Here is a 121313-nt window from a genome sequence, read left to right on the forward strand (position 1 = left end):
TTGTATTGTGCAGAATACAAAGACCTTGTTTGCTGGCATCTCCAGATTGCTGCTCAACTGCTGTTTTATGAGCACCAACTTTAGTCTTAGGGTAAGACGTAGACCTTGGCGCAGCACCTTTTGTATTTGGTGTGACTTTTGACCCAAAGATGAACCCAGGATCGTTCTTTGTTTTGCTTATTCCCCTGATGAAGGCAGAGAATTCTGTGAAAGGTGGGAAGGCAACTTCATATTTAGACTTGTATCTTGTAGCCCTCGTTGTCCACTTTTCTTGGAGTCCGTACGGAATTTTTCAACAATTGGATTTATCCCGGACGAAGAGTCAAAGTATGCTAGCAAACATCCCAGCTTGGGATTTTCCTTGTGATATTCTATTTCTGATAGAATGTCAGACAGTTCGTAGAGACGTGCGTTGTCCTTATTCGTCAATGTAGGGAATTTGGCAAGTTTACTCATGAGAGAGGCTTCCAACATTTCTGGAGCACCATACCGCTCGTCAAGCCTCTTCCATAATCTCTGTATACCTATCGAAGGATTATTGGCGTTCGACGCTCTTATGCTAATGGCGTGTTTAGCAGACTCTGGACCGAGCCACTTGATCAGTAAATCGATCTGTTCTGAGTCAGAGACTTGTAACTCATCAGTCACGTTCTTGAAGCTTGCTTTCCAAGTATGAAAGGATTCTGCCCGATCGTTAAAGCTTGTTAATCGGGAGAAAAGCAGGTCCTTGCGTAAGAGGAATCTAGTTATCTCTGATGTAAGGTTGATTTGTTGCTGGTGTGCAACAGGGATCTCTTCTATTACGTCTTGTTTTGTGCGTAAGACAGGGATCGCTTCTTTAACACCCTGTTTTTGGTGTTCAGTAGGGCTCATATCTGAAAGACCAAGTTTTTGTATGCCGGTTACTAATCCCATGCAGATCTGGGATAAAGGTAACTTCCGGTGACTTATTATCGGAAGGCAAGACGGCAGATGTCTGTGACAGCAAGTTCGATGCCACGGATGGCACGAACGCTGGTGCTTCGTGACTCAGCTCGATCTTAACAGGAATTTGTTTTTTCTTTTGAGGTCCTGTTACTTCCTTAACAACAGTTGATACAGGAAGTTTATTGACGAAATCTTGCACACGCTGGAGCGGGTCTTCCTTTTCGTCAGGGAGATCGCTATACGCTTGGCTATCATCGTATTCCAGGATACGAGCCTCGGCTTCTGCGGCTGCAGCTTCTCTCTGTGCTTCAAGAAGGTTAAATTTGGCTTTAAGCTCGGCCTTTTCCCGGCTTACTCGTGCGGCTTCTTGTTGCATTTGAGCCTTCCTGTGCATAGCCTCTTGTTCTAATTGCGTTTTTCTGTGAGCGGCCTCCTGTTCTAGCTGAACTGTTCTCTGTGCGGCCTCATGTTTACGTTGAGCGACTTCTTGCTCCATTTCTGCCTTTTTACGACTGGCTTCCTGTTCCATTTCAGCTTTTTTGCGTGCTGCTTCCTGTTCCATTTCATTTTGTCTGAACAGGGCTTGTTCTTCTAACATTGCTTCCTGTTGTAGGATAAGGGCATGTTTTTCGACAAATGCTATCTTAGACTTTGCAGCCTCTGCCTTGGCTCGCTTTCTCCGTGCCAGGCTTGACATGTCTGACACGTTAGAGCTACCGCTGTGCGAGGTCTTCTTACCCCTTGAGGTCTTTGTTTTAGTGGATTTGGCCTTTGTTAGAGCGAGGCGATGCTCGTGTAGTTTTTCCATAACTAGCTCCACTTTGGACAGACGTAAATCCAAAGAGAGTTTACATGCATCAATTTCTTTTTGACTCTCCAATGTTCGGGTCCTTTTCAGAAAGTCTAGGTATTCATCTGTAAGCCTACGATAATTATTACAGGCTTTAACATGTTTGTCCTGGACTGTTAGGAGTTGCTGGAGATCGTTAGGAGGCGTTGTTACTTCCAATAACTGGGATTCAATGTCTGCCCAGAGAGCCTCTAGTTCCTGACAGAACTTGTCACGTTTTTCAGTGAAAGCTCCTTGTCCTTTTTCCGTGAGGTCACGTACTCGCCTAGCCTCGGGAGTTTCATCTGACTGTGATGTATTTGACGGATTTTCTAATAGTTCAGGGACATCTCCTTCTTGGGGCTGAATCTCTTCTTGTTGTTCCACATGACTGGGATCCATGTTGACTCAACGTTGTTAGGTTGCTGTCCAGTATACACAAGATATGTAGTCCACTGTCAGTGTGAAGGTATGTACGTTGCTACGTTGTCGTTCCTTGTCTGGATATGTAAAGACAGGTTGTCGTCAATTTACTATGCTGAGCCTGACTTAGCTAGTATAACCATGGGACTGTATCGCAATCTCGGCAAATTATAAAGAATAACAACTTGTGTGTGAAGATTGTAGATTATAATTCCACCAGAATTGGTACAGGAGTTTTTACAGAGTGTGTATTGTTTGGTAAACTGAAAGAAATAAAAATACAATATTTTACAATATGTACGAAAGAAATATATGAATGTTCAATGCAATAATAACATCAAGTCAAAAACGAAAGTAGAATTCTCAGGTCAATTCATAGAAATAAACAATTACAGTTCGTATTTGTTGAATAAACGTGGAATTCAAGTTAACGGAATTAACGGTATATATATTTAACAGTTTATAATCGATTTGAAACGTACTTGACGGTGATTTGTCACAATATCCACAGGAGCAGATTTGTCGTGGCATCCATTTGCAAGAGACAGGTGAGGAAGAGAAAGTAAACGGTAGTGAAAATACGGATAAGTCCAGATTATTTCCGGAAAACATGAATGTCTGAAAATTCAATCCAATAGACTTTATAGTAAATACAGTTGCGTATGTGATCCAGAATAACTTATTAGTACCAGCTGTTCAGCTTACAACCTGTAGATAATGCATAAAAGAAGAAAACCGACATATAAGATGTAAAAGAGGGACGAAAGATACCAGAGGGACAGTCAAATTCATTAATCGAAAATAAGCTGACAACGCCATGGCTAAAAATGAAAAAGACAAACAGACAAACAAAAGTACTCATGACACAACATCGAAAACTAAAGAATAAGTAATACGAATCCCACCAAAAACTAGGGGTGATCTCAGGTGCTCAGGAAGAGTAAGCAGATTCTGCTCCACATGTGACACCTTTCGTGTTGCTCATATTATAACAAATCCGGTAAATAGTCTAATTCAGTAGGTCACATTCATGAAAGGGAAGGGGATTGTAGTTACGACGTAAGGAACATACCCGATATCATTTGAGAAACGGCTATTCCATAACGGTCAACCAACTCGTGATGGCGTCCGTAAAATTTACGGAGGATGATTTCAACTTCACCATTTGGAACTCTTGGTTTAATAGCTTCCTTGTGAGCAGCAACCCTCTATCAAGAAAATCATGATAGGAAATGCAAGCATGGGAATATCGTATCAATTGGGAGATATACACCCCGTATACAAGTTCTGCTGGAATGTTGCTACTTAGAAATGGAAAGTTCCCAATTGGAAAACTAAAATCATCTCTTTTGTCGTAAAGTTTTGTTTTCAACCGACCCTCATGGTCAATTTCTAGATATAAGTCAAGATATGAGGCCGACTAAACTGTATCTGTTGTATCTTTTATCTCTAGTTCGATGGGATAGATGCGTTCAACATAGTCACAAAATTTTAATTATTTAGTGAAAGTACATCATCTATATATAGCGGAAAGTAGAGTTGAAGGATATTGCTAACTTCTTATCTTTCTTCCTAAGAAGTTCCTGTAAGTAGTCAACCTCATAATAATAAAGAAACAAGTCAGCAAGAAGAGGGACACAATTGGTTCCCATTGGAATGCCGACAGTCTGTTGAAAAACACGTCCTCCGAACGTAACAAAAGTGTTTTTAATCAAGAAATCAAGCATCTTGATAATATCAGTTTCAGAGAATTTTTTGCTTGCATCAGAGTGATCCTTTACAAAGTAGGATTAATCCCTCCCTAAGACAAGATACTTTTATCTATGTTGGCCATTCTTTTTTATGAAACAAAGCAATACCAACTCTTTCAATTTGTCTCTTAGTTTGGAATGTGGAATACTTGTGTAAAGTGTAGAATAGTCAAATGTTTTAATACTATTGCAAGATGAAAGAGAGTTAGATTGTATGTACTCCAAAAGATCTTTGGAATTGTTAAGTATCCACATCTGATTCACGCCACCTTTAGAATAGGCAGTTTCACAATAACTTTGAAGCCTGTCTTTGATGGCTGATAAAATAGACGTTAATAATTTAGAAAGAGGTTTCGTGGAGCACTTAAGACCCAGCAATATACCGTTGTTTGGAAGGACACTAATGTAGTTTAGGTATCAAATACAGTGATGGAAGATCCAGTTCTTCATCTTTGGTTGCAGTTCTAAAGGAACATAGAACAGACATATGATTATCCAGGATTTCCTCATGGTAAGTGCCGTGAGGGTATATGTTGAGTTTCCAAGTGAATTGTCAATACCTAATTTGTTTATCAAACAGTTAATGTAATGAGTTTTACACAAAAACACGATGTTGTTTGGGGGTTTATCTGCGGGGACAACAACATATTTGTCATGAAGGTAGGATAAGTGTTTCGCAACATTTGGGTCTTTAAAATTGACTTAGCATGGGCATTGAGTTTCTGAATTCTGATTTGTATCAAAGACCTCACTGCCTTAATCCATTCGGAGAGTTTCTACGTCTTCCTTCTCGCGCTTAGCCCATTACCTGGCATAATCCTCGACTGAATCCATCAAAATTGGATGTAACTTGCTGACCAATGTAGTCTCATGCCTGCAAGGAGCTAAGAGAAATTGAAAGGTTCCAAAACACACTAATTGCCATATGATGAAGTTAAACTTCCACGTAGTACTAAGACTATGAAAGTGATCAAGTCGTTGAACTTAGCTATAAACATTTGAAGGACGAATCTTCTAAAAACGGCATCCTTTTTAAAAGTAAAACCACAGAAATACATAACTCCTAACAAAAAACAGGAACACCCTTATCCAATGGCAAGACCAAAAGCTGAAACACATCAAACAAATTGATACTAGTAACAATTGTCACATTCCTGAATTGAATTCTGATGTAAAAAATGGTGGAATACACCTTGTTTTAAAGCTAGCTAAACCTCTCACAGTTAGTCTTATGATCCATTAATACTAAGTAAGGTATTTACTCAAAAGAAGTGAAAAAGCATAGATGTTTTAGGGAGCTACCATTTGATTTTTATGGGGGGGCTAGGATGAAATTTGAAAAAAATAGGCAGGACAGGAGTTTTGAGTAAAAAAAAAGGCAGGATGAGACAATTGCCAAAAAAAAAGTCAGGATAATCTAAAAAAAAAAGCAGGACCAAACAGATTGCAAAATAAAAAGGCAGGACAGAGATTGCAGCTAAAAAAAATGCAGGACAAAATTTTTCATCCTAGCCCCCCATAAAAATCAAATGGTAGCTCCCTTAGTTATGAATTAAACATTTCTTTTAAACGGAAAAATTTGCCACGTGAAAAATTCAACTTCATTCGAGATGATAATAGTTTTTTAAAAGTTTCGATCGCGTCAATCGAAATGACGACCTCTATGGGCAAATTTGAAACCGTTCTTCAAGTCTTGCTCAATTCCATTTGATCTCCAAATTATAACAAGATGTTCAGCTGTCGTACAAAGTTATACGCCTCGTATCCTTGGTGAGATGTTTTTATATCTACTTTCGAAGCTAAAATTGGAACTTTACCTTACATCATTTGTTTTATCAATTGTCGGATTAAAGGACTTGTATGGCGATGAACTGTCTACAAAACTGTAACATGATGTTTTGTTTTCAAAGTTCATATCTTGACATTAACAGTTCAATAACATGGTTTCGTTATAAATAAGGTGCATGACTCACAGCTACGATAGTTAATATACGGTCTTTAAACATTTACGCCAATGTTTAACTTGTTAAATATACTGGTATAAGCGGCATAGTTTTGTTTTCTCATTTTTGGGAAAAGGTTAATCATACTGATGACTTTTACATTTGTTTTCCAATATTCCTTTGGTTGATATAATGGAGATTTTTGAATTTGTCAGCTTTGATCGACTACCGCTGTCTGCGAATTATCTTTGTACGACAAGAAAGTTCGGAAATGTCTTGTTGTTGGTCTTTATTTGCCATTTCGGAAAACTGTTTTAAGTTACATCTTTACATTGTATAGAAGCAATTCTGGTTTAAAACATGCAAATATATAAGATTTAAACACATATATCACTAGTAGGTTAATTTCCTGTTTTTGAAGGTCGACAGAATCCAGAAACCTTTTAACACGTATTTTAATTGCATTTTTAGTCTTGCATGACACTGCTTGGAATTGATATTGGCGTAGATACATATCTTATGATTGTAGAATTAACAGCAGTTGAACATGCATTCTGCAATTAATACTTCTTTTCATGAAAGGATTTGGGGTATAAACAGAAAATTAATCTTCAAATATATCTAATTCAGTCGAGAAAATGTAAACCAGACACTGAGTTTCTGTAAAATCAGACAAAGAAAAATCACAGATTATTAGTTTCATCACTAAATTAAAATACATCTGAAGGGGTTATTTTACCATTAACATCCTAAAATAGAAGCACTAGTATATATAGTCAGACACTGACATTTCTTCTTTCTTTTATATTTTTTGCAATGGCTAATTTGAATTTGATACGTTTTAAATATGGTACTTAAAGTGTGCTTCGTTTTTGTACATGTTTTGGTTCTGCCATTTTTGCAGATAAACTATTGTTTTCTTTATTTTTTTACCTACAACTGCAAAAAAGTCGAAAAAAAGAATAGTAAGAACACGATGAACCTGTAAGGCCTTTATGATTATACTAGGAACAAAAATCAAATCCGCAGAATCATCCGAGAATGGGGTCTTTTAAAAAAAAAGTAGAACTCAGCCATGTGTATTTGGTTACTCTCGTTCTACTATACTAATTGATATGATAACGGGATAGATATAGGAAGATAGCATAGTTATAATACTGCCTAACCTATAGTCCAACCTTTGCGTTATGTTAAATAAAAGCAACAGTAATATACCGCTGTTAAATGTCATGTTAAGCCCCAGTCCCACTATACCACGATCTCACCACGCTCACCGCGATCTAGAATAAATTCAGATCGTGGTGAGGTGGCGGTATGAGCTGCATGAAAATGTAAATGTTCGTTGATTTCACGATGCTACTACGTCCTCGTTACGCTTCTACAATGATCCCGCTACGATTAGACCATGTTCTCACAGCGCTTATTCTGCGACCTCACTACGCTTATCAAGATCTTTCTACGCTCATCACGTTCTCACTACGATCATATCACGAGTTATCCGATTGCAACACGATCTTACCACGCTTCTACAGCGATTATAGCACGTTCTTACCACGATTATACTACGTTCATACCGCGATCTTACTACGTTCTCAGCAATAACGTCAGCATCGTGTTCCATATCAATACAGTTCCATTCCTTCTATTTCTGATTAATACGTAGATTTCTCGGAAACAATACAGTCATGCCACCAAAATCAGTGAACGATGCTACGATAGCAGAGATGACACAGATGTGTCAATAGATGAGGAAGATGTGGTATGGGTGCCAATTAGATAACTCTCCATCCAAGTAACAATTTATAAAAGTAAACCATTATAGGCCAAGGTACGGCCTTCAACACGGAGCCTTTGCTCACACCGAACAGCAAGCTATAAAGGCTCCTTAAAATTACTAGTGTAAAACCTTCCAAACGGGAAAACCAACGGTCTAATCTATATAAAAACGAGAAGCATGGTTTAGCCGTTAGAGAAAATGGACAAGAAGTCATAATTTCATACATACAAACAAAACCTGGAGAGATTTATTACATTTTATGTGAAAATGACAATAAGAATGTCGGTCGTAGTAAGAGCGTGATGAGGACGGCAAGGGCGTGCTAGAATCGTACTATGGTCGTGAAAAGCGTGTTATAGTCGTAGTGGAAGCGTAGTTAGGTCGCGATAAGAACGCGATGGTCGCAGTGAGGTCGTAATAAAATCGCTGTGAGATCGCAGCCCAGTCTCTCCGAATTGAATCACGCGTTCGCTAGGCTTTCATTATGATGATACAGTGACCTTTGCGATCTTACTACGATCTTAGTGCGCTCTCACTACGCTTCTACTACGACCTGATTTCGCCACGACCGCACCACGATTGTTTTGAACATGTTCAAAGTTGGCCACGCTCATCACGATCTTGAAGACATCACTACGACCGTGATACGACCTTACTGCGACCTCAGTACACGATCGTACTTCGCTCATAAAAATTTGTATTTTTTTCACAGATCGTAGTGCGATCGTGGCCTAGTGGGACTGCGGTATTAAAATGTCTGTCCTCAGTCAATAATCTTGGAAATCGTCAGGTTTCATCAATTCACTCGGGCAAAGTTGAAATACTTCAAAGCTTTGAAATATTCGGCTGTAAGCGTTCCTGATGAAGGTAAATCCAGAATAGCGCTTCGGATGCATGGAACTTATAACGTGTTGTTTTCATTTTTGGATGACTCTGCTAGTGGAATACCAGTACCCGAGGGTGTCATCATATCACCAATCAGTGATTCGGTATGATTTAGAACTAACCTTTTCTTTAAATTGTTCGTTAATGAATTTCGAAATTATTAGAAACAAAGGTTTCCAACTCCCTCAGGCCAAGTTGAACCTTATTGGCTTTGACTATTTCAGTTTCAGTTTCATTTCTTATACATCCTTGGCTTTCAAATATTCATCTTTAAATGTACCTGGTGAAGATAATTCCAGAATAACGCGTCGGGTGCTTGCAATTTATATCATTTTCATATTGTTTATTTGGCTGTTCAAAGTTACATGTTGATGTCAGGGTCTTTAGAAATTCTTGTCGATAAGATTTGTCACACTGTTTGGATACTTGTTTATCGTTGAATAGATAACGTGACATTTAGAGCGCCTGTTTGGGTGACTCTCAACAACGTTTAACTAGCATCCTATTTTCAAAACAAAATACGATTATTTTCAAAACAAAATACGATTATTTTGACATTTTTGAACTGCTAAACGGCCTCGACAATTAGGTTTTTTTTACTGGAATTTCTTTGCATTCAATGACATATTTATTTTTTTATTGTTTTTTTATTAACTTAAATATTGATTACGTATAATTTAGGCTTTAATTGACGGAAACACTATATCAGTTTCAGTTCTTTAAATCCTGATTTGTTTTACTGATAATTAACTGTATAGAGAGAATGCAGTTTTCCTTAATTGTACTCATTGGCTAACTGCCGGTTACAATTCCGCCGTATTCATGATTTAACCATCCATGCTGTCAAACTACCATAATTAAGTCTACATTTAAGTCACTTAGATGCTTTTTGTTGCATTTAAGCATTCTAAATGAAAGACTCATGCAGTAACTCTTAAGGTTTCGTCAAACAACAATTACTATAATTGTGTTGCACTTCCTTGAACAAAGAATCAGCAAATATAACATGCACTGACATGACTTACTTCATACAAACTCAAAATATTTACACAAACTGTCTGTGCATTGTTTAGTGACTAAAGCTAATGTGATTGTTGTTTTCCAACAAATATTATAAAACTATATAACATGTGCATGATATCCAAAAGATAGTTTTCATTATCAATATGACTGCCAGATTTGTTCATAAGACTACAGCGGTGTCCATTGTAAACGAATTGTAAGCATGCAGCAGGGAGTTGAATAAGAAACTGAAACGGATTTAACTTGCTATGTTAAAATGTCTTCCATTTTTTGTCTTACGGTTGTTTTCATTTTAGTCAATCATAACACAACATGAGCGGATCTTATTGTTTTGAGATTGTTACATTTGACCATTGTCACTCTTCTTCATGCTTGCTTTCGGTTTGTCATTGGCCTTAATGTCATGGCTCAAATCACCTACTTTTTATCATTGGATTGGTTTGCAGACTTGAAAAAAAATGTACAGCCTTTACAAAATGTAAAATTATTTAAAGAAAAATACGTTTACAAAACTTCCGGTTTGCTCTATATAAGAAATCTTATATTCTTGTTCATAAGATTGAACTAAATGTATGCAGTACATTTGTATTTATAACACTGGTAAATTTAAATTTAATTCGGTCGAATTGTCGAGTGTGTGCTATTCCTTTCCGTGAAATTTCCGATGGCCATGAATTTCCTACACAGGCCATGCTTGCATAGCAGGAGACCTATCCCCCAGTGGACGCATCCGTCTCGATATGGTTTAGTCTTTTGTTTTTGTTGCACTTCAGTGTTCTTTTGGTTGATGTGTTTCCCTCATTTGGTTGATGTGTTTCCCTCATTTGGTTGATGTGTTTCCCTCGGTATTAATTTGAAACCCAAATTTGATTTCTTTGAATCGATTTATGACTTTTGAATAGCAGTACACTACTGCCTGTTGCCTTTATTTAGTTTCATGCTATACCCTCATTTTTTTATTTGTCTGATTTGTGAAAGAGAAACGAAATATACCAAAGTACATTCAAACTCATAATATATATATATAAAAAAGATGTGGTATGATTGCCAATGAGACAGCTGTCCACAAGAGACCAAAATGACACAGAAATTAATTTACCGAGTAAGTCCTTTTCCTTATTATGAATTTTAAAACAACTGTTTATTAGTATGGCGGGTGATCAATAGGTCACACATTACAACACACCGTTCATATTATTCTTTGATGTATGCCTTTTTTTTGATTCTTTGTTACATATTATTTTTGTCTTTTTTTTATAGTGATTAAGATTGTAACACAATGTTGACTTCTATACCCCTATTTTGACATTATTGACCTATTGTGTCTGTTTGGTTTTGTTTTCACGCATCGTTGTCAATATAATGGAATGTAATGCGACTGTCTTACAAGGGAGGGGTTTAACTAGTTATAAAACCAGATTCAATCCACCATTTTCTCAAGTACCAAGTGAGGAATATGACAGTTGCTATTAATTCGTTTGATGTGTTTGAGCGTTTGATTTTGCCATTTAATTAGGGACTTTCCTTTTTGAATTTTCCCTGCAAAGAGTTGAGTATTTTTGAAATTTTTTGAAAAAAGGTTTTGTTTTGTCTTGATTTGTGCACAAGGCTTGTGATGTTTGAACACCATTAATCTACAAGACTGTTGCTGCTAATTTGAACTTCGATAAACCAAGTTAATAGTTCAGAAAGATGAAGCGGATTTCAACTTGTGGAAAATCAACCTTATAACAATGAACAGTAAGAAATTTCAAAACAGCTAAGAACTTCAAATTGAAACTTGAGGGGAAATTGAAGACAACCCTATTTTAAAAATCTCTTCGAAATCATTTCTAATTTGGTTTAAAATGACTTTTGCATGATGGTGACGATAGAAGCTCAATTGAAAAAAAAAAATCCTCAAATTCGTATGGACCTTGCTGTTTGAGTTTATATTGACAAGAAATCAACCTATAAAACTGCATGGGGTTCTGTCTTATGACCGGTATTGTAAGGAAAACACATAACAATAGGACTATTTCAAAGGTAAGGGGTATGTTACTTTCATTTGTCCTTTTAATCAATTTATGAAATTTGAACATAAGTAAACTATAGTCCATTAATTTGTAAAAATAAACAACAAATTAATACAATTGTACGTGTTTCCAAGAAACTGTTTCGGTGTTATTTGTCTACATATTGTTTATGTGATCCATAGCTGTTTATCTTAATTGTAAAAAGAATATAAAAAAATATTATGCACCATATGTACAAAACTGTATGACACAATTCTATTAGATCTGCGTCAAAAGTTTTTCAGTGCTAATTACGTGTGACTATCAATTTTCATACGGAATATGACGTTGTTTGCAGGATCACATATACCATTGACAGTCATATAATATTATCCACAAGACCTTTGCTGGCATCATAGTCTTAAAATATCAGTAACCTCATATCTCCAACCTTTCGGGTTATAACCGGACAATAACCAGCTTTATAAAATTGATCTGTAACCCAGTTCAGTGTTGTGCTTAACTTTTCTTTCATTTTCAATTTTAAACAAAACATATCCTCGTCAAAATATTTGACTCTAAAGACCAACGGTATATCATGCCATGAAGGTGGTCAACTGGATCATTGGATTTGACGATACACCCTCTATGGACAATAATGTCATTAGGTTGATCTAGAATTAAGTCTTTTACTTTATCAAAATAAGGTTACCAACTTGATGAGTCCCTCGAAAGTAATTTTGTTAATCAAATTAAGGTAGTAATATTGCTCTGAAGATGTTTATTGCATTTATTTCGTTAATAAAATATCTGTCCTACAATACAGTAACTCTTCACAAATCCTATATGTATTAAAGAGAGTCGATATTAACACTTAATACAGTGTAAACTTGCTTGGTCATAATTTTGCGGAAATCGTCGGTCCATTATATAATTCACATATTAAGATTCTACAGATACACTATAGAACAGAAGGATTCAAATTTACAGAACTGTTCCTTTCTATAGTTATAAGGTACTTTTCAAGTTTTATAACATATAATGCATATAGGCTGCCAATCTTGAACGCCTTGTTGTTTTCAAGTTTTATCTGTCTAAAATAAACAACACAATTCTATAAAATAATCAACATAAATTCCTTAAAAAATTATAAACTGTAAGAGTCAATCGAAAATTCAAAACGGCCACCAGCAGACGGCAAAGCCTACATTTAAACTAAACGGAAATTGATTTAAACTTGATTTTTATGAAGGACAGGAACATTCTTTATTATGATAATTGTCAAAAAAGAAAGGCAAAAGATACCAGAGGGACAGTCAAAATCATAGATCGAAAATAAACTGACAACGACATTGAAAAAGAAAAGACAAATAATAGAGCAATACACAACACAGCAAACTAAAAACCAAGTAACATGAACCCCAACAAAAACTGGGGGTGATTTCAGGTGCACCGGAAGAGTAAGCAAATCCTGCTCCACATGTGGCACCCGTCATGTTGTTTACTTTGTTACTTTGATGGAAAACTCGAATAGTGCTCGTTTGGGTTCAAATAGGGTCTGATTGGTCCAAATTAAAAGATCTTGCTAAGAAGAAACGGAGAAAGCCCGTTGGACAAAACTTGACAGATATGTTCCTAAGCATGAGTTGATACTTTGGTGCCGATTAATAAAAATTAATAAATGACAGTTTAAGTGAAAAGATTATAAGGGAAAAAAAGAAGAGGAAAAAGGGCGACTGTCACAAATTCATAAGCAAAAAAGGCATAGAGACAAAAGAAAAATAAGGAACTTACAAAAAGTCCCCAAATAGTTATCAAAAGTACCAGGATTATAATTTTATACGCCAGACGCGCGTTTCGTCTACATAAGACTCATCAGTGACGCTCAGATCAAAATAGTTAAAAAGCCAAACAAATACAAAGTTGAAGAGCATTGAGGACGCAAACTTCCAAAAAGTTGTGCCAAATACGGCTAAGGTAATCTACTCCTGGGGTAAGAAAATTCTTAGTTTTTCGAAAAATTCAAAGTTTTGTAAACAGAAAATTTATAAAAATGACCATATAATTGATATTCATGTCAACACCGAAGTGATGACTACTGAGCGAAACGTCCACCACCAGTGGCATCGACCCAGTGCAAAACACTAAGGCTGAGCATTATGAACACCACCAATTATAGGGGTAAACTCGGTTGCTCTGGGAGGGCTCCTGTCCAACCAATGCTCATTTCAGTTACAAATCCGGTGATACGAATGTGTTCATGTTTAAAATGATACTGCCCACATTCAACATGATAAATATTCTAGCAATTCATGCACGATTTAAAACTGGTTAAAACATTATTGGACAGTGCATTGGTTAAACAGAGGTGTTGTTGACACGAGACTTATACATCTCAAGAGACTTTGCTGTTGCGATATCTGGAAGAGGTTTGTAACACTCCTAGACAGTGTTTTGAAGAAGGACTATCTTTTACAATCTTTGGTGGCTGGCTGTAATGCCAGTAAGTATGTATGATGATCTGTCCGACTGGAGCTTTAGGTTGGTTTCTGTAGGTATTTAATAATGTCTATAGCTACAAGGTTATTTGTTATTTTGTAATACCTGATTATCGTATTGTTTGTAAGAAGTTCCTAGTTTATTTATCATGTTGTTGATAATTGCTCGGTTTTTATGTCTGCTGATCTTTACATATCGTGCAGCTCGTCTTTCTATTTTCTCGATTGTATGTGATTTTGCTGGTATGGGTCACATAGTGTCGTGGCGTATTCCATTTGAGATTCATTCAATATTCTATCTATGTTCGTCTTTTTGTTTAGGCTGTTTTCGTTTTGATCTTTGATATAAAGCAAATTCATATCTTCTTTTATGATGTCCCATTAAGCTATTCTTTACAGTTGGATTTTCTTTACTTTTGGTTGTTTGTCTACGAATTGGTGTGAGTTTCTGCATCTATGATTTCATGGTCTGATGTTCCTAGTATGCCATAGTTTCATCCTTTTACTTTGACAGCTTGGAATAGGAAGGTCAAGTGTGTGAGTATTTCTCGTTGGCTCTTGTACTATTTAGGTTATGCCTTGTCATCAAGAATATCTGCAAGCTGGTAGTGTTGTTTTGCATGTTGTTTTCTTTGGCTTCGATTCTAGTCACCACGATCTTTGAACATGCATTGTTTTGTGGACCTCTATTGACAGCTGTTTCAAATTCAAAGTGAGTGGCTGTCTTTGTTAGATGTCTAATTATTATAATATGAGAAACCTACCTATTTTTTTCACAATTGGTGTCTAGTTCTTGTATTTCAGTGCTTTGAGCTATAATGACTGAGTTTTGTTTTCCTTTCTGTCCTTGCGATAGTAGAATACTTGGTTGTTCGTGTTAATATATCCAACCAAGTGTATGTGATTTAAGAGATTGTGGATACAAGTGGAACATATCCATGATCCATGATGTGACCCAGTTATCTCCTTTTATTTCTTAGCGTTCGGGATTTCATCAATAAAACTTTGATTGAGATGATTTAAACTAGGAAAGTCTTGATTTGATAGCGATTACAATCAGCTCACCTCGGTGAATGACAATAAATAATAGAATTTGTCTCCACAGGAAGATATACACTTGAGAAGGCAGTTTTACGTGTTTTCTCTGTAATCACGTTTGTCATTTTTTGTAAAAATTCCTTCAATCTGTCATCAAGTTTAGAATGATGAAATTTATTGTAAAGGACAGAGAGTTGTATCGTTATACTATTGAAAGGGGCATATCCGTATGCTGTATCTGAGACTACTATAACACAAGTGTGTTATAGTAGTCTCAGGCTGTATATATTTTTAAAAATTTCGGAAATTTGGTATCACCAACATACTAGTAGTCTTAAAAACTTTTAATACTCAGGTAGTGGCCATTTTCTTTATAAAAGAAAGTGTAGTTAGTCAAGGATAAATTTAACTGGTTTAAATTTTTATAAGCTGATGTATAATTTTTACCTCATAAGAATAAATGAACAAGTTGGCAAAGAAAAAAAGGTTGGTTCCCATATGAATGCCAGTAGTTAAAACACACATTGTGAATTATGTCTTCATTTTCACCATTTCAAATTGGGCAAAATAGGTCGAAAATGCATTGGCCAATTAGAGTTTCCTACATGGATGAAATTTCAGAATTCTGAAATATAATGACACGGTTAAATCCACCAATCAGGGTCCAATTTTGAGAGTACATTCAGAGGTGGTTTGAAATAAGTTCATATTTTTTTTTTTATATTTTTCATATTCTGTTATCCTGTGCTCATGCAGTAGCCTTTAATAGTTTTTTTTAACCCCACATTTTCTATTAATCTGATGATAGACAATGGTTTTATCCTATTCTTTGTATTTCTATTATAAAAAGTTTTAAAAAATCTATACAGACTAAAAACATAATCTGCTGACAGAGGTACAGCTCTTCTGATATGTTAGTTTGAATGCAAGTGTTGATGACAATGACTGGGTCAAATAATCAATGATATGATATGTGCCAATGCTTATACTTATTGTCAAACTGACTGAACCCCAAATCAACTTAAACATTTAAACTAAACAAACATTTTAGTCTATAGACCATGACTGAGGAAGTGTGACCAAATAACCTCTATGAAAATGGGATGTGCAAATGCTTCTTCAACTACATACCAAATATCCTTTACTTTCCATTAGATTTTGCCCTAAACACAAATCTTTAACAAAATGTTGACACTGGCATAAATAGAACATTTTTGTCGAAATAAAAACCAAAACCGAAAAAAAGGTTTTGTAGACTGCTATAACCAAATTAATCAAAACTAATTGAAATATTGTCTTGTTTGCCTTCAATTAGCATTATTTGTGTCTAACATAACAGAAGTGAACTGTATTTGAAAATCAAACCATTTTAGAATTCATGTTTTAAAAAGATCGAACTCAATCAATTTATTTACTGTCAGTTCATACAGCAAATATCAGATTTAGCTAACTAATCACCATCAATCTTGTCTATTTACTTTCTGAGAATGGAACATGTTGCATAATTCCCATGTTTTAATCTGTATTTCTTGTAACTCTATGTACAACAGTTTTCCTGCTTGTACAATAATGAAGAAGATAACAATAGAAACATTAAATACATTTGTGATGTTCGTTTATACTGTAGTCATTTCAAATGTAAGAGATTTTCCATGCTTTAACCATTAATGCCGTAGAAAGTATGATAACTCAATATTGATTGGTCAGCTAAGATAACATTTCAAACAGCATTATTTGTAACAAAACTTCTCCAAGGATAAACTACATTAACAAATTACCTTATAGGATTGTAGTACTGTCAAATAAACATGATTAATCAGATTAACAGCGTCCTGACTCCAAACAATATAACTTTCACAAGTTTAATCTGGTCCAGATCCAGAATTTTAAATTGATTTTTTTTATGGATAAAACTGTCAAATGAAAGGCGGAATGGGTAAAAATTCTCAGTCAAGGGAAATAACTCCAATAAAAGGTAAAACTAATGATTTTGGTCATGATGATTACTTATTTGAAGATCTTATTTAGCTAGAAATTTTTCCAATTGACAGTTTCTTTCTATGACAGTTTAGTCTATGTGCTAAAGTTTCTGCACAAAATTACCTTTGGTCAAAAGCTACTGACATATAAATATTCAAGTAGTTATTCATTCTTGCTTTCCAAATGTTTTGGTTGAGTGTCCTAAAAGGTAAATCTAGAAGAGAGCTTCAGATGCACCAAATTAACATTTTAATTTCTACCTTTTTTGTTCTTCAGACAATTTGATATATGGTTGATAAATTTTCATTTGAAATGCAAAGGGTCATCAAATTTTATATATATCAATATTCTAGCACTTCAAGGAACAGGTGTCAAAAGCAAATTTCTCTGATAAAAAAAAAAATCTGTGATTTGCATTTAACTTTTGTTTTGACATTTAGATAAATTCCAGAAAATTTGGTACAAGGAACACATAAAAAAGTAATTCTTTCATCAATTTATTTTAAGTGCATAAAAAAAAACCCAAAAAAACTGATTGATTGATGGCTGTTGAATGAAAAAAAATCCAATCTAGAATCATTTTCATACATGAATGCAAATAATCAAAACTGAATAAATCCAAACAATTTCTGAAAACCTTTTTCACTTCTTGCATAGCCTCCAAATTAATCAATGTATATCATAATTGACGAATCTAAATGAATATGACCTCATGACTTCAGACCTTATCTGATCTTGATTCTAATTTATTTTCTATATACAACGATTCAAATGGATGATATTTTAATTGTAATGAAGTAATAACAAGTATAAACATAAAATAAAAATAATGTGAAAGGCTTATACAAAGTTAAAAGCAAATAGAAATATTTATAAAACAAAGTGTGTTAATTAAAATAATGAGAATGGAACTTTGACATTTTAAACTGATGGAAAATGAACTATCAATATTTACACAGAATCACAATCACAGTATATACTTCTGGTGTGGATCAATTAAATACAAACAATCAGCTTCAATTAGTCAGAATAATACTTGATTATCTTTTTTATGCAAATAGTAAAAAGAATCATTACAAATATTTGTCGTTACGGAATATCGCCACAGTGTTTGTTTTCCACCGTGGTACACATGTTCGTCAGAAGTCAATTTGCTTCCATTCTAAAATGATTGCACTGATTCTCAATAAAAAGTTAAAAAACATTTTAATGATCTGGAATATTTCAAGGAAATGTTTCTAAAATATTTCATCATCCTTCATTCTGGCATGCGTCTGCTGTTAACATCTGATAGAGAAATTGATCTTTCATGCAACCTTCTACGAACTCTTTCTTCGTTAGAACACCGTCATTGTTTATGTCCATTTTTTCAAATATTTTTTCCGTGCGTTCTGCTGGTGTATCTAGTTCGTTATTTGACAAATTTGATCCCAGCATATGGTATATAGCCTGTAATAGAAAATCATTTTTCATTTCAAATGAAAATTCAAAAGATTGTTCTACTCTAGCGTCTAGACATACCGTGAATTGATTATTATTGGTTGGATATTAGTTGTCATGGATTTCGTGGGTTCAGGTGAACCACAAAATTGAATGTTCAATGAATAGCAAATTTCCTATAAAGTTGTATGCAGACTTTTGCAAACCCACGAAATCAAATAGCCACGAAAAGGCGTTTTCCTCATTCCACGAAAATTGGTACCCATGAAAATAAATTAATCCACAGTACTGTGATTTTTTGAAAGTGTATATTTTTTGCTAACCTTTAAATGTCTTATGATTTTTATATATTATTGTGTTGCTGTCTTATTGACATGTATGTACTCCATTTTCTCTAATTTTCATAATTGATCCTTAATTTATTGTGAATTTAGGAATTGATAGTTTCTTTCAACACTAGCAAAAGAATTAGATCTTTCTTTTACAATCCTTATTATGACTTGGTAATGGAATATAAGCTTTAAGTTTATCCATCAAATGAACTTGACAATCAAGCAACCACTTCGATACCTAACAAAACAAACCTTCCAGGAAGTTGTTTAAGTAAATTTAATCTCTTCCAGAGACAGTTATGGTCATTATTGACCCATCCAGTAATAAAATATGTAACCCTGGTGGCCTCAATATTCATATAAAACCAATCTAGTTATTATTTATCGTTTTTTCTTGACACATTATCGGGATGATGTAAATAAGTTTCCGTGGACTTAACCAAACAAACCAGACATAGTACACAATGTCATGATTCATAATACAGTGTCTTAAATTATAAACTCCGATATCATCATCAGCATCAGAAACTTAAGCCATTTCTGTTACTGTAAATAACCCATAAAGTAGTCAAATGAATCATTGAAGAGATAGGTACTGACAAAGACAAATAAAAATATAGATTTGTTGACTTTAATAATAAACTGGGTTATTTATATCTTTCTGATCAAATTGGTTTCTGGATGTTTTGTCATATGTAAGCAATATTTTAGCTGTATTATAGGCCATAAGATAAACAAACAATTTGTAATTACAAAAAAAAAAAATATCCAAAGGGTGGATTGTGATATCTGATATCTAGAGAGGAGTGGGTTGATATATTTGATTTAAATTTGAAAGGGAGGCAAGATAAAATTGAGAATGGAAACAGAGAATATGTCAAAGAGAAAACAATCAAAGATCAGAAAACAGTCACCAATGGGTTTTCAACACAGCCACAAAATCCAGCACCAGAAGGTGGTCTTAAACTAGTCCCTCAACAATAATGTTCACTAGAAAAAATGGAAATCACACTTAAATCAGAAACATATAAATGAACCAAAATTTAAAAAAACATACAAGACTAACAAAGGTCAGAGGTTCCTGACTTGGGATAGGAGCAAAAATGTGGCAGAATTAAACTCAGCCCCCTATACCTCTAGCCAATGTAAAAGTGTTTCCTAACAACAGACAACTTGTAGGTCCCTTATAGAGAGTGGCCAAACATCACAATCTAGTCAGATAGTTGAATAATTTTACAGACAGAAGGGTTTGAAAATGGAAACTTAATCTTATCCTTAAAAAATACTTTTTGTATTTCTGTCATTGATGGAACATATAATTTTATACAGTAGTGTGTATGTCCATCCATCAAAACAATGTACAAAATACAAAAGTTCTAAGAGAAGTGGGATCAAATACCATGAAACTTTTTTGGACTATTTGAACTGGTTCTTGAAAACAATTACAATACAATCAGCATTTTATAAATTTCGTTTGGAATATTGTTTTCTTTTAAGTTTGTTTTTGGTAATGATTTTGTATGCATGTGATTATTTATAGTAACCAGTAATTTTTTCCTCCTAAGTCTATAGTTTAATTCTACGACTATAATACTTACAACTATAGTTTAATTCTATGACTATAATACTTACAACTATAGTTTAATTCTACGACTATAATACTTACAACTATAGTTTAATTCTACGACTATAATACTTACAACTATAGTTTAATTCTACGACTATAATACTTACAACTATAGTTTAATTCTACGACTATAATACTTACAGCTATAGTTTAATTCTACGACTATAATACTTACAGCTATAGTTTAATTCTATGACTATAATACTTACAGCTATAGTTTAATTCTACGACTATAATACTTACAGCTATAGTTTAATTCTACGACTATAATACTTACAGCTATAATTTCTACCATCTCTTTCTTCTCAATGGTTCCATTTCCATCTATATCATACATACTAAAGGCCCAATTCAATTTGTCCTGTGGGTTACCACCTGACGTTATATTAATTGCTAACAAAAATTCTTTGAAGTCAATTTTACCACTGTTGTCTTCATCAAATGATCTAAACACATGTTCACAAAATTTGTCCGGATTTCCTGTTGGGAAGAATGTTGTGTACACTTCTAAAAATTTGTTCTTTGATAGAAGACCTTCTGGGCAATCTCGCTGAAATGAAATGAAAAATCAAAATTAAAATTCCTCAACATCAATAGTTCAAACAGCTTTTTGTAGTTTTTTGGACAGTAATATAGAAGCCAGTTATTCAAATGCAGAATATCTCTACTCTATGTGTTAGATACAATGTTCTTTTTTTTTCCATCATCAATTTCTAGTTTTGCAATTTCACTGACTTGTATATAGTGCTAATGTAGTTTTTAAAGTATTTTTATTCTTGGCTGAATGAAATATATGAAATAATTTCTTAGAATATATGTACCTGTTGTGCAATCAAGACATTCAAAACGAAAATTATATATTTGTTAACAAATGAAGTGTTCCATCGGCCTTTATTAATCTTGGTTGACATAGTCAAATTTGTGTCTGATTAAAAAACCTTATATACCACAAAATCTGTAAAGGGATACATAAAAGATGAATCGTTCAGTACCAAAAACATCTGCCCTAGTTATTAGATTTGATGCTTACTGCTGACAAATCAAGATTTTCTAAAACCCTGAAACTATGCACACAATCAGATCAAATTGTCTGGGAATCCATATTTCCTATTGAATTTTTATTTAAATTTCAAATCATGAAAAACAATGCTATTATGCAGACAGTCTGAAAAACATAACAAATATTTATTTAAATTAAAAACGGAAGCATTCAGCTAGAATGTCACTGTGATAACAGATCTTAGTCTGAATACAGTAAATTGACATTAGATCGTCCCAGATTTTGCTCAAATGAGAAGATTGAACTGATCCTTATATTTATAAGTTATAATCAAATACATTTCAATGGCATCCAGCATTTGTAGGTCAGACCAATCTAAATTCTTAACACTTTATTTGACGGTTTTAAAATTGTCATTCTCATTTCAATTCTGACAAAGTCTTTCAAATGATATTTGTTTGCCGTTACTTGTTTTGATGTCATGCATCTCAAACCCCAATAGATGTCAAAAGAAACCTCAAGTTAGAGCATAGCATGTTTACATGGGACTGATAAATGTCAACCAATTTTACGAGGAAAACCATACACAAGCTGATTAAGTTTCTTGATATTTGTTCCCAATGATTGTTAAAAACAGCTATAGATTGTATTTAATTCAAACCGACCAGTTGTTAGAATATTGGTTTTGATTATAATGCTATGTCCAGGAACTCTGTCACTCTTTTCAATTTGGTCTTAAAAATGTTTGACAAAACCTTTTGTGTTGTGGCTTTTAATGAGTTTCTTTGGAATAATTGATATATTCCATTTTGGTATATCTATTCTGTCTGATGTTGATTAAATAATACATCAGGGTTTCTTTTGTTAGAACAACCAGGCTAACGAAAATGTGTCTATAATTAGAATTTATCCGATGGAGCAAACCACTAGCTATCAAACATTGGTCTGGTGATTCAGGAAGTTTCCTCTAAATATAAGGTTAACATATTGTTCTCATAAAAAATATCTTTTTTGAAAAATATACTGTAAGCCAAAGCCTTAAGGCTTTTAAAATATCAATCAATTTCATCTGGTATTTTTCTTTTCTTTAAAAGTAATGGTCACTGTCTTGATAAAGATTTAATTCCTGATTCCTTATTATTATCTGGAAGTCTTGATCATATGACATTAAAAAATCAACTTTGTTGTGAAATTTACGTAAAATGAGTTAATTAACAGATACATGTACAGCTTTTTTTCCATGAAATCAATAAAATAATGAATTTTCAGTCTTGCTTTCTATATATTTTGTGATGTCTTTAACTGCAGGCCTATTCAAAGTAAATATTTTGTGGTGTCTTTAACTGCAGATTGATAAATAAGTACTTCAAGAATTCTTTGATACAAAATTGTTCCTTACTGTTTATCATGTGTTTTTGTAATTGTTCCTTACTGTTTATCATGTGTTTTTGTAATTGTTCCTTATGGTTTTACATGTGTTTTTGTTATGTATATGTGTTTTTGTTATGTATATGAGTTATAATTGCTTTTCCAGTACTGTTTTTATAGTATGTTATTTTATGTTATTTTATGTATTTTTTTTGTTATTTCAGTTATCATGATTAAAGAGAGGACGGGTAAAGATGAAGAAAAAAACAATTAAGTTTAACCCCATCCAGGAACCAAGTAAGATGTTGTCTCTTCTAGTAACTTCTTGTTTTCATTTCTCATTTCTCATATTTGGTGAATTTGTAGATGAATTATTTTAGACTTTGGGAAATTTACAAAACTGCAATGATTACAAAGATCTACATTTTGGACACTTTTTATCATATTGATTGGTCATTTTACTCATCATAAAATCACCCTTGTCAAATACATTTTAAAGCACAGTACAAGTGTCTTATTATAATCAATTTTACATGTAGTTTATGAAATAGGAAACTTTTCCTTGATAAGTCAAGCACGTATCATTCCCTAATCCATGTCAGTTTCAATTTTCCATAATCGGATGAAATTTACGCATAGGGACTTCACAGTTTACAAATTAAACATCCCTTGACAAATAGCAGTTGTTACCAATAATAATTATTCTGCAACAAAGGATTGTCTATCTCAAGGTGAGGAAAACAAATCTAAAAAACACTATCTTCTATAGGAAAAAGTAATCATAAATGCTTTTTAACCGACTTATGCACAAAAAGATAAAACACTACATCAATATTGACGTTTCATTCCAATACTGCTTTGTAACTTAGACCAGATAAAAGAGGTTTCATATTAACTTCTAATAACTAAAGATATGAGGGTAATGCCTTTATCAAACTTGTGACTAACATAGTGTAACCACAATTATCTTTTTATCCCAGCTTCTCCGCGCTCAATAATTAATCACTGTAATGATTCATGAGGAAACTAGAATTGATATGGAGAAAATCTTTAGAAGAGTTTAACATGCAAACTTGTACAAGTGCTTACTGGTGTGTGTCCCAACATTTCTGAACGTTTATTTTCCATTAACAAATATCTGTGGATTGAAACTTCTTTTTTTTTCTTTCAAATGTCGAAAAATATTTAATTACTTCAAAACCATGACATGTTATTTGAATCAGAATTTTCAAATCATATTTTACTTTCTCAGCATGTAATTATGTATTGGTACAAAGAGGAGCGGGGATTCATAAGCACAAAAATGGACAAAACCCCGATTCAGACCATTGCTTAGTTGTGCATGTAAATTATTTGTAGCAGAATCCTGGTTTTTGTGCTCTCTGAGATTTTTATAGAGCTCCTCCGTTTTGTTGGGCTCTGGAATTTGAGACCAGTCTACAATTGGCAAAGGGAAACAACTATAATTAAAGAGTATTAAAAAAAGAATCAAATTGGTGATTGGCAAACAGATGGTAACCAAATATCCAATGAAATTTATATAATACATTTGTACTTTTAACAAAATTTTGCATATAAATCACAAAATAGCTTTAAGTATGGCCTGTTTTTATAATCGTTAACTGCTGCAACAAGTATCTATTATAAATGAAAACCATGAGTTTATGTAACAAAAAACTAGGATTAAACTTTGATGATGTCTAGCACTTTGAGCATATAACACTAAGATTCAAACTGAAAACAATAATTTCTAGTAACTTTGATCATTATGTATAAATTTAATCAATAACAAAGAGCCTTAAAGCTCAGTTCATGTCTAACACTTTAGCATACAGTGCAGATGACTTTTTTATTTTATACAATTATAAAAAGTATGTTCCCTATTGGAATTTTGAAACAAGGGTTTTTTATTTTCTTCAATAATCATTAATCTCCAAATCTTAATTTTCTTTTTTCAATGCTGAAACTAAAAGTCATTAAAAATCAAGGAAAAGTATAAAGTACAAATTAAAAGAAAAACAACCTAGCTATAACAATGGAAAACATTAATTTCTATAAAAAAAAAATCTAATTGATAATTAGATAATTTTTAAGTTTAAAAATTCCAACAATGCCAAAATTGCTAGAATATATGGCAGTTCCTATGGAAAATTGTCAGACTGAATATATGGTAGTTCCCATGGAAAATTGTCAGACTGAATATATGGTAGTTCCCATGGAAAATTGTCAGACTGAATATATGGTAGTTCCCATTGAAAATTGTCAGACTCAAGAATGGTTTTATATCTAAAGTATTGATATTGATGCCAGATAATGTGCTCATGAGTTTGGTTGTAATTATGTGGAGCAGGATTAACTTTAGGGTACCTGATTCCCTTTTATTTTATAATTTGTGTAGTGATTTTGGTTTTTATGGAATATTTTGACACTTTCAATGTTTCAATTTCTGTTGATTGAATGTTGGTTATATGTCAGAGAAAAAAAAGTTAACATAAAATCTTCTATACCAAGCTGGCCCTCTCCCCCTTTTATGCTTTCCACACATACGTATCAGTTAAAACATTACCATAAATCCTCTATACCAGTCTTTGATTTCAGTTTTTGTGAACTTTGTATTGTTAACTAGATAATCTAAATCTTCTTTTGATAACTTCTTTTTTGTCTGTTTATTTCCCATGATGCAGTTGTGACGTCAATCTAAAAAATAAAAATTCCAAAGATGATAATTTGACAAAGTAAACATCTGTGGCTGCTGAATGATGATATTAGATACATATCAATTAATTTATTTATATTCATATTTTATATTGGCAGAACACTTTATATTTTCTTCATCATTACAAAAAATGAATCATCTGCATATGTAAATAAAGTTACTGTATCTTTAACAAAATAGCCACTCCTAACTCCTACATTTTTCTTAAACCGGACAATGAACTTGGCATGATCATTCACCTAAAAATTATTTTATATAGAAATGTTTTGTGAACTGCTTGTCCAACCAAAAAATGAAAGGCATTTTGTTCCAGGTTATGATTGTTTTTCTGAAATTGTTCAACAGCTCTTATGTTATTAATTTTGTATTAACATTGTGCCAAAGATCAAATTTATTCATTCAGTGTATGTTTACTTGTGTTAATATGCCTTTTGATTGAGTTAAGCCATTTCAATTGATATTTTATAGTGTGTCTTTCTATGTTGTGATGTTACATGATTGTTTCAGATAAGGGTGAAGGTTGGTACATACTAAAACTAAACCTGCTGCATTTGTTTGCACTAGTTCCTAAATCAGGAATCTGATGTTCAGTAGTTGTAGTTTGGTGATGTGGTTTATAAGTGTTCCTTGGTTCTCGTTTTTTATATAGATTAGACTGTTGGTTTTCCCGTTTGAATGGTTTCACACTAGTCTTTTTTGGGGCCCTTTATAGCTTTCTGTTAGGTCTGAGCCATGGCTCTGTGTTGAAGACCATACTTTGACCTATAATGATTTACTTTTACAGATTGTGACTTAGATGGAGAATTGTCTCATTGGCACTTATACCACATATTCTTATATCTATTTAGTAGTATAACAATATAAAACTATGTTTATAAAAGATATTTGTCACTAATCATGAGTCCTTGTAAATATAAGTAATAATTAACTAACCATATGTATATATAGAATAGTGCCTAGATGTCTCAGATGATATTGCTTCAGTATGTTTACAAACAAACTAGTAGTCAAATTTTCAGATTATCATTTCAAATGTTTGTTTTCTCTCTTACCACACATTTATTAAAATCATAACTCCAGGCTTGATGTATTGTATTTGTACAAATGTAGATTGCTACTACTTCTTTTGATCAAATAACATAGCCAAGGGACATAACTGTACCTTCCTATTCTTAATAAATAAAAACTGCCCACAAGACATGAATATTCAATTTACAGAATTTTTATGACAATAATAAAATAAAATGTGTGTTTCCTAGCAACCATACTTTTATTTCAGTGATAAAAACCAACAATTAATTTATTTTCAGGTAGAAATAGTGACCTGTATCAGTGAATCAAGTAGAGTATAAGTTTCATAAAGGAAATGAACTATAATATAATAATTCCACAACTTATTTTTTGAAGGTTTTCATTTCCATCAGAAAATAAAACACATTGAAGAAAACATACTCAAGTACATTCAATTACCTCGAAATTCTATTAAGCAGAATGGATTTACACTTTCAAATCTAAGGCCCAAACAAAATAACTTGTTTATTGTACTAGGATGACCTTCTTTTTGACATTGACCTTTCAAAAAATCTATGTTGAAGCCAAGAGGATTACTGAGTACATAAATAATGGTGTTCTTGTTTTTCCTGCTTTTCCCGTACTTTACTCCTCAATATTCTTCTGTCGCATAGTTTTAACTTGATAAGGATTCCAAAACCATAAGATAACATAAAAAAATATTCTTTCTGAATAAATACCAAATAAAAAATCATGGTCAATAAGTGCTTTGAGAAAAATACTATACAGTTACAGTCTTTAGATGAGGTAAATGTGCAATTTTATTGACTTTTGAAAAACTGATATTTACAGAGGCTAATGGCCGAAATAAATAAAAGTTTTTAAAAGGTCAATAAAACCATATATTTACCGAAACAAAAAAACAATGCATGTGGACACAAAGTAGTCGGGGATATCATCAGTTAGAAAACATGTGACTGTAACAATCCATTGATCATATAAGAGTGGGCAGTCACAGGAGTTTCTCCATATCCTTACAATAGCTTCAAATACTATAACATTTGAATAGAATTAAAATGATGACATGGTTTATTCAAATAAATATGTATGAATTTGTCAATAATTTAACAAATTACAATTTTATTTAGGAAACATGTCAAAATAATATTTTTGAATACAAGAGATATTGTAACAATTGCCTTTGAAGATATCATAATTTTAGCAGATAGATAATACGAGGAATTTCATTTATGGCAATAAATTCAGCAAAATATCTGCAAATGTAATAACATCATTTTCTAATGTTAGATAATGTTTTAAGAAAGTAGTGTAATGCCTTGTGTAATAACATAAACTGTTTTCTAAATATTGAGAATAAAAAAAAATTTAAAGAATTAAAATATCTACTTACATAAGTAACAGTCTTTCTCAACAAGTATATAAAATAAGTAACAGTCTTTCTCAACAAGTATATAAAATAAAATTGAAGGGTCTAGTTGCCTACAGGTTAAGACACAATCACTATTAAATAGTTGATAATGATGAATAATTTGTGAGAATACAGGTGTATGAATGCCTGTAGGACAAACATACCATTTTGTAAAATATTTCCCATTTAGATCTGATGATGTAATAATTGTCAATTTCTCTAATTAAGTTATACATGGATATTTTTGAACATAGTATCAATTGTTTTTTTACCTGTAGAGATTAAAAGATTATATAAAGTAATTAGGATTGTAGACTGTAAAATGAGGCATCTTAAATACTTAAATTATATTTAGAGGTTTCCTCAGCTTTCATTGAGATTTATAACAATACCTGGAAAATCAATCTATTTGATCCCTAAGTAAGTCAGTTACACAAATCCTGGATTAATAGTTATTTAAAATAAATATTTTCTCTGCATGTTATTATATAAATCCTGGATTAAGGGTTATTTTGAATAAATATCTTCTCTGCATGTAAAGATTACTTTCCAAAATCCTAGAAAAAAATATGGGAACATGTTAAAATAGGACACTGATTCCCTACATTCCCTACTTGCAATGCACTATCTTTTTCTATGTCCAGTGGACCTTGAAATTGGGGTAAAAACTCTAATTTGACATTAAATTAGAACGATTATATCATAGGGAACATGTGTACTAAATTTCAAGTTGATTGGACTTTTAACTATATCAAAAACTACCTGGACCAAAACATTAACCTGAAGTGGGACAGAAACGATGAACAAGCCAATGGACGAACAGGCACACAAACCGGAAAACATAATGCCCCTAGATTGGCCATAAAAACATGGACCATTTATTGATTGTTGTTGTAAAACCCTATTTTCAGCACACTTGGAAATATTGTGGCGCCTAGTATTTTGAAGTGGAGAAAGCTGTATTACCGGTACTTTGACAGAACCACAACCTTTGGTAGGAAAACCGGCAAACCCCAAATCAACTAAGATAGTAACTGAAAACAATTGTCAAATGCAGGGTAACTAGGTTTAAAATCACAACCTCAGCTGAATTGAGAATAACAGTTAACAAATTCTGGATTGACCTTCATCATGACAGCAGTTCAAAATACATATAAGGAAAAGGAATCAACAAACATATTGAGAACTTTAACCAAAAGACCACACCACCATCAATGGACATTACATTGGATTGTGTTGATTGGTTGCTGTCTGATTATCATTTACTTCACATCATTATTTATTCTAACACAGAAAATTGTAATTTTCACACCAACATTGAGTAAAATTTACCGTTAAATTACCTTATTTATTCTTATACAATATTTGTAATTTTCAAGGTCATATTGAGTAAAATTTACCGTTAAATTAATCAGAACAGTACCCTTTACTGATCATCAGTTGTTAGATGTGCAGACAGGAATAATGTCACATTTCATTTATTGGAAAACTCTGATTATTAATCTGTTTATAAACCCAACAGAGACTTTAATGCATTCTTAAAGGGTGAAAGGAACAACTTAATAACAGTTGCTAAAGTTAATTAATTTCAAGCAGCTTATGTCACATGTTTTGATGCATGGAAGAATTTAACTTTAAACATATTATTCCAAATAAATTGGTTAATTTACTCCAAAAACAGTTAAGTTGGTCTTATTAAATTTTATCTAAATGGTTTTTGCTTAAAAGGATTTTAATCAGATCTTCCACACTTTGATCAGCTATACATATGGCTAAAAGAACAAAAAGATCTTGTCATAAAACCATTTTGTTTTTTATTATGTTTTTAGTATGCTGTTGTTTAATAATACAAAATTATGTTTAGTCAGGATTGTTATAGATGCCCCAAAAACCATTAAATGCAAATCATTTTTACAATAATTATTTTAGAAGCAATTCAAGTTGAACAAATGTGTTACAAATTTATACAATATTCCTAAAATACAGCTTTGTTCAATTTTTGTTGAATTTTTTTAGAAAACGTCATTACTTTTTAAAGTTTTAGGACTTCCTGGCTAGTGGGTACTAAATGTGTGAAATTTACATTGCCATGTCTCATAAAGTAAAATGCAGATTCTCTTGTTCTATATAAGTATTAAGATAATCCAATTCAGTAATTTCAAAATATTATTTATATACCACTGTCACCTAAGATTGCATGTTTAAAAAAACTAGAGGCTCTAAAGAGCCTGTGTCGCTCACCTTGGTCTATGTGAATATTAAACAAAGGAAGCAGATTGAAAATTGACTACAAAGGTCAATAACTCCTACAGGGGTCAATTGACCATTTCGTTCATGTTGACTTATTTGTAGATCTTACTTTGCTGAACATTATTGCTGTTTACAGTTTACCTATATTTATAATAATATTCAATATAATAACCAAAAACAGCAAAATTTCCCTAAAATTACCAATTCAGGGGCCGCAACCCAAAAACAGGTTGTCCAATTCATCTGAAAATTTCAGGGCAGATAGATCTTCACCTGATTAACAATTTTACTTCATGTCAGATTTTCTCTAAATTATTTGGTTTTTGAGTTATAAGCCAAAAACTGCATTTTACCCCTATGTTCTATTTTTAGCCGTGGCAGCCATCTTGGTTTGATGGCCAGGTCACCGGACACATTTTTTAAACAAGAAACCCCAAAGATGATTGTGGCATAGTTTGAATCAATTTGGCACAGCAGTTTCAGAGAAGAAGATTTTAGTAAAAGATATATAAAATTTACGAAAAATGGTTAAAAATTGACTTTAAAGGGCAATAACTCCTAAAGAGGTCAACTGACCATTTTGGTCATGCTGACTTATTTGTAAATCTGACCTTGCTGAACATTATTGCTGTTTACAGTTTACCTATATCTATAATAATATTCAATATAATAACCAAAAACAGCAAAATTTCCTTAAAATTACCAATTCAGGGGCCGCAACCCAAAAACAGGTTGTCCAATTCATCTGAAAATTTCAGGGCAGATAGATCTTCACCTGATTAACAATTTTACCCATGTCAGATTTGCTCTAAATGCTTTGGTTTTTGAGTTATAAGCCAAAAACTGCATTTTACCCCTATGTTCTATTTATAGCCATGGCGGTCATCTCGGTTAGTTGGCGGGGTCACCGGACACAATTTTTAAACTAGATACCCCAATGATGATTGTGGCCAAGTTTCAAATAATTTGGCCCAGCAGTTTCAGAGAAGATTTTTCTAAAAGATTACTAAGATTTACGAAAAATGGTTAAAAATTGACTATAAAGGGCAATAACTCCTAAAGTGGTCAACTGATCATTTTGGTCATGTTGACTTATTTGTAGATCTTACTTTGCTGAACATTATTGCCTTTTACAGTTTATCTCTATCTGAAATAATATTCAAGATAATAACCAAAAACAACAAAATTTCCTTAAAATTACCAATTCAGGGGCAGCAACCTAACAACGGAATGTCAGATTCATCTGAAAATTTCAGGGCAGATAGATCTTAACCTGATTAACAATATTACCCCATGTCAGATTTGCCCTAAATGCTTTGGTTTTTGAGTTATAAGCCAAAAACTGCATTTTACCCCTATGTTCTATTTATAGCCATGGCGGCCATCTTGGTTAGTTGGCGGGGTCACCGGACACAATTTTTAAACTAGATACCCCAATGATGATTGTGGCCAAGTTTGGTTAAATTTGGCCTAGTAGTTTCAGAGGAGAAGATTTTTGTAAAAGTTAACGCCGGACGCAGGACGACGACGACGACGACGCCGGACGCCGGACGCCGGACGCCAAGTGATGAGAAAAGCTCACTTGGCCCTTTGGGCCAGGTGAGCTAAAAAAGACTGTTCTTAATAACCCTTTCCTCCATTAAAATTATTTTTTAACACACTTGATTCGCCTAGGATTTTTTTTTTTGTAAAAAAAAAATCATCAAGTTTAAAGTATTAATATGCATTTGTAAAACATATATTTCATCAATGAAATTCCAGTCAGATATTCTCATGAATATCCTTTTTATATTAGATACAAATATATTATTAAGTCGGATTCAGATTTGTCTTAGGTAAGACGTTTCAACTGAAGCACTACACAGGCGTCATTGTGGAGGAAAGAAGATTGTTGTGAATAGTTTTTTATTCACTTTAATAGAGCATCTTTCAATTCAATATGTTAGGCCTTAAACTTGTTCCTTGAAAAATACCACCCCACCCCCCTTTTTTTTATTAAAAAAAATATTTTAACACCATCTTAAAACCTGGATTGAGACCCTACCAGTTACAAACTTATATCCCTTAAAATTGAACTTGCTCACTGGGGATTGTGTATCTATTGGTTACAGACTAATTGTATTTCCTTAGTTTTGAGGCTTATGTCCCGTTATATATTAAGTTCCAGGCTTGTTATATTAAAACAGTATAAATACTTTTGAATAAAACTTCACTCAAGTTGTTCTAGACTGAATGGAAATCTATTTCCACTCAACAAAACAACTGTATCAGAATGAATTCTTTTACCATAAGTATCTCATCCAGTTTGGAAGATTATCCTAGGACATTATTTTCCAAACCAATTCTATACTGAGGATAGTAACAAAGAATAAAACGCATCACATCAATTTTTCCATTACTTGTACATTAGTAAAATTGGAAACTTCATATCAGGAATACATTCTACTAGATGCCTGTCTATAAGACTGTTCACTATCATGTTAGCTTAGCATGTATATAAATGATATAGAATGACAGACTATATATACAGATTTGGAAAACTACTGGATAGCTGACATGCAAGCACCTGCTTTTCAGATCATCAATTAAATCACAAGATGTCTGAGTTAATTGAATTTCTGTTCTTTCAAACAAAAAAATAATCACAGATTTTGTGTTTTTATCAAATATTCTATCAAACAGGTTGATCTCTCTTTAACTTAGATAAAATTTAAACTGCAAAGTCAGCCTTTTACTACAGATGGTTACGTTAAAGTAAATCTAGCCCACTGTTTAACAATGTTTTTTTCATTTTTAGATTGTAATGCTTTTAACATTACAAAGAAGTTACATAACTTCAGAGTTTGTGGCTATCAACTAGGAAATAACATATATATTTTTAGAAGCATGATTTGATTCATCAATCAAATTCTTGCAACCAAAAACATATAATACAATTATAATCATATTATATGTCTCTGTTGCAACTTTTCAATAAAACAATAAGCATTCATAGCTATTACTGGTTTGATGCAGAACTTATATAATAAAGTCCAACAACTCTGCAATCAAGAGGTCAAAGGTTCAAGGAACAAAAGAACGGAGAGCCATGGTTTAGTGGTTAGCGCATCAGACTACAAACACCAAGGTTCCTTGTTCACTCCCTGTTTCTAGGGAGAAAATTTAAGGGACTGGATTTTCCACTCTCCCTTGATACCATTTGCGAGTATGGTCTTTAGGAACTATTATAGTCTATAGTATTATAGGAAGTGGACGATAAACGGCTGACCTGTGGTAAGAGAGATCAATATCATTGTTAGTAAAAGACACCATTGTGGATTTTGAAATAGAGTGGGTTATAGCTGTTACATAAGGCAGCAATCACACACTTCAAAGCATATTCTGCAAAGTAAGTGAACCGTCCACGTAGCTTGTACTCCTGATGGTTTTTTTATTTATAATTATTAATTAACTGCACTGTTATTGGACTTAATATGATGAAAACTGCCTATGCAATATAATGTGTAGACTGGGCCAATACAGATTTTTTCTGTATTGGCCGAGTTGACACAAGTGCAGGATTTCGGAACGTCTCTAGGTTTTACATCGAAAGTCACGATAAACACAAATTGAAAGTAAACAGTTGTTTTGAAGACGCAGTTGTCATTTAGTTATCTTAAACATGCTGAAAATGTCAGTATGGCATACATTTCAGGCGAAAGACGGTCACATTCATTTAAAAGGTATTTTGAAAGCAGACGTGACGTGACGATAAAAGTATTTCAGGTTTGGGGAACGAGTAGATTATCACTGAGACTACTATAGTAGTCTCAGATTATCACAAAGTTCATTTCTTGACGACCTCATAATTTCACGATTTTACACATCGATTTTAAATTAGTTTCTGCATTACACATGCAATGGCAGTACCTTTCCAATTACTATTTATGTGTTGCGTCTAAATTTAAGTTGTAACACTTTATAGTGACTGAAAAGGGTAGAAAAATTCATCAGATGAGAAAATGCTGAAGACACCTGGAAACAGCACCAGATCATTATGTATTGCATCTAATAAAAAGAAACAAACTGAGATTTGGATAGTTCCACTTCAAGGTAAAAATATTTATCTCTTTTGAAACGAAATTAAAAAAATATTGTAACACTGTAGTTAATTAATAAAGATATTATTACGTGTATTTCTGTATTGGCCTTGTTATTGGTCCTCGGCCAGCTGTATTGGCCTTCGGCTTCGCCTCAGGCCAATACAGCAAGCCTCGGACCAATAACAAGGCCAATACAGAAATACTTACGTAATAATATCATAGTAAAGCATAATCATAATTACATTTGACCAATTACTTATATCCATCATGTTTTCATTACATAAGTTATTCTATTTTATTTATAATCTTTTGCATCATCTTATTATGTGGCTTCTAATTATATTATCTTTTTCTCATCAGTTCTGTAAGACATATGGTTCCGTAAATAAATTATCTGGTTCCAACAAAAAAGTTCAGTCCACTTTGATTAAATCATACACAATCTATAAAGGAATCATTCTGACTTATTTTTCTAATAGATTGAATTGTTTTATTTCGATAGTAGGCAATTTTACCCACAATCCAATACAAATTATACCTCGTTTTGTCATGATACAGATATCTTAATTGAATTTTCTGTATTAAATGAAGTAACATTGTTATACTTTATTGTTCAATTACAAGAAAGATGAAAGAGAACGGTATTATGTGATACCAAATGTTATTTATTTCATTACTTCTCCCAATTTTTTTTCATTTACTTCTGAAAATCATTTTGTTCATAAAGGATATCTACAAAGATTTTACTCTTTATATGTCTCAAGATTTTTGTGGAGATTATTGAGAATTTTAGATGAAATGTGGTTGATTTGGAAAGGTCAGCATGTTATCTATTAACCTTATTCACAATCAAATCATGAACTTAAACCCAACTTTGCATTACTCTCAAAACTTCTGATATTTAATGTGCTATGATCCCTAATCAAACAGTCAATAAGAAGACATTCACTTCAACAAGTTCAGTCATAAGTTCAAACTAGCTAGTCTTTGCTCTGATTCTGAAAACCTCAAGATTCAGTAAAGAAGCAACATTCTTGTTTGAATTGTTTTTAAATTTGTCAGGTTTGGGCCTTTTATACATGTAGCTTATATTAAAAAGATTGATCTTTCTTCAATGGGGACTCAGGACTTAATCTTATTTACTTGAGGCACTAACCTGTACCCTTAGTACACCAAAGCTGGTGTCTATAATGGTCCTGTAGTAAATCAATGAAGAAACAAGGCAATAGCTTCTCTGAATCAACTGATCAAGTAGAAATAAGAAGGGTTTTATGCAAGGCACACATGTGTACTTAAAAGCCAAACAGATTCAAGAAGGTTTTTATGCAAATGTGTACTTTTAGGCCAAGCAAAAACAAGACATTCAACACACAGGAGATGGATAACCTAGGATCACATAGTCATATAAATCATGTATGAAAGTTAAAAGCTCATAAATTGCTTTCACATAATAGATTTTCTATACAATGAAGAGATAATTTGCATGAAAACTTTCAAATTATGTCCATTTTATGGTATTACCTGTAACATGCATTTACAAAATCCTACAAAGGCTACAATCTATGTTTCTATTCAGAACAATAATCATCAATATCGAAGAGCCATCATTAAGACTGCTAATTCAACTATAATAGCTATACATTTCACTTTCACCTTTCAATTAAATCTTTTAATTATATCTGGTATTTATCGGTACTGAATTAAGTGATTCATTATGCCTTAGTTATATTTTTTATTTAACCTCCTGAAAGCTCAAGTTAACAGCTATCTAATAATTACATTGTGTTATCCCCTGCTAGTTACTGTAGTTCCATAGCTATCAAATAATATATAGTTTTTGCATGTTATTGAGTGGTCACTGAGGGCTGCCATACTGTAAGGTCCATTGGTTGTCAAATTCAGAGGCAGATTTAGGGGGCCCTGTAACCTTTTAGGAGAAAAAATTGGTTGACTAAGGGAATCACTGAAGCATGACAGAAACAATCCCTGAGGACCTTTTAACTTATGAAAATTTCTGGATCCACCACTGAAATCATACCTGCCAACTGTCACTATTCGCGGGGGATTTCCCCCATGGAGGCTCCCAAATTGAAATTTTTAAAGAGCAATTATGTCCACAATTTTAACAAAACAATCAATTTTACAATGAATTGAGGCTTATAAAAGTATGAAGAAGCCAAAAAACAACATTACACTGTATTTGAAGGCCCCCTTGAAGATTTTTTAGGAGTATGGCAGCCATCTTGCATGCAAAACCCCCATGGGCATTTTGAAAACTTGGCAGGTATGTGAAATTCATGCACACTAAAATGATTCAACTTCTTAAATCTGATTAATAACATACTTAAAGGAATACCATTATTATAAAAGTTTCTCCACTTTTTCAGATGACATTATTTGAATTAAACTGAAAATGCTGAGCACAGCACATTCACAATTAATCATCAGATGCTAAATGCAATACAGGTCCAAACATAGAGGGATTTTAATGTCCTAATTTAGTGAACACTTTTTATAAGATGACATCATTATGAGCTATTTTATTGTTATTTTTCTATCTTTAATTATTTGAGAATCAACAAAATAAATGCATAATTTTAATAACATGAATTTGATTAAAGATATTATGTTTTTTTTTATCTTTTTATATAACAACAAAACTAATGCATTATTTAAAATATCTCTGATTAAAGATATTATAAGTTTCATCAAATGCCTTTAAAAAGTATAAAATATTCCTAAATGTGAATTTGTCAAAAGTTTGAAAACTAAATGTCATTTGTCAACATGCTTTTCAAGGTCAGACATAATGGATAAAATCAAAATGAACTGCATCAATTTACAGCTTTGAACTTATTATCACATTTTCCTATATCAAAAGGTAATAAAGACCATTATAGACCAATTATAAATAAATCAATCGGTCAAAAAACATAATTTCTACAATCCATTGATGTATACCCATTTACAAAATTTGCAAGGCTATTATGACAAACTGTAAATAAATGAATTTTCTATTTTGAAGTAAAAGAGCAAAAAGAGCTCATTACAACTATCATACAGATTTGGTTACTAGACGATGTTTAATATTGCTGTTAATACCTGTCAAACCCTAATCAAACTCCCTTACTTCCTTTCTGTATCTATAAAGCTTGACCTTGACTTTACCATTCTCATACCTATCTCAAAATTAACCACCATCAAACCTGTATCATATTTGACCTTCCTTATTGTTTCAAATTTGACATTTTTCATACCAGTATTAAATTTGACCTTCCTCATACCTGTATCATACTTGATGTTCGATAAACTTTTTATCAAATTTGACCTTTCACGTACCTGTATTAAACTCATGCTTCTTTATTTCTGTGTCAAACTTGACCTTTCTTGTGTCTGCATCAAAGTTGAGTTTCCTCAAACCTGTATCAATTTTGACCTTCCACAAACCTGTACCAAATTAATTTGACCATCATCACACCTGTATCAAACTTGAGCTTCCTCATACAGACTCATACCTGTATCAAACTTGAGCTTCCTCATGCAGACTCATATCAGTATCAAAACTTGACCATCATCATATCTGTATCAAACTTGAGCTTATGCATACCTGTATCAAATTTGACTTTCCTTTTATTGGAAATGAATTTGACCTTCCTCATGCCTGTATTAAATTTGACCATCATCAAATCTCACCTTCCTTATATTTGTATCAAATGTGACTTTCAATATACCTGTATCAAACTTGACTGTTATTAAACACATAAGTTCCTGTATCAACTTGACCTTTATGCCAATGAACGTTATGTAAAGAATAAATAACCAATAAATGAAAGACCCTGAAGATGACAAAAACAGTAGACTCTAAAACTGACATAAGTCAGGAGATCTTGAAACCAATCTTTATTCCCCTCTGACTTTCCCGTTTTATTTTGTTTAAAAAATTAAAAAAAATTTCCCTGAATGTAACGTATAAGTCAAGAAGACCCGTATAAAGTAATCCTAAATAACCTAATTCTGTGATTTATCCTGATAAAGAACATGTTTTTCTGATAAAATAACTAGATTTTTAGGATAGGTAGACACACTTACTCCTGGGAAATCATACAGATTCTTATAAACATCTAATAACGTCTCAGCACAATCAGATATCTATCCTCTATATGGTTGTTTCTTTGTTAAAACATAGATAATATACCAAGACGTCATAGTAATTTACTCCAGATTTATTAGGATTTATTTTGTGGAAATAATTTATTCATAAGCTTAAAATTAGTATTTACATGTATATATCTAATCATATTGACTACAAACACAATAAATGTTTCAGATATTTATGAATAAATGATGATTGGAAAAACCACAAAAATCTTTATTGATAAACAAACAGATAACTCAAAAGAGTCAAAATTGCAGAATATAATAAAATTTGCAATGGAATGAACATCATCTTTCTTAATTTTCAAAGTCAAATAGAATAGAGAAAGAGAAAACAGATAACTTTTTCTAATAAAAAAATTCAGTGAGATAACTTTTTCCAATAAAAAAAAATTAAGGGAGATCATAACTTATTCCAATGAAAAAAATCAAGGGAGATAACTTAATCAAATTCAATTTACAAGTAAATTACCAAATAGATAACAATGTAACAAAGATCTACATAACAAGAAACTTTAATGGCTAATTCAAACTGCCAAAAACTAAACTGTATAGCTTAGCTAGCTACTGTTGTAAGATACTACTGTGGTACATCATTAAAACTAGTACAAACCAAGGAGTAAAGCAATAATAGAAGTCACTACTGGGTAACATGTTATAAAGGTTTGGAAAAAGCAACAGATGTTCCTTTATTATTTAAGATTTCTGAAAAATATTTTGAAACTGCAACAATCTGACTTTTACAACTTTTTAGACAGGTTTATGTATTTATATATATTTAGGATATCCTTCATTCTAATCAGCTTACAAATATCATACACCCTTTACTGATCAAGAATAGTGGAAGATATTTAAAACCTTTCAATTTTGTCATAATCTATACTATTAACAGAAGAGACTGATTTCATTGAGCCGCAACTCCTCTGAGACAATACAAAGTCAAAATATTTGTGATATGACATGAAAATGTAATGTTTTGTACTTCAAATTTTTCTTTGAAACATTTTTTCCAACAAAAACGTCAATTTTTGAGAAAATTTCAAAATTCAGACACGGTTTTGATTCTTGTCTTATATACTTTTGCCAATGCTCAGTTGAGGGAAATTTAAAAACTCTTTGTTGTCCCCCCTAACAGGTGGTTATATTATTAGACATTTTCAATGCAGGCACTGCATGGGAATCTAAAAAACATCAAATCTGGCACTGAATGATGCAATTGTTATGTCACAGCCTTAATAATAGCAATGTGGGTCATTCACATCACTGGGTCAGTATATAGTCTTGTTCATTGACCAAATGGTATCTAAGTGATGCTTTTACTAAAATTGATGCCAATGATCAGCATAATAGCATTAAATCTTTAGTGGATAATATATTCAATTATGGACATCATGTGAGCTACAGAATTCATTTTTTACTCAGAACAACCACTGAACTAATAGAAACATGGATGAAGTTTTATAGGATAATGGGTAGTAATGCCTGGGTATATGGTTTAGCAACACCCTGGGCTATGTTTTTTTTAAAGACAGTCATTAGCCAATCAAAATCTGAGAAATATGCTAACGTACAGTGACCTATAATTGTTAATGTCTGTGTCATTTTGGTCTGTAGTGGATAGTTGTCTCATTGGCAATCATACCACATCTTCTTTTTTATAAGCCAGGGATAATTGAATATATTCTGTGGTTTGTATACTGCTATTTAACCCTTAACCTTATTAGCAGTAAAATATCTACCTCTTTTAACCTTTCATGTTTAAATCCTATTTTTGCAATAAACCCCTATAAATGGCATATAATTCCATATTAAGACTAATATGATTTCCGTGTAATTAACAGGTAGAATTAACAAGCTCATGTTGGAAATCAATGGATAATAAACTGATTGAACTTAAAAAAAAACCTCATGCATTACAATGTAGTGATGCAGTTACGCAACAGATCAACTTTAGAGTCAGTTCATCAAGTTTAATTCTATTAAGTGAGATCTCCCTGTTAGCATTTATACTATTGGTATGGTTACTGTAAAAATTAGTTGAAAATTATTGACAAATTAATGCAAAGGGACCTATAATCTGATAGAGAATACAATCAACAGTCAGCTTTAGGTAAGAAAATCTCTTTGAAGGAGTGCAATTAAGCAATCACCGTGACATTTGACAACAATAAGTGTTAATGAATAAAAGCAAGAACGACTAATGGGCAAACATAATGGTTCTACATCGCTGAGTAAATTCAAGATTCATATTTCATATCATAAGTTATGATCATTTGATGGATTTTTTTCTCTATGAATGCCAGTTTGAATGTCAAATGAATTTTCTTTTTATTGCTGGCTTTAATCGCAGCTCTCCAATAATTCCTTTATATACTATTATTTTATTCATTTTAAACAGTTAAGTAGCAGTTAAGTGCATACTGATTAATATTCATCAATATATATTGGAAATTCATTGGAAACAATATATATACTTTAATTCATTGGAAACAATATATATACTTTAATTCATAAAACAAGCAATCAAAACTTTTATATTTCATAAAGGTATGAAAATGTCAAGGTCATTTTAATGGTCCATTCTATTATTATCTATATGTCAAGGTCATTTTAATGGTCCATTGTATTATTTCATGATGTTGACCTATTTCTTTTTAGTTAATTCGGTAAATTATTTCTTTAATTCCTTTTAATGTTCTTGTTGACTGATTTTTTAAAAAGAATAAAATCCTTCCTCTACTATGAAATTTTCTGCAGAAATTAAAATAAGAAAAAACAAGACAAAAGGGCAATAAAACTCTTACAGAGATGAAATGACACATAAAATCTGACAATAATACACTATTTTAATGTAACACAAAGCAATACAGTGGCATATCCAGAAAGGTTCATAAAGAAGGGGTGCACTGACTGCCCTTCGAGGGGGACAGCACCAGTCATGCTTCAGTGATTCCCTATATGATCATGATCAATCAACCAATGTTTTCCCACAGTAGAGGGAAACAATACTTTGCAACAGGACTGTGCATATAGGACAGGAGTTGAATCAAAAAAATTACGAGCTACATCTCAATAAATGAAAACTTCATTATTCATACCACTTATATGGACTTGCATGGCTTAGTAAGGAAAAGTCAAAATGTCAAATGTCAAATATTAGTTACAATTTACAAAGTTTCAAAGTTACAATTCATTGGTAAGAGCTATAATTTGTCTTACCAGCATGAACAAAAAGTTTCAATAGGATGCTACAACATTAGACAAACAAATCATACACATACATGTTTATATGTACAAAAAAATGTACCGGTAAAGCCAAAAAAAAAAGCAGTCATATATAAACTGAAGTTTCTGCTTGGAATTGAACAACTTTGATTACAAAGTGATAGAAATAAAGCACATTCAACTTATATATATATATATGTCTAGATAATGTATAAAATTTCAGTATTAACATTCAAAAACAGATGCCCTGACATGAACTGCATCAGCAGAAACATTATCTAAAATAAATAAATAGTTCACAAGCATGTTGTTAAGTTGTAAATACCAATTTGTATAATCATAAACAAGTGTGCAGATACTGTTATACTGATCATCACAAAGCATGATTTAGATTGTCTACAGTGATTCATCCTAACCCCCATTTATTATTAGTGAAAGAAACTGCTAAAGATACATGCCAAATCATTTTGTGGGACACATTCAAATTCCCGTCTAGCTATTTGTTGCAGTTTAGATAAGGTGATGACCTAAAGCTATTAATAGCTCATATACTGAGAATTTTAAGCTATTATAAATATATATCATGGACATTAAAAATGTTTACTGTTTAGCCATAATATCTTAAAGCATAAAACAGGTTTATTTTTTATTATCCCATTGTTAAATCATTTTTTATAATATATATATTTTAGGTTTAATTCAGAAAGACAAAAAAAGAAGAAAAAATACAGGAGTGTACTAATATAGTCAATATTTCAGACAAAAGTGAAATTTTCTTAATATACCTGTGTCAGATACATTCAAAGCAAATCAAAAACACTAGGAAATAAACTAAGTGACAAGTCAAATAAGAAATAATTGAATATTATCATAAATATTTCATAAAAACCTGTTTCCACAGTTTTTTATCGAGAAAGTAACAAATAAAAAAGGTGTTAAAAAACTTGATCAACTTACCTGAGTTATAAGTTAAGAAAGAAGACACTCCCAAATATTACGTCTTTAATACACACAAAACCACAGATCGTTTACTTCAAAACATCTCTTCTTTTAAACATATATAATCCCACATATAACTTCACGTTCATATCACATCAGTCAAAACCCATTTAAATTCATCCTATTTGTACTAAACAACAAGTACACAGTCCGTCTCATACCCACACAATCAAATGAGAGTAAATTCTTGATACATATTGATTAGGCCAGAGCAGTCAATCACTCTTGATGCATTACTTCAATTGTAACTGCAGATTTAATAAGCTTCTAAAATCTCTTAACAAGTCTTATAATTAATTTCGACCATATTTGTACAAATTATTAGGTTTTTGTCAGAGTGATTTTGAGTAATGAATAAGTAAGTGATGTAACACCTGACCTGTATCTAATGAAACATTCTGATTTAATTAAACAACAGGAGTAAATTCACTTTTACCAATTACAATTTTCATATTGATAAAGCTACGGCATAATAAAAATTGATACTATTTTTCTTTACCCAAAGGTGATCCACGAAAATGCAGGTTTTATTGTTCAAAAAAATGTTAGCCTTTTTTTTATTTTATGATTTATCATGTGTAACATTTTTCCTTACCCAAAGTATGCCAAAAAAAGCAGGTTTTATTGTTAGTAAAATTGATAGCCTTTTTTAAAATTCATCATGTGAAACAAATCTAACTATGATTTTGAAAGAGTTTATATCAAAAGAATAAATATATGTATATTAATTTACATTTTCTTTGAAGTTTGATGCCAGAGCACTTATTGCTGATAAAACTTTTTACAAATGTTTATTAATATATAGATACATAGATATATATACATTATTTTGTGTAGGCCATACGTGTTATTGTGTATAGATTTGGAAATACAAGAAAAAAGAGAAAATTGAACTTTTTAAGATAAATAATAACAAACAGATCAATTTAGAGAAAAAGTCATTGACATGTACAGACTTCCCTTATCAATTTCCGTGATACATTAGTACAAATCTTAGATAAATGAATTGATAATGCAGAAATTAAGAAGCTGATGAGATACCTATGTGCCTGAGCATTTATATTTCAGTGAAATTTCAAATACATCAGTTGATATCCAAGGGACAAAGTCCAGCAATAACCTATCATTGAACAAACCAATTCTGATATATCCAAACTCCCTTTCCTGTTAGTGAAATTTCAAATCACTTGATGTCCTTAGATAAGGGACAAGGCCTAACAATAAACTATCAATGAACAAACTAATTTTTATATAATCAGACTCCCTTCCTTGTTAAAAGCATAGCAGTCTCAACACCCTTGCAAATAATGTACAACAACCAAAGTTTTATTCCAATCCAAAGTAAGATTTTCAATTTATCAATTGGAAATCGCAAGTTCCTAAGTAAACTTACAGGTTGATAAACAATCTCTAGCTGACAGTAGGGTGGGTTAAAAATGTTATGTCCCCACTATTTCCATGTGTATAAAAGTAGAAATCTGACCAATCAGAGAAGAATAAAGTTAACACGAGTCAATGTTAAGAAATCAGAGGATATCGATGTGATCACCCAAAATTTATATCTACAAATCACAAAGAAAGAATGAAGTTGCTGAAACTTTTATCATTTCATTTGGTACCCATAATATCTTTAACTTCTTATTTTTAAGTAAAAAATGGAATACTGGTATGGCAGTACTATCAATTCAATTTTTGGAAAAGAGATGATATTTTCTTTCTGAGACAAGTGCTGGTGATCATCCACCAGAACTTGTGGTCATCAGATGTTCAGTACTTCAGTACTTTTGATTTTTAGTTTGTATCAATTTATTTAAAGATTCATCATGTGATTTACATGTATATGATAAGGTGTGTGGATAAACATATGATTTTATAGCAAATACACACCCACCATGAAATTTGCATGTTACAATATTGATTGATCACACACAGCAAGTACTTTCACACCAGGATCTTTTGTGGTGTGAACTTTTATTTATTAATACTTCAAATTGACAACAACACTTTAAATGGTCTGCAATTTTATTTGCTATGGTCTAAAAAATAAAATAAAAATAAAATTGCAGACCATTTGAAGTGTTGTTGTCAATTTGGAGTATTATTTTAATGTTGCATTCATTTGCATAATTTGACAACCCTGCATACCAAGGTATCCACTTCAGGGACTCTAAAATGATTCACACAGGCGTTGGTTCACCTCATGGGGTTTAATTTTTTATTCATTAAGTTAAACTGAAATGCTGGACACAAAATTCTTCATAGTTGATTAAATAACAATCCAATTAATCCTTATAAATAGCTGCATTGCATCAATTTCAAACTGCTGTACGATTTGCTGTAAAATTATTAATATGACTATCACTCGGTACATCAGTACTTTTATATCAATCTATAATTTAACCTGCTGTTAAAGAAAGCCTATTGACAAAGGGCGTTAGGGGAGATAATTAAGGAATTACGTAATAAACTGTTATGGTAATAGTGAATCTTTTTCCAGTAATGTACCCAAACCTTCTTGATTTGATTATTTTGATTTTTTGTGTTTTAACGCTACTGTAGGCACTTCTTTTTGGCTATTAAGTGGCAGCCAGTCTTTATTGCGGTTGAGGAAGCCAGAGTGCCAGGAGAAAACTACCGACCTTCAATAGGAAAATTGACAATCCTGGTCAATAAAGGTTGAGTCGAGTGCACCTGCACAAGTAGGGTTTCGAACTCACAACCTCAATGTTGACTGGCTAGTGATTACAGTAGTAACTACTTATACCACTGAGCCACTGGAAGCAGTATATCAGTGTGAAAAATTCATTGATACCAATTTCCATAGATTATTTGGTTTCCGTGAACTACAAATTTCAGTATAGGCTTGCATGTAGATCACTTTTGCAAAACCACAAAATCAAACATCCAAGAAAAAGGAATTTTCTTCAAGGACATTTGAGAACTCCTAACTCTATATTGAATACCATGTACCGGGAAAACCTATATACAAGTGTTATGCTTATGACGAGAATCAGTTGGACAGTTTGATATAATATCAATCCCAATCCTGTGTGAGCTCTAATTCTTTTCTCAGCCTCAATAACTATAATTTGATTGTCTTTTTTGTCATGATTTATCTTAATTTTTGTTCAATAGTAGACCTCCATAATATATCTGATCTGTCTTGTGCTACCCTGTAATTTCTGGAGATAATCAAATGAAAATAATATATCTCACATGAAACTGGTAGAAAATCTATACTTATCTAGAAACTATTCAAGCTTTTATTTAGCCTTATGAAAAAATGAGTGAGAAAAATCTTGCTAGAAACAGCAAATTTTCTCTGAATTTTCATTCTTTTTTATAATAGACAGAAGGTGTATTGCTATTTTCCATTCAACCAGCAGGTAATTTGGGTTTATAAAATATATGGTCTATAAATCAAAAGTGCAAGTTTCAAAAGAAACACTCACATTTGAGGTATTTCATTAAAAAAACAATTCTGTTAAAGTTTTCCATATGTCTGATAATTTGTTATTGTTCATAACTGTATTAGTAAATACAAGTAGAAAGTTGACACAGGTAACTCGTATACACCCAAAACTAAACATCGAAGGATCATGGTCCCTTAGTAATCCCTATGTGGGTGATTTTTTTTAAATAGCCATCTTCAAACCAAAGTTATTAAAATAGTTTTTCTAGTGCCCTTAAAAACAGAAAAAAATATTTTTAAAGGAACTTAAACAATTAGATAGGGGTTAACCAGTGACCCTGATTAAATGCCCAATTACATTTGTGGACAATAAAATAGTTCTATTTCAAGTAATTTCATCAAGATATCTGCTTCTATATATAAATCATAGCTGTCTGTCATTTGTTGAAAATGATTGCTTTTTAAAAGAGCCTAATGGAGTAACACCTTTTTTTTGGGGGGGGGGGGGGGGATTTGGGCAGGTGTTTCCTTGACCATATGGCTTTAACCAAAATATATATCTCAAAGTCTTCAAGAACAGACGATGTCTTCATATCATTATTTAGCTCCTAACTTCCAGAAAAAGCCGGTAAAGGTTGTAGATATATTCAGCAGACGACCACTTTAGATCTGCCATCAACTCTTTATTTCAAGATGAATGTCATTGATAAAATCACCAAGCAACTAAAGGCTAAAACACAAATTAAAATATACATGTAGGCTGAAGGGTAAACTATTAAAACTCCCATTTTTATTAGTGGGAAAATGTATAATTAATTCACTAAGTGACCATACATTGTACTAATGGACAAACAGACACGAATCGGCATTATATAAAAACTACATCAGTTCAAACAACCAGATAATGGACATTAAGCAATATATTTTGTTCTTTCAGTCAAATGAATTAAATTGATTTACGCATGAAAAACACCCTTAATTCTTCAGACATGGTACAAAGTTTCCTGGAGAAAATAAATGCAGTGGTATATAGGAACTATCTATATCTCCAATCTAAAAATCCTGTGCATGTTTTCGTTCAAAACTAATAGTTGTTTATCAATATATGGTGTTCATTCCATTTAAGGGAACTGAGTATATCTGCCAGAATTATATCATTCTAAATAGAAAAGCATGTCGATTACGTCCCAAGAGGCTAGAAAATTGTTCTAGTTAAACAAAAATATAACATCCCTAACAAAACATCGTAAATTTAATGAAACCATTCTCAGGATGGAGTTAATATTGTATTACTTCTATTTTATGATATAATTCTCGCCACTATATCCTGAACAAGGATACTGCGTATGATGAATTCTATTCAATGTTCTACTAGAAAAAAGATGAATGCTTTAATTAAATCTCTCTTTTTCATCACCAATTTTCTGTAGTTTCATAATAATGGAACTAGCGGCTTCTGTCCGTAAATTGTTACACCATTCAATGGATAGTTAAATGATTTACATTCCTATTCCAAAATTTATTAAAACTTCAACAAATTGATCCATAGCCTATTTACATCAAGTTTCTATTAACAAATAGCTGTCTCTGACATGTTTATGTGGACACTAAGAGTTCCATGTTCTAGTTAGCTATGGTCTGGAAAACCTAATGTTCAACATGCCATTGCAAAAGCTACTGCTTTAATTCTGTGAATATTGTGATTTACTGTAACTTGAAAAATACATAGAAGTATTATTATGCGACAACCAAGGGGATGAGATAAGTCATAAATGAATTGAATAATTCAAACCAAAGTTCTGGTCAAATAGTGTTAGGTCAAGATATCTATTCATTTATAGTGGATTGGGAAACAAGTAAATACAACTCATATCAATCCCTTTTCACTTTGCTGGCGGGATTGCTGTCTTGTAGCGGCATAAGCCTGCTCTTTATTGAAATCTACAAAAATGTCTTTTACATGCAAGAAGTATTGCTCTCTCTTAACACAGAGTAGTCATTTATCGTTCCCTTCCAATGGACTATCATCATTTCTCAAGACCATACTCCCAAATGGTGTCAAGAGAGAGACGAAAGTTCAGCCCCCGAAATTTTGTCCCTGGTACAGGGATGGAACCAGGAAACTTTGAGTTTGTAGTCCAATGTGTTTACCACTACACCATGTCTTTCAAAGTTTCATATAGTAAGTAGCTAACAGTCCACATTTAGATTACTGAATAATTTATTACAGTATGTTTAAGAAGAACATGCTGTGTGATATATTCTTAAATTAAGCTGACATCTCAATGAATTATTCTGTCAAATAGATTCTATACTATATACAATATACTGTAACTTATTTTCATGGATACTAATTTTCACCTCTTTATTTCTTGCTAGTTAACTTTGTACCAATATATTTTTTTTATAATTTCTACATCAACTATTTTTTAGCACATGAAAGTCACATACTGTGGGTTCATTAACCTTGTGGGTTACTCAGTAACCAAATTTTGTTGATTTTGGAAAACTTTATAGATATATGAATTTGTGGTTTTGCCGACCTCTGCATACAAGCTTAAAGAAATTTGTTTTGTCATTCAACATTTGAATATGTGTTAAATTCTATCCCTGAAATCTATACAAGATTTGACATCCCATGAATGAATTGCCACAGTATATAAATTGCTTGTAAAATGTGTTATCTGAATGTTTACTCTTACAAGATCAAAATATGAGAGTTGTTTTTTGCCATTCTTTGTGTCCTCTTAAAATTTGTAATCCTTTATTCAACCAGATTATAAAATAAAGGACATATAACCTATTGACTTTTGATCCCTGGAATAATTTCATCAGTACACCTCTGCATGTGTTTAACAATACAAATTTACAGACCAACCTACAATCTTTATAATTGTCTCCCTTTATTCATTAGTAAAATAATACAACAATCGTTATTAATAAGCATGCTTCATTAGCAGCAAAGATGCCTGGGGTTAAGTCTCCACGGCTTCAGATTATGTAAGAAACTTCTCAATTATTCCACATGGATTGGTGGATTTCAATAAAGGAGACTTGTGTTACATATTAATAATGAAATTTCTCATTAACTTTTCAGTAAATTATTTATAACAATGAGTAAGCTTTTCAAAACAATTTTCACCATTCTCTCCGAATAGTAACAATAATGGCTGTTCTGGCAGAAATTCATTATGACCTAGATGACATGATGCTTTATGGCTCATTAAAAATGGATGGAAGCCAAATAAAAATAATTTAATGCCAAATATGGTTTAAGATTTTAAATTGATACAATATAAAGACTAAAAGCTGCAAGCAGTTTCTGCCCTTGCCCTGGATTATGATGTTCTACCTACAATATAATTATTATATTGATGTTTTTGGAGGCGGCTTTTCTGGTATGGAACTACCTACAAGAGGAGTATACATCTCCTATTATCTGGATTATAATGCACTACTTTCAAGAGTAGGAATACATCTTATCACATCTGCTATCTTAACTTTATCCACAATGCTGTAAAACCAATGAATAACAGAATCATGGACAAAGCTTTCTTTTCATATTTGCAGTTGTTTTTCTGGTTGTAGCCATCTATTTTTGGAAAACACAAAGACCAATAACTTTTAAGAATAAGATTTGATAGGGAAAATGATTTATACAGCCTAGTCAATAAAAATTGGAGTCAAACGCACCTTCCATATACAATTTCAAGTCACAACCTCAGCATTAGCATGCTTAAAGTTTTTACAAGGAATGATTTTATTTCCGTAATTTTCAAAGGGCCATCTAAGAAATGAACATTAACATCTGGGATTTAAAGACTTGTAAAACTACTCCAATAAGTAAAATCTTCTGATCAATGTCCAATTGAGCAGTTCATGTATATAATGATTTTCAATTCACCAAATGTACATCTCTTTGGAATTTTGTCAATCTGTGAAATTCATCAAAGGCAATTGCACAAAAAAATACAGTATACTTTTCTATAAAATATTCTTTACAAATCTTACTGGAAAAAACTCATTTATTCTGAAACAGGCCCGTACAGAAATTGCTAACAAAAGCACATAAGTTTCACATGTGAAGCACATGAGATGCAAGTAAGAATTGTATGCAAATCAGGTTGCTCATATGTGCAGTTTGGTAGTTCATATGTGCCCACAAAAATCTAACATAATGCTCACATGTGCAATTCAAACCTCAGGTGAGCTTTTATCATCCATGTTAGTTTTATGTTAGTTTTGTACTTTGAAAAGTTTTTCCATTCTTCTAACCATTCAAAACTAACCTACATCATTGCTCATATGAGCTTTTTCAAAATGACATGCCCAGTCATGTACTTCCTGTAAATTAAAATTCATGAAAAGCATGCAATAAATGAAGGTAGATGGATATGGAAAATGTTAAGTCCTATATTGTGCTATTTGAAGAAAGGCATTGTTGAAATCTGATAAAACCAGTATGGCTGTGGTTAATTATTTGTAAGTTATCATTTCTATTTCATTATTTTCATTTTTGTGTCAGATTTTGAAATATATTACAATTTTAAGTCCTTTATGGGAATATATATACAGGTTGCTTCAAAATAAGTACTACATGTATAAAGATTTTTCCTTTTAAACTTTTTGAAATACAGTACTTATTAATCAAAGACATTCATTGTGTACTAAACTTGCAAGTCCCTCTATTAGTTTTATAATGTAATGGTATGTTTTTAGTCATGATCATGATTATTGTTTAAATAAATAAAAAAAAAAAAATGATATGAAAATCATAATTAACTGACAATAATTATAGAATAACTCTTTTAACATGATGTATCAGTTATTTTATTTTCAACTGAATTATTTAAGATTTTCATTTAAATTTGAAAAATATTCCTTTTTTAAAGCAGCCATTTTGTTTTGGTCAACTATAATATTCACGTGTGCAACATGTTAGCAACTGCTCATATGAGCAATCTAATAAAATGCACATGTGAAACAAAATCTCATATGAGCAGTTGCACGTGAGGTTTTTAACATGCAAATTAGGTTAGTTTCATATGTGCAATTTTTTTGCTCACAAAATGCTCACCTAATTTGCATGTTAAAAAACTCGTGTGCAATCGTGTTAGTTTCTAACGTGAGCATCTTATGTGCAACTTATGTGCAACATGTTAGCACTTTTTGGTAAGGGCTAGGTTCTTTTTATCAAATTAGAGATAATTTCATTTTACAGGTCTATCTGCAAAAAACAAAACCACTATGAATAGAAAATCAAATTCAATTACATCTAAAGAGCCTTGATTATGATTGTTTTCAATTGAAATCCACTTACAGCTTGTTATAGTGAAATTACAGATATAAGTTGTCTATCCTCCTTTATACAGATATTGGCAAGTCCGTTATTTGTAACAGAAACCTCACAAATCATCTGATAATATAATGAAATATGAAGCAAACATTATTAAATTAGGTGATGAACTTCTGGAGGTTTCATGAAAACCTAGTCATGAAGGTTTAGAAGCAGTTGCAGATACATTGCAAAAACTGACAAACAAACAGACAGACCTCAGACAATAGAGCTCCACATTCTGTCTAGTGCTATATTCACCCATTAATTGTGGACCTCTAAATATTTGGTTGCTGTCTATTTGACATAAACAAAACATCTCCATGTATATAAAACAAGGAAGAATGACTTTTTTAATGCTAAATTAGTCCGTTTCTGTGTGTGTTTCATTTTAATGTTGTGTCGTTGTTCTTCTCTTATATTTAATGCGTTTCCCTCGGTTTTAGTTTGTTACCCCGATTTTGTTTTTTGTCCATAGATTTATGATTTTTGAACAATGGTATACTACTGTTGCCTTTATTTAATGTAGCATACCAATAGTACCCAAGTACATACTTTTCAAAATGAGTACAATTATATTTTTAAGCTTTAGTCATCAACAATTTGTCATCAGGATTCTAGTTCTATATGATATTTGCCCTAGGGTCACCTAAAGAAGGAAGTTATATGATGAATGTAACCCTTGCTTAACCCGTCCGTTATAATAGTATGTCTGGAAGATTCTCTTTAATCAAGGAGCAGCTATTTAACTTTAGATGGGGTTATATTTATGATTTCACAGGTTAGACACGTTTTTTCTTCCTATATTATATATATCTTTCAATTTTTAAACACAATAAGGATTCTTATATTTTTTATGGAATTGTTGGTCTCACGTGTCCTATTGGTATTTTGAATTGCTTTGAAATACTATTAAATATGTTTTCTTCTCTTAGTCTTCGGTCAGATTTGTTGTCTCTTTGACACATTTGCTATTTCCATTCTCAATTTTATCGTGTCAAATTATATAAATTATATTTCTGTACATACTATCCAAGAGACCTGTAACACATATAAAATAAACAAAAAATAAAAACATGTCACAATCGAAAAATTTGAGAAATTGGTTATAATTGTGTTATATCAATGAAACAAATATTAATAAAAAATAACTTAAATGTAGGCTGAATATAATCCTAACTTGGCAGGCTTATGAACTCATAAAGAAGTTATTGTACAACACCCAGGTGATATAGGTACATTGCTACTGATCATTACTAAGAAAAGGACAATTCACTATTTTGAAATTACATGTACTCCTTACTCTTTTGATAAATTATTGAGTTTCTCAGGTTTTATTCCCACAATTACATATTAATCCTTGAAAACTAATCTAAAATTGGTGAGCTACTCAGAATTTTATTTCTTACTTTTTAAACTTAAATTAAAAACAGAAGTGCATGGTTTTCTTTAAAAACAAACCACAGTGACATGGTACATTGACAGTCTTAATGTGTTGTGAGATGCTTGGATCAACTTTAATGAAATTGACTCCCTGTTTTTCTTGTATACAATGCAGTCAGATTAAATGAAGGATAGTTAATTGATATTATATAACTATATTTTTTTGTATTGATTACGAAGTTTGATAAATTCTACATACAATAGTAAACGACACTTTGTTTTTCCTGTCAGTGCACAAGAAAATTGACTTAATGGAAGGCAGTCCTCGTGAGGAACAATCTCTAATTGCTTGGAAAAGGACACTTCACCTTTGGGAATAGTTTATAAAGTTTGTGTTATCCTACAAAATACCTCTTTACAAAAGGAACATGCTTATTCCATTCTAATGTTTTCACCCTAGCAATTACATAATTAACATGATAAAACTGTTTGCTATTCAGTATGCATCTTTATCATAACAATTCAACTACATGTACTTCTGATTCATCAATAATTTATCAATGAATGATTAGTTTTTCAAGTAAAAATGTAGTTTCAATGCACAATATCCACAAAAGCTATATTGTATTTATCCAATGGGAGGCATTTACACGGATCAGCACCAACTGATTCTGTAAAAGATTTTATTCCATTTCCAACAACTAACCAGATTGTGTCCATATTACATGGATAGCCATCTCACAATATCATTTTATATTTTCAGTGGAACTTGAAATTGGGGTCAAAACTCTAATTTGGCATTAAAACAAGAAAGACCATATCATAGGGAACATGTGTACGAAGTTTCAAGTTGATTGGACTTAGACTTTATCAAAAACTATCTTGTCCAAAAACTTTAACCTAAAGCAGGACAGATGGAATTACAGATGCAGACCAAAAAACATAATGCCCTTAAATGGGGCATAAAAAAACAGTAAGATGATTCACATACCAGCTTAGAGACTGATCATAAAAAAGAACAGTTCTAAATGAAGAATCTTGTAACTCTTGAAGATAAGAAACTGAAACCTGTCACATAGCTTTAATACCTAACAATTAATAGTCACAAGTTAAGGGTAAATTACTATTGTAAGTCAGTATCAAATATGTATGTGTTTGCTGCAAAGACAAATTCTTCCTATCAAAGTCCTAAAGAGGTGCAATTAGTAATTTCTTATGATACCTTATTATAGAGGTGGGACATTCAAAGACGTATCGTATCCGTATCGGATACGTTGACGTATCTGAACGTATCTATAGGTTATTGTTTAATTTATTATTTTCGGTGTTAAAATGGTTCATATACATAATAATACATGTTTTTTATGTAAGCGTTTTCTTATCCCAGACATAGATTACCTTAGCCGTATCTGGCACAACTTTTTGGAATTTTGGATTCTCAATAGTCTTCAACTTTGTACTTGTTTGGCTTTATAAATATTTTGATATGAGCGTCACTGATGAGTCTATTGTAGACGAAACGCGCGTTTGGTGTACTAAATTATACTACTGGTACCTTTGAAAACTATTAGATGTCTTTCGATTATTTATATACTCTTATTATTACATGATACTATTTATGTATACATGATAGTATTTATAAATACCCGTTTATATCAAACACTTGATATCTAAATCATAACTCTTCGTGTGATATTAGATAATTATTCAGATATAGTTAATGATTGAAGAGTCAAATATCGAATTAAAAAATCAAAGAAAATAGAGGGGAAAAGATGAAAATGGTGATGACAATTTAATCACTTTCATTTTTAATATTAAAAACAATAAAAACGTGTTGACTTCTAACTTTTATTAGTACTATATGTACAAATTCAATCTGACTCCTCTGATGAGGATGATTCAGAGGACTCCTGTAAGATTTTTTTCTTGTTTTTTACTAAATATTTTAAGACTTCATTTTTCATTTCCTCATTTTCTTTCATCAATTCCCTTGTTGTTTTCCCCTTTCCTGATTTTTTCGACTTCTTCGTCTTCTTTTTTTTGTGTTTCTTTTGCTCACATTTTTTTGCAACCTTCCTCGCCCAGTGAAGCCTTACATCCTCTTCATCCTCTACATCAGCTAAAGAGGATGAGGTAGATGGTCTTGGCCTCGGTGTTGATGTACAAGGCTTCACTGGGGATAAGGCGGGATCAGGAAGATCATCACTTGATGAATCCTGCAGTGATGACTGGTGAGGTTGAACTGCAGTTTTTTTCTTCTGAAGCCTCATCTTCATTGGGTCAGCTTGGCTTGAACAGGCAGTGTAGGTTGATTTGACTGTCCTGTTCTCCATGGCACATATTACCTCAAGCTCCTCTCTGAAAACATTAATATTTTGATCATTAGTAATGCTATAGATGCTCTGTGAATAAATAACAGAGAGTGTTTTTTTCTTCGTTTAACTGCTTGCAATCTACAATTATTTAAATGTGATAATTATCATTTAAAGATTAAAACTATGAATTGTATAGCATTATAAAGCCTGGTACCACTGTGGTTTTCTTTAATAAATTGACACATTGACGGCTAAAAGTAACAAACAAATTGAAAACATCAAACATGGGTATGTTACTTATCTTAAATATATATTTCTTGATGGAAAAAAAATTAAGATGAAACATAAAAAAATACTCTATTTTTTATACATGTTTTGAATATTTTTTTTGGTCAAGAAAAATGTATAGATAAAGGCAACAGTAGTTTACCGGTGTTCAATAGTCATAACATTTAAACCGTAGAACAACAACAAACGTATTATGCTAACGACAAACAGCACAGGATATCAAAAACAGACGAGTATAAAGAACAAACAGGTGTTCATTGTACCTAAATAGCATCAAACTACTCTTACCTAATTTCCGGATCCTTTTGCTGTTTCATATTTGCCACCAGTCTCTGAAATTTTTCCCTCAATCTCTGTTTAATTTTTACGAAGTCATTGCCTTCATAAAAGGCATTTACTTGGGGAGTCAAGTGGTTTTTGTTGACCTTTATCTCTTCCACGATAGACTGGTAATCCCCTGGGTGTACAATGTATGATCTCAGCATTAACAGACATTCTTCCTTCGTAAACCGTAGATTTTCCCTTTTATCTAAAACATACAACATGAGTTATACAAACTAGATGATAAAATATGAAACATTTAAGCCATATCTATGTTAAGTTTTATTTTATAAAAAAACATTCATTTAGTTTAATAAAATATTTCTTAAAATAAATGAAAACAAATATTTATTTGATTATTTACGGTTCAACTAAAGTCCAAATATAGGACAAACTATACACAACTTTAAAAATTGCAAAGTTAAGATAAATTCATCACGGTAAAAAGCAATGCACCCGTTTAATATAAAAACTAAAAAGGACTTTTTGTAGTATATAAATTACAAACTTGTCATAATATTGGAAAAGTTAAAGCGGACCCTTAATAGGTAATCGAACAGACCTTTTTCATCAATTATAACCGAGGATAGATAATCGTACATTTAAAGGCAGAATGGTAATATTATATTGTTAATTTTTAAACTAATAATGTGTCCAAAATACATTTTATACGACTTAAAACATAAATTAATAATGAAAGGTCTTTGTTATGAATATATAAAAAATAATATCTCAGTTTCAATTATATTTAATATTCTGGAATATGTTTGCTATTATTATTGTGTTTTATAATTTGTGATTTACAGTATAATGCATTTGTTAAGAATAAACAAGAAGATGTGGTATAAAAATGTTAATTCAAAATCCTTACCTTTTGTTGCCATTGCGTAATGTTCAATATTTTGCTTTCAGTCCAACTCGATTATTCGTCCGGCTTCGTGTAGGAAATTAATTTACCGTAAATGTTATAATAGTATGAAATCATAATTGCGAAATATTCTTTTTTCAATTGTTATTCTGCTTAATGTTTGGTCTTATTTAAAAAAAAATGCATGTAAATATATACTTTTCAATATCGTCTAAAAATAATAAATCTTAAAAAATGTATTTTAAACTCTCTTTTATTTTTAGATTTCAAGAGAAATTCTACAATTACTATTATTTGTAGTGTTAGAATCACGAACATCATTAAGAGATGACACTAGAAGGCTGTATCATCGACTTATGACATTACTCCAAAGTCTTGACAGCCCACCGCCTCATTTTACACTCTCGAGGAATATCTTATTTTTTGACGACAATCCCGAAGATTACCCCGGCCGAGATTTTTTTGCTGTTATATCGGAGCGACGGCTGCAATTCTATGATGCAACTGGTGAAACCCCAGAAACGTTCTTGGATTTATTGGGAAAATTCCGTTTACGTGTACGATATTCAAGGGTGTTACGATATCCGCGACGACTCAACCAATGTAATATGTTGCTGTTGACATTAATTTGGCTGAAATGTTATCCTACATATAACATTATTTCATTGCTGTTCGATATTCACCGTAGACAAGTGTCAAGAATTGTTATATATGTTTGGCAAGTGTTGTATGAACTATTGTGTGATAACGTACAGTGGCCTACCCGCAGACAGTGGCTTTCTAAACGCCGTACTTGGAGAAAATTACCGGAAGCCGTTGGTTGCATAGACGCAACATCCCACGAAATTCTAATGCCGTCACCTGACACTCAACGCCAATATTACAGCGGCCATCGCCATTACCATTGCGTTCACACACAAGTTGTCATTGACAATCAAAAGAAAATCGTTCATGTTGAGTCAGGTTTTCAAGGCCATAATAATGATGCCAATACTTTTAACATGATGACCCCCATCGGAGACGGACGCACATTAGACTTTCCACGAAACTGTATTTTATTAGGGGACTGTATATACCCATCCCAACATCCAGTTGTTACACCATTTACCTCAGCGCAATTGCACAGACTACCTAGACATGAGAGAAATGTGAGGAGGAAAATTAACAAGACTATAAGAAAATATAGAGTGTATGTAGAACATGTCATTAGACTTCTTAAAGTTTTTAGAATTATTGGTACCTTGTATAGACACAATAGAGACGAAATGGGAAAGATTGTGTGTTTATGTGCGAATTTGTGCGCTAGAAGATCACTACTACTTTTTGATCCATGATTTGTATATTGAAAATGTGACTCGGATGCAAAATAAATAAAATTCAATGTTTATTATTGGCGTTGTTGATATTTTTTCGACGGAAAGCAAATTTGTACTAATTCACCATTCTTTTTAAGTTGTATTTCATATTTTATAATTTAAAAAACAATGCTACAGTTTATGTTTGAGTATATATTTTTTTTTTAAATGAAACGATGGTTTAATTCTAATATTTCTTATATAAACTAATACAGTTTTATAAAGGCAAGATCAAGATATTCTCTTTTTAGTATGAAATATATTCCTGGTGTTATAAATTTGACCGTACCGGTCAATATAATATTTTATTAAAACAGCATACATGTATACAAATATAATCAATTAAGTAAATGTATTTATACAGAACATGAGTTATAAAAAGCAATCCCATTAATTAGATAATTTAAATCTAAGTACGTTTCTTTAGCTTTATTTGTTTATAATTCAACTTCACGCTTTAGTAGTTCTAGTGAGTTAAATGTCATATAGATAGTCACGAAAATCACGCGATTGTTAAAGGTGTGTAAATGTTTTAAGTTTCTGTTGTTGCGTATGTAATAATTTTATAGTGTATTATAAGTCCTGAAAATATATAGTGTACAAAAATCAATTAAGGACAATCAATGTTTTTTACACACAAAATGTATATATAATTAAACATGTTAAATCTATGAATAAACAAGTATCCAACTTAATTAAAAATGAAATAAATAGACCAAAACTTTTAAGTTCATCTTAACATTTTAGGTAACATGGCCGTAATTACACCACAAATTTTATTCTGACTACAGAAAGCTGTGCACATGCATGGCGACCTATATAATTAAATTTCAAATGCATTTTTGGGTTCAGAAAATTATAATTTTTTCTGGTTCTTGCTATTCGCTTTTTTTTCATTCCTGCAGAAGGTGCAAAAAAAAAAAAATAATATAAAAAAAGAAGATGTGGTATGTTTGCCAATGAGACAACTATCCACAAAAGACCAAAATGACACAGACATTAACAACTATAGGTCACCATAAGGCCTTCAACAATGAGCAAAGCCCATACCGCATAGTCAGCTATAAAAGGCCCCGATAAGACAATGTAAAACAATTCAAACGAGAAAACTAACGGCCTTATTTATGTAAAAAAAATGAACGAAAATCAAATATGTAACACATAAACAAACGACAACCACTGAATTACAGGCTCCTGACTTGGGACAGGCACATACATAAATAAGTTGGGAAATGTTTGAGAAGCTCCGCTAATATAATCGATGTTGTGAGTAGTATTAATTTTAAATGGACAATAGATGGACAATAGACAACTGTAAACAATAGATGATTTAAACTGGTGTAACTGAATGGACCGTATCAAATGAAACTCGTGTGTTTTTTTATTTTGCTATCTCCCGCAGACTGGAAAAAAATGCACGTCAAAATCTAGGTAAGTCATAATGACATTGATTTTCTGAAACATAGACCTCATATTACTTTTATATACCTGGGTCCTGCCATGCCTTAAAACTTTCCTAGATGCTAGTTTGTCTGTTCTCGTAGTATTTTTTTTAAACGGCCATATATTTCAATTCCTTCATCTGTTCATATGAACCTTAATAGTCCTACCCTTATTTGTTTCCCCCCTCTTGTCTTTCTTCTCGATTACTATTTGAACACTTAGATAGCCCATTAAACAATAATCCATAACGATACGTTTGGATACGTCAACGTATCAGATACAGATACGATACGTCTTTAAATGTCCCACTTCTAATAGCACTTAAATATATACAGTGGTTTTACTTTAAAGTAACTTGCTTTTTATCTAAAAAGATAAAATATAAATTATCCATACAGGACAAAATTGAATTTAATTCTGATTATATTCTGTGATGATGAAGCGGCCACTGGAAGTATGGGTAGGCTAGAAAAATTGGAGGTATGAATGTTATCTAGCATTCCTTAACAATGACTAACAGTTGAAAGTAAATGATGGTGACCTAAAAAACTTAAAATTCACATAGAACCAGCTTAGTTTTAAACCGGAAGCTTTATCTATCTCGGTCTGATGACAAAAATAATATCTGGACGCCTTTTTTTCTCGTTTTTCTCTCAAAATAACTAAATCTGAATAATCATAAAAATGGATGACTAATTGGACTATGAATGGTACCTTTAAGACACAGTGGCATGGTGATTAATTTATTGTGGAAGGAAGAGAAGCGACACACACAATGAGGTTTTCTCATTTAATAGTATAGATAAATGTACTGAGTTACTTAATCCCTTAAACAAATGTAAACTTCTGTTTGCTCAGTTTTATTTCTAATTATGCAAAACAACAAATATGATGTTTCAATTCATGACATGAAATTACTACACAACTTGACAAAACTCAAAGCAAAGAAATAGTGTTTTTATTCTCATCATACTCTTCATCACCAAGTACGTCACAATGAGGTCTTTCAAGTCACAGAGCTTCATCAAAGTTCAGAGCACCTATTTGAGCAGATTATTTGCTAGATTTTGAAAAGGCTATAACTGTACACTGAAGATTGATATAAATGCAGGTCAAAAGTAACAAATTACAAATAATGGCTTAAGAATGTAACAAATACTGTGATAATTATAGCCCTATGATCTCATTGCAAGTATTATATATATCCATGTGGGTGTTTACCCAATTGGGTGTATCTAATTTTCACCAAGTTATTATGATTGGAACTGATTTTCGATTTTATTTTATAACATCTTGGTGTAAAATATGGAAACTGTTAACATTTTCATATGAAAAATGCAGTTAATTAAATCATTTTTTTTCTTATGGTATTTAAATTTTAATGCTTCTAAAAAAACTGATAACTTCTAAGTTATTTTTAGCATTTAAGGTCAAATAACAGATATACAATTCTTTAGATTCTAATCTTAATTTGAGAATGTGTTTATTTGTGTTGTTATTTAATCATATACTATAGTAACATTATGTAACTTTAAAAAAAATGGTGTTTTTTTATGACACGAATAAGGAAATTGTCAAACAGTTATATATGTGTTTTAAACACAACAGCATGTAGAACCCATCAATTGCCTTTTTGTTTTTCTGTTGGTAAGATAAATATCAAATTATTAAACTACAATTTGACAAATGACAAAAATATTTCATATATAATTATCCATTCTGTATTTTAAATGGAACTTTTTGTCATTTCCTGTATAGTCTCTTTGTTACTTTATGACTTAGAAAAAAGTTTTTCTCATTTCCTTTGATAACTGACATCATTGTATTTCATTATTTTATATTTTGCATTTGATCACATTTAAAAATTTTTACCAACATGTTTGGATATGTTATTTTCTAATTATATATTTGGGCATTGAATAATGAGTTTCAATCTGATATCTAATTTGTGACAAGTTGCCTTTTTCTTAATTCATTATAAATTTGTGCACCTTCTCAATGAAGCTCTGGTTATACAATCTTAACCAGCACCAAAAACCTATCCTGCTAACTACACAAATGGAAATTATGATAGTTGAACTAGCAACCACATGTTGTTCCTAGCCAGGGACATGTCAGTTGCTTATTTGAGATTCTTTTTGTTAATTAAAGAATTTGATGTTGACGGAAGATCTACCTTGACCTCTAGCAAGTTGTTAAATTCCTCACGATTTGAGGATATTTTGTGCTAGATATACCAGTATAAACTTTATGTATATTTCATCATGGAGGCCTATGTGAACCTAATATTCTCTGTTTGGTATTGTTATATAGTAAAGTTTTTGTTTCACTGAATTTTATCTCTCACCTTATTATAATGCCAAAAGACAGAGGGATGGATGACTGTACAGACAAGGGACATTTATATCAACCATGAAATAAACTCAGATGAAATCATTCAAGAAACATAAGCTTTATCCTCCTTAACCTAAACAGACCACCAAGAATTCATTTTAATAAATGGTTAAGAAACTGCATTTCCCATTACAGCACACGACTTAAATTTTCTTGTTAAATAAATAAAAGCTTTCAAACTTAATAAAAATATCTTATATGCGTCACCTGATTCTATTTTCTGTCGTGATAGAATAACAGCACTTATTTTTGCTTCATGGTGAAATTTTCATCTAAATATATAATTTGTGTTTGATTGAATTCCGTTGAGATTCTAAGTAAGATGCTATAGAACTCCCATTATCATCTTTAAAATCAAATTTGTCAGACTTAAAATTTCACCAGTAAGGATAATAAAATTCCCTGGACTTTTCAAATCCTATATACATGTGAAAATTGCAGAATTATTATACATAATGTATTCATATTGTTACTGTAAACACGATTTATTGTAAAACTTATCCGATTTAGCCTGAACGAATGATCAGAACTGAACTAAGGGATAGAAGTTTATCATATTAGAAAGAAATAAAGGCCATTTATATTGGAAATTCAGAGACAAAATTATGCAATAGAAACAATGCCTACAGACTTTTCACTGAGATCAAGGCTTTTTATGGTAAAATCTATTCATTTGCATAAATAATGCATGTTCATTTACACGATCTGCCTAAACAGCATATGGAAAAATACTCTGGGAATATTTCAAAACTGTGTACTAAAATACCTGTCGTGTTTTTAGTAATACGTGAGGAAATTCATAACTTTAAACACTTCAATGAAACATTACTTGTACATTGTATAGGTCACATCTTTAAATGATTTTATCAAACTCATTACTTAATCAAATTAAAATTGTTCCAATTAGGAAGTTTCTTTAGATCAAAATAATGGCAATGCTTTCTACCAGTGGCAAATATCTCAGTTTATTTTTATATGTGCCATGGCTTAGACTGCTTAAATTACAACTCAAGAATCTATCACACCCTTATCAAAATTGTAGTACTATTTAAAATTCTTTTTATTGTTTTTTTTTCATATTCTTGGTCTTAAACTTTATTCTTACAAGTTTGATTTCATTTTCCAATATCAACCTTCCTTTAGCACGATTTTCTCCAGATATATTGATTTATTTTTCTGTTCCTGTTAATCCAGTTAATTAGGTAGTGACCCTCTTCCTCAAGATACATGTAACTAACAGTACCAATAATTAATATCTAAATTATTCACCATAACCTTCATACCAAATCCAATAATTACGTAAAAAGCAGAAATCAGGGGAAAATAATATAGAACTTATACATAACTAATTACTTGTCCTGTTTCAACTGACACTCTCAAATACCTTTCACCTTTATTTGTAGCTATAAGGCCTAATACTTAAACATTAACCAAAACAAATAGAAAATAGTTATTTTCAATTTGAATTATTCATCAACATAAAGAATACCTAGATAGATCAAACAAACACAATAAAAACTGATTAAAGATACAATTCCAAAGAGAATTATTGAAAGGATTCAATTAAACAAAGACATTTTTTTTCCGTTCATATATTTTTAGGAGAAAAATCACTCTTTAACAAATGATGGTCTTCGGACAAAGGCAAAAGATGTACTTCAAAAAATCTACTCCAATAATAATGGAGGCTATAAAGGGAATAATATATATATAATACCAAGACAGGTACGCATTAAACATAGCAGAGGTTTATTATACCAAAAGAGAAATGAAAAAATGCTTTGTTGAAGAAAATCTGACAACACCATGGTCAACTGAAAGATAGGCAGACAAACAACAGTCCACAAAAACACTAAATAGAAAACTAAAGATTAAATAATAGGAATCTTACCAAAGTTCTGAAGTCGGTTTTACAAAAAAACTTACAACTAAGATTGATTATTAGTATACTGAAATGTTCATGACCTACGATCAATCTCAGTCGTAAAGTTTTTTGGTGAAACTGGGTGCTGGTGCTCAGAAAGGAAAAGCAGTTCTTATTCCACAGATCTTCAAGATTTTTTAAGTTAAGGCTTTACACATATAATGTTTGAGGATTTAAAACCTTCTTCAAATCAAGTAAAAATGTGTACTAACATTTTGAAAATTTATATACTATTTTTTATGAAAACACCAAGCTGTTAGGTCATTGACTAGGAAATGTCCGATTTGTTAGGAGGCTAACAAATCAAGGATTTGTTTTTATATTCTAAAATAATTATTCTTATGTAAATCATTGAAGGTATACTGTCACATTTATGTATACTTAATATTCTTCTAATAAACTCCATCATAATGATCAAGCATGAAAAAACATTGTATAAATCTATATATGTGACAAGATATATATTTTAATGTATTTGGTATGTTTTGTGTTGTTAGGATTGACAGATTTTACCATGACACATCTTCCCACATCAAACCTTTGAAAATTACTATACTATCATTGAACATAATGTTTACTGTTTTACTATTGGTTTTTTTTTATTAAATTTTGAAGTTGGCCTTGGCTCATATACTAATAGTTTGTAGTAGAACAACAAACAAGTTTTGTAAAAAGGCACCTATGGCCATTCGGTGTGAACCAAAACTCTGTGTTGAAGGCTGTACCTTGACCTATAATGGTTTACTTTTATAAATTGTTACTTGGATGGAGAGTTGTCTCATTTGCACTCATACCACATCTTCCAATATCTACCTACTAGAAAACAAGTGATAAATAAGTAGATATGGGAAAATACTTTTAAGGTAATGATGGTTTTAAACCTCATGGCTTTAGCTGAATGCTTTAGATGATAATATTATTATCAGGCCTTATTTGGTTCCAAGACCTTGTTTCACAGTAATATAAATTATGACCAAAAAGTGTTCCCGTGCTTTCTTACTCAATGTATCAAAGCCAACATATTCCAACAAATAAGTTCAGACACTGAGAGATAAGAAAATTCCAAAAGTTGAGATGGAGACAGTAATTACAGTCCGTTAAAACCTTTATCGATTTATCACAATCATTGAATTCCTAGGATTAGCAAAAACTGGTGTTAGGGTTAGAACTCAAATGATAATCTAAGTACATTGAATAGTTAATATACTGATAATCACAAGAGAGGACAGACTTGAGTTGTAAAATTGAGGATAATTACACATTAAAGAGGATCTCAAGTTTGCATTGCATTTCTTACTGTCTTCGAATCTTAACATTGTGAAGTCAAGAAAAGACCATCATGCCTGATAATGTCTCAGAGAAAGAATTTGAATTATGAATATCAATAATTAAAAAAAAAATTGAAGTTCAATGCCAACATATTGTGTAGAAATCATTTAACTATCAGATTCCATCACTGATCTCATGGGATATTTCTCCTCACTGGATTGTTAATCTCAAATATTTAAAATTTTCAACTGTCTGAATTATCACTCAATACAGTGGTAGAATCTATAGAATGCAAGATCACTAACTTTTTAAGGAACTTAACATGCAAGATAAGTATCAGGGGGTCTCATTATGAGGAATTTCTTTATCATTTCTTCAGCATGTCTTAATATATGTTTAAATGAAATATCATCAAAGTATGGCTAATCTAGTATGTTTTAATACATGTATACATGAAATATCATCAAACTATGGCTGATCCAGCATGTCTTGATACACATATAAATGTAATATTGTCAAACTATGCCTAATCCATGTTAAAATTAGATTACATAACATTTATTTATTTCAACAGTACCACCCTCTGTAATAGCTTCTTCCAGTCAAAAACTTAATTCAGGCATGAAACTAAAATTTAAAAACCTCTTAATATTTTATGTGTAGCATTTGAATTTATTTCTCTTACAAGAAATTTAATGTGATACATAATCTTTCATGCTTTAATAGATGCTCATAAATATCTCAAATCTATTCAAAACATAAAACTTTAAAATTCATTTGATTGATATGAATCGTTTCCGGTATTTTTCAATATAGTTTTGAATTGAATTTTTTACTGCAAACAAATTAAGTTCGAATAGAATAATTACTATAACAAAACCAACTTACCTTTAATTAATAAATTATCAACTAGCTGATAATTAAATCTTGGAGAAATCGCACTATTGTTATCGAACATGCAGTGAAACAGCTCTAACAAGATGTACAGGTGAGAGAATTACAGGTAAATCACAAAATTTTCCACATCAACGGCTACAACTCTCTCTTCTATCTGTGCTAACAATAGATTATGGTTTTACATCAGACTGAAATGGAAAAAGAAAAAGATGAAAAACTAGCATTAAGAACCTGTTTATCACGTTTTTCTGGAATCAGAAATATAGGGCTAATAAAATGATATAATTGTCATATTTTATTGCTGTAAAAATACATTACAGGTTTTATTTCTTAAGAAATATTTCATTTTATTATGAACTTTTAAGATTTACTACAATTTTATTTGATAGTTTTAGGCAGGTTTTACAAGCCTATTTCATTAGATAGCCTTAATTTTTACATTAACAACAGACGATCCGTTTTTTTAACATCCCAATATTATCCGACTCATTTAATATCAATTAGTGTGTGTCACCAAGGATTTGTTTAGTAGATACTTTTTAGATTCTTGGTGTCACAAATCTCATTTGAAATATCTTTTTTTTCTAAAAGTCAGCTCATCAAAAATTGTAAATACTAGTAAAAAAGAAAAAGACAAATCACTAATGTATAATATATAGGTGTCAGATCACCAATTAAAAATCCCTATCTGTTCAACCAAATTTTGCCATTTTCACAGCTTTCTAAATATTTTACCTTAAGTTTAACTTCATAGAAACCAGGTATATCCTTAATTGTACATGTATCAGCTTTCTACATGCCAATTTTCACCATACCTTTAAAGCCTTCTAACAAAATAACTGACCTTCAAACAGAGGTACTCCAAAAAAATACCTGGCTTTCTGGAAATCTAAAATTAGTATACTATGGAGTGCATAAAGCCTCAATTTTTAATGCAAACTCATAGACAAGTAAATTTCGGCTCAAAATGATCTAGATATATTTCTCTTTCACCAAAAGTTTCATTTCTGCAAATTTGTTGGTTAGTTTAAGTAAACAAGGCCATCAAAAGCACTATTTTGTGTCAGAGTAGGGCTACTTTTACATACGTTCTAAATTGGAGGGAGTAATTGGTGGTCTGACACCTATATGAGACCTTTAAAACATATACACAAAGTTAATTTAGACAGGCTTCCCAATTCCCATTATAAAAGTCTAAGCTAAGGGGAAATCACTCAATAAGAGTTAAAACAAGAAAGACAATTAAATGTCAACTACAACCAACTCAACCTCAAGATGAAGCACATTAACATAAAGAACACTTAAGAGGCTCCTGTGAGCCTAAGTGTTGCTTACCTGGATCAATTTGAATCACATTCAATACCCACTCTTCAACATTGTAGACTTAAATATAATTCAAGACTAAAATAGCTTCTGTTAAACTTGTTTTGATTTACAGTTTCTCCCTATCAAATATGTTTCTTTTTACCAAAATGCAACAAAATTGGTACAAAAAACATCATTAAAGGGCAATAACTTCTAAGAATGCACTGACAATTTAGGCAATGTTGACCTAAAATAAAAATGATCATTTTTGCTTTTTACATCTCCATTTTTTTAAAGACATATATATAGTGATATAGAGTATGTGTACATTGTTGAAAATTGTATGTTACATCTTTTGCATATTTGTGCTGATATTCTGTCTCATTAATATGTATACTAGTCTGGTAAAATCATTATTTATGCATCACATGAATTCATATCTTATGCAATCAATTAATCTTCTACAATGCAACCAAATACTTTCCAGTCTCATTCAGGAAAAATTGAGTTGTCCTGACCAGTATAACCGTTATTTAGTTATTTACATAAAATTGAACAGTTTAACATACAATTTGCTAAATTATATAACAATTAATAAATTATTAACAACCACCCAAGTGTGCAAGCTTTGTGTTTGTTAGGTTGCAGGCTTGATCCCTAGCAATTCACGTACTCACTAGTCAGACTAATGACTTTGAAATTCTAAATGAATGCTCTACAGACTCTGCCAATGATTGCAGCATTTCAGACTAAGAACATACATAGGACAGCTTGCAGAAAGATTAATGTTTCTCTGTGTAGGCTATGACTCCAGTGTAACTTTTGTACAAGTTAAAAAAAAAAATGTTAGAAATCAAAATCAATCCCGTTAACAAAGCAGATTATACCAGAGGTAAAACTGTAAACATTTTTATTCAAATGATGAAAGCATTCTGACAAATTATTTGAATTTATAAGAATTGAGAAGAGGTTCCTTGTTTGAATCCTTCATGTCTTAGGGGCCCTTCACAACCCGGTCATCTATGTTGAAGATGAGCTTTGTCCAGTGTGTTTGTAACATTACGATAGTTCCTCATCATTACAGTCATTACTCCAATATTATCATGCTTGATTACACATTATCACTCTCTTAAGGGACACACTTTTAATAGCCATGTCTTGACCACTAAGTAGCAAGGACATCTAAAAATCAAGAGACTAGAAAAAAAATATGTCAACCATGTAATTTACCATTAACCTAGATTTCACAGAAATAGATTAAATAGTCTAGGAGGATTGGTGTATGTAGGATAAAAACAATGATGTGTTTGAGAAGGGAAATAACTCTTTTGAGTAATGTCAAAGGGAAGCAACTCTATTAATTAATGTCAAAGGGAAGCAACTCTATTAATTAATGCCAAAGTGAAATGCAATGTCCATTACTGGAATTCAAAAAATTTCCTCTGATTTTCTATTTTATCCTGAGATCATTAATCTTGTTTCATGGTAAAAACACTTTATAATGAATGTTTGATACCAGAATTGAATCCTGAAAATAGAGAGCAGAGATAAAAGCATCATATGTTAAAAGTCTAGACCAATCTTACAGCTGGACAATTATATCCTGATGTACAATGAATGATTCTACAAACCATTCAATACAGCAGACGTTACTGATCATGACCATCATATAAAACACATCTTCTCAGTGTTTTAAAAGCATGTCAAGTCAAACTACAAGGAAAGAATAATATTGATACAGACAGTTGTACTTTTACAGTGTTATATACCATGGAATTTAATTTTCTAAAGTACAGCTCTATTTTCTATTATTCTTTAATAGCTATTTGCACTTCAACAATGTTCTTTAAAATGTAATAACATTAACTGAATTTTTCACGGTAATGTCATAATCTTCAAAACTGATTTATTCTGACAAATAATATTCTTAGTTTTTTGATAGACCAAAGGAGGAAGTTTTAGGAACAATCCTTTGAGGAATTGTTTCTTTTTTTTCTATTCATGTCTCAATCAAACAACATTTGACTGGCATCTTGCATAAACATATTTGATTTCAGTCATATTTGTTGGAAATTGTTCTTGAAATTGAATAAGTCAGATTATTTTGTTTGTTTACCATTATGGTAAACTTCAGTCATTAGTCTAGAGTGTTATCAATTTTTGAATAAAAGGGACAACAACTCTTTTGGTAAAAACTCATTCACATGTAATCAAATTGTTGGTAAGTTTTAATGAAATGTTTTCGACTTCTGAATAGTTGCCATACAATGATGTGACATTAATGATACATCAAGTCAGGGACTTCTACCTTTGAAGTTGACAAAACTTTTACAGATGCATATCCCTGCATGTCATAGCCTTGGAAAACCCTTTGCACATGCAAATCAGTACATTCTGACTTGATTTACATTTTCAGCAGTAAACATGTAAAACAAAATATAAGGCCAACGAAATATTTTTAAAAATGAATAGGGCATAAAAAAAACTAAATGGTTAAGAAAATTCTAATAACATCCAGATCTTTTCACCTAGGTACAATAAACCATCTAGGAGGACATTTTCATACAGGGCTTGGTGAGTGCTTGGCTAATGATTCAAATTATATCATCTAGGGCAGATTTCGATATATTATGTGCTACTGAGACCTAGACCTTTAACCTAGGGACCTAAAAATCAATAATTGTCTTCAATCTTCATCAAATGGGACATTATCACACCATATTTTGTCAAAATAAGACACAAGTTTCAAAATACACCAGTACATGCAAAGTGATGCAATGCTTACATTCAAAAGGTAGGCACAAAGTTCAAAGATTTTTTGATTTTTGACAATTTACAAGCCAAATTAATTTTAAAAAGTTGGACAATTGATTAAGGCGTAATAGAATGTAGGTAACAGTATTAGGTTTTAAGCTTGGCCTACATTAAACTTGGTTTTACTATCTCAATTAACTGTTTACTTCATCGCTGCTACTTGTCACTAGGTAAACTCAATTTGCCACAGTAAAACCTGAATTGTTTTTTTGTAGGCCAAGCTTAAAATATAATACAGTTACCTAAAGGAAGAATAATACATGCATACAGCTAAATTAATTAACTCTTATTGGTGTTAAACTTAATCAGAATCTCATTATGGTTTTAATACTGATTTCTCTTTCTTTAACAAATGATAATTGTTAATAAATCGGAGAGGTAGGAGTATAATATTAATGAAACACGTAACCAAAAATCAGAAGTTTAGATGTCGAAAATAGATATCTCATTATAGACCTAATGTCCATATCCCAATACTGACCACTTGAATAATTAAGAAAAGAAGAACTGGCATGATATCAGGTATCACCAGTGAGATAGCAGTATACAACTGTATTTGTGCAAGACAGAAATAATTATAGAATTATTTTTTTAAATTGAATTATTACACATGTTACAATACAATACAAAAGTAATTTGCTCTAGACACCCTCCATGAAACAAAATTAATCTTGGGGAAACAGTTTAACATATGAATTATTTATCAACTTGTTACATCACTGTCAAATAACACAAAAACGTGATTCCCTTAGGGTCCTCAATGATAATCATTTCTCAAATTTCATCAATTTATATTCATTAAAAACAGCATACATATGCGATATAGATATAAAAACAAAACAAAACAAAAAAAAACATCAGATAGTAGTGATCCTGCCTGTTTAATAATTGGAATTTAATTTTCAAAACAATATTTCATTAATAAAAAAACACTTAAGTGAGGTGATAACAATTTGTAGTTTAGGGCAACATCACTTAGTTTAAGTTCATTAAAAGTTCACTCTAGTAAGAGGGTCACGTGGGGGATTTAAAAAAAAAATGCCAATTTGAAGCGAATAGAGCCTCAAATACTGCTTTAAACTGAGATATAAGGATGAAAGTGAAACAGCATGCTAAATAACTGATATATATAGTAGATATTTCTCTACCTTTTGTAAAGTTTACCAGCAGTCATTGAAGAATAATTATGAGACAAAAGCACCAGTGAACTGGTCTATACTAAGATGCAAGGATGCTTATGAAATATTTTTGGTCTATCACAAGGTTGGGGTGACATGGGGTGTAAAGGGAAATGGGGACTGTGTCAAAGAGACAACAACCTTACCAAAGAGCAGAAAACAGCTGAAGGCCATCAATGGGTCTTCAATTCAGGTAGAGAATGAAGTATTAAAGCATGATGGAGAAAATAATGGAAAACAGATTATTTGCATAAATTTTGTCTTCTATGTCTCTGCAATATAATCATCTGAAATAACAAAATTTAAATTTGATCTGTAACTTGTCATGGTTAAAACTTAAACCAAATATCAAATCAACATCTTCAAGGCTCATGCAAGCATGAATAAAAAAGTGTGGAAAACTGATTATTTGCATGCAGACACACTGATAGACAGATGGAATGAAATCCACAATGTCCCCTTTGACTTCATCACTTCATCAACAGGGACTTATACCTCAACATGTAACTAAAACATATTATGTATCAACTCTTCCAACAATCAATCAGTTCTTTAAAAGTGAAGCAATGCATTTGAGTTTGTTTTTTTGGTGGCTTTTAACAAGGACATGATAGAAATATTGTATACACCTAGAACAAAACAAACAAAAATATCAGCTTATTAACTGTAAACAAGTCTGCAATACTAACTAACTATCTGTCTGTTGGTACAAAACTAATTTAATAAACTGAAGAATCTATTTTAACAATTAATTTCCTAGTGTCAATCTTTATGAATGGCTGAAACTATCAATCTTCTCTCTGACTATAGACTGTAAAAACAGAGACAACTACAAGATGAATGATTCCAACCTCTATAACATTTGTTAAAGAAATTAACCATAAATGTTTTACAAGTTAGAAGATGTATTGTTTTGTGGTATGTCCAAAAACATGGTATGCATAAACAGCTTTGGTCTAGAAAATAACCATAAGTTCAGAAATCGTTAAAAATTATTGGTATATGATTAATTACAAAGAGTTATAGAAAGTTGCTAAATTAGAAACAGCATTAGAAAGAGATATCTTATCTCATATTGTTATGATATCCATGTCAATAATCCATCCCATGTTTTGATGTATTCCTATTTGATTGGTAAGATGATAGACAGGAAAATATTACTTTTACTAAACTCAATTATAAACCAGTGTATCCTTGAAATACACATCAAAATAAAATGTCAATAGTCTAAAATGGAAATACAACAAAGGCCAAATCAATTTTTCTGGCAAAAATGAAGTCACTTTTTCCAAACTCTTTTAATAGACACAGAAGATGTCAGCTTTACTCCCCTCAATCTCTTCAAAATTTTATCCTGGTATATAACTATGATGAGTTTATTTCCAAAGATTACTGACTTTTTTCTGTGATTCCTCACCAACATTGGATTTGCTATAAGATCTCTTACTAAAATCTACTTGAAGTAACTACCTCTTCGTCCCTTTTAAATAAGTCTTTCCTTAGGCCTCCAATATTGCAGTTGTGCAAACAAATTTGTCAGAAACTAAAAAAAACAGATATATTAGCAAGGAAAACCAACAAACCATGCAAATATTAGAAAACAACTGATTTTTTACAGATAAATAATGTGTGTGTGGGTTTTTTTTTAGGACAGAGAAATAAGTCTTGATTTGTTGTAAATACATGAGGCCTGCTTGATCAGTTAGCTAGGCTATTACATGTATTTGAACTTGGAATTATTTTTAATTATGGAAATTGCATAATTTCTTGTGCTTGGAATTTTTTAATAAATTCCATGTTTATTCTGTACTTTATTGTTCTGACTGCTGTGCACAACACTTTCTAATACAAAGAAGATAGTAGATTTTCTATAGAATGTACTGTGCCGTGCACAACTAACTTTCTATACAAAATACATTAAATTGTATGGAAAGTGTTATGAGCGACTCAAAACATTATAATACCAAATAAACATGGAATTTATAAAAAAAATTCTAGCACAAGAAATTATGCAAATTCCATTATTAAAAACAATTCCAAGTTCAAATAATAGCCTGTTTACTCCTAGTGTATCTTCTATTTACAGACCATTTGAGAAAGTTGATTGGTTAATGGATGTATTTATACAAACACCATTTTCTGATTTTAAATAAAAGAAACTATGTTGTGTTTTATCAATCATAATTCTTATCTGTGAAAAACATAAGGATTGTAGCCTTAATTCTTTAATTAATTTCAGTATACTGTTAGTTCATTGTTCAGTAGATTTTTATTTGGAAGAAATATCAGTTAAATCAAAGGATAATGATTGAAACTGGAACGTATTAAAATACTGGAAATATTGAAGGCTTTGTTTAAACTATATTGCTCACCTGGTATTCGATAAATTGAATGTGCCAAGGAGATAACAAATTTGCTCACTTGGTATTACTACTTTTTTTTTTTAAGAAAAACTGAACATATGCTTGAAGTTTACAGATTCATTTCATTGTGTAGGAGAATGGATTTATCATGTTCTGAGCAATATCTTTGCATTTCTTTTCATTTCATGTCATTACAAGTAAAAAATTCCTGCAGATGTTCAATACTAAAATAAAAATTCCTTTTCTATCAGAAGGTCTTTTATAAATTTTGTAATGACAAAATGCAATGATTTGACAAGACAAGTAATTCCTAATCTTACAAATCTTAATGTAAATCTCTCATTTTCATTGCCATATTTACTTATAAGGTAATGTGGTAATAGTGATTGCCAATGAGACACTGGCAGCAATACAGAAATGACGTGGATGTAAGCAACTGTTCTAACTTCAAGAACAGCCTTGAACAATGAGGAGTTTGCATTTGTATAAAGTTTGCGTTTTGTAATTTGTTATGATAATGAAGTACTCCAAAACAATGAGACCTATGAGTTAAATAATGTCACCAAGAAACCAATAGCCTACTCCAAAACAATGAGTCATATGAGTTTGTCACCAAGAAACCAATAGCCTACTCCAAAACAATGAGTCCTATGAGTTTGTCACCAAGAAACTAATAGCCTACTCCAAAACAATGAGTCCTATGAGTTTGTCACCAAGAAACCAATAGCCTACTCCAAAACAATGAGTCCTATGAGTTTGTCACCAAGAAACCAATAGCCTACTCCAAAACAATGAGTCCTATGAGTTTGTCACCAAGAAACCAATAGCCTACTCCAAAACAATGAGTCCTATGAGTTTGTCACCAAGAAACCAATAGCATACTCCAAAACAATGAGTCCTATGAGTTTGTCACCAAGAAACCAATAGCATACTCCAAAACAATGAGTCCTATGAGTTTGTCACCAAGAAACCAATAGCCTACTCCAAAACAATGAGTCCTATGAGTTTGTCACCAAGAAACCAATAGCCTACTCCAAAACAAAGAGTCCTATGAGTTTGTCACCAAGAAACCAATAGCCTACTCCAAAACAATGAGTCCTATGAGTTTGTCACCAAGAAACCAATAGCATACTCCAAAACAATGAGTCCTATGAGTTTGTCACCAAGAAACCAATAGCCTACTCCAAAACAATGAGTCCTATGAGTTTGTCACCAAGAAACCAATAGCCTACTCCAAAACAATGAGTCCTATGAGTTTGTCACCAAGAAATCAATAACTTTGGTAAACATAAAACTGATGGTTATATATATTGACCTCCACACATTAATCACTTCTGTAACCAAGCAATTCTTCTCTTCTCCTTCAAGAGATATAAAATCCTAGCATGTAAACTTTATATAAAATATATCCATTAATTTAAATAATTAAAGTTTCTAATTAAACTTAAAAGAAAATGTTCAATAAGACTTAACTCTTGTTTTAATATTTACTATGTGAAGTATTTAAATTCTGTAACAATTGAATATCAGATCGTGACGAGAGAATTGAATTTCTGTCAGCAGCATCAGGGATTTACAATTGCTGAATGTGGAAACAAATGAATTAGAAATTTTGAAGACATATTATTTAAACATTCCTTGCAATTAAAAAGCAAGAGCAAACTGAGGTTAATCCAAGCTAAATTTTACTAGAAATTCGAACACAATTTGCTTAAACAATGAAAACATCAAGTTGAATGAATATTGAATGATATTATGATCATTCAATACAAATTCACGAGTTCATTTGCCTACAAATTTTTTTTTTTTTTTTTTATGTAACTAAGTATGTAGTCTTTTATTGTCCACGGCTTTTCTTTTTTTTTTGACTTGCCTTTAAGTTTCTATAAACACTTGAATTCAACCTGTTTTAGGTTGGGTTTGTATAAAGCTGAATATGTGATACATTTTGGTGAACTATTGTCATCCCCATAACCAGGGGCTGGAGGATTTCATACAACCCCTCTTTGAACTGTAACTTTTTTTTTGAAGCAAGAATTTCCCATGAAAATTCCTGTCTATGGGCCTTATTGTTTTCTATCTGAAATATATCTGCTGATATCATAAACAAGCATAGACAATACAAAACATCTGAAATGGAAATAACATTTTATAATGACTATTAAAGTTGGTGAGTTAAGAATGACTTAAGATAGCTTTTTTCAAATTTATCTTCATCAGGAACATTTAAATCTAAAAAATTTGAAAGCCAAAGATGTATAATTACTTGACTACATGAGGAGTTTATGACCAAAAGGGACCTAAAAAAGAATAGACCAATCAAATCAAAATCAAAGGTCACCTTCACTTGAGGGAAATCAATGATATCAAGATATGGCAACAGGATATCTAGCTTAATGTGTCACTGTGGACAAATGGTAGTACACTGAAGTAGCAACTGATGAAAAATGATATAACACAAAACAATTCACAAAAGTATTACATTTGTTAGAGTACAAATATTTTTTTCCAAAAATATTTCAGAGTTCAAAAAGTAAGTGCATAAATATCTCTAATGAAAATCCTGAGGAAACTAATTCAGAATTAATTAACATCTTCCTACATGCGAAAGATAAATCAACCTGCAATCCATGTTACCACTAAATGAATTATAATTAAACTGCTTTTATCTAATCGTTTAAATTCTTAATTTCCTTTCGTGAACTGATGTAATTTTTTCCATCCTTGCATGTTATTCAAAAGTTATGCTTTTTATAAAAATTTGGGATTTTTGTTTAAGCAATCGAAAGTTTAATACAGATGTTATGAGAACTGGGATTTTAGATACATATATTGTTTGCATAGCCAGAACTTGCATAAATTAGAACACCTGTGATAATACTAGTAATACTAGTAAGAGCTTACAAATACACCCCCACCACCCCCAAAGAGCTGAATGTCAACTCAGGAAGCCCTAAACTTTATCAGAAAAATAATAGTCTTAAACAGGAGATGGCATTAATCTAACTTTTAGATTTTTCTTCTCATTCTACAACTAACTTATTCACGATTCAGACATTTCTATCTATTAACTAATGGATGTATTGTAATTCATGTCTTTTATACACAAAAATGAAACCAAAGATCAAAGGGTAATAGAACACAAAATGCCACAAACAATGGCATTACACATAAACTGCAGTGCAGTGAAAAGAAAAAATAGATTGGTGCAGAATACAAATCTTTCTTGCTAATAAATATAGAAAGAATGTGATGGCAAAACACCGTGTACCTCATTCCAATTGGCAAATTTTAGTCTATCAATAGCTGGTTTGACCTGGATCCTTGACTTAATTATTGACCCACAAATTGGGAAATTCTCAATCCCATAGAGCTCTTCTAAAACAAAATTTATAATAACAACAATATGGTGCAAAAGAAAACATCCAGAAACCAAAATGTTTCCAAAATTTTAGTCATCCAATAGCTGCTGTGACCTTGACTTTTAACCTATTATTACATCTTTGACCTATTGAACCCTAAACTAATAGCTGAGCAGAGTGATAAATGCACAGAGAAGATCAATTAAAGACTACCCTATTTATCAAATAATTTGGAATTAATGATCTATTACTTTTCATATTATCCCAATTTCTTTTCTTTTCTATCAAAAGATGCTGTATGTGTACTTGACTTTTAACCTATTGAATCCTAAATTAATAGCTGAGCAGAGGGATACAGACACAGCAAAGATCCATAAGAGTACTTATCAAATCATTCAAATCAGTGATATAGCAATTTTCATAATATACAAATTTCTTTTCTTTTCAATTAACACAGCCCAGTAAAATCAATTTAGGTTGAAATAAGCAAGTTTAGTACATGTATAGGTACTCAAAAATATATTATCAAGCCATAAAAATACAAAAAAACATTGAAGATTCATTGAGTTAATTAATGCTTCCGACTTTTCTGGGTCAAGTATTTCGTGAAGAATGCTGATTCCTGCTAAAGGCATTAATCTTGAAGTTGAGTTTCTAGTATAAGTCTTAATAAGAGTGATCGACTCACTTATAGGTGGTCAGTTGGAATTGTTGGTCAAAAGAAAATTAATTAGAGTGGAATCCATTGTTGACCTGCTAGAGCATTAAGGAAACTGAAGTTGGTGTTTTCTTCACCTTTTGGTAAAAATCAAATTTATCAGAGGGACAATCCATTATTTGTTGACCTACTAGAGCATTAAGCAAATAATGATTTGTAACTAACTGTATAATGTCTCCAATTTTCTTTTTCATGGCAGACAAGTTAAACAAATTCAATTAGGGCTTAATCATATAAAGCAACTGCTGTACCAACAAATACACTATGACACCATGCAGGAGACCAAATTCTTCACCCAACAATTGACAATTGTTGGAAGCAAAAATTAAAAAAAAATCAATTAATCTTTTACAATTTGAAAGAGAAATACTTCTATATTGTTTATGACAAATTTACCAATCATCAATCTTAAGAATTGATGATCAGGAATATAAATTATTCAGTTTAAACTCTATTTGTAAAAGTAAATTCATTGACTATAGCCGACTATTAATCAAATTCCTACAATCTCTTGAGTATATTTGTTACTTTTCTTTTTTTAAAGCTCTCAGACATCCATAAATTTCTCACAAAACGCTTGGAAATTAATGAAAATTATTACAGTTAATAGTTATATAAACTCTATTTGAACCCCTTCTTCCTGCTAACCCCTTTCAACTTTAATTTTATAACTGCTAGTTTTGCATCAGTAGTTCACACTCCACTCCAAAAAATAATTTGCACAAATGTTTGCATCAAAAATTTAATTATGACATAAACATTTGATATTTGTTGCTAGAGATGAGAGTTTATAAAAGTGTTTAAATCAAATTACCTTCGAGAATAGCTTCCCTAATCCCTAATCCAATTTCAAGTAAAAGAGCTTTTGTTAAATTCACCAATATAATATCAATTTCCTCACAAAAATCCATAGTTCATAAAAAAAAGTTAGATATTTTAATTCTATTACCTTTCACAATTTTCCCTTATCCAATTTCAATCCAAAAGAACTTCTATTGCAACACTCAACAAAACAGCATCCAACTAGCATCAAACAGCAGGATTATAATCATCACATTCAAATCCAGTAAAAACAATCAGAAATAACTTGTCCTTAATGGACGCTTAACAACTAAAATCATTTGCCTCCTTTTCTACAAATGATCTTTTATGTCTTTAAATGGCAATGGATAATGAGGAAACACGCCAATCTTCGACTCTGCCGTTATCTACAAGTTTTAAACTAAACGGTATCTAATCAATATGAACGTATTCCCATTGTTAGCATGTATATTTCTACGAATGATTTGCTCACATATCTAGGGAGACATATTAGCAATTGTAATTTTTCATTCTTCCTGTTGTATTGTAGGACAAACCACTAAAATAAATCAATTCTTCATGACCAAATGACAATTTCTCAGCATCTCGTTCCTTAACAGATTTTCATATAAGAGTGACAAAATAAGAAGTCACTTTTCTGCCTAATGTCACTTAAGTATGAAATATGATTCTTCGTAAAATCAGTCAAAGAGCTCCTTAGAAAATATGTAAGGATAAAGGGAAAAAAAATTTCTTTTGATGATATTACCGAAAGAGAAACACAAAAAAAAACAAGACGTAATATGAGCTATTGGCTCAACAAAGATACCCTTTTTATGAGTTTTTTTTTGGTAAAGAGGAATTTGAAGAGTGAAAGTTATGAAAACACATCACTCACTCTGTATAGCATATGCTCATATAAGCTTGATACTAAATGCAGGAGCATTTATTTGTAATTCTTGAGAAAAATGCAATATAAATTTTATGAGATTGATTAACCAAAAGAGGTAAAGCAATCTAATGAATTTTCTAACAATTCGTATAATTTCTGACAACTGATCCAGAAAAAGAGCACAAAACTCCATGATACAATTTTTTGTTTGTTCATAAACATTACATGCAAATCTGATTTTTGATGTACAAAATATCATATATAAATACTGTATTCATGTTAATTCATTCATTAAGTGTCTGAGTAACTCCATCAAAGCACATACAGACTGAGTTTGGGTTATATGGCAATTCCTGATGTTTTCAAATCATATCTGCCATTGGTTTTATGATTTTAGACCATTTGGAATTATATTCCCTTAAATCTTAATAACAGGAAGGAGTTTCATAAAACAAAAGTACAAATGACATTACAACATCATTTAATCAAATCGGAACCAATACGGATAAATAAAATATATAATAACTGCTAATTAAAAATTTCCTGAATACAAAATGTGGGTAGATAATTACTTAAGCTTAGAAAGATCGTGTAACATATAGACTGTCTCTAATCAGTTCCTGTAGCGTATTATTTATAATGCTGCAGGTATACATTAACTCTAAATTTATAGAAGTAATAGACATAGATAAAGTCAATGAGAAAGAGCTTAATAATGCCTTAATAATCACTAAAGTCATAATTTACCCAGCATGCCCCACTATCATTGTTGCTTGTTTTTGTAAAAGTGACATTTGTTTTCCATTTCAGAGCAACTTGATGTCCATATAATATACAACTGATCATGTAATGGAAAAAAAAGTGCATACATTGAAAATCTGAAATTTCCTGCTTTGATAATAACATGTTTATGACTATATCACAAGCTGTTACATGCATTTATATGACAATAAAGATTATCCTATAAATGAAAAAAATAGATAGAAGAATAAAACACCAGGGTATGATAAATATTTCTTTAACTATAGAGAGTATAGTCTATATAATATACTATACATTTACATACAACAAGAGTGGGCACTATAGAGAATAGTCAGTAAATATACATAGTAATATATATTTATATACAAAATAAAGTGTACACACCCTGAAATGTCTTAACTGCTTTACTTATCATGATTGAAGTGTATATCATAATCCTAATAGTTAGGCTATTGCTTATTGCATCTCAGAAACAAACCCTAATAACAACAAATTAACATTGATCAATGAACCATGAAAATGAGGTCAAGGACATATGAACCCTTCCCTATGGATTAAAATAATTGCCAAAAATGTGATGTTAGGTCAAACTTATCAATTAAGGGCCTTAACTCCTATAAGGAGTTCACTGATGATTTCAGTTATGTTGACTTATATGAAAATCTTGGTTTGATGATCATTTTTGCTGCGGATTCAGATTTACTCAGATATAACAAAAATTATTCCTTAAACGGTGTGATTGACGACTATAATGGATTTTTACTTACTTATGTAAATCTAATTTTGCTAATGAGTTTCTCTTAATATCCTATTATGTAGATCTAATTTTGCTATTAAGTTTCTCTTAATATCCTATTTTCAAAAAAAAAATGCACAAAAAACACACCAAAAAAAATGGTTAAACTTGTAATTTCCTAAGGGACTCTAAATTAACAATTAAGGTCATGCTTGACTATTTGTAGATCTTGGTTTGATGATGATATTCATTGTTCAAGTTTTTTCTCTATTTGATAACATCTTTAGAAATCGCCATATGCCAAAAATGGGTAAACCATTGTCATATAAGGGCAATACGAATAGTCAGATAATTTGTATGGAAAAATAAACTAGAAACTATCTCTGTCATTCTGAGAATTTTTGCCTGTCAGCTTTTCTTCATTTATTATGGTTTTTAAGATATTAGACAATTTGTTGTCAACCTACTGAGGCTTGTAGAAGGATAATCCAATTTATATAACGATATCTAATACAAAAAGGCAATACCAAGACTTAGTGACCAGAAGTGTAAGATTCTAATCTATATTCCTTTTTCTTGGGTGTGATGATCTGTATGTTAATCAATATGAGATACACATTAAATAATATTGACATATGCTTTCCAGAAGTGTTAAAGTTTTGTCCATCTATCAGAATTATGTCAAAACCAAGGATTTACTGACTGATGAAGCATTAAGAACAAGTCATATACGCTTCAAAATCGTTATCATTAGTCTGAATAGGGCACATACAAAAATAAAATTGCCATTCCTCTTTTCATTGCACAAAAAAACATGAAAATAGGAACAAAGATTAAAAAATTCTTCTTTTCTCAATATATAAACTTTATTGGTTTGACTAATACACTTTTTCTTAGGTGAATAGTTGACTATTTTGCAATCACACCACATTTACTGATTTTATATCAATGTTCGGAAAACAATGAAGTTTATGAAAAATGAATGTCCTAAGTCATGAACCTGTTGTTCAGTAGTTGTCTATGTTGAATTGGTTTCTAAAATGTTTCAAATTATTTTTTTATATAGATTAGACCATTGGTTTTCCTGTTTGAAAGGTTTTACACTAGTCAATTTTAGGGCTTTATAGCTTTCTGTTTTTCAGTGTGACCCAAGGCTCCGTGTTGAAGGCCGTACTTTGACCTATAATGGTTAACTTTTACAAATTGTGACTTGAATGGAGAGTTGCCACATCTACTGGTATGGCAGGTAACTTTGAACTGACACAATTACAAGATAGTATGTAAAAGTCTGATATGTGACTTACATTTTTTATCCTCTTTTGTTGACTGGAAAATATTCCCAAGCTGCTTGCTGATCTGTAGACTGTAAAACAATAAAACACAGCAAAGTTAACAGTTTTTTACAGTGAAGAATAAAAGAATTAGTGATTGCCCCTTCTGGAAGTACACCACTAATTCATGGTCCCATTGCTTTCTATGTTAAATTCCTCCATTTCAAGTAGGCACACCTCTTTTATTTTAAGTTCAAATAAAGTGGCAATCATTACATGTCAAAGCAACACTTTATGGTGTCTTGTACTGAAAAAATCAACATACCTTTAATGGCATATAAGAAAGAACTGGTTCCAGGAACTTCGGATGTACCAAAACAGGTACTTCAGATCTGACAAACAGACAAAATGTACCCTCTTTTTTAAATTTGATGCAGTTTTTTTAATAATTTAAATTAAAAGTCCAAAGGTGTTCTACAATGATCACCAGTCCTTCAGCTTTCATTTGATGCCAAAAATACCTAAATATCTTACATATTTTGAAAGTTACACTCATGCGTAGGAACTATTTTGTGTTAAATATGTACCACTTTCTGGTATGTGCTTTCTGGCCGGGCCCGAATTAGTGGTGTTACACCTTCTGCAGCTGATGATCAGTGAAGGTTATCTTGATCATGCTGCTGTGTTTTTCCTCTTGTTTATAAACCTATCTAAACTTTACGTGAAAAAAATTAAATAATTGTGATCCAATTGACAAACTGTCACAATGTTATATTGGGAAAATTATCATATCTTATAAAATACCAAACAAAAAAGCATGTATTTATGTACTTTCATAATTGTGATTTACAGACAGCAGACATTTCAACAGCTTAAACTACAGCCTAAACTACGACCAGATTGTCAGTTACATATGTTTGTCTGTGTCCATTTTCAAAGCTGACAGCATATTCTTATGTTAGATTGCTGACAACTTAAGTCATAACATTTATGCAGGGATCAATTTGTCGACATGAATATAAACAAAACATTAAAAAACAAGACTGTCTTTTTTAAGCAATAACGTGAAAGGTCCATTACACACAATTATAAATGGTTTTAGCTTTTGAATATTTTATATACATGATTGTGTTTTTAGTATTCTGATGTTATATGAAGCATCAAAACAGTAAAAAAAAATTTCTGAAGGACATTCTTGATTTGTTCTGTGATTCTGCAATAATCAAGGCTTTATGAATGGCACTTCAGTGGCGGTAATATTCTTCCTGTAGAATTAAACATTCAGACATACCCTTTTAAAAAAGCATTTCAGTGTAAAAATGAAATGTATAGATTTTTTGGTGTGTTTTTAATGTATATCAGTAGTTCATGAATAAGTACATTTTGAATGTGTAAAAACTGGATTGAATTCCCTCAATCATATCAGCCTTGGGCTGTGTTCTGCTCTTTGACCTGGTTGTTGTCTCTTTGACACATTCCCCATTTCCATTCTCAATTTCCTAATGACAATTAATTAATGACTTTGTTTCCCTTAGTAAATAAGTTGAATGGATAGAAAGTGTTTCCCTGAAGGGAGTATTTTACCTGACATGATAGCTCAAGGATTTTCTACTTCTATTTGTAGATATATACAGTAAAAAGAACTTCAAAGCAGTTTAATGCTTGCAAATGATTTTTCTCAAAAACAATTTAATTATTGATATCCAGTTACAAAACATATAGCAAAGTTTTAGATATGTATACTATAAAGGAATAATAACATTAGATTGGCAGCCATAATACTCTCATTAGAAATTCACATTTTATTGTACTAAATGATTTTATTTATCAAGTTCCATCATAAAAAGTCTCAGAAACCTTTGAAATAAAACTGACTTGATTTATCAGAATTGATCTTTCTGACTTTAGTTTATAATTCCTTAATTGCTCACAAGTATAGAGCCAACATTCTGTCTGGAACATAGTTTTATTCTATGACAAATTTAATGTGAGTGTCTGAGCAATCTGATATACATTCAACCATGACCTAGTTTGACCTAGTGTCTAAGTCATTTTTTATCACTGATGAGGCTATTGTTATATTGTATGAGGTTAGCCTTGGAATACTTTTTTCAGCATTAGATCACTCTTTCACCTCTTATAATGAAGTGTACAAAAAATAATCCAGAAAATTAATTAAAGCTGCAAGAGAGCCAACTTCCATTTGTTTCCAATGATTACAACTCCACAAATGTACATAATTGTTAGATAGGACTGTGTTCTATAAACTGGTAATGAAATTGGATAGGTAGGCTTATTGAACATGTGCCTCAATTTCTGGTGCAGAGATCATATCCGTTCCATTCAATACTTTGTAACACAACACTGTGCAGTACTGCGGCACATGTATGGAACAGAAATGAACTCTGCACCAGAGATTGCATGTGCCTATGGGATCAAGTCACTTTGTGTGTGTGTGCCAAACTGTTATCACCTTTAAGCCTTCAAACTTTCAAACTTTAATGTTGCTTAAAAACCCTATTTGCCAAAACTAATCTGTATTTGTTGGGTGATAATTACCTTGAAGATATAAGGTCTTCAAGAAATAATGATAACAAGCTTCATCAATCATATTAGATTCTACTCTTTACAGATGAACACAAATACATACAATATTTCAGGAGTGTGCAGCCAAAGGACCATTGGAACTTATCAAGATGGACTGTCATCTAAAGGAAGCCAAATAACAAGACTAACTGGTACTGACTATCATACATCAACAGCCACACAGATTTCTGACAAATCCTACTTTAACTTTTCCTTAATCAATGATGCTTGATCTCCACAATTATCAGAAGCAATTTTGTGAAGGTAATTATAGTATCTTTCTCCAGACAGTTTAGATAATAGCACCCTTTAAGTGGTAATTTTTTTAAGTATTAAATGTGGGATTTATTGAAGTGCATACAAAATTACCATCATTAAGTTTGGTCTACCAGCTAACCAGAGAGAATAATTGTAAACAGCTTTCTATGGATCATAAATAACGTTGGTTCTATTTTAGTGAATAATTAATTAAAGATATCACCCCCACAATTAGAAGGCTTTTAATTAATGATACACGTTTACTTGTATAATGTTGAGCATGAAGATGTTGTATAAATCAGCTTGCACTTGACTTCCCACTGGTTTATGTGAGGAATATTCAATAAACTATGTAAATTTATTTTATTCTTATTCTATCTACTAAAGAAATGATTAGCACTTGTTCTTGTGATAATAAAAAACAAGAGTGCACACACTGAAATGTCTCGCCTTCTTTAATAATCATTGATTTTATGTTGATAGTCCTAAATGTAAAGCTTTATTACAACTGTCACATAAACTTAACATTAACCAAGAAAACCAAATGATCAATGAACCTTGAAAATGATGTCAAGGTCAGATAAACATGATAAACCATGCCAGGCAGACATGTACAGCTAACAATTCTTCCATACAACAAATATAGTTGACCTATAGCATATAGTTTAAGAAAAACAGACCAAAACACAAAAACTTAACACTGAGCAATGAACTGTGAGAATGAGGTCAAGGTCAAATAAAATCTGCGCGACTGATATATAGATCATAAAATATTTATATACACCAAATATAGTTGGCCTATTGCTTATTGTATTAGAAAAATAGACCAAAACTCAAAAACTTAACTTTGACCACTGAACCATGAAAATGAGGTCAAGGTCAGATAACACCTACCAGCTAGACATGTACACCTTACAATCATTCCATACACCAAAAATAGTAGACCAATTGCATACAGTATAAGCAAAACAGACCAAAACACAAAAACTTAACTATAACCACTGAACCATGAAAATGAGGTCAAGGTCAGATGACACCTGCCAGTTGGACATGTACACATTACAGTCCTTCCATACACCGAATATACTAGACTTATTGCTTATAGTATCTGAGATATGGACTTGACCACCAAAACTTAACCTTGTTCACTGATCCATGAAATGAGGTCGAGGTCAAGTGAAAACTGTCTGACGGGCATGAGGACCTTGCAAGGTACGCACATACCAAATATAGTTATCCTACTACTTATAATAAGATTTATACTTTCGTCCTGGAGGAAATGACAGCTTATGTAATATTGACAGACGGATGCCTAGTGATGACTTGAGACCTACATGACATGTAAGCCATAGGGAACGACGAATGCCAAGTGATGCCCCTAACACATTCTATGTGATCCTGGATACTACTGTGCCTCATGATTACCTCCAGACCTTCAACTTAGTTTGAAGATTCTATAAGATAGTTTCTTCGAGTGTTGCCCTTTAACCCTGGAACAGCTGGTGGCAAATCATACTCATCATAAACATGTACATGTATATACAACATAGAACCAAATACTACAGTCTCTCGGCTAGTCTTTTTAAGATGAAGAACCACAATTACTGACCATATAAAAACCAGAACCAGACAAATGACTAAATATAACGCAAGTACTTCGACAAATTGATAAGGCTGTTGATAACAAAGGCTTGATAAAGTTTCACTTTTATTATAATATAAGTTTGCCCTTTGGGAGTCAGTATCTCAGCTGGGAAAATTTTGCTCCAGGCCCTGTCGACGACACTTGGTATAGTGGGTAGCCAAGCCCCGTGGACATGGACACTCCGTCAATCAACTGGAACGCAGAGGGTTCCAAAAAGGGGATGAAGCGATGCTTCATCTCGTAGCAGGGTGCTACGAAAAGGGGTTGAATTGACGGTGGAGAGATGAAAGTAGTTAATTACTTGGGGATAAGAAGAGAAATTAACCAGTGGTGAATTTCGTAATGGTCTAAAATCAGATGTGAAACAGCTGAGTGACCCCCAAGGAATTGAATAGGAAAGTGGTTGTAAGGGAATGGACTTAAATTGAACACCTTGGACACCTTCAATACTTCACTGTTAATAAAGATAGAAATAATAAACTATGTTTTTAATCATATGAATCAGTTTTTAAAATAAAACAATCAAATACATGATATTTAAAATACTCAAATGTTTATTGTATTGTACATGTGCAAATGTACACTATATGGTATAAAATAAGAATAAAAACAAAAACTATTTTACACAGAATATGACGTACTTATAATAAGAGAGAACTTAACATTACAAAAAATTTTAACTTTTTTTTCAAGTAGTCACTGAACCATGAAAATGAGGTCAAGGACATTGGACATGTGATTGACAGAAACTTTGTAACATGAGGCCTCCATATACAAAGTATGAAGCATCCAGGTCTTCTACCTTCTAAAATATAAAGCCTTTAAGAAGTAAGCTAACACCGCCGCCGCTGCCGTAGTCGGATCAGTATCCCTATGTCGAGCTTTCTGCAACTAAAGTCGCAGGCTCGACAATAAAAAATTGGAGGTTAATTATTAATTGATTGATGTTTTTCAAGAAATAGGTATACAGTTAAAGATAGATTGATTGTTGGTATTTTTAAATGGCACTTCCAGTATATTTGGCTATCTAAGATCTAATGATGGTTAGCTATTATTGGTGAAAGCAAGAGGAATACCCAGAGAGAACCTGATAATCCACCTTCTGCTAGAAAACTGCAGTCCTAGTTAATAAAGATTGGAGATGAAAGGACCTTAAATTGCCATAAGCAAGTAATGGAACTCAAAACTTGTGCAGTGTTAACAGGTTAACCAGCTATCACTGAAAACTTGTGCAGTGTTAACAGGCTAACCAGCTATCACTGAAAAATTGTGCAGTGTTAACAGGTTAACCAGCTATCACTGAAAACTTGTGCAGTGTTAACAGGCTAACCAGCTATCACTGAAAACTTGTGCAGTGTTAACAGGCTAACCAGCTATCACTGAAAACTTGTGCAGTGTTAACAGGTTAACCAGCTATCACTGAAAACTTGTGCAGTGTTAACAGGCTAACCAGCTATCACTGAAAACTTGTGCAGTGTTAACAGGTTAACCAGCTATCACTGAAAACTTGTGCAGTGTATACAGGTTAACCAGCTATCACTGAAAACTTGTGCAGTGTTAACAGGCTAACCAGCTATCACTGAAAACTTGTGCAGTGTTAACAGGTTAACCAGCTATCACTGAAAACTTGTGCAGTGTTAACAGGCTAACCAGCTATCACTGAAAACTTGTGCAGTGTTAACAGGTTAACCAGCTATCACTGAAAAATTGTCAATAATAGGTTGATTTTGAAGATTTTACTTTTGTTTGAAACATCTTGAGATAAAGTTAATCAGTTGTGACTATAAAAATTAAATTGATCAAAGAAAAATGTGACACAGTAAACTTGGTCTTAGTCATCTGTTGCCACTATCAAAGTTTTTCAAAGCTTGGTCAAAGAATAAACTGTACTTGTAACATGACTGGTAAATTTTCCTTTGATCTTCTGGTGAGTTAACTCAGTTATTTTTAGTAGAGTGTGTTAACTGAATGATTTTTTAGTTATTTCAGTCTCCAATCCTGCCGTAGAGAACTTCTCGTTTGATAAGCAATGAATGGGAGGAGCTTAAACCAGTGCTTTAACTTCCATCTCAAAAGTTGTTAATGCACAGTCTAACTCCGCCTCCTTGGGGTAGTAATAAAGGAGCAACCATTTGAACTTCAAGGAAACTATGTTTTTTTTTGTCTCAGTCGGAATTTTTTTTTCACACATAGCGCGATCAATCTTATTTAGATCTTCAACGCTATCAATCAAATTAATTTTTTGAATATTTAACACTATATATAATAGATATAGGAAGATGTGGTATGAGTGCCAATGAGACAAGTCTCCATCCAAATAACAATTTATAAAAGTAAACCATTATAGGTCAAGGTCTGGCCTCCAACATGGAGCCTTGGCTTATTTGTAGAATATCTCTAATAGGTATCTTTTCTTTTACTATTCTTAATTAACCCATTTCAGTGGGCATGAAAAATTCATTACATCAGACATTATATGTACTATAGACTTGATTATTCTTTGTGTACCAGGGTAAATTTAGATTTCTAATGGTTGGGGTTTGTAGTACTTAATTGCACTGTTCTAAAAGGACTGATGAAATATCAATAAGATATAAGAAATTTGTCAACAGTGTCGTCTTTTAGTGGATAGAGTTGAAATCTACCTATTTTTAGTACCTATAATTTTATGGTTCTGAAATATATCTCTGCCGTCAATGTATTAAGATATTGACAATGTGATATAAAATAAGGAAATGTGGAATAATGTCCTTTGAGATACACTATCCACCAAAAAATCCAAATCCATGGATTTAAGGTGGTACATAAGACAACAGGGAGATAACTCATAAATCGGCTGTACGTTTTAATCCCGTTTTGTTGTTTTAAGAAATATTAAGCTTCTCAGAATGATAAAAATTAGTGTTTGTCAAACTTCTTTATATCCAATGAAATTTTTTCGATAAATCAATAATTATATCAAGTTTTTTTTAAATTTTTATATCTCTGTCAAAGGGTTAGAGTAAATATTTTGTTAAAATCTTATGAAATTAATTTAGGCAAATAAATTTTAGTCAAGGAGTTTGGTACCACCTTAAGCGACTATGGGTCACAGATCTACAGCTCAGCTTCAAAAAGTTATATATAGCTATAAAATGGCATGACATCAAGTTATTGTCATTTTTTCCCAATAACATGACCATCTTTCTGGTTACCATAAAGAATGGAAATCAAAAAACATAACTAGATGCTCTTTGGTCTGTTTGTTGTCTCTTTGACATGTTCCCCATTTCCATTCTCAATTTTACACTTACATGATAAAATTATGTTTAGTTTGATAAATATAGATTATAACATGTCATTTTTCATATCAGATCCCTTATCACCCCGAGAGCAGACAGGCTCAAGGGATGATTTTGACCATGGGTTGATAAGGGGTCTTATATAAAACTAGAGGCTCTAAAGAGCCTGTGTCGCTCACCTTGGTCTATGTGAGTATTAAAGGAAGCAGATGGATTCATGACAAAATTGTGTTTTGGTGATGGTGATGTGTTTGTACATCTTACTTTACTGAACATTCTTGCTGCTTAAAATTATCTCTATCTATAATGAACTTGGCCCATTAGTTTCAGTGGAAAATGTTAGTAAAAATTTACAAATTTTATGAAAATTGTTAAAAATTGACTATAAAGAACAATAACTCCTAAGGGGGTCAATTGACCATTTCGGTCATGTTGACTTATTTGTAAATCTTACTTTGCTGAACAATATTGTTGTTTACAGTTTATCTCTATCAATAATAATATTCAAGATAATGACCAAAAACAGCAAAATTTCCTTAAAACTAACAATTCAGGGTCAGCAACCCAACAACGGGTTGTCCGATTCATCTAAAAATTTCGGGGCAGATAGATCTTGACCTGATAAACAATTTAACCCCCATGTCAGATTTGCTCTAAATGCTTTGGGTTTTGAGTTATAAGCCAAAAACTGCATTTTACCCCATGTTCTATTTTTAGCCATGGCGGCCATCTTGGTTGGATGGCCGGGTCACCAGACACATTTTTCAAATTACTAACCCAAAAGATGATTGTGGCCAAGTTTGGATTAATTTGGCCAAGTAGTTTCAGAGGAGAAGATTTTTGTAAAAGATTACTAAGATTTACGAAAAATGGTTAAAAATTGACTATAAAGGGCAATAACTCCTAAAGGGGTCAACTGATCATTTCAGTCATGTTGACTTATTTGTAAATCTTACTTTGGTGAACATTATTGCTGTTTATAGTTTATCTCTATCTATAATAATATTCAAGATAATAACCAAAAACAGCAAAATTTCCTTAAAATTACTAATTCAGGGCCAGCAACCCAACAACGGGTTGTCCGATTCATCTGAAAATTTCAGGGCAGATAGATCTTGAACTGATAAACAATTTTACCCCCATGTCAGATTTGCTCTAAATGCTTTGGGTTTTGAGTTATAAGCCAAAAACTGCATTTTACCCCATGTTCTATTTTTAGCCATGGCGGCCATCTTGGTTTGATGGCCGGGTCACCGGACAAATTTTTCAAACTACTAACCCAAAAGATGATTGTGGCCAAGTTTGGATTAATTTGGCCAAGTAGTTTCAGAGAAGAAGATTTTTGTAAAATATTACTAAGATTTACGAAAAATGGTTAAAAATTGACTATAAAGGGCAATAACTCCTAAAGGGGTCAATTGACCATTTCAGTCATGATGACTTATTTGTAAATCTTACTTTGCTGAACATTATTGCTGTTTACTGTTTATCTCTATCTATAATAATATTCAAGATAATAACCAAAAACAGCAAAATTTCCTTAAAATTACTAATTCAGGGGCAGCAACCCAACAACGGGTTATCCGATTCATCTGAAAATTTCAGGGCAGATAGATCTTCACCTGTTTAACAATTCTACCCCATGTCAGATTTGCTCTAAATGCTTTGGTTTTTGAGTTATAAGCCAAAAACTGCATTTTACCCCTATGTTCTATTTTTAGCCATGGCGGCCATCTTGGATGGTTGGCCGGGTCACCGGACACATTTTTTAAACTAGATACCCCAATGATGATTGTGGCCAAGTTTGGTTTAATTTGGACCAGTAGTTTCAGAGGAGAAGATTTTTGTAAAAGTTAACGACGACGACGGACGCCGCCGGACGCCGGACGCCAAGTGATGAGAAAAGCTCACTTGGCCTTTTAGGCCAGGTGAGCTAAAAATGACATGTTATATTCTTTTTATCATAAACTTCAATAGATGCATACAGACAAAAACTATTTTTAAAACTTTGAAAAAAAGATTTTGTTGTAATATTTGTTTTGCATTTTTTAATAATATATCTTCCTGATTCCTAAAATTTTTTTTGTATCCAATTCCAACTCTCTTATGTTTTACACAAAGAGACGTACCAGTAAGGTATATTTTCTTGAATTTGCAGATTGATATGAGAATCTAATTACATGCAAAACCTTAATGTAGTTGATTTTTTTTTTACAATAACAAATCAAAGTGCACTGAAGGGTATAGATTGCTTTCATTTTGAAATTTTATGCATTTTTATATAAAACGTTAAAACAATTTTGAGAAGCAAATAAAAAATTTGAGTTGGAGTTATCTTCCTTTGTTCATGATTGTACATTTGTAGCTCAACTATTTTTACATTAGATTCATACACCATGCATCACTTATGTTATTTTTGATAAAAAAATGTTTTCTTGACAAATATTGTAATTCAAATAAATCATATTGAAACTGAAATATCAAAGTATAACATATCATCAACAAATTGCATGACATAGCAAAATAGACTGTTATAGGAACTAAATAATGATCCCTTCACTGCACTATTTTGTTTTATCTATCAAAGGTAGTGATGAAACTTGAAAACATAAAGATATCATGCCTGTGCCATAGGAATATAATGGCTTTTCATGCAATCTTTACCCTAAAAAATAACCTTTAACAAAATTTAGTCTACCAACCATGAGATCACATCAAGTAAGATACATTTGTTCTTAATAAAGATACTCTTTGCTCTACTTTTTACTAAATATACCAAACATTAAGCCTACCAAGAGTTTTAAAATACCTCTTCTAAAATACTATTCTAACTATAAAAACTTTACTTGAAACATTGAACCCTGAAATTTACATCAAGCTCAATTGATTTCTGTCAACAAGCATGTGCAAACCAAATATAGTTACTTAATAAAACAAAATATAGACATATAGTTCCTTGTAAAGAAGCACTCAATGCAACCTTCACATGAAACAAAAGGATATATATATAATCCAAACAATTTTGGTACCATCATAAGTAGATATAAATGATGTTATCAATTATATAACAGTAGTTGAATATTCATATTAAGGTGGTACCTAACACTTTAACTAAAATTAATTTGACTCGTTTAATTTTCTTAAAATTTTGACCCTTTGACAAAAATATAAAAATTTCAAAAAATTTGAACAAACCGTTTAATCAGAAAAATTACACGGGTTTATATATAACAGTTTGACAAACCCTTATTTTGATCATTGAGAAGCTTAATATTTCCATATGAACACAACGTCATTAAAACATTCTGCTGATTTTACAGAGTTATCTCCCTGTAGTGTTAGGTACCACCTTAAAGTATTATTTTTTCTAAAATAAAATACTAAAAAATGGCAACTTTCATTTACAATCAATAAATAACTTTTAAAAATGTGATTGAAATAAAACGGAACCAAACTAAATTTACACTGCATAACTGTCAGTGTGTTGGAAAGTGAATTTTACCAATCAACTATAATTGAATTAATTGTGGAAGTAAAGGGAAAGATATACATTTGCTGACAAGGTAATTACAGTTCTACTCTGACAGATGATCCCGACATCAGTTAAGCACCAGTTAATAATAGGTTGATTTATGGACGGCTTTACTTTACCGATTCTCTCAAGACCAAATTTGGAGTATCCTGATAATGACTTTTGTCTACAAGTGTCTTAATATATCAGTGTTGTGTTGCAGCTCCATACATCAAAATCAAAAGTGGAAAAAACAGAACAGGGAAAGAAACGGGGGCGATTTTCCTATAATTCATCATCAATTTCATGATAAATCATCTATCATTAACTTACTAATTAGGTCTTTCCACTTTTCTGTGGAAAGACCTATTGTTTTTCTTCTGATTATTTTTTTTTTTTTTCTTCCGCCAAATTTTGTTCTTGCGATAAACATTTCTTTCGCAATATGTCGCTTAGATATTTGGTATATGATATCGAACAGTTTATGCGCTTTTGAAATTTACCCTGCGTAACCGAATACTTTTCTTTGTAGGAGTTATCTCCCCAAACACTGTTTTCCTTGTGTCCACAACTCCTTCGCAACCGTAAAAGATTACGACAAATTTATTTTATAAAATTGCTCCTTATATCCTTCGCATGATTTGTCACATTTCGACCGAAGCAATATGAACGCTCCATTTGAGAGTTATTTCCCTTTTTGTATTTGAAATTTTAAAATGTATTTTAAACTGGAACACCATAAGTGATAGAGACCTAGGATCTTTTGATTTGAGGTCCTTGGTCCAAAAAAATGAAAATTAGGTCAAGGTCAAAGGTCAAGGTCATATTCTAATTTTTGAATTTGTCTTATTTTCACTCATTTTCATTAACCTTATAAGATATCGACAAATTATTTTGTATAAATTGTTAGTTGCGACATGTTGTAACTAAATAATTTTAGTTGAAAGGGTGCGTAAACAATGAATGGGAGTTTTAGCCCCTATCATATCTTAAATTATGTTTAAAGTGATATAACTTATTAACCATACATATTAGAGACTAGGGTCTTTTGATTTGAAATCCTCAGTTTGTGACCTTGAAATTGAGGTCAAGGTCATAGGTTAATTTGACGTTCTAGATTTTGACCTTTGCTTTAAATTCATATCTATACATCATAAAGCCATATGAACTGACATTTTAGACTGATTTTTTATATTTTAATATCAAAATAGATATTAACTGGTGGAAAGACCTTCAATTGTTCTCTGAACAATTGGTTTTTAATTATAGTAAAGGTTACAATTATCAGTTACTCGATCAGGCATTGTTACGAAATGTCGAAAGAATTCGCCGTTTCAGAATCTAATGCATCCTGGGTAATATTTTCAAAAGTGTACACCACAACGTCCTGATTGGTTAAAAATGTCATAAACAATGGAAATTTAACCAATGACGTGGCGTTATTTTCATTTTGGGGTACGAACAATGAAATTACCCATGATTCTTTAGATTCTGAAACGGCTAATTGGCATATTGGATTTTATACAAATCTTATTAGTTATGAGTTTATATACTACTGTCCTTCTTGAAAGATGGCAACTACTATGTCATTTGTTCTCTGGTGTAGAGTTGTCTCATTGGTAATCAGACCACATCTTCTTAATTTAATCTATAAAAACATTTTCTTAAAGCCCAAATTGTTTCAATAAATTTACAGGGAACAAATTAACACAAAAATATGTAAAAACAGGCTATTATTTCAACTTGGAATTATTTTTAATTATGGAATGAGATAAATTTCTTGTGGTTAAATTTTTTCATAAATTCCAAGTTAGTTCTGTATTTTGATGTTCTGTGCAGTGCACAACACTTTCTATTACAAAGAAGATTGCACATTTTAAATAGAGTAAACTGTGCTTAATTTATGTTACGCTTTTAGCAGTCATTTTGGTTCAATTTGGTCAATATAAGCTTAAAACAGTGACAATGTATTATAGACTTGCAAGTCAATAATTGTATGTTTATCTATACCTATGTTTTTGTTTATAGCTGGTGCTATGATTATCCACATTACTCAGAGGACATCTTCAGGTTTAATTAGCATTGGTGTCTAGTCTATATTATGCATAAAAAGCTGATACATTATAACGAGTCCATGCCTTGTTAATTGTTTCTTTTACTTTTTGTGAATTGGATATACCTTTTAGTATGGTATTATTAAATAGAGAATTTGATTCAAATTGGTGAACTTGAATTTGACAACTAATGCCATTTTAACATAGAACCTGCATTGTATGGTTTAATTAAATATAATAATTTGATTCCAATCGGTGAACTTGAATTTGACAACTAATCCCTTTTAACATAGAACCTGCATTAATCAAAATCCAAGACTACACAGCCAAGGTCTATGAATTACAATAATGTGAAGTTCAATATTTGACTGAGATATTGCAGTACCTTCATATATCAATATAATAATACTGCTGGGAAAATCACTAATTGACGGTTTTTAATTTTTGATCTTGAATAATTCATTGACAAAACATAAATTTCAATTTATTAAAAGTGTTAAATTCCCATAAATTTAATCCAGTCGGAATAATTTCCAAATCTTTCATTTAAAACGGTGAAAAATTAATAGACTAAGCATGAAAGTTTTTTCTTTTTTTGTCATAACTAGTCTAAATAGATTCAAAGTCAATGTGATAAACTTTTATGAATTCCTTTGAAACAAGTTACTGTGAAAGTACTTTTATTCGTGGGGTACCAATTTTCGTGGTTTTCGTGGATGACTTTATCCACAAATTTAAGTGTCCAACGAAATAAAACAACCATTGCCGACATCAAGACATGGAAAGATCCCCATCGGTAGGTTTGACTACTGATATGATCTAGAGAATATATTGACTAACGCCAAATCTGAGAATACTTTAATAGAAGTCACAGAACTACAACCACATGCAGGATTATACCCATTTAGTCTTTAATAACCTAAACTGTACAACTTTTAATTTTGATCTTTTAATTCTCATAAAAAATATTTTTGATCGATGAAAGTCAGGATTCTGGTAATGATATGTCAGTATGAAAAAGTGTTCATTTTATATCCTCATAGTTCTGGTACATATGGGAAATAATAATTTCATGCTGAGCTTGATTTTGATACTAAGAATTATTTGACAATTCAAGATACGTTGATAGCATTTGTTTATGTTACTGTTTTCTTTGGGTGACATGTGTATGGCCTAATTAACACCGTTGATGGTCTTTAATATGTTGATCACTTTATTATGGGTTAATTAGTGTTATCACTACGATTTACATGGGTCAATGTTTACTAAATGCAATTTCCTTCAATCCAGACTATTAGTAACTTTCGTTTTTTAAGGCTTTAGTTTTTCATTTTTTGTTTAGAAAAACTAAAATCCACGAATTTAAAAACCCATGAACATGTAAATATTGCTCAAACCACGAAAATTGATACCCACGAATTGAAGTACTTTCACAGTAAATCAAAATAGAAAGTGAGGTAATTCCTATAATTTTATGGTGGTTACATTCCTCATTTTCAATCAACACTGCCAATTAATCTCAATTTGTGTCTCCATTTTTGACTCGTTAGTTGTCTATTATCCCATGGTCTTTTATTGCTAGCTAAAAACTTCATGGGTTGAACCGGTTCTGCTCATTGTTGAAGGCTGTACAGTGAAATATAGTTGCTTACACCTACATCAGTTGGTCTTGGGTGGAGAGATGTCTCATTGGTGCTTACACCTACATCAGTTGGTCTTTGGTGGAGAGATGTCTCATTGGTGCTTACACCTACATTAGTTGGTCTTTGGTGGAGAGATGTCTAATTGATGCTTACACCTACATCAGTTGGTCATTGGTGGAGAAATGTCTCATTGGTGCTTACACCTACATCAGTTGGTCTTTGGTGGAAAGATGTCTCATTGGTGCTTACACCTACATTAATTGGTCTTTGGTGGAGAGATGTCTAATTGATGCTTACACCTACATCAGTTGGTCATTGGTGGAGAAATGTCTCATTGGTGCTTACACCTACATCAGTTGGTCTTTGGTGGAAAGATGTCTCATTGGTGCTTACACCTACATCAGTTGGTCTTTGGTGGAGAGATGTCTCATTGGCAATCAAGCCACATCTTTTATTTCTATCTTCTATCTTCAAAATACATGTATTATTAATGAATTCATAACAGGAACTTTTTTTTTAATTCTACGAGAACACAGACAGCAGCATTCATCATTTCTAATGCAGATTCTAGTCATACCCAAATGACCTCAATGACCTTGCATCGAACCAAAACCTGTTGCTGAAATTGTTTACAAATGAATTGTTTTGTTTTAACTGATACTAAGCATGTATTGAAATCCTATCCCAGGAGCCTCCTCTGTTTAATTCAATATAACGTAAGATGTAATTGTCTGTAACTCCATTAAGAAGGGGCATCAAGTGAACCTCTAGAAATCTCAAAAGAAATGATATAGTATTAAACAGTAAGTCTGTACTCTACAAAGAAATTAAAGATCTATCCTGTACCTACAAACTCAGTCAAGTTTCACTTTTACACAAACTAAATTTATGATGTGTCTGAATGTCCAGTATAATTATCATGGAGACTAGACTCTGGAGATATTCACTGTAAATTAGTTCACACTGGTGACCTACCCATGGGATAAACTAAAGTCAATTAATGAACTACTACACTGATGAACCCAAACATATAATCCAGTTTTTATTGCATATTGTAATAATTAAGACATAATTCTGATAATGGCCATATGTCATAAAGAAATTACAGATTGACTGACTAACTCTATGGTTCATATAGACCATGAACGTATTATTTTTTTGCTTTATTCTTATATATGCTAACAAGATTGTAATATTCCAATCTTAAATTGTTTTTTGCATGAACCCCCTGAGGGGTTTATGCTTATATATTGGCGAGTTTTGGATGTGTCTATGGGCCACTCGATATCTCTCGGCCGGAAGTTCGAATAAAACTCTCAGAACGTCTCTAAAGATTTCGGTCATTTATACAGGTCTTAACAAAACGACCACTGTATATTGTGTGTATCTGGGTCAATTGTAACGTGGTATTGTATGTTGTCTCGATAACATTTAAACTAATTATGTTTGAAGATTTAACCACAGGATGCTGTGTATTGCATCATACTAGACTTACGGGAGATAACATTCTGGTTAAAATATTAATATCAGATCGGAAAACAGAAAGATAATATTCTTATCAAAAGTATTTAATTCAATCGGAATCAAACAAATATATACAAAATAAATACTGTATTTATGTTTCTGGAGAAACTAACAATGATTGAAATCAGAATATTTTCAGAGTTGCAATTAAAGTATTTTATATGACAAGATACTCTGCTTTGGTAATTCATTTGTAAAGGAAACATAAAAATTAAATCTAAATAAATTCTTGCATCCTACAAAAAAAATTGTGTATAAACAATAATCATTCATTTATATTTCTACATTAATTATTTCATACCATTTTGGTTTTTATGTTTTATGAGTAATTATTATTTATTTTTTTGTATTGTAATATATCCATAAAACGGAAAGTAAGATCAATTTATTAAATATTTAAATTTTAAACGGTCGTGAATAAAAATACTTGTGTGTTTTCAATTCATAAAGCATGATTTTAAATCCTTGCAGCTCACAACAACCGTACAAATAATTTACAATAATTACAACAAAATTTAATTACAACCCCAATGTTGATTATTTTATACTATTAGTATGGATTTAGAAGTCTTTACTTATATTTTGTATAGTAATATATTCACATTATAGTGGAATGTTAGAATTTAAAAATAGATTTATTCGATAAATAAAAAGTCCATCAGTAAATATTTGACGTTTGTGTTTATTGATATAATATATTTAAAAGAATTTGAAAAAAATTACTAACAGGAACGTTATAGTTCATTACAAAATTTTAATTCAATTTTTGTTTGTTTGTTTTAATAATTTAACCTTTAATATAGCATCTAACTATTTGTACTATGGTACGGTTTTGAAAATTGTATTAATTGTGTTGCCCAAATATCCTACACGTCTTGATTCATTCACATTATAGATCACATTTCAAAAGCACACTATCGGTTTGCGTTCTCAAAAATTCCGGATAAAATGTCAATGAATGAGATGCTTTCTATTTACTATTTCGTGCGCTAAAATACTACTTGCATGCAATACTATTAAATTCACTCGTGGAAGCTTATTTTCGTTTTTTTTTATCTAAATTCAGGACACGGCAGAAAGAGCTTTACATGTGACTTTCAATCACGGTCATCATTACTAACGGTATTCTGACCTCGAGTTGTTTCTCTTTTATTTCTTTTTTGATTCACTGTCCTATTATAAACTTTGACCTTTTAAAAAAGCTGAGGATTGTCTACCCAAGGAATAGATTCCTTAACTTTGTAATGTATTTGGCCTTTTAAATTTTTTCATTTGAGCGTCACTGATGCTTTTTTTGTAGACTTAACTCGTGTCTGGCGTTTTTTATATCTACATTAAAATTGAGAAAGGAAATGGTGAATATGCCAAAGCGACAACCACCCGACCATAGAGCAAACAACAGCCGAAGGCAACCAATGGGTCTTCAATGTAGCGAGAATTCCCGCACCCGTAGGTACCTTTTTATATAAATTGGTTATTTATAAACTTCTGAATTAAGAAATTCTTTGGCAAAACAAAGTTTCTCTGTATAATGTTTGAATTGATTTAAGTAAAATCAGGAAACCCTTAAAATTTGAGATGTGTTATGAGACCAAAATAAGTCTCTTCATAATAGGTCCAAATCAATTGCATGCCACAGTTTAACCGCATACAACATCTATACCATGAGTAAAGATAGTTTCAAATACGAGTTGAGAATATTAAGGCATTCATTTAGGAAACAAAATATAAAGATATGATAGATAAAACTAGATATCATTGAGATGGGAGCCATCTCTGTGGGCCCCGCTGTGAATAATGTGCATTAAAAAATTGTATCTTTACCATAGGACATGGGTTTGTCAACTGAAATCAAAGTTTTTGACCTTGACCTTTGACCTAGGAAGTTGTAAATAAATTATGACACACCCTTTGGTGTTGGTTTATAAACATGTCAAGTATAAACTTTGAAATGATAACGGTTCTCAAGATATAGAGCGGACACGATCTTTACCATAGGACACGGGGTTGTCAACTGAAACCAAAGTTTTTGACCTTGAACTTTGCCCTAGGCAGTCGTTCATAAATTATGACACACCCTCTGGTGTTGGTTCATATACATGTCAAGTATAAACTTTGAAATCATAACAGTTCTCAAGATATAGAGCAGACACGATCTTCACCACAGGACACAGGGTTGTCAACTGAAACCAAAGTTTTTTTACCTTGACCTTTGACCTAGGAAGTTGTACATACATCATGACATGCCCTCTGGTGGTGGTTAATAAACATGTAAAGCATAAAGTATGAAATCATAATGGTTCTCTAGATATGGAGCGGACACAAAGTTATTACAAAGTGTTACGGATGGACGGACAGACTGATCACTATAGGGCGACCCGCCTTTGGCGGGGCCCTAATAAACGCATCCAGAATTCCGGATTATAAAGCAAACTGAGTGCATAAATTTATATTGCGATAGGTTTGTGCAATTTGCATAAGTCATCTGGTTAGTAGAAATTAGGATTTGCCAATGGGTTATAATCAGAAAAAATATGTACATTCCCAAGTAATATATAAAATAGCCGAGCTTTAAAATAACTATTCAAATAGAAGCTGTAAATATATACGTTCAACTGGCTTCTTCTATTCACAGTCAATTATTTCAATTCAGGTGACCCGGCAGTCAGCGGTCTTAGGTTCATGTATTGCTTCTTTTTTTAAAGAAAGCAACTTGTTTATGAATGAGTTGTTACATTGGTTGACCAGAGGTCAATCGATGCAAAAGACATCATTCAACAATCGTAATAACATTTATGTTCTGACATACAAAAATGTATGTGAAAGTGCATGAATTTGAAAGTCATCAATAGTCCAAGTATTTCAATATAGTGATTTTAATTTGATCTTCGATAGGTAAAATCAAGTTTACTTAAATCTCAACTTTAATAACATCAATGCAACAATTGATATCCATAAATTTCAAAAATATTTTTTTCAACATTAAAAAATCAAATTTTCATAAATGATTCGGTTTTGCTTCCTCATTCCTATTCTTTCATTGATTTGTTCCTTATGTAGCTACAATACAACATCATTGTCAACAAACTGACATTTTATTTTAATTCCCAACATGCTTGATAAAATGTGTAAAATAATTTAATTCCCTGATGTAAAGTCTGGTATCAATTCAAACACAATAGATCGTATCAAAAAAACATTAATGATGACAGAAATTATTGTCAAAGCATGTTTACAAAAGTTGTTGAAGGCCTGAATCAGTAAAATATTAGGTATTTAAAATAGTACTTACTGTTCTTTAATGTCAAGACCACAGACTAGAATATCAGATAGTTCATTCTATTTTACAAATATCTGAAAAATAATTAAATTAAACATTTAAGTCAAACATGCATGTTTTAATTTATTAGATGTTATTAGCTTTAAACTAGCAGTCAGTACCCCTAAGATCTGTACTTGGTGTCTGTTTTGTTGAGGGAATGTATAAATACCCTGCAAAGTTTAGTCTGTGTTTTATTACATATTTTTCTGCTTTGCATCATCAGATAAGTAAAGCCATTTTCAACTGATGTTAATTGATTGCTCTTATGTTGTACTGTTACAGTGCACTGTCCCAGGTAAAGGGGGAGGGGGTTTGGTGCCAACTAGCTGCGGAACCGTAACTCTTATGGTCCTTTTTTAATTTTTTTTTATTTTGCGGACCATAGTCTATGGTCCGCAAATAGTCAAAAAATAACATAAGGACCTAAGAACTACGGTTCCGCAGCTAGGTGCCAACATACTAGTTAAACCAGAAAATTCTGTATGTGCCTGTCCCTTTTCAGGAGCCTGTAATTCAGTTGATGGTTTTTGCTGTATATCATTTTCGTTTTTCGTACATTGTTTAGTACACAGATTAGGCCGTTAGTTTTGTTGCTTAAAATTGGTATATTTTCTCTCACTCTCCTTCTCTCTTTCTATCTCTCTCTCTCTCTCCAGTGTTTGAACTGCTTTACTATTTATCTTATATTTGTATATTTAAAAAAAAAAATGTTTCCAAATAGAAAGATGTATTGATTAGATAATATCTATAGATTTATGTATTATATATTGTTAATATATTTGTGTACATTATGTTGTAAATTGGAAGTTATAAATAATAAAAATAAAAAAAAATTAAAAATAAAATTAAAATAATTGGTATATTTGTCATTTGTCATTTTGGGGGTCTTTTGTCGCTGACTATCAATATAGGTTTTGCTCATTGTTGAAGGCCATACAGTTACCTATAGTTGTTAACTTCTATGTCATGTAGTCTCTTGTAAAGTTGTCTCATTGGTAATCATGCCTCATCTTCTTATTCTTATATACAGATATCCCCTTTCAATATTGGTCATTTTTTAAGATTTATTTAAAACTATTTGCTTAAAAAAAAAACAATTACATGCTGACTTTGGAGACTATGTTAAATTCATGTTTAAAAGTTTTTGTGTAATCATTATTCCTATTTCTGGATTTGCAAAATCTTTGGAAGTCTTCTATGAATAGCTGAATGTTTTGGTTGGCGGTTATGATTTCTTTACTCTGTATACAGCACGTAACCAAAGACTCATACCAAACAGAATTTTTCCTGCTTAATAAAATGGTCTTTAGATAAATGTAAGTGTATTTTTCTATTTTTTTAGATGATGAGTTGTATTCTGATGTAGAATATCTCTATATAGTTTTCTTGTAGATGTATGTATACCCCTTCATTGTTACTAAGAAATTACACCAAAATAAACAGAATGACCACAAAAATATGCAATATTCTATTTTTTTTACTTCAAAGTGTCAGTGTGTAAGGGGAACTTGCTGGAAAGCTAAAGATGTCATTCTTCATAATTGGCTTAACTTCTCGTGGGTTAAAAATAAATATATAAAAAATACATTTTGGTGTTAAATCAATCATTTTGTTTCATTGCTGTTCAATAAATCATTTTGTTGAATCAATTTTACTATTTATATTTGAAAACAATCTATAATTTCGGCAGCTAAAACTATAATTCATGTCTTGCCTGGGGAATCAACTTGATAATTTGCAATGACATAAGGGATCCATTACTTTTCCATTACAATTCTAACACCTTAGGAATTTTATGACATGTTAAGGTGTGAAAATAGACATTGCAATTCCCCATAAGAACTGCTTTTACATTTAAATCTGGGTAAGTTTTACTTTAAACTTATACTATATGTTTGAATGAAGTTTTAAAGTAGCTGTGAACCTTTATTTATAAGAAGAATATATAACTTGCCCTAAAAGTGTCTCAAACTTATCTGTAGTCTTTTCAATGTGCTTGTAGCGTATATTCTTCTTATAAATAAAGGTTCACAGCTACTATAAAACTTCATTCAAACATATAGTATAAGTTTAAAGTAAAACTTACCCAGATTTAAATGTATAAGCAGTTCTTATGGGGAATTGCAATGTCTATTTTCACACTTTAACATGTCATAAAATTCCTAAGGTGTTAGAAAATTTATTTATAGGCAAAAGTATTCATGTCATTGATGCTGGATTTTTTCTACACTTAAATATCTCAAATTTCAGACAAATTTAAAGCTTACAAAAATGTGTACTACCCTGCCTTTATTTTAAGCCTTCCTTTGATTTAATTTGATCACTACTCAACTTTCTTAAAACTGGTAAAATTCTCATATCAAGTCTTTTGGATCAAACATTGGAATCATGTTAGGAACCGGCGTGCATCAGACATACAAAGAAAATTGACAAAGTCTGTATACGTTAGTTGCATGCTAGAGGAAAGCTATTAAGCAATCTTTAAAAGCACGTTGCACAAGTTTGAAGTACTTGGAAATGCAAAGATATACGCTTGGTGAACACTATAACTCCAAAAAATTTTTATGCAGCATAAAAATTTTCATCCAGCTCAAGGTTTTGGTAAGCGTATACCTATACGTTACACACATGTAACACATACGCTACAAGCACATTGAAAAGGCTACAGATAAGTTTGAGACACTTTTAGGGCAAGTTATATATTCTTCTTCAATCGTTCGACTATAACTAAAATTAATGGAGGTATGTTTGTAACAAACACTCCATAATTAAACGTCCCAGCAGTGATATTGATGGCTTTATTCAAAACTACCTCTTCCCTTTTTATTGGGAAAATATGCATCATTTTTATCAAATTGGGAAATTTATAATAAACCATGAATTTGACTGGAATTTCAATTTGAAATAAGACCCCTTATTGTCAGTGATGATACATAAATAGACCCTCAAATCTGCACATATAGTTATTCTAGGCATGAAAAATGTTTAAATGGGTGTTTTTCAGTTTGTATTCATGCACAATAACTACTAAGTCTGGACTGTTTGGGAAAAAAATTGTCTTTTGGGGAATAATTTTATGCCGTTTTTTTTTTAAATTGGGATTCTTCTCCAGGGGAAAAAGCCTTTATTCTCCAGTAATTTAAGGCAAACAATATCACTGCCCAGACACACTGACTTCATAGATTATCGTCCCAGGAGACTTTTTTCCCTCGTAGCATGCATTCCATCTACGTTAAACAAATGCCCAACATACGCAAACAAACGTTACTTGAACACTTGATAAACGCTTATGTACGCTTCTTGTACATCCAATACACGCTTACAATTGTTGCGCACACGATACAGATATGATTGACAGGTTGAATGCATCCAAAATTAATAGCGTATTGGCAGCATACATGATTTTTTTTTCCACGCCTGGGGTATGTCAGAGCTATATGCTAATGTGTGACACCGGTATTAGATATAAAGATTTTAAATCATTTCAAAACTTTTCAGTGCCTCCAATCCACAGTTTACTCTATGCTCATTTATCTTTTATTAGTCCTAAACTGGTCACTTAGAAATCTTGTCACAATCTTATTATCTCCAAACATGATTAAGGTTACCGTAATAGTTTAGCTGAAGTGTTAAAGTAAAGCTATTTTTGAAGCAATGGAATTTTTTAAGTTACAAATTTATCTTTCAAGTAACCCATTAAGATTTTGAAAAAAAACTGACAACTTAAATCTCCATAAGTTCAAAGCAATATAATTAAAAACAAGAATGTGTCCATAGTACACGGATGCCCCACTCACACTATCATTTGCTATGTTCAGTGGACTGTGAAATTGGGGTCAAAACTATAATTTGGGATTAAAATTAGAAAGGTCATATCATAGGGACATGTGTACTAAGTTTCAAGTTGATATAACTTTAACTTCATCAAAAACTACTTGGACCAAAAACTTTAACCTGAACTTCGCACCATCATTTTCTATGTTCAGTGGTCCATAAAATTGGGGAAACTATAATTTGGCATTAAAATTAGAAAGATCATATCATGGGGAACATGTGTACTAAGTTTCAAGTTGATTGGACTTAAACTTCTTCAAAAACTACCTTGACCAAAAACTTTAACATGAAGCGAACGGATGAACGGACGGACGCACAGACCAGAAAACATAATGCCCCTCTACTATTGTAGGTGGGGCATAAAAATAAGAAGATGCAGTATGAAAAGAAAATATGGGTAGTCAATATGAAACTTGTATCAATCATCACCATGTGAAACTTGTATCAATCATACACAATTGTCAAAATGTAGAGGCTTTTTTTGTATCTTTTGCTGGCTCAGTCAGTAAATCATTACCGAAACCACAATCTTGTGTTGTACATACTTATGAGTTTTCAAGAGGATAAAGCACCCTAACACAAAGTTTATTTAACACCAATAAATTCCATTGATTAGGTAAAAGTAAATATAAACACTGTTTAGTAAATATAAACACTGCTGAACACTTTAAAATACAAATTTGCATATTTCATGAAAAGACTATATGCACAAATGCTTCAGCTTAGTATATATATATATATATAACATTTTTACCTCTTCTAATTGTTTAATTTCTACTAATGATACCTTATTCTATATGATAATTAATTTAAACAATGAGTATTGACATCAGTTTTTGCTTGTATTGTGTATGAGGGCTTCAGGAAGATTATTTATTTTAACTAACTGTGTTTACCCTCTTTAAATTAAGAATCAATTATCAATTTATCCTTATTATCTCTTGATGAACAGACTGACAGACAGACAACTCATATATTCCACTACTTTGTTGGGCGGGCTATAAAAAATAGAATTAAAATAATCTTTTGTAAACTGACTTTCCATTAGTATTTTCAATAAATAATCTGCTATTTCTGTAGTTTTTGTTTGTTTTTATCATGTATGTTGTCTACTAAATCAAGGAAAAAAGTTACCATCAATTCATCAAGTAATTAATTTTTAAAGATTTCCACATTATCACCTGACTATTTTTACCTAAATAATTTGATTTCTGTCGTAATCGTCCAGCTTAGTTCATTAACTTTCTATATCTGTCAGTCTTTTGGCCCAAAGTCTTTTAACAAACTACCCATGACATTCGATTGGCTGTCACAACTTTCCCTCGTAAAGTCTTTAACAACTATATACTACCATCCTAAAGTAATCAAAGCTGATGCACGGAATCAATAAGTTAGGATACATGATCAATCAGCAATATGTTTGGTCCCGTCAATTCACTAGAAAGATATATTGATTCCAGCGCCTAAATTCTAAAGAGAAACCAATTCAACGATGTACTTCACCAAACTGTGTTATTGCCATACAAATTGTTAGACTTATTGAATAGAAATTGAACTGTATATAAAGTATGTACAACTTCATCACTTCGTCAAGGAGGAAATTAACCTAATGTAATTGGTTTACGTAATTGTAGCAAACATTTAGTTGTTATTACAACAGCTTTATTAAAGATCCCTCATTTAATTTTTTAAATTGTTTATAGAATATCTGATCAAAATAGTTCATTTAATTTCTATAGAAAGCTGTTTTGTTGTTAATTTTATGCTATTTATTTTTACGGCTAATCAGATTTGAGAATTCATTTTTATGGCTAATCAGATATGAGTATTTCTAGAAAATTACATCACAACAAAGAAGAGAACTTTGTGCTTTTTTGCCATATTAGCTTCTATTATCCCTCTAAACATAAGAGTTGTAGTAGAGATATATAGATTTTTCGAAATTTAAGCCCTAGATAAATTACATGATTTTGACAGTGAACAGAGCTTAAACAAATAATAAAGAACCATTTAAGGATTAAGTGGTCACAAATACTCCTGGCTGCAACTTCCATAACAAAGTACTTTTTCTTTTAGCTGTCTTGTCATCTTCAAGTTATGGTATTTTATTTCCGCCAAGCATCTTTTCTCCTCCATTTATATATTAGTGAGGCAAAATAGAAAAATATATGAAATTTTTTAATAAGCCATATACTTAGACAAGTCTGCTTTACAAATGATTATCTCTCCTTATCCTGTATACTGTAAATTCAGAAATTATTGCGATGTTTTTATCATTGCGGAAAATGCGACAGGGTTATAATCGCAATAATTATAACTCACATTTAAATTTAGTTTGTTTTTATATGAATGAAACATAATTTTTCTCAATATCGCAAAGATAAAAATCGCATGTAAGTCTAAAATGACAAGATTGCAGTAATAAGTGCACGTAATTATTACTGAATTCACAATACTCTAAATAATCTTCTTATTTGACTTTCTTCTTTCCCTTTGATTGATTGTTGGTGTTTTAACACCATTTTTAAGCACCACTTTTGGGCTATTGCTTGGCTGCCAGTTTTTATGGGTGGAGGAAGCCGGAGTGCCGGGAGAAAACCATTGACCTCCAATATGAAAACTGACAATCCTAGTCAATTAAGTTTGGAGTCGAGTTAACCAACAAGAGTGGGGTTTTGAACTCACAACTACTGTTGACTGGCTAGTGATTACAATGGTAGAACTACTTAGACCACTTGGTCACTGAGGCCCTTCTTCTTTCACTTTGGAAACAAAGCCATCTTCTATTTGCAATAGAACATTTTACACCTCGTTTACGCTCGGTACAAAAGATAGTGACAAATATAATGCCTCCCCGAGTCAAATGAATCATAGAGCATGGCATAAGAGAATTATTTCTTAAATATATGACATGAATAGTAATAAGTTCTTCTGACAATAAACCAATAGTCAAAATAAAAAGCTGCCAAAAATGTTGAAATATCATATAGTATAGTACTACTAGTAACTACATCATTATTTGTCATATATAGGTTGTCTCCAAATTTACTGTCTAGAGTACTTTGCAATGAAAAATTGTTGCTTTAATTCTCACTTCTATGAATCATATTAAATACACAATATAGGTACACTGCATAAATACATAAATAATAAGAACATTCTGTCTCAAATATTCATCTAAATGCAAATAAATTTAAAAATTCATGTCTTTTACAAGAAAACTTGTGAAAACTCTCGCTTTTACTGGTTGAAAAAAAAAATAAAAAAATAAACCTCATGTAACAGGCCCCAGGAAGTGTTCTCAGAATGGATATTGCTAGCAGAAACACAACAGCAACAAAAAACAACATAAAATAATTGCTCACAGCAAATTTAATGATCTAGAAATAATCTAAAAGAAGTCAAAGAGCAGAATTCTGTCATGTCTGCAAAGGTAAATTAAAATTGTACTTGCATTGTGCTTATCTTTATAGATAGTTATATAACATTATTATCTGATCAAAGCTCTAAACAAAATATCAAAATCTGAAAATCGTTTTTTAACTTTTCTGAAACAACTAAAGGGGCATAACTCTAGATGTATAACTGTACCACCAGAAAAAAATCTAATTTGACCTGCAGTACATGACATTGATTCAAGGGACATCCTATAACTCGGGAATAGTAATGGAAAATCAAACTCGGCAAGCAATATTTCTCTACTATCTTTAATTGGTTTATTATATAAAAAACTCAGCTTTTTCAAAAATATGAGTTCTTATGCTTACTGTCTTATTGACAAACACAACACAAGCTACTTTTAATCATTACATGTATTATATGGTAAAAAAGCAAGGACAAGGACTGTATTGGTTTATTCTAATAATTTTTTTAAGAGGGCGGTAAAGGGTTATTTTTGTGCAATGTCTTTTGCCATTTTATTTCATGTGCAGCCGTGAAAAGGTTCGTTATTCACCTTGTTTCATGAAATCGTTAAAAAGATCAACCTTCAAGACATTTTTATTGTTTGTTCATCGTGAAATGGCAATTTTATTTCGCGTTCATCGGTGCAAATACCCCCCCTTTTTACTCCCCTTTTTTAAGCAGTAAGAAAGTCCAACTGGCCTAACAAGCCAAATATTAATGACCCTTGTTGCTAATGCAATATTAAATGAATGTAATTGTCAGAATTGATGTTTGTTGAACTTGGTCATGTTAAGTTAATAAGTAGATATTCTACAGCACGATAAAATCTATTTCATTTACATCAATATCGCTTACATGATCCTAGGCTCATCTTTATTTAGAATAATGATGACATTGTCATTTATTCCTCACAGACTCTGACATTATCAGATCATGTTCTATTACATGTATTAGGTCAGTATAAACGTAGAACTAGGTTTATACAGTATCATGAATAGTATAAGAAAATACTAATTAACTGAGGATATATCATATAAAACATGAAAACAATGTTATTAAAAATCAGATATTAAGGGCATACAATACAGTTTTGATCTGTATTTAAATTTTATTGAAAATTTCCATATAGGCTATTTGTTACCTGATTAAATCAAATATGTAATAAAAAATATGCCTTCATGTGCTACTTTTTGAGTAAAATGAGGTCGAAATTTCAGATATTTACTAACAAGAGGCTGTCACAACGACAGCAAACCGGATTTATTAACATTTATTTGTGTCCTGGCAATATCACAAGAACCATTACTAATGAATGGTGAAAGTGAAAATTGTCAATATCAAATTTGACCTCCATTTTGTCATCAGTATCAACATATTAAAATTTGAAAAGCTTAGATTGAATGGTTCATGAGTAAATGCAACAAAGTGAATGGAAACGCCATTTTACGATCTTTCAAGAACCATAACTCCTGAACGGTAAAAGTCAAAATCGTCATTATTGAACTTGACCTCTATTTTGTCATCAGTAACAACATATTAAAATTTCAAAAGCTTTGGTTGAATGGTTCATGAGAAAATGCACGGACACGACGGGAAACACCATTTTTCAATCTTTCAAGAATCATAACTCCTGAACGGTAAAAGTCAAAATCGTCATTATTGAACTTGACCTCCATTTTGTCATCAGTAACAGCATATTAAAATTTCGGAAGCTTTGGTAGAACAGTTCATGCATAAATGCACGGACACGACTGGAAACTCCATTTTTCAATCTTTCAAGAACCATAACTCCTGAACGGTAAAAGTCAAATTCGTCAATATTGAACTTGACCTCCATTCTGTCATTAGTAACAACATATTAAAATTTGGGAAGCTTTGGTAGAACAGTTCATGCATAAATGCACGGACACGACTGGAAACTCCATTTTTCAATCTTTCAAGAACCATAACTCCTGAACGGTAAAAGTCAAAATCGCCATTATTGAACTTGACCTTCGTATAGTTGTCAGTAATAATATATTAAAATTTTAAAAGCTTTGGTTGAACGGTTCATGAGTTAATGCACGGACAACATTTGATTGCCGCCCGCCCGCCGTACATCCCCAAATCAATAACCGACATTTTTGTCACAAAAATCCGGTTAAAAATTAGGATTTGTTGACATATTTTTCTCTTCTACAGAAATACATAACTTTTTTATTTTAAAGATAAACACAAGCTGTTTTTTGTAAAATTTCTGTTTCATATAAATGGCCTATAAATTTATGCATTTTATTTTTACAGATTACTCATATTTAAATATTCATGAATGTAGGAAAAAACGTCAATATTTCCTGCCCTTATTATTTTAGTTTTATTTTGCGTTTTTCAAAGAAATGTGACATGTTATGTTCATGCACAATTTCTGGCCTCATCAGTATTCAACATTTTGTGGGTAATCTATTACTTGATTAATTGTATGTAGATTCACATCATTTATTACTGTAGAGACAGTGAAAATAAAACTTTAAATGTTTAAAAATGTGATTGAAACTCCTAACAACCAAACAAATTTTCTGTATGTTACCTGCTTTTCCTGGATGGATTTGAATTAAAATGGTTTTGTTTCACCTTAGATTAATTAAAGTAGCAAAATCAGTAGAAATCCAGAAAGTCGGATGTCAAAATTGACTTCTGATCAATGTAGAACTGAGATTATTTGAGCCACATGTTGATAAAAATATATGTAATTAAGTATAATTTGCTTAATATCCAGTGACAAATATTTCTTTCGGGCAAGAACAAATGTATCTATGCATCAAATAGGTTCTTAAATACAGGTGCATGGACAAGGATGAGGTCATGACATTTGAAGTGGCACTGAGAATTAAGACATTATTTTTAGAAGAGTAGCAGAAATAACATCTTGCAAGAGTGCACCTATGACCCTCATAGTTACAGAATGAACAATGAACACATAGACCAACAGACACAATGGCCCAGACTAATCTTAGCAGGGAATAAAAATCTGTTCAGTTTGTCAAACTGTAAAAACACCTTCATAGATCTGAGTTTTGATTATTACAAATATTTGGCAAGCATTCTACCATTAACCAAACCTAGCTGCACCTGGCTTTACATTTTTATGTTTTTATGTGGTTTTTTTATTATTGGTATATTACTTTTCCCTTCATCCCAAGATAATAATCATGCTTATTTAATTTACACAAACCTAAAACCACTTCGTAAATATGCAATAAAAGAATAAACATTAAAAAGATTATCCACAAAAATTCATGCAAACAATGCAAAAACGAAAAAGAAAAGGATCATTATTGAACTCCAAGGTAAACTAAGATACCAAGACACCCACAATGCATCACACAAGAATGTTATCATCTTCACTAATTGCATGACTCTGATGTTTTTTTTTCTGATGGGAAATTCATCTACTGTTATGAAAAGCCTAATCTTTATGTTTTGACAAGTACCTTGATCGGTAATAAACAATAAGTGTTATGTGAGAGAAATCAATGGTGAAACATGATGTTAAGATATGGTTACTGAACGACAGACATAGCATATGTACTACAAGATGGGTTACTCTAGTATCTGATTGACTTTATCAACTGTACTACAGGGTTTTATGCTATTGACAATATGATTAGCATGTATCTGACAGACTATATCAACTGCCCTACAAGGTTACCCAGTCTTGAAAATTTAGTTTCTATTCTATGTATTCAGATTTGATTCTATTCCTGGTATTCAGATCTGATTCTATTCCAGGTATTCAGATCTGATTCTATTCCAGGTATTCAGATCTGATTCTATTCCTGGTATTCAGATCTGATTCTTTTCCAGGTATTCAGATCTGATTCTATTCCAGGTATTCAGATCTGATTCTATTCCAGGTATTCAGATATGATTCTATTCCATGTATTCAGATCTGATTCTATTCCAGGTATTCAGATCTGATTCTGTTGTCTAGGGTTTCTGCATTGATTGATTTATTTGTTCAATGTGTAAAATTTATAGAAAAGGTCACAAAACAAAACTGAAAGTTTGATATCAGATCTAATTAGAAGAGTTCATTAAATTTAGTGAATCAAAATTGTCTTATCCATTTTTTGCCTGCAATTGATGAAATTGACGTTACATTTCTTGTTGATACTGGATTACATTTCTTAGGATACTTTTGAGAAATTAAAATTAAATTCTCACTTGATATGCCTACATGGTACATTGACAACTGTTAATGGCAATGCTTTAAGTGTTAAAGGCAAATGCATTTTAAATATAGCAATAGGTTCCTTATTAGTTAAACAAGAAGTTATTGTAGCTAATATAAAAGTGTGGATCTTAGAAATGAATTTCTTTGAAGAGAATGAAATTAATATTCAAATCAAAGCCAATGTTTTTAAAAGTGTCAAAGGTCAAAGTATTCTTTTATTCAAAGACAATAGTTCCCAGTGTTCAAGATTTCAGATAGCTAGACTAGTTTCAATTTCTGTAAATAGAGAAATTATTATTGAGGCTTCTGAAAGAGATTCATTTGAGGGTCCTGATTGTTCTCTTGGGGGAACTGATGCAAACTATATAAATTTCGCCACTGAGAGTAGCTTTGAAACAAACAAATGTTCTTGAGGAAGAATTGTAAAAGATTTTTTTATTGACAAAAAATGAATTGAACCCAGTTGTAGTTCATGAACAGCCCAAGTGTGCCTTGTGAAGAAAAGGAAAGGTTATATTTGTTATTGTTTGGACTTCAGAAAAATAAATGAAAGTACAGTAAAAGACACCTATCCTTTACCATGAATTGATCACATTCTTAATACCTTAAGCTGGGGAAAGGGGTTTTCATGTGTTGATTTAGCCAGTGGTTGTTTTCAGGAAGAGGTTGCTTAAGAAGACACACACAAAACTGCCTTTTCACCACATAAGGTCATATATCAGTTTCTTGTAATGCCGATGGGTGTAAAATCATTCTACCACTACATTTAGTTGGATCATGAATCTACCACTACATTTAGTTGGATCATGATTAACGTTTTATGTTTTACAATGGCAACGCTGTCTTTGCTTTGCACACAAAAGCCATGAGCTAATACCAAAATAACATAGGGATTTCCTTTTTACCATGCCTTATAGAACAACTTTGAAAGAAAAATGTTCTAAACTTCCATATCTGAATGGAGCTTTCTTTTTGCTCATTTTAACATGGGTAAGCCTAACAATTATTGACATTTTACAACTCTCTTACTGTATGCATTTGTAAAGATGTCAACAAAGATAATGCTAACCCATGCTAAAGCATACAGTATGACATGAAACAATACCTATTTATACATATTTTTGTGTGATTCTTATCCCTGTTTCTTTGATAAACAATTGATGCATAAAACCTTGGTAACATATTACACCTATGTGCATTCATTAGTAAAACAGAAGTTGTAAAACTAATATGAATGCTTCAGTTAAAACAAGATATATAACTAATTGGGCAGTTTTTTTGGATTCTATGAAATTTATTATGAATTTAGAACCAATTTAGCTGCATCTTGAATGATAAATTTAGATTTGATACATTTTATCCATTAAGTCAATTTTGCATGTGGTTCTTCAGTTGTTCTTACATAATCTAATTTAATAAATTTAATTAGTTTTTGACTTACACAATAAACTTTGTGTAAGCTTCTTTTCAAATGTATTGCCCAATATAATCTATTGCTTTTGAAGGAGACATTTACATACTATGTGCATGAATAAAATGAAATATATAGGAATCTAGGATATATGTCAATGAAATAGCAACCCAATGACTCAAAAGGGCAATGTTACATAGTTACCATATGAAAGCAAACTCAGAACAGAAAAAGGCTTACTAAAAACAAGAGTGCACATGCTGAAATGACGCCTACTTTTCAAACCATTGATATTATATTGATAGTCCTAAATATAAAGCTTTACCACAACTATCACATAAACTAATCATGACCTAAGAACATGAGTTCAAGGTCTATACCAAGTGGGAATTACATGCACACCTTACAATCATTTCATACACTAAATATAGTTGACCTATTGTTTATAGTTTCTAAGAAAAATAAACCAAAGCACAAAAAAATAACTATAACCAGTTTACCATGAAAATGAGGTCCCTGCAGATGACACCTGCCAGTTGGACATACACACTTTGAATTCCTTCCATACACCAAATATACTAGACCTATTGCTTTCAGTATCTGAGATATGGACTTGACCACCAATACATTACCTTGTTCACTGATCCATGAAATGAGGTCAAGGTCAATTGAAAACTGTCTGACCTTGAAAGATACGCAAATACCAAATATAGGTATCCTGTTACTCATAATAAGAGAGAAATTAAATCAACTTTTTTTCAAGTGGTCACTGAACCATGAAAATGAAGTCAAGGACATAGGACATGTAATAGACGGAAATTTTGTATCATAAGGCATCTATATACAAAGTATAACCCATCCAGGCCTTTGACCTTCTTAAATATAAAGATTTTAAGAAGTTAGTTAATGCCACCAACGCTGGATTACTATCCCTATGCTAAGCTGATAAACTAGAGGCTCTTAAGAGCATGTGTCGCTCACCTTGGTCTATGATGGACACAGATGAATTCATGACAAAATTGTGTTTGTAGATCTTACTTGAAAATTCTTGCTTCTTACAATTTTCTCTATCTATAATAAACTTAGCCCTTTAGATACAGGGGAAAATATTTGGTAAAAATTTACTAAAATTTACCAAATAAATGAAAATTGTTAAAAATTGGCTATAAAGGGCAATAACTCCTCCAGGGGTCAACTGACCATTTTGGTCATGTTGACTTATTTGTAGATCTTTCTTTGCTAAACATTATTGTTGTTTACATTTTATATCTATCTATAACAGTATTCAAGATAATAACCAAACACAGCAAAATTTCTTTAAAAATTACCAATTGGGGGGCAGTAACCCAACAACCAGTTGTCCAATTCATCTGAAAATTTCAGGGCAGATAAATAATTAAACCCCTTGTCAGATTTGCTCTAAATGCTTTGGTTTCAGAGTTATAAGCCAAAATCTACATTTTACCCCTATGTTCTATTTTTAGCCATGGCAACCATGTTGATTGGTTGGCTGGGTCACCGCACACATTTTTGAACTAGATACCCTAATAATGATTGTAGCTAAATTTGGTTAAATTTGACCCAGTAGTTTCAGGAGAAGATTTTTGTAAAAGATTCCAAAATTTACGAAAAATTGGTAAAAAATGACTATAAAGGGCAATAACTCCTTAAGGGGTCAACTGACCATTTTGATCATCTTGAATTATTTGTAGATCTTACTTTGCTGAATATTATTGCTGTTACAGTTTATCTCTATCTATAATAATATTCAAGATAATAACCAAAACTGGCAAAACTACCAATTCAGAAGCAGCAACCCAACATCCAGTTGTCAGAATCATCTGAAAATTTTAGGGCAGATACTGTGGATTCATTTATTTTCGTGGGTATCAATTTTCGTGGATAGAGAAAAAAAGACGTTTCGTGGTATACGTAAATTCGTGGATCGCTGATTACAACAACAAAAAAAATTAGATACGTAATTCGTGGATTTCTTTATGATTTACGAGATCAAATAACATCCTTGGTTCGATCAATAATAAAACAAAACAGAAAAGAAGGAATTCATCGAAAAAGTTTAGAATTGTCAAAATCCTCGCTTAATTGGTCATTCTAGGTTAAAGTGTTCATTGATGACTTCGATTACAATAATGGGCAGAAACAACTAATTATTTGTTTGTTTTACAATTTATAAATTCTTTCTGAATTTTATAAGGCATTCAAAACATTATGATTGAAAGCTAATTTCCCTAATCACGATATAATAAACAGTGATATAAGTATAAGGTGTGAAAATAAATGTTCCTGCCATAAACAATATTACCTACGGGCAATATCCCCGTACTTAATCCTATTGATTTTTAATCACAGGTAAACCAAACTATGACACGGTAATTAACAACTTGCAGTTATTTTCCATGAACAGTTTTAATCAATTTTAAAAAGTAAATTATCACTGATATTCGATAAATTTATTATAGATTTAATCAAAATACTTGTATCTTCTTTCAATAAAAATTACGTGTTATGTTACAATGTTTATCGCTAGTCAACACTATACTAGAACTGCATAACATAACCGGAAATAAACATCCAACTCCATACACATTTCTCTGGATTATTCTTCGTTGAATTCTTAAATTCGTGGCCCACGAAACCCACGAAAATTGGTATACCACGAATAAAAATGAATCCACAGTAGATCTTGACTTGATAAACAATTTTACCCCTGTCAGATTTCCTTTAAATGCTTTGGTTTCAGAGTTATAAGCCAAAATGTACATTTTACCCCTATGTTCTATTTTTAGATATGGCGGCCATCTTGGTTGCTTGGCCGGGTCACAGGACACATTTTTTTAAACTAGATACCCCAATGATGATTGTGGCCAAACTTGGTTAAATTTTGCCCATTAGTTTCAGAGGAGAAGATTTTTGTAAAAGTGAATGACGACGACGGACGCCAAGTGATGAGAAAAGCTCACTTGGCCCTTAGGGCCAGGTGAGCTAAACACTATGATATATCTGGCTGATTTCATAATAAACTGTTATCACAGACATATGTCTCGCTTTTTTTGTAATTTAGATAATGCAAATGTTGAAATTAAAATAGCAACACTTTAACATATAAGCCTTGCTAATATTCAAAGTCAAAGCACCAAGACTGAAGGTACACAATCTCCATGGAAATGAGATGTGCCATTGCTCATACAACTGCATACCAAATACCATTGACTTATCATAAATAGTTACCTTTAAACGAACCTAAACACAAACAATTACATGTAAACTGTTACCTTTAAACGAACCTAAACACAAACAATTACATGTAAACTAAGCAAAATTTCAAAGTCAATAAACCATAACTGAGGGGGCGGGATCAAATAATCCATGGAAATAAAATGCGCCAATGCTTATTCAACTGCATACCAAATATCATTGACCTACCACTAGTGGTTCCCAATAAACCGACCTAATCACAAACTAATACATGAAAACTAAGCAAAAGTTTCTAGTCAATAGACCATGACTGAGGGGGCAGGGTCAAATAATCTCCATGGAAATGAGATATGCCAATGCTTATGCAACTGTATACTAATTATCATTAACTTACAACTAGTGATTCCTCATAAACTGACTTTATCACCAACTAATACATGAAAAATAAGCAAAATTTCAAAGTCAATAGACCATAACTGAGGGGACGGGGGCCAAACAATTTCCATGGTAATGCGGTGTGCTAATACTAATACAATCTTTGACTTACCACCAGTGGTTCACCATAAACTAGACCCAACTACAAACTACTACATTGTTGATGCTGCCGTCGCCACTGCCTGAAACAGCATACCGATGTCCCGCTTTTTGACTGAGTCAAGTGAGACAAAAACTAAGAAATGCAACAACATGGTTTTCTTTACTAAAACTAGTTTTGAATATTATGGAATTGAAATATGAACATAAAAATACCACCAAAGAACCCACAGTATTTTCTGCTAAAATCTTTATAACATTTAACAAAATATAATATCTATACAGAAACCACTTCCTCATTACTGGTAAATAAAACAAAACCAATGTTTCAGTGTTTTTGTAAGTGCAGTAAATGAAATATTTACCAAGATAAATGTTTATGTGATATTTTTCAAACACTAACTTGATTGGAAGATGGAGCATGGATGATATACATCAAAACTTCAAAGAAACGTACAAAGAATACTAATTAAATCTTATACATTCAATAGCTATTGCTGAAAGAGTTCTTCTGTACTCAATATTTCAATTTTCAGAATAAAACCTATCACGGGATTACATAATCATTCATTAAAAATTATATGATGTAATTTTTGGTTTTAGTATTCACCACAGGAGCATGATTAAATTTTGCAGAAGATTCCCAAATGTTTTATCACGATATGAATTTATTTATTAAAAATCAATTTAATATAGGTAATGATGGGTAGCTTAAATCCACCAAAGAATGAAGTTCTAGTTTTCAGTGATAATTAGTTGTCTGACATCCAATGACAAATATTACAGGCAATATCTTACTTATAACAGAGTTTAACAATAATACAGTCCTTAGGAACTTCATAAGCATGTGAAAAATGATGGAAGGAAAGATGTCAGATAAGGTTAACTGACATTGACAAATTAGAGAATGTTGAAGATTAATTCTGACTGACACGTATACAAACAATCTATGGACCCTAAAAGGCAGCCTTCTCATGGATAGGACATAACATTTCATTTGACATTAGTCTGCTTTAAGAATATAAACCAATTCAGACTGGGAGTTAAAGAACCTTTAGCTTTAGCTAGTAAGCTCATATACCCAATGCTCCAATCCCCCCTCCTCAAATATAAGAGAAGAAAGCTTTATGTGACCTCCAGCGTAACATCAAAACATGGGGTTAAACAAGTAAGAATGCAATGTCACATGATTTGATGTATACATGTAATTTGATATATCATTGATCAGCAATCAACTTTTCTTCACAAATTTTGGTCTATTTTCAGTAACTTTGCCCTTGACCTTGGAAATGTGACCTCAAAATCAATAGGGATCATCCCCTCATTATAGTTCACCATATATCCAAGTAAGTTTGCAATCTGATATAAAATATTTAAATAAGCATCCAGAAATGAAAATGACTGACAGATCAACAGGTAAAACACTTAATACCCCTCTTCTTCATACCTTTGGGTATAAATAATAAGATATATATATCTAATCATGATTGTAGATTTTTTTCTTTTCAAAGCACAAGGGATAAAGGCTAAAAGCATCAGTTAATAAGACAAGTGTCAAATTCAGTATCAAAAGCAAGACTTATCTGGGGTATATCCTTCACATGTTAGTAAGCAAATTTTTATCATAAAAACATTATTTAATCCAGAAATTTCCCCCCTTTAATATTCCAAACTGTTGTCTTTGTTCATAAGAAAAGTCATGAATGGCTAGACATAAGGACACCAACATTAACTATGACATTAACTTCATACACTCAACTTATGACAGACATCAGGTTGGATATTTGCATAGTGTGACATTATCACATTAGAATACAAATTGTATACCTTTATATGTATACATGTAGTAAATAAAGGCAACAGTAGTATACCACTGTTCGAAATTCATAAATCGATTAAGAAAAAAACAAATCCGGGTCACAAACTAAAACCGAGGGAACACATCAAATATAAGAGGAAAACTATGACACAACAATGAAACACAACATTAAAATGTAACACGCACATGTACAGAAACAACTATTATATAACTATGGCCATTTTCCTGACTTGGTACAGGACAAAATACCTCATTGCAAATTTAATGAAAAAAACTGTGGATTCGTTTGTATTCATTGATTGTAGAGAAGTTGTTTTTTTGTGGGTACTCCTATGTAGTGTATTGGTCTTGACATTTTTGCATGCATGGCTATACGAAATTTGTAATTTGTTGAACACTTAAAATTTAAATGGTTCACCTATAACTAAAAAATCAAAGAAAAAAGTATTTAACAAGTACTAGTGAATCTACAGTATTCTTTAGTACAAGTATTACAAAATTTATCAGCTGTGCATCCATCTAATCAATAAATAAGTAAATAAAATAGTAGATAATTTAAGCTTACCTTGATATCACCTGATAATTTAGGAGAGTCTTTAGTAAAGATCTGTTCCAATGCACTGTAATTGATGAATAGACTAATAAAATTTTGTTTCTCAGTCAGCAGTCGTGTGCCAAAAAATTTACTTTATAAACAAGTTATACATGATGTTAACATTGGAAAGTCAATGTACAATGAAAGCTGTCAAAATTTACATTAGGGTAATATATAAAAGATCAGCAGAGGTGAAAGCTGTTAACAGCAGCAGAGAGTAAAATCTAACGGAACAGGTTATTAGTAAGGTTAAATAATACCCCCCCTGGAAACTACTATCTCTAAAACACAACATGAACAAGTGTGAAGATTACTAATGATAATTTATAGCATATATTTTCAAACTATATA

General features: G+C 31.7%; 2 protein-coding genes across 5 annotated transcripts; both read right to left on the reverse strand.

The window, feature by feature from the left end:
* Window positions 1-292: 292 nt before the first annotated feature.
* LOC143071864 (uncharacterized) lies at window positions 293-2846 on the reverse strand. The gene is made up of 2 exons (XM_076246482.1): window positions 2662-2846; window positions 293-2442 (listed from the first exon to the last, which is right to left on the reverse strand). The coding sequence occupies exon 2, from the start codon at window positions 2156-2158 to the stop codon at window positions 860-862; it is 1299 nt and encodes a 432-aa protein (XP_076102597.1). The 5' UTR covers window positions 2159-2442; window positions 2662-2846; the 3' UTR covers window positions 293-859.
* Window positions 2847-17834: 14988 nt separating this feature from the next.
* Window positions 17835-101967, reverse strand: LOC143071922 (neuronal calcium sensor 2-like). Of its 4 annotated transcripts, XM_076246625.1 has the most exons (6): window positions 101906-101967; window positions 82145-82203; window positions 65901-66097; window positions 25402-25532; window positions 20745-21017; window positions 17835-18517 (listed from the first exon to the last, which is right to left on the reverse strand). In XM_076246625.1, the coding sequence occupies exons 4-6, from the start codon at window positions 25510-25512 to the stop codon at window positions 18320-18322; spliced, it is 582 nt and encodes a 193-aa protein (XP_076102740.1). In that variant the 5' UTR covers window positions 25513-25532; window positions 65901-66097; window positions 82145-82203; window positions 101906-101967; the 3' UTR covers window positions 17835-18319. The 4 variants fall into 4 exon arrangements, with proteins under 4 accessions (XP_076102740.1, XP_076102747.1, XP_076102756.1 ...); XM_076246632.1 differs by lacking the exons at window positions 65901-66097; window positions 82145-82203; window positions 101906-101967 and adding an exon at window positions 42661-42814; XM_076246641.1 differs by lacking the exons at window positions 65901-66097; window positions 82145-82203; window positions 101906-101967 and adding an exon at window positions 28007-28097.
* Window positions 101968-121313: the final 19346 nt, after the last annotated feature.

The sequence above is a fragment of the Mytilus galloprovincialis genome, chromosome 1 (genome assembly GCF_965363235.1).
Source record: "Mytilus galloprovincialis chromosome 1, xbMytGall1.hap1.1, whole genome shotgun sequence".
Lineage (NCBI taxonomy): Eukaryota > Metazoa > Mollusca > Bivalvia > Mytilida > Mytilidae > Mytilus > Mytilus galloprovincialis.

Excerpts from the sequence above, each read along its gene's own strand:
- LOC143071864 (XM_076246482.1), bottom strand. The coding sequence starts at position 2,158 with ATGGATCCCAGTCATGTGGAACAACAAGAAGAGATTCAGCCCCAAGAA.
- LOC143071922 (XM_076246625.1), bottom strand. The coding sequence starts at position 25,512 with ATGGGAAATAAACAGACAAAAAAGAAGTTATCAAAAGAAGATTTAGAT. Across the intron at positions 21,018-25,401 it reads ACTGGTATAGAGGATTTATG|CGAGATTGCCCAGAAGGTCT; the intron begins GTAATGTTTTAA and ends ATTTCATTTCAG. Across the intron at positions 18,518-20,744 it reads AGATGGTAGAAATTATAGCT|GCTATATACCATATGCTGGG; the intron begins GTAAGTATTATA and ends TTTCTATTACAG.